The sequence below is a fragment of the Solea solea genome, chromosome 15 (assembly GCF_958295425.1).
Source record: "Solea solea chromosome 15, fSolSol10.1, whole genome shotgun sequence".
Classification (NCBI taxonomy): Eukaryota; Metazoa; Chordata; class Actinopteri; order Pleuronectiformes; family Soleidae; genus Solea; species Solea solea.
Window position 1 is genome coordinate 14,089,032 of NC_081148.1, and position 112,926 is coordinate 14,201,957.

General features: G+C 42.1%; 3 protein-coding genes and 1 long non-coding RNA gene across 10 annotated transcripts; 1 reads left to right on the top strand and 3 right to left on the bottom strand.

The window, feature by feature from the left end:
• Window positions 1-5,615: 5,615 nt before the first annotated feature.
• ntpcr (nucleoside-triphosphatase, cancer-related) lies at window positions 5,616-9,740 on the bottom strand. The gene is made up of 5 exons (XM_058651873.1): window positions 9,643-9,740; window positions 8,520-8,682; window positions 8,327-8,432; window positions 6,848-7,057; window positions 5,616-6,267 (listed from the first exon to the last, which is right to left on the bottom strand). Exons 1-5 carry the CDS (start codon window positions 9,674-9,676, stop codon window positions 6,190-6,192), a joined length of 591 nt encoding a protein of 196 aa, XP_058507856.1. The 5' UTR covers window positions 9,677-9,740; the 3' UTR covers window positions 5,616-6,189.
• A 1,214-nt stretch (window positions 9,741-10,954) lies between these two features.
• On the bottom strand, window positions 10,955-13,558 carry map10 (microtubule associated protein 10). Its single transcript, XM_058651812.1, has one exon. It carries the CDS (start codon window positions 13,419-13,421, stop codon window positions 11,061-11,063), a length of 2,361 nt encoding a protein of 786 aa, XP_058507795.1. The 5' UTR covers window positions 13,422-13,558; the 3' UTR covers window positions 10,955-11,060.
• A 2,103-nt stretch (window positions 13,559-15,661) lies between these two features.
• Window positions 15,662-96,365, top strand: LOC131473684 (signal-induced proliferation-associated 1-like protein 2). Of its 7 annotated transcripts, none has more exons than XM_058651122.1 (21): window positions 15,663-15,858; window positions 46,209-48,074; window positions 51,386-51,519; window positions 52,918-53,106; window positions 57,343-57,517; window positions 57,762-57,865; window positions 58,939-59,096; window positions 59,724-60,300; window positions 66,210-66,484; window positions 72,119-72,373; window positions 76,901-77,050; window positions 78,051-78,154; window positions 78,266-78,354; window positions 80,030-80,403; window positions 82,069-82,320; window positions 85,256-85,394; window positions 89,207-89,429; window positions 90,766-90,897; window positions 93,219-93,336; window positions 94,730-94,811; window positions 95,210-96,365. In XM_058651122.1, exons 2-21 carry the CDS (start codon window positions 46,466-46,468, stop codon window positions 95,354-95,356), a joined length of 5,286 nt encoding a protein of 1,761 aa, XP_058507105.1. In that variant the 5' UTR covers window positions 15,663-15,858; window positions 46,209-46,465; the 3' UTR covers window positions 95,357-96,365. The 7 variants fall into 7 exon arrangements, with proteins under 7 accessions (XP_058507111.1, XP_058507105.1, XP_058507107.1 ...); XM_058651124.1 differs by having other exon boundaries at window positions 94,733-94,811; XM_058651123.1 differs by lacking the exon at window positions 15,663-15,858 and adding an exon at window positions 35,491-35,685.
• On the bottom strand, window positions 34,548-37,200 carry LOC131473685 (uncharacterized). The gene is made up of 2 exons (XR_009242217.1): window positions 36,502-37,200; window positions 34,548-34,807 (listed from the first exon to the last, which is right to left on the bottom strand). It is a non-coding gene; the product is annotated as an uncharacterized LOC131473685 (long non-coding RNA).
• Window positions 96,366-112,926: the final 16,561 nt, after the last annotated feature.

Sequence of the window (112,926 nt, forward strand, 5' to 3'; positions counted from 1 at the left end):
GTCTGAGGCCCAGATTAATTACTGCAGAGGGGACTGTGGCATAATAATAAATGTCTTTGTGCAAATGTAATATTTATATATATATATTAATTAATTTATTAATTTATTTATATTTCTAGCAACTTTTACTTTTACTCCACTACATTTCCTCTAACTTATTTATAGAGAGCTTTTCTAGTCTTGATGAGCGGCTTTACACGATAGTTTTGCTATTCACACATTCACATGCTTCAACATGGGGTTAAGTGTCTTGCTCAAGGACACATATAGACCAGCAGAGCCAGGAATTGTGCCCACAACCTTCCAGTTGAACGACAACTCGCCCTACCGCCTCTTCCCTTTTAACACTTTTACTTCTAAAACATTTTATATCAGAAAATGACTTTTGATACGTAAGTACATTAAAGGTGTCACAAAGCGTCAGATTTGTTAGTGTTTTTGTTTTGCTTAGTTCAGTTCTTGTGCTAGTTTAGGTTTAAAGTCACGTTCACTTCCCCTTTTATTTTGGTAAATGTCATGTCTTCCTGCCGCTTGGTTTCTTCAGTTGTTTTGACACATCTCCCCTAATTCCCTCATGCACTTCACCTGGTGATCCTTCAGTAATCACTCGCACCTGCCCTTGATTCCCTCTTCCCTATATAGTGTTCCCAGTCCGTTTATCATGTGCCAGTGCGTTGTTTATGCTACGCTTATGCTAAGTCTGTTTTGCCTGTTCGTCTAGTTCGCTCAAGTGTAGTTTAGTTTTTCCTATGTCAAGGATGACGACGTGTGTTTGATTTTGTTGGTCTTCTCAAGAAGAAAAATTAAAAAAACTGCTGAATCATTCATTGTGCCTCCTGTCTCGTGCATTTGAATCCAAGCAGTGTTTTCATTCCTAACAAAAGGTCATATACTTTAAGACTGTTACTTAAGTAATATTATAAAAAAGTGACTTCAACTTCTACCAAAGTAATTTTCTGCTAAGATACTTGTACGTTAGTCAAAATGAGGGTTTAAATATCATGTAATGTTGACTGTTTACGTGTGCAAAGGTGAGTTGTAGATGAAGTAAAGGCTCTTATAGCGGGTGATAAAATGTCTGCAGGTCATTTGATTGTCAGTTTGTTTGAAAATGTTGAAAATGAACAACAGAAGAAGAAGAAGAGGCTTTACGGCATTATTACATTATTACAACACCTTTCCATTTACACTGCGCTGCCAAATGTGAGAGTGTGGTCTTGGCACGTATGCGTGCGCACGCACATGCTCAGAGCAGCTACAGTAGTGTATGGCGTGGAAAACAGTCTGAGACATGGTGTGTGTTTGTGGTGCAAGTTTGTCAAAAGAATCCAGTGGAGACATTAATCACGGCAGGTCAGCAATCTGTGAATCATTATCAAGACTCTATAGAGCTGAATGCTGTATGACTCAGCCTCTCGTGGCTCTGTAAAAAAAAATTACAGCCTACGTTTGTTCATTTTATAGACAAAAGTCATGTGCTGTTTTGCTCCTCAGTGTTAATGGTCCACACTGATGTGCTGTCGTTGCTTCATGCAGCTATTTGTTAACATACATGGACTTTTGGATAAATCCCTGCATAAAGTATGTGTTTTTCTTCCTCGTCATGTTGGGACTGACAGCCACATCCTTTGTGGCCTGAAGGCTCTCAGCGCTGGTCAATCAGTTGATCACCATGTGCTCAGTCTTTGTGTCCTCCCTGTGGCCTCTGACCTCCACTGACAGCTCCCACTGCTTCCTTCAGCTCTGGGGGTTTTCAGCCGTTTCCCTGCGAAAAACACTCGCCGTGTTCACATGGGTGTGTGAGGCAATGGATATGTGCACCACAGAACACAACTCCCACACACTTCAGTTGTTGTATTTCCCCTCTCTAACCACTAATAACAGCTTAGGTGACATATCCTCCCAAAGGTGAGGTTAAGTCCAGATTCTGGTGTGTCGCCAGCCAGCGGTGACTCACAGCGGTTACCGCAGTCATTCAAAAAAAGATCTGGAGCTCACAAGTTAGGATCAAGGTGGTGTAAGAGGAGAAACATGTCCTCAGGCCTCAACCTCTTTCCTGCTCTTTATTCAAAATGGTCTTGTGCCTCTGGAAGGACGCACCTTTACTCTTTACACATCACATGTCAGTGGTTTTGAAAAAAATAAAACCTGCTCAAGGAGGAAGTGAAATTGTGCAAATACTCAATTGATTTCCACCTGCATCTTAGAGCTTTGGTTCCACGTAGGTCTGCAAACACAAGCTTTGAAACCCAACACTGTCTGCCCCCCAAGCAGCCCCGGGGAGTCCATGAAAGTGATGTAATGGGAAGACTCGGTGGTGGTGGTGGGCAGCAGGGTGGAATAGTGGTGAGGAACCCAGATCAAATGGCTTCATTTCCAAAACCTTAGGATCTCATTTGAAATGAACAGCCCACCTGCCAAGACCGGCAGACATGAGTTCTGCTCATGAGGACAATGAAGTGGATTAAAGCTTGGTTAAAGCGTTCTGGAAGCATGTGACATCACACTGTCTCGCCATTGTATGCTGTGGTCAGTGTGAAGCCTTGTGACAGAAACTGTTAAAAGTCACACACCCAGCACATGCTGGCAAATTACCTTGCCTTAAGCAAGTATTGGTTAGGGCTCGCCATGTGCAGGCTTGACGGGGGAATATGACATCACATGCTAAGATGCCATAAAGGTCCAGTGTGTACAAATAAGTGACTTTGAGGAGAGGATGCTCTTTCTTTCTTTTTTTTCAGAGCTTTTATTTTCTTATTTATTTTATTTAGAAATAGAATTGACGGTTAACCTAAAATAAAAACACTGCTGTTGTTGGAGTAAATGTGTGTAAAATAACTGCTTGCATATGTTAGGCTCAAAGAAGTAGCAGTAATTCTTACAATTGTAAGGATGCACAATTAATATTAACAGTACGAGTACGTATCTCACACACATTTGTCTTTGTAACAAGCTGCTGATTAAAGACAACGTCCAACAAAACGTGGTTTTTTTTGTTTCTGACTGAAGACGTTTTAAGGCACTTTGAAGAAGATACGCTGTTTTGGCCCAAATATTCAATTGCTTACAAAGAAAATTGTCCCTTGACCACATTTATTTGCTGATCCCTGCTGTAGAGACATTTCGGCAGCCTCTGTAAAACAAGGTCTAAAGTACATATCATAAAAGACTAACAACAAACAGCTTTCATTTAAAGCGCTTATTCACTTCACTGTATCTCAGATCATACACACTGGACCTCAAACTCGCCATTTTACAATAATTCATACAATAATCTTGGAAAATCAACAGTGAATCTGAATCCCACGCTTCTGTGTGTCTCCCACATGATCTCTGAACAATGTCAGATTTTCATCAGAGGTGTTTCAGGCATTTCAGACATGGGCTTTGTGGACAATATAGCATATTATATCCCCTCTCTACAGCTGTTATTGTGCCTCCTGGGCTGGTACCACAAAATGCAATAACTGGAGAGAAATGTGATGTGAGATGTCTGATGTCATTGTTGTGCTGCTGTAGTTCTCTGTGTGACTGTTTTGGATTCAATTATCTCCTGTTTGTGCAACATGAACCTTTTTTATTTTTGCCACTTTAACATATTTTATAGTCATATGTTATACACTGTTTACTGAGAAACATAATCACCATCGACCCCCAGTCTGCTGTCCCAGCATGCAACAGCATAGAGAGGCTGGCCATGGCAGAATCATAGCAGATCCTGAGCGTTGTCTGGCAGACAGTGCAGTTGTGTTTTTTTCACCCAGTCTAATTTATTGTCAATATTTGTAATCCTTAACAACGTCCACATCGACCCCCTGGACAGAAACATGGGTCACTGGTGTCTCGGACCTCCGAACGTCCACACTCAGTTCCTTGGTCTTTGTCACATTTAACTGCAGGTGATTCACCATGTGACAAATAAATCATAATTAAAGCTCATTAATTATCAAAATTGTTAGGGTCTGCATAAAATGTCTCTCCTCCTGTTATACTGTCTGTCTGTCTGTCTGTCTCCTCCTGTCTGCATGAGTGGGTGTGTCTGCTTGTCTTTGCCCCTGCAGGCTGGCTGGAGAAACCCCCTTTACTTGGTTTCCCTCAAACTCACCTGTTGCAGATTACTCTGATTGCCACCACTCACTCACTCACTCCTGTTTAAAAGCCTGGACCAGCTCACCAGTATTTGCCAGATTGTTCTGTCTTCAAACTGTTGATATGCAGCGTTCTCAGTGTTTGAGCCCAGCCTTGGTAACTTATTTTGCTTTTCATTTTTCCAGCTTGCCTCCTTCACTTTTTGTTGTTTTATCAGCCTAGCAGTCGTTTTTTTGTTGCCTTTATTTCGCTTATTGTAATTAAAGATTTTTTGATTAGATGTACTGTTTTTGTGTCTGCATTTGGTGCCATGCTAATGCCTAGTGGCTGCGTAACTGCTGTAGAAATGATTTTAGCAGACAATTGATTAACTGTTCTACTTTAAGGATATTGTTTTAATTTCTCTATTTCCTTCTCAGCACAGAGAATCTTTACACCTGGCAGCAACTACCACTGGCTGTAGGTCACATGGCCAAAGTGCCCCAATATTGATAGATATACTTCCCAAATTGCATCATATCCCATCAAATGCTTCCCTGTACCCTTTCTCTTTAAAACTGGCACAGTTTCTATTGCATAACTGCTCTGCTGCTGGGCACCGAGGGTGACTTTCACAAGAGAGAGCTACCTCAGCAGTAATGTCTGGCGTATATGAACCACACCACCAACAATAATGATGCAACGTCATATTTCTATGCCTCTGCAAAAACACCACCGACGCAATGTTTTGAAGCCAACTCGGTGATTGTGGGTGCCAGCTGATACGGAGGAACGTCAGCGCTGGCCAGAGAACAGATGCTGGCACAGCAGCATGTCTGACGCAGAACACAGCTGGCACAACTGTCTGCAGCTGAGCTGACGGGTTACATCAGCTGTACAAGCAGCGTTGAGAAAACCTGAGCCCAAAGAAAAAAAAAAACAACCCTTCCATGTATTTTCACCTTCAAATGACCTGAACATCCTTTGATGTTGAAACAAATATCTCTAGCAGAGGGTCTCTATTATACGCCTCGATACAACTGCCAGACTGTGGAGCTCACGCAGACTCAGTGAAATAACATATGTGTAATCAGTTTAACTTTCTAAGAAGCCAACATACCCTACACCTAACATACACCTATGTTTATTGAGCCACTTTGTATAAAAACATAAAGTAGTGAAGTGGCAAATCCAGCAGTTTGTTGACGGTCACAGAGTTTGACAACATGTCTCGTTCTGTTGCTGTAAAAGCCTTCAGAGTTCTGAGGCCTCTTTTATGCCGCGCCATCCGAAGTAAATCCTTCACAAATGCACACTGACGTCTCTAAAATCCTATATCCAGTGATATTATTTATCCTTTACTGTAAGCTGCCTGTGCATGGATCACATTTCCATCATCTCTCAGGACAGAGCAGAAAATCCTCAAAAGAAAAGTGAAACCTAATGTTTGTCGTGCTGAACATAAAAAGCTCATCAACAGCATGAAAACACTTGCACCCGATGAACTAATACAGACTTTAGCCAATAATAAATGAAACTATATCACTGTTGGAAGACAACTGTTTATTTATGATTTTTTTGTTCATTCTGGTGGAAAAATCTAATCAAATATATGGGACACAATTGTGTCATTAAATACCGATTCATCTTTTAATGAGGTTTAATCCTCAGGTTTAATAGACAAACACAAGGGAGACTCACAGAGCAAAGTACCAAATGAACAAACACCACAAATGATTATTATTATAAATTCAAAATGAGAAAGTCTCCATTAGACCTACGGCTAAATGAAAAACAAAAAAACAAAGCTCTTTTGATGAAAAGCCCGTCTTTGGCTCTGAGAGCAGGGGCTTTACACACTAACTGAACAATTCCACCCCCTGTGTTCCATCTCACAATCAATTATTCAGCATGGATTCCATTTCGAGGCTGTACGAGGAGAGGAAAATATGAATTGTGTACATAAATACATGCATGTGACACAGTAACTCCTTTATCAGCCCGGACGCCCTTCAGGATAGGTCACGGGCCGACTACGACGTGCGCGTACACCCAGAGAAAAGTCTGATTGTGTGCCCTGACACAAACAAAACTTGTTGTCAGGGGTTTTGCATCTTTATATTAGGCTGTGTGCTTCAGACATTCTTGCAGTGCTGCTAAAATGTCTTGTAGAATAGCATTCCTGTTTTCCTTGGACACCTAATTGGGAGAAGAAAAATAAGCCATTACTGACGGCAAGTGTGCAGTCTGCAGACACTAGTGTAGTGCCGTCACAGATGAATAACAAGAGAGCTGAGACTATTGTCCTGTAGACTGTAAGCCTCACTTAACAATGTGCTCTTTGAGATTACCAAACCACATGTTGCAAACACCTGACCTCTGACCTTCTGTCCTGTAAGTGAAATTCTCAATCACATTTACCAGCAAATGTTTAACCCTTCCTTTTGGCCTTGTTAAATAAATAAATAAAACTATGCCTGCAGCGAGTGTTTTGCGTGACAACATCCATAACTGAGCCTTCCATGATAAATTATTTTGACGTCTCAGACCGCCCCATTGTTGTTGAATCAGTCACGCGCATGATTTAGAGTTAATCCTGCTATCGGAGAGGGATAATGCAGGTCATGGCCCTCCTGGACTGGTGAGCAGACCGACTGTCCTCTTAAGACCAAGTGGATGCAGAGTGAAATGTATGCAAGAGCTATCGCTATCAGCCTTATAAACTAAATTGACCTAAATGTTTGTTTGTTACAGATGGGAAGCTTTTATTTGTACTCACAGTAATGACCTTGACATCTCTCCTGCTGCGCACTTCCTCCACAAGTCCCAGAGGTTTGCCCTTGGGGGTGGGGATGGTGCCCAGGATGGTGCAGGAAGTGCTATCTAAGGTCTGTCTCACTGCCCTGATGAACGACTGGCTGAAAAGCTCCATTTTGCCAATTTCATCGATGACAAACAGCTTCCTGTTGCCACTGCGTGCTGCCCCCACCTGCAGAAGAGAAATGTTGGCATCAAGCAAGAGCAATCATCACGCTTCCACGCACAGTTAAGTACTACTATGGTAGTAGCTCAGCTATGTCGTATAATTGGTCTACTCTCCTTGTCCCAGAATACAAGCATGAGCAGAGAATTGATTAAATGCTTCAGTTCCGCTCGGGAGAGATACAGCCTCTTTCAGCTTTTTATTATTAGGTATTTACCAATCACCAGAGACACCACAATATGATATCCTCATGACATTTAAGTCACGATACAATATTAGTGACGATATTTAGTATTTGAAAAATCAATATTTTGCGAGATACTCGCACGACAGCTTTAGTGAGAGTGAGCACTTTGCACTATCGGACTGAAACGTCAAACGAGACTTGGTGTCTCAAAAGCGCCACGCAAAATCACGGTATGATAATTACTGGTAATTACTGTATTGCTTTTTCCCCTCAACCCAATGTCCATAATTTTTTTGGTCTCCTCGTTCCTAAATGTACAGAAATGCATCGGCCTGGACTTTGCCGTGTTTTTCTCGCAGTTTTCATCGTCTTCTCTTGTGTAACAACTTCTTTAATGTCTCAGACAGGAGTTGCAACAGTGAAGCATCAACAGAGCGCCACATGGGTTAATAATTCAACTTCCAAACAGATTACCTGGGTGTCAGTCCATAATCAGTCCACAATTTCAGTCGGGCTGACGCGTTTACGTCGTGTTTTTTAATCAAACTAACAGAATAATTTGATTTCTTGACTGTCAGTGCATACAAAAATGCATGATTGATGTTGGTCACTAAGTTTGAATATCTATTTATGATGATTGTGAACACGCGTTTCAGCGTCCGCCCAGCAGCAGCTCATCACGTTGTTCAAGTATGTGATGCTTCCCGTCAGTTTGACTGTGACCGTGGTTTTGTATGCAGTGTGTGTGATCTGCTGTGATTAGAGAAATACTTAAAGTGAGATGAAAGTGGAAAATGTGCCGCCAAGGCCGAGACACCTTCGCTGACATTGCGTGTGTAGGTGTCACTCCGGGCTCATTTACATGCCAGATTAATCACGGTCAGCGACAGCCAGACGGCACCAGCAACAGTAAAAATGCCACTCTGGAATTTATGTGTTCGCTGGCTTCCAATTATTCCATCAATGCTGAAAAAAAATCAAAGGTCTGATGATTCGTTAAGTGGGGAGACATGGACGTGTTAAGCTTACTGTGATCTATTGATGAGAGTGAGGTGAAATAAAAGGAAGACTTCATGCTGCTGTCTTACATTTCTGAAGAGGGGGAGAGCCAGGTTTTCAAATGAAGGTAAGTCAACCACATACTGCCCAACAGTGTATTCCCTTCTTCCGTGAGACGCACCAGCAGAGATGTCTCTGTAAGTTGAGATGAAATGAGCCTTCATCAAACAAAGTAATAAAGGAGAGAAGATAGTTTACTTTGGGGGATGACATCCCTGCTACCTGATTCTGGACAGGTGGCCTCTCTCTCCTGACATGGTGACGACATCAAAGCCGACTCTCCGGCCTCCCTCCCTGACCTCCTCTGTGTAGAAACCTTCCACTCCCACTCCTGATGACAATAACGCGTCACAGGCTCTCTGGACAAGAGTGGTTTTCCCCACACCTTTGAGCAAAAACAAGAGACACTGTTGAAACAGCTGCAGTGTCATTATTTTAATCTGCCTTGGTGTTATACCAACAGTCTAGAGCCACATGTGGCTCTTCAGCCTGTGTTTTATTTCAGGTAGTTTTTTCTTGGGTAAAAACAGCATTTGAAAATTTCATAAATACAACAAATTATCATTCTATAATAAATAGTTTATCTGTATACAAAACATTCTAAGTGACATCATCTTTTGTGGCACCAGAGTAATTTTATTTGGATGGAGAGGGGACAAAAATGGCTCTATTCATACCAAAGGTTGCACAGCCCTGTGTTATACTTTAGGTGTAATTTACGTATCAGTACGGCTTTCTTCTCTTTTAATGAATTATCTCTGTCTGTACTATTCATATTTCTCAGATATAAGATAAAGGATCATATAAATGATCAACAAAAACAAAAACACACTAAGACATGAGATGGCCACAAAAACAAAAGAAAACAAGGACAAAATAAACAATAAAAGTGACACAAACAGTCTCACAAACTCTGCATGAGGAGGCACGTGCAGGAGTTTCTTTCCGTCTGAGAACCATAGAGACAGGAATCTGTCTGTGCCCGTGGGCCAATTTCTCTCAATCATCTATGAACAGTTTATCAGAAAGACTAACAGTCTAACCGTCTAAAATAAATCCTACATTTAAATATTTAAAATGAGGACATATTACACCACCTACACTTATTTTACTTGATCAGAACTGCGGGATTAATACCTTTATGAGCATAACCATCTTTATGATGTTTTTAAAGTATCTTATGATAAGTAGACTGACTTAAAACCCGTTAAAACACTAATGAAAACACTAACTTCCAGGAGATTACGTTTACTGACTGGAACAGTTTACGGACTTGGTCTGACGCCACAGTGAGAGTAAGTAAAAACACTAGTGAGCACAGTGTGTGTGTGTGCGTGTTTCTTACCTGGAGGTCCTGTCAAGAAGACGTGTTTGGACATTTCTTTTTACACCGTTTCCATTCCACAGCCAACCAACGTGCCACTGAAGCTCTTCCGTAAACAGTGTTGACGCATGCGCAGTGGGCAACAGGATTCAGCACGTATTTTGGGAAACGGTTGATTTTTTACGAGGTTTTTAATTATTTAACAAGCAAATTCAGCTTTACCAGACATCATTAACACTTTACAAACTGTCTATTTTTTTTGTTTCATAAATGAACTATTAATAAAAAAAAACATACCACCAAATTAATCGGCATATACTGTATTTTATACAAAGTAAAATGGCTGCATTTACAGATTTACTTGTGGCAAATGAAAGTGTGTTGGTAGAGAAAGTGCTCTTTCAGGTTGTAGCTGACTGAACTTAGTCTTTGAAGCTTAATCTGTGTACCTAATAAAGTGGCTGATGAATATATATACTACATGATTGTGTAATGTAGTGACACCATTTTAACCCCTTAAACTATTGTGGTTCAATTGTCATGCAATGCAAAACTGTTGAATGAGAAACAACAAAAATAGTTCAATAACAATACATACTGCGATATGATTTCCAATATCAATATCATGTTTTCAATTATTTAAAAACATAATTGCTATTAACCTCTGTTATTGTTAATAAATGAAATGTTTCTGTTTAACAAGTGTTTGTTGTTTTCTGGTCATAAAAATGTTTTAACCACAGTTAAGCAGTTTCTTCCATTTTCACAACTTAATTCTTATCTCGCAATTATAATAATTATTTACTGATTTGAAACTGTTTTTATTATCATGATAGCATTCCTGTCCCGACACACTATATCAAGGATAATATGCAAAGTAGTGGGTGTTATTTTAAAGTCAGACATTTAATAAGGAGCTACTCCTGGAGCAATGGGAGATTTCCAGGTTGTAATTAATCTACTGGTTTATAGATTCAATGGTTGTTGTAAATAATGGAGTTTCCATGCTCATAGTTCAGTACATTATACAAGAGTATACAAAAAGGTCAGAACAATGGCCTTTCTGCATGGAGTTTGCATTTTTTCCTTATGTGTGTGTAGGTTTTCTCCGGGTTCTCTGATTTCCTCAAAACACGCAGATTTGGAGATTGGGCAAAGTGGACACTCTAAATTGACCATAGGTGTGAGAATGGATGGGTGTTTGTCTCTATGTGGTTTCTGTGATGGACTGGTGACCTGTCCAGGGTGTACCCCATGTTTCTCCCCATGTCAGCTGAGATTGGCACCAGTGACCATGTGACCCTCATGTGAAGGATAAAGCAGAAGAAGGTGAGTGAGTGAGCTTTTCTTTATTACATAATACCTCAAAGTAAAACAGGCCCATTTACATATTTATGAGAGATGTACAGTTCAGTTTAATATAAATGGCCATTCATTTCTCACAGGGTGTAACCAGGGAGTTTTCTGGCCACTAGCTCAGATATATGCTGATACTCTTTTCTAAAGTCCAAAGATCCAAGCTCATCCTTCATCTCCTCTGCCTCCTGTTGCTCAAGGGAAGACACAGAACCTGTGGAAAATCCTCGAACAGGACTGCTTGTTTTGGACTCGCTCCTCTGACTTCTTGATAGGAAACTGTCAGCAACTCCTCTTCTTTCCACTCCGCTGCTCTCCATCACCTGCTTTCTGGAGCATATGGTCTGTAAGGAAGCCGACTCATCTCTGTCACCAGCATCAAAGGAAAAGCTGAGGACAGAGGCACAAGTTCGAGGTCGAATGATGTGTGTGGCCCTCAGAGACCGCTGTGGAGAGCTGGACGTTTTGAGGGGCACAGGGAACGCAGCTCTCTTGTGGAGTGAAGCAGAGTCCGGGTTGCAGGAGTCGGAGCGGACAGGGGACTTTGGAGTGTTTACTCTAGAAGGATCTGGGCTACTCACAGGGTCAGGAGAGTAGGCATCACTGAGACTGTTAAAGTCATCAGCGTAGTCCTCTTCCTCATTCCCTTTCTCACTGGAGCCTGAAAATGAAGACTTTGGGCTGCTTTGTGTGCTGCTTCCTAAGGATTCAAATTCCCCTCTGTGTCTGCCAGATTCAGGCGGTGATTGATTGGATTCACTCTGATGCTCACTTTTCTCTTTGTTTTGGGCAGCGCTGTCACTATCCATACTGGGAATGTGAATACACGTCAAGTCTCTTCTCTCAGCAGGGGAAGGTTTTTCTAAAATTCTCTCAGCGTCTCTTTCCTGTCCATCATGATATTTCCCCTGCAGGCTTCTTTGTCTTCTTGTGATTGTTTCTTGTAACACGGAGTCCACTGTTATATTTTGCATCATTGTCTCAACATTTTCATTGAGAGTTGAGAATTTCTTTTGGCTGGACTTTACCAATTTATCCTGTGGCTTTGACTTTACTTTGGCCACACTCGTCTGTTTTTTATTCTGTATTAATTCAATACATTCACGTTTTACTTTTTGAGGAGAAATTTGTTTCAACCTCATATTGAATGTTTTGGTGCTTCCAAAAACAAGTTTCTTCCTGGTAGACTTACTGGAGCTTTGCAAACCCGCTACTTGTTTGTCCTTTTTTTGTACAGATGTAGGCTTAACTGTTGAAGTAGAATGTGAGTTTCTTAAATGTGGAGGCTCTGTGGATGCAGACCTGTAAATCCACGCTAGATTGGGATGAATGGGCAAGGGCTGCTGAGGATTTTGACCATTTAAATGTGAGAGTTCAACAAGAAGAGCGTTGAGTAGAGGCAGCTGTTGTAAAGTTTCCCCAAGGCCACGAGGACTCTCCTCACTCTTTTCTTGGTTTCTTGGGGTTTTTGTATCATATCTCACTCTGTGGTCCAGTTTTGGGGAACTTAGACCAACCATCAGCTCATCCTCAGAGCATGAGTCTTCAATTGTGAACACCTCAGAGTCTAGAATTAGTTGTTTGTTATCCCCTCTAGTGTTCATGTGTTTTTCCTCTGCAAACTTACTGTAGTAAAGTTGTGGGGGGCAGAATATGTTTAAATCCTCCTCCTTTTCATTTTCAGGGAGTGTTTGAGCGGTCTGGGCTCTCAGGCTGCGTTCGGTGGCGACAAACACAGCAGCATCCTCTTGCTGGTCATCACTTCTCCTGGTTTTTGCACTTGCTGGTGCTTTGTTTCGTGTGGATAGAAGGGAAAGAGGCAGCGATTCTCTCGATATGTTTTTCTCCTCCGTGCTGTCTTGCACATGTTGTCCTCCGTGTACTCCCGCGTTTCCAATAGTCTTCCCGTCTGCAGTGTGTGGCAGTAAATTAGTCCCCAGACTTATAAGTTTATAACTCAGGGAAATGAATCCAATGTTCTCCCCTGTGAGGCTGCACATGCTGACGTGCCTCTTTTCTCCATGTGTTGAAGGAACAGAAACACCATGCTCGGCCACATCCTGCATGATCCTGTCCATCACATTAGCCATTGATATCAAGGAGGAGCCGATTAATTTGGGAATCTCCTCTTTCACATCCAGCACCATGACATAGAGAGGAGTGTTAGACAGGTGTGTGTGCAGGGAGCTCAAGTTCATGAGGAAGAAACAAGACTTGCCTCTGTAAAAGACGTATTCTCCCCGTATATGCTGTCCATGCTGCCCGGCTTGGATTATGTCATCACTTGCATGTTGTTGAGGGGAATAAATTAGCAATGTTGGGAAATCTAGCAGTCGAACAGCAAGAGCTAGCTCGTCGGAGACGTTCGTGTCTTTCTCTACTCGGATATTTTCCACCAACAGCTCAAAAGAAAACAGAGTCTCGACGTTTTTTCCTTCTGACATCCTTAAAGTCGTGTAGCCGCGAGACAGCACGCAGATAAATGACTTAACAAGCGAATTTGAAAGATTCCACTAACGTTAGCTCAAACCGGCTCCATGGAAACAACCGTCGCGTGCATTTTACGTCATAAAGCGCTGCAAGGCAACATGGGAAATGTAGTTTTAGTACTTAAGATGTTAACCTGATGAGATAAGATTATCCTGTAACAGTTCCACAACGGGACATTTGCAATCTTACAGCAGCGCACACAGTAAAAAAACAAAAGAGAAAAATAAAATAAAGATAATAGTTGTGAATTACGAACAACATGTATGTAATACGTATGGAAAAACAAAAAAATAATAAAGAAACATAGGTAAACAATATTGAGAGAAATTACTCCACTTTCCCACACAATATTATATTTTAAGTTGATGAGAATGACTTTTTTTGTTATCCTTGTTTCTATATCTGTTTTATGTGTGTGTTTATAGAGAAAATTAGATTTAAAATAAGTGCACTCATACCTGGCCAATGATTCTACTAACACTTTATTTATTTTTATTTAACCAGATAAAAGACCCATTGAGATCAACCGTTTCACTAATATTAATTATTCACTGCAAGTATTGAACACATTATAAACAGAGATAATGAGTATATGAACTGACTGAAAATAAAACTTGCATGCTGGAAAACTGCCCTAAACATGTACAATTTAAACAGTATATAATCATGCTTTATATTATTATTATCATCATATATGGAGACACAGAGGGTATTGCACAGTGTATTTTACAGTTTTGATTCAAAGTTACTTTTATTTTACTTTTACTTTATCCCTTGAAATGTGTTGGTTTTTTTTACAAATGAGACCTGGCCAAAACAGCTCACAGTTACAGTTAAGTTAAATATCTTTTTTTTTACTCCAAAATGTGTGCTCAGTAAATTATTTCAAGATCAAACTACAGAGAGAATATTCTTGTGTGTCTATGAAAATGCATTACAAATTTCAAGCACATAGATATGACAATGATAATTTTAGAAAAGTCAAGTTTGGGGGCAACTTTTTCTTGAGTTCACCAGATGGTGCCTCTGCAGGACCTACTGGGCTTGGGGACTAAAATAATGATGAAATTAATTGCAACAGACTTTCAACAACAGTGATTTGTTTTTTTGAGTCAACAGAGGTGAAGCACATGAGGTTTTGAATACAATTGAATTAAATCATACAATTAGGAACGTGGACCATCTTTTTGAGGACAATGACACCAGAACAAATTCCTTGTATGTGCAAATCGTACTTGGCAATAAAGCTCTTCTGATTCTGATTCTGATTCTGACAAAAAAGATCTCTGAAACAAACATAGAGGTAATGCAATAAAAAGAAATACTTATTTGTTTTTAACCAAAACATAAATATACAGTACATGTATTCCATGACTTTTAAAAATTAAATGTAATTATTATTTGATCAAATACTTTATCAGCATCAATCATTTTTATGAATCCTTTCTTCATTTGTTGCTGTTGAAAACATAAAGATTTTAGAAATCTTTCAAAAACTAAAAATGTTATTTGTTTGGCAAATAACTGAATTCAGCTTTTTATACCCACATTTGATCCAGCACACTGGGCTTCTCTGAGAAGCATTATATTCAACCACTAAAACTATTTTGTGTCATTATAATTCAAGTAAATCACTACAAATTCACATCTTATTCATATAAATAAGTAGCCTATGTGCTTTACTATGTTTTCAGTTTTTTTGGTAAAACAGTACATTTGAAAACAATAATTATAATTTAGCATTAAAAATATAATATCGGTTAAAGAGTTTCTATGTGCTGGAGTATGAACCATTACAGAAACATACAAAAATGATTTTAATAATTACCAATGCTTATAATTCAGGGCAGACGTGGCATAAACCTTACATTGGGCAGTGGTTAAGCACACTTTGTTAACCACATATACATACATACACACTCTATTTATGGAGAAAATTCACTAATATTCATTATTTATTACAGTATCAAACACATAACGGAGATAATGAGTGCAGAGACATAATGTATAAAGACTAATATGTAAATGATATGCATTATATGTATTATATTATCCATATCATGGTGGGAAACTGCCCTCAAAAACACGCGGTACAAACTACAAAAAAAGAAATAACATGAGAGTTTGGAGCAGCGTCGGGTGGGCGGAGCCTCTGTCCTGCGTGCTGTCATCATAGGAGCGGATAGGTGCTGCTGCCGCCGCCGCTGCCGCTGCCGTTGGATGGATTTCGCTGTGGTCTGAGCCACTTCAGTCTGGAGGCTGAGACCGAGAGAGTGAGATGAGAGAGAGCGACCACTGCAGATACGCCTGGTTTTATTTGTTCCACTCTTTTAAGGATAACTCACTCACGAACAAGCTCGCAGCTCGCAGGACTCCCGGTCACACTGTGAGGTAAGAGTCGAGTGTCCGTGTCCGTCTCTTGTGAACCGAACCACGGAGCGAAAAGTAGGACTGTAGCTTAAAAAACAAAGTGAGGAGCCGTGTACGTAACGGCACACACGGAAGGTAACCGTGAACACAAAGGATAAAGTTACTTTGTACGCAGACGGAGAAACGGCAGAGCAAGCCGTCTATGTATAGCCTCATATTTGTGTCTATTCATATACAGTGTGTGAGCTGTGTTGTGTTGTTGACTTGTGTTTTACTCCAGTTGTTCATTTATCTACGAAGCAGCAGGAAAACGGGACGATTTTGTGTCAAGTGTTAAGTTTCACGTTTAATTAACCTATTGCATATGTTACATGTATTTTTTTATACAAAAGATAATGATATTGTCAGTGCGTCATGTTATTGGTGGTGTTGATAGTGTGTGATTTGGGCTCGGGGGGCCAGATGGACTGGGTTTGCTTAGGAATATTTTTGAATGAAATGGTTTGGTGGAGTGCCTCCATGAAAACAGTGGGGGGCGATAAAAGCATCGTTGTCCAGCCGGTTGCGGGTGGCAGAGCCTTCATATGCTTGTTGCATTGTCCTGACTGTGAAGCCCAGAGTGTGGGGATTTTAATAAAAGCAGCAGTCACAGCAGAGCCTACACTCCACTCCGCTGTGCTGCTTGTTTGGGTGAACTTTGCCTGGTGCAGCGGGAGATTGTGTCCAGACAAAGGACAAGTTCCTCTCACATCAGAGTTGTTTTGATGCTCCATAAATAATATCCATCATAAGCTGCTTGTACACAGCGTGTGCTTTCTTCTTATTATTATTATTGTTATTCTCTGCGCTTGCATTCAGTAGACAGTGCATTGTTTACTCCAGTGAAAGGGTAAACAAGCCAAAATGTTGTTTGTCCTTCAGTACCATGTCCTCTGCTGTCTTCCTGCAGGAAGTTTATCCTTCACAATAACTAAAGCCCCAATAAAAGGACACAGAGAGGCCCAGTCCTCTGCTGCAGACACAACATCCAGGTTCTCTGGGGTGTACATCTAAGTTTCCATTGCTTAATTTCCAGTGGTCTGGATTTATATCCTTTTGGCTTCACAGCTCCTGTCTGAACAAATCAGCTGGAGCATTAAAATCAATAAGACCATTATATTTCACAGCCTTTTATGTCTGGGAAAGATTAGTTTTTCAGTGGGGCTGTGCTCACATAAGTAGGTACAGCCAGGGTGTTTTGAATTGGATTCAGAACATCCATGACCTAGTATAACATTTAATTTATTTTCCTTTAATGCACTCTTTGGCTGAAGTCCAGCATTCAGGGAGGCATTCCATTAACTGACCACTCTCCTGAATGAGTATAAAGACATGTGAAGTGATATGTGAAGAATATGCTTTTATTGTGCAAGCACACACAAAAAAAACAACCCAATTAATCTGATCATTGTCCTTATCATCGTGCAGCTGCTTCTATTAATTAACCTCTTTCCACATTATGCATATTTGCACACAATACTTAACCTATATTACCGTTCATTTGAAGTGGTTCACTTGTTTGCCGGCATAGAGATTTTTCTGTTGGAAGATTATGTTAGAAATGGAATAACAGGCGTTTTCCACATAGCTGAAAGATGGATTATATACAGGCTCTCTCCTTATGTGGAAGAAAATGAGACTGTTAAGGTGTCCTACTGCTAGAGGTAGGCCTACTCAGCAACCGCAATAATAACAATGCAAGGAAAAACGTTGCACTTATGTCTTGAATAGACATATGTAGCATTGTGCAATCGATCGAGTTCAGAGAGGGCCTCGTAGACGAAATGCCTTCTCATCTGTTTCTAAAAGCGATTTCTGAATGAGTAAATGACAATGGGGTAATTGAGCCGGATAGATATGTCTTTCAAAATAAAGTTATGTGCACAATGTATGCTCAGCTGAACAATAAGGCACCTGTCAGGTCTGGCAGAGAAACGGCGTCCTGTGACATGCCCGCAGGCCATATCCAGTTGTTATCTTTGCAGAGCTGTTAAGGATGTCTCCTGGCCTTGTGGGCTTGGAGACGCCCCACTAGAGTTACAGCCGTTGATGTGTTGTCTGTGACACAGAAATTAATTATGAAGATATTACCACACATGTATGGGGCTTTGTTTTAGAAATTGTCCAACAGTTATGGATGATACTGCACCCAACAGTCTCTGAAGCATCTTTCTTTTGAGCAAAATTATTGTACCAAGGTTTTTTAAATCTGACTGAAGCTGCTAAAACACCATTCCAATTGCCAGTGGGTGTCCCAATCATTGAAATTATGTGTTTGATGAAGTTTTAAAAAGTAAGGATAGCTACAACCAGTAAGGCTAATGGCTGGAATATTGTGAATTGTTGTGTTGCACTGGAAATGGTGCTTTTCTGGCAAGAACAGAGTAGATGAAGAGAAAAATTGCATGTTCATCCGGGTTGTACATTCTCACTGATATCGATTAGAGTCGAAGCCGTTTAAAAACCTGTGTGCAGTGCAGAGTCCTTTGACCTGGGAGTGAATGCTGATTATACAGATTTGTAAAACATCTGAAGAAAAAAATGACTAAAGGCTTAGACCACATTTGTAAAGTGGTATGCATTTCTCTTATTGTACCATGGAAGCATGCCAAACCATGTGGCACCCCTTACCAACAGATTCCACATGCCATGCATGTGATGGGGATCAGGAAACCTGGTCTGGTCTGTGCCAGCTGACCGGCCGGCTGTGCTGGCCGGCCAGGATTCACAATAGACTTCTCCAACCAAATCCTGTTGCTTCAAAACCAACCAACCAGCAGACAGGGATCACATGCTGCCCGCTTCTGTTGTGAGAGCCAGACTTTCTCTGGTCTTTTTTGTCAGCCTTTGTTTTGTTTGCAGTCTAGATTTATGGAAGGACTTAAGCCTACTCATCACTGTCAGGGAAAGCACAGATGTCGTCATTAGATCAATGTTTTTTTTAATGAATCGGTGCCCTGTTCCAATAAGGTTCTGTTTGTCAGGGATGTGTGTGGTTTACTGAGCAATGTGCATAATATGCTTCTTTGTCTGTCTACACACAAAGAAACATATTATTTGTCAGTGTACAGACAAAGAATGGAAATAACTCTCTCGTGCGATCCAAGTAATCACTTGGATCATGTATAACGTGGACAATCCCATAAATGCTCCTGAATTATTTGCTACATCAGTGCCAGCAATGGTTCGCATTAGTTTGGAATAAAAAAGTATCCATAAACCTTTCACATGTTTATCTGAGGAATGTTGAAGCACGGTTTATTAAAGGATCTTGCTCTCTCACTGCGTCAAGGTCAGCATGTTTGGCTCTTATCGGGTCTTTCATAATTTTTGTCTTAAGTGCTCAGTTTACAGCCTCTCATGTGTAATCAGTGTAATGGCATCAAGACCGCATGTTAGACAGTTCAGCAGCAGACGTTTTTCAAAATTCATCTCCGGGTCAGTGCGAATCTTAAAGAACAACAGGAAGATCCCTCTAGTCCGCCACGGCTCTGTGCTTTCGTTTGTTGTTCGATATGAGACGTTACAGCCTGTGGAGTGTTTCTCAAGGGTATGTGTGGACCATGGCCTCATGTGCCACGAGCATGTTTATTTAGCTGTGTCTAATAGATGTATCATGGGTTAATGTGACCTTCCCTCGGTTAAACCTTTGAGTAGATGCAGTTGATTTGACACAGAATGTTTTTGATCACATCGTTTAAAGGCCCTTGAAAAAGAAATGTCTCCGTTGTGTACATTTTAGGAGGAAAGCTGCAGTTTTTAACTTTTTCAAATATTTATCTTATTCAGAAATAAAATCAGCTAAAATAGCTGCCTCACCAGGCCCCCTCCCCTCCCTTTCTCCCTTTGCCTTTTACATATACGCTCTCTGCGCTTTAATTTACCACCCTCATGCCACTCAGGCAGCTGCTTGGCCGTCATACTGGCCACAAGCAGTGCCATGGCATGAGAGGAAGCTGCAGGATGGAGCAGATGGTATTATGACAAGTCAAATGTCGACTGCGCTGTTGCTGGTGATGACACTGTCAACCTCCGCTGACACACACCCAACTTTCTGAAGGGCCGAGGAAGAGGTGAGGCGTGGTGGCAGTGGGGAGGTTAAAGGTTTGAGACCTCTGATGACCGACTTTGCCATCACTGCTTGTTCGTTCGTTGCTGTATGTTTAATGGAAAAGACAAGTCATCTGATAACTTCAGCCAGAGCCATGGATGATATATGCTTCCCTTTATTCATGTTAGATCTGCTTCATAGTGCTTTGGCTGCACTGGAGACAATGAATAAGCTATGACATATTGCAGTACCTTTACACGTTAGATATTATAGATATTGTTGTTGCAAGTGGATCAACCCAGTCTTTTCGTGTTTAACACTGACCTTTGGAAACCCCACATAAAGTTTCATGCGACTGACAGATGGAGCTACATATAATCTTTACTGTATGGCTGTGGATTAGAGATGAAGCTCTGACAGTCAACACTGATGTTAATATGGGATATACTGTATTTTCATCCGAAAGAAAACCATCAACTCTGCATATCTGATCAAATGTAACGGTGAAACAGGTCAACTGTGTTTTTAAAGGAAGATTATGATCATCATAATTACTAAACATTGTGGAAAATCAACATTCTTGTTGATTATAGAGCAGCGCGTCAAAATGAAAGGCTTTGTACTGAATCTATTTGTCCTCACACAATGGCTTTATTTAAGCCTTTCATATCCTTTCACAACAAATTCTGCCCAGTGGACTGCGCGACAAATACCCCTGTCAGAGCTGTAAGCATGGTAGGATCATTCTTTGTTTCACTGAGTCAATAATTTAATGTCACTCTGGAAAACATCATTTTCATGCATTATGGATCTGCACTAGTCAAGCATGTAGGAAAATGTGTCTTGCCAAGATGAATTATGTCTGTACCTCCTATTCCCTTTGGGACTCATTAGTGTCCATATCAGGAATGTTGGTGAAAAGGCCATTGAAAGTTGCTGACTCTCCCTACATGTTTTGTCTACATGTCTGTCACTGGGCCATAATGGAGAGAATGAATGCTGGCCAATCATTAACTGGGCGGCCACTGAGACCACGGACCAGTCATGACCCGCGGGGTTAACTCAGCCTGCGTTCCCCTCAGCAGCCCCAGACAATCGAGACTACTGACCTCTGTGGTTGTCAACCTCCAATGGGAGATAAGAAGGGATTTGGTTTAATGCTGGTGTGCATACCTCCTTCCTACTGTAGCGAAAAATAAAGGGCTTGTCTGTATACAGCCAGATACAGAGTCTATATTGCATTCCATTGTGGGATTTGAAGACTCTCTCTCTTTCTGTATCTCTTTTCATTCATTGAATTGCACTTATGACAAGCAAGAGATAGCATACTTGGCTCCAATTTGAAGCCTCCAGATTCGTATAGTTGCCAGAGCCACGTCCGTTATAGGAAATAGGAAATTCACAGACGTCATAGGAACCAGGAACCAACTGTACAATACCAACTTCCACTCATGTTTACCCTGTTTTATTGTCAGTTTTCCTCTGAATGTGAACATAATTTACAAAATTGACATTATGTTCTAAGAAGACCTAAAACTAGAAACTGAGACCATTAACTTCAATCACTTGTCCATAAAAATGATAATAAATATGTCGTAAATCATGACAGTGTGGGGGGTTGTGGATGGTGCTGGCTGCACTGTGAGAATCACTTTCACACCATTCAGGCTCTGCTACTGAGTGAGAAGCTGCAGGTGATGATTGTCCATGCGTCCACCATGTCGTGAATCACTGACTACCTGACTGACGCGGTGGTGGGTGGTACTGGTACTGGTGCTATCTCCATTCCTGTTAACCTGATACACTGCTGAATTTCAGTATAACTCTGAGTTGTGCCACCTGCAGATTTTCTGTAATGACTCTGCAGTTGTTGGGTGTATGAGGGAGGGACAGGAGGAGGAGTACAGGACACTAGTTGATGATTTTGTGATTTTGTGGCATGGTCTGGACCAGAGAGATTGTCCAGTCATTGACTTCAGGAGGAAGCGCTGCAGCCTCTGTGCATCCTGAATGAAGATGTGGAGATGGTGGAGAACTACAGATACCTGGGAGTCAATATCTTCAGCAGACTGAACTGCATGGCTGTATACAAGAAGGGGTTGAGCCGACTCTATTTACTGAGGAAGCTGACATCCTTCAGTGTGTGCAGATGCTGGAAATGATCTATAAGCCTGTTGTTGCCAGCACTCTGTTCTTTGCGATACCAACACAGTGAATAAGCTGATTAGGAAAACGGGTGCCATCATCGGCTGCAAGCAAGAAACATTTGAAGCTGTGGTGGAGAGGAGGACACTGAACAAACTGTTGTCAATCATGGATAAGTCGGATCATCCTCTCCACCGCATACTGGACAGACAGTGGAGCACCTTTTCAAAAAGGCTCTGACAGCACTGCTGTCACAAGGACCGGTACAGAAAACAATTCTTGCCACATGCAATTAAAATGTTCAACACATCTGCTCTGTCTGACAGAGAGAAACCTGGACCGTCTGTCATGGCAATTTCTCCAATTTCTCTATTGATACTATCTGTCTGTCTGTCTCATTATATGTATGTATGTATGCAATAATAGCCATATCGGACTCCTCCAAAGCCATAGTAAACTAAAGGTGTTATTATAGAATCCAGACCAGTACTGTTCAAACTCACCTCATGCAAACATTTGTGCCCTTGACTGTCTAATCGGCCCGGGGTGAGCCAAGGAGCAAATAGCCATCGGATGAGTTGTTTTTAAAGCGTATAACTGCGCTGACTTGTTTCTGATAGAGGTTGATTGTAATTATCAAGTCAAATGGAGCAGAGCTGTGACAGATGTGCCATAAAGTGCGCAGCTTTATCGCTTGTGCATGTGTGTGTGCGTGTGTGTGTGTGTAAATGACAGAGTCATTGAGGCATTGCTATTACAAGTATCCTTCACTTAACCTCACCAGTGCACCGCAGTGCTTCTACACTGTTGTTGAGCATATGGGTCTGTTGAAATTCAGTTCAACCCACATGAACAGTGGGGTTGCTCCAGTAGATATTATAATGTATAATGTAAAACACATTTGTAAGTATTACATTGTATGTAGGAATACAAAATAGCTAAAAAAAAATGTAAGGGATATTTGTTCAGGCTGTTAGTGGCTGTTTGGTGTTTTTGATTTGTCCTCTCCTGCTTTGAGTGCAGCTCTGAAAAGGAATGTACATGTTTTCTGGGTATCGGCCCTTTTACAGGAAGGAAATTTCTCCTAATCAGCCCTTTATCAGTTGTGAGAAACTGTCTGTTTTGTTCGTTCTTTTCATGTTGCCAGCTCACTTGACATGAGACAAATTACAAAGTCCTGTCATGGTCTCTCGTCTGTCATTGTGTTGTTTTAAAAGCTCCGACTTAACATATTGGGAGGAGAAGGATATTGTTATGTTTCCTCTGGTCCACATTATAATGAGTTTAGTTTATTGAATATTTGAGGTTTATACCAAGAATCCCAAAACTGTGATCATTTTCAGTTTAAATGTTGTTTTTGTTTTTTTTATAGCGGTGCTCTGCAGTTGTTTTGATTGTGTTGCAGTCCGGAAAAATCTTTTGAAGTGTTGGGTAGAACCAGTCTGAGACACTGTAACATTCTTTCAATTCTTTCATTCTTTTGTGGATTCCTTTTCGGTCAGTATACAAGTTGAAATGCTATAACGCTTAAGTATCCTTGATATATACATATTTTTCCTTTTTATAGTTCAGTTAATTTTACACATTTGAATCATGCACGCCATTAAACCAGGGCATTGCTTTGTAACCTTGTTATCTACTTACTGAAGCACAAAAATACATGTACACAATGTTGCCTTTAGCCTATTCTTGTAACTTGCTGTTCCGTGGCTATTTTAGCCAAGCCTGAGATACTGGAGTTATTGGTGTGTGTGGGAATCACTTTTGCACAGAGTGGAAGGACAACCTAAAACGGAGAGAGGCTGAACTGTGCAGGCCTTGCACTCAGCCTGGCCTCTCCTTGTACATGGTGCTGCTGCAGCAGCAGCAGTATATAATGTGTTTAAAGAGACCCAGTTCAGCCAAGCAGAGCTTATTCAAAGCTAGAGGAGTTTTATTCCGTCTCTCCCCCCTTCTTTCTTTGCTGCATCATTTTGACTGTCCTTCCTTTTAATGCAATTTGTAAAGGCTGTTGACGTAGAATAATGATCCAGAGTGACAGTGGCCTGATTTTTTTTTTCTTTTCAGTTGCTTCTATAATCACAGTGGCTGCCAATGTGGGGGAGATCAACTGCTCCCCTCCTCCTCTCCGTTGAAGTGTATTGAAAGCTGCTGTGGACGTTTGGAGTTTAGCCACAGGGGTGGGACTCTGTGGCATCCAGAGCTAGAGGGGCAAAACATTTGACACTGATTGCTAGCCTTTATATGGGTTTACTGCCTTAAAAGAAGAAGAAGCAAAAGAAAGGATATTGCATAACACATTCAAGTAAACAGTGTCTCGGACACTATTTGAAGACCCTAACAAGAGGCCCGTTTAAGTAATTCATACAATGCCTAACGGTTTCACTGTGTATTCATTCATTGCTTACTTTCCCCAGGCTATGTTTACTGGAAGCCCGTGGAACCTCTCTGAAATGTAAACAGGACTGTTGGGCCACATACAGAGCAGCTCTGGGCTGCATTGGCTCTGACCAAAACACAATGAACACATTACTGCTGGATACATAGCCAGGTGCTGTATATCTGACCACAGGAGCAGCTGTATAATTACACAGTTCTCATCTGTCTCAAGGCAATCTCTGTTTAGGTGGGGAACACAAACACCAAAGGACAGAGGTCAAGCCTCCAACTTGTTGATTAACTGACTTTACACAGTAAAAGTTGCAAATGTGTTATCTTTCCCACAGTGATATTTTTATGGCTAAGCTTTTTTTTTTCAGGAAAATCATGCTAACCAGATTTCTCTGACTTTCCGTCCTCGATTAAAGAAGCAGTTTTTCATTAAAACGACTCTAAGCAAGGTTAGTGCAGAAAGCAAGTAATTATCAGGTGATTTAAACGCCTGTATACACACTTGCTCTCATTAGGTCACACACCATGATCCATTCTCTCAGGGAGTGACATTTGACATTTTCTTGGGGAGGGTAAAGAGAGAAATGAGTGTCAGTTAATTGTTTCCTGTCATTTTGTTTAATTTTCACTGAAAGGTCATCTAAGTCTGAGGATCTGGGGACTGTCTTACATTCCCCCAGACGTTGCTCAAACAAACCTGGTTTCATCTGTGCTGCTGTTTGTTGACTTCATGGATTGCTGCAGCACAATTTCCTGTGGGACCACACTTGGGTTTAGAGTGCATAATGTTATGGACCTGTGAACATTTTCTTATTATAGAAAACAGGGGTGTAGGGAAATATTGATACACTAAAGTATTGCATTATTTTATGGCAGAATTATTCTGTTGTATTTAAGCCTTTGAATACACAATTGACAGCAGGCTTTTGGTCATTTGTCTCTCCCTCTCTTTCCGCTCCTCTCACTAGACTAAAAGCCCTGGATATTTATATAACAGTGTTATTTTTAGTACTGTAGCTTTTCTTAAAATACTCCAATAGTGTTTGTGGGGGGAAATTGCAGCATATCACCTTGCTTTTAGTATCCCAATATTTTGCAATATGTCCTGTCTTTAGCCCTGTATGAGGATATGCATTGTATTTCCAGATTCTTTCAAATGCACTGCTCTAATAGACAATGGAAGGTTTAAGATTACACACCCTTAACCTTGAGCCTCTACTTGATGGAATTTTGCTCCAGGGCAATCATACTGGAAGATAGTCAGTGAGTTAACATGCATGTTAAAAGACTGATTTTAGTCGGACTAAGAACATAATTTGGTTAGTCCAACTAAAATCGAGCTAGTCTTAATCGGACTAACGAACCTGGATAATGCGATTCATAGTCAGATTACCCCTGCATTTATATGCTTAGTTGGACTGGATTTGTACTTGGTGTTCTGCTCATGCACCAAAATTTCGGGCTCGGCAAGCTGTCCGATTTCCTGTTTTAGTCAGACTATGGCCTGAGTTTGATTAAACTGTGCATGTAAACATACGGTGTAGTTGTTATTGATGTACTATTGCTGGGCATTGGGGGCTATACTCATGCTGAGAATTCAGTCCACCTAAATGAGAGACTTTCTGTTTGATCCGGCCAGGTTGGTGAACCCAAATACATGTTGTACAGCTTCCAGTGCCTGGTGTTCTCTATAAATACTGCCTTCTTGGTGACATTCTTTGGAGCCTGCTGCAGTTTAGAGATAAGGAATTGAGGTTAGAAATCTGAGCATATTTGGGATGACGGGGTAAAGTCTGGCCAGTTCTATGATTATGGACAGACACCTTCCTGCGCACTTTCTTTCATCATGTGCTTGATATATGCTTGAGCGTGGTGGCAGCACATTAAAGAATCCAACTCTTTTCATGTCATTCAGAATTGCATCAATATTAATGCCAAAGGGCTTCCATATGTATTCACCAAATCTCTCTGGAGGAAATGCTGTAATGTGCTGTACAGCTACATGTTTTTTATCCACCCCCCCTCGTCTATGCACTCTCCCCTCCCCCTGCCATAAGAGCACCTCATCAGATCGTTGGCCTCGATCAGTTCTGAAGGTCAAAGGTCTCTTGAGCACTGGGGGCCATCACGTCAGGTCCGATTAGTGCACTTGGCTCTTGGTGGAGGGAATGAATTTGTCCGCACTCATCTCCATGGACACTTTTCTCTATTAAGCATTCAGGAAGGGGGTTGGTAAGATCAGGGTGTAGTGAGGTATGAACAAGGATAGAGAGGAGACGTGAAGGCTAAAACGATCATCCGTCTCTTCCTCTTCTCAACACCTTTATGGATCATAAATGCAGTATGTCTGGCCATGTTTGGCACTCTTGGGGTACATTATGGTCAGGGTGGTGCTAGACTGGCTCCACCCATGACAGTTGACTGCATTGGCGACACAATGACGTCGCTCCCTTGTGACCGGTGTTTTTTTAACGCCTGCTTGTTGATACAAACAGCCACAAAGCAAGCAGGGAAAAAAGAGCTGCTTGATGACCTCCATTGTTGTCTGTCGTGTTGCGTTCAATGTTGTCGTTCATTGTCGTCGCACCGGTATAACGCCACGCTACGTATCTCACTGACGCGGCCATCAGTTGCAGCCCACACCCCGCCTACCAAGTAAAGTGCTAGTAGTGGCTATGACTGGCAGTAGAGCTAGGCTAGCATATTTTTGAGTATTCAACCTAATGCTTTAGTATACAATCAAATACAAATGTTATTAATCTGCACATGGAGACAAAAGCATACATGGGCATCTGTTCTTGTAACACTATGCATTTGTGTGTGTTTATACATAGGTGCACATGTGTGTATGGCTCACAGAGGGTGGTTAGACTTTGACACCCTCTTAGCCACCACACCTCCATTAAACACACCCACTGCATGCCATGCCAGCTGCAGCTGTTAGGCCTCAGTGCAAGAGATGTAGAAAATTCCTCTCACTCTGCAATTAGAGCCGCAGATTGCTGAATAGCACACATTGCAATGTCCTAAAATTGCACATGGTTGCCTTTCTACTACAAGAACACTGAGTAAATAGAAACTGATGAGAGCGAAACATGAATAAACCAGCCCCGTGCGGCTCAGAGTTGACAGATTGTGTTTTGTGCAAGCTGCTCCTTGTGATGTGCTGTTACCCTGGTTAAAGAAACTAAAGGGTGGAAAAAGGCCTCATTGATGGGGTGGGTTTCTCACGCCTGACTGAGAATGTTCGCTTTCCATCGAGTCAAGTGGTGTATTGTGATCTCAACCAAAGAAATGCAAATATATAGAACAGATGTACTATCTCCTTTTTTCCCCGTTTGTGGGCTGGAGTAATCCTTCACTCCGATGGAGATAGTGTTGGTTGCACTCTGGGTGCAAGACTAAAGTGTTAACAAGGAAAAAGCCATGTAGCCCTGGCACATGTAATGACTGCCCGCCTTTCATGGCCTTTTCTCAATAAGGCTCGATGCTCAGGAAAGATAAATGGGGGCTTTTGTGGCCTTTGCCAGAGGCAGAATTACACAATGATGGACACACACAGAGCAAGGTCTTTTCCAGAGAAAACGACTAAAAGCAGCATTTCTGCATTTCCCTTTCCTTTCTTTTTCACTCCTTCCTTCACTTTCCCCTGCCTTTCACTCTCCCTTGCTGCACAAGTCTTTTTCTCCTCCGTGAGAACTGGAACCTAGCTCCCATAATGTTTCCATAAACGTGCTGAGGGAATGGAAATAATTCAGATCATTTCCCACTGCCTCCCTCTATCAACTCTAGCCCTACAAGCGTTCTCTTTACAGGGCTATGGACAGTACTTAAGCCCGTTTCCTTTAATGATGCACAGTGTTTTACACGGCTCTGAGCACAAGAGTGCACATTAAGCATCTCATACACCCTGGATACTGACGCCTTAATATAGACTTCACCAGGCAATACCATGCTCTTTCACCACTTCTTTTTTTTAACCAAGAATGGCACAATGTGGAAATAATAAACTAAAAAACAGCAGTGTTTTATTCCCTTTTATTCATTTGTAAATCATCTTCCCAATAGACGACAGATGATAAAACCCTGCACATAGCTGACACCAGTGTTTGACAGCCTAATGTTGACGGCATGACCTAATAATATATGTGTATATATGTATATGTATGTATGTATGTATATGTATGTATGTGAATATATGTATGTGTGTATATATATGTATGTATATATGTATATATGTGTATATGTATATATATGACTAATAAGGACCAACTTTGGAGACCACACATGCCTTATAGTGAAGTAGTTATTGTATTGACGAAAACTAGATTTAAGTATGTAAACAATGATAAAAAGTGTGTGAAGTGTATGGATGTTTTAACATGCATTGTAGGTGTAGAAATTGCAAAGGAAGTTAAGGGCAGCCTTATTCTTGTGCAGCACTTGAAGGGTTTAACAGTTCATCCTGACAAAATTCCTGAATAATATGATTTTTTAAACATCTCTAATGATGACCTCTAGTGCTCTTTATCTGCGTTGTACAGCTGTGTGACCGATGTGTTGTTTGCTCACACGCCGTCTCTCTCTCCTTCGAACATGTTGACCCATAGCCAGTGGGCTATTTAAACATTTGTTACATGTCTACCGTCCTCTGACACCATCCTTAGCCCTGTCGCTCTGTCGCTCAACTTTCCTTTTGCCTCATGATCAGATTCCACTTCTCTGTGAGGAGACTGCTGCACAGAGCAGACACTTGCAGTTTGTAACTGCAGCGTCACTCTAAATATTGATCGCTTGCTTTTTTGCAGTGTATTTTTCTCTCTCTAGTGAACATGGTATTATACCTGATGTTTTTTTAAAGCATATTTGACGGAACACAATGTAATAGCAGTAACACCTTTTCTCTATAAAAGAGGAAATAACAATCGCATGCTGGAGTCAGCTCACATTTTTTCTGTCACAATGTCCCTCTATGTGCTCTGATTGTTCCGTTTCGCGACCGTTGATTGTGCCACAAAATGCAAATGCAAATGCAAATCGGTCTGGCAATACCAGACGAAGGACACACTAGCCCAGGCTTGCAGAGAACTTAGTATTGTTTTCCTTTTGCGGTATAACCCATCACCCCTTGTTATTCAGGGTCTCTCCATCATTTTACTGCTTAGTATAGCCATTTTCTTTCCCTTTTCCCCATGTTGCTCTTGGCATATTGTTGTTTTAACTGTCAAGTTGTGGCTGTCTGGGGTTTTACATGTACATGTTGGTTGTTGCCTACATCTGCAGACCATCCTGCCAGGAATGGGCGATCTCTCATGTGGATGGCTGCTCTGGGAGCATATGTTTTTGATGCCACTTGAAGCTTTGAAAGTGACTCCTTAAAAGAGATGCCAGCTGCATGACAAACCCGGGCTGCCCAGTTCTCAGGAATTCTTCAAGAGCCTTTTCTCTCTAAGCTTGTTCATGGTCTTTGGAGAATAAGGGTTTTCACTTAATCAGACTGTTCCCTTTGGAGAATTTCATTAATTACAGGAGGAAGTTGCAGCTCTGGTACTTTTCTGGATAGTCACAGGACTTCACTTCAAAAAAATTCTTGTTGTTGTCATTGCTATTTTGGTATCTATGTTCTACAACATTTTCCCTTAAGTCTCTGACTGACTTTAAGCTCATTATGGATAATCAATATGTCAGCAGGTTCTGGATGTCACCCTTGTTACACTGCTACTGTGTTTGTCAATGTTGTTCTTCAGTTCAGCAGCCAGCTGTTGTGCAAGTATATGGCACTGGCAACTTTGCCCATGCTGCTGTTGGCAAGATACTTTCCAGTGTCAACTTTCTTTTCCTTCCTGACTGCCGACTGCAGCTGCACACATCTGTAGAGTAACACCCTTGATCTGGCGTGTAGTGCACTCTACCCTGACAAACTTCCAATGAAAAACAGCTCTCTGGCCAGCGATTATTATTAAGATGCTAATTTTAACTTGCGCAGCCGTCGGAAACCCCTTATTATTACGTGTCCCATGGATGAAACGCGTCATCTGTGACTCACTCAAATGTGCCGAGCCGGAACTATTGGTGTCTGCCAACTTTTGCCAAAGTATAGCCTGTAGGCTGTGGTGACAATGTTGGTGCTCTGGGTTTGTACAGATCATAATCATATGTTCCTGTGTAATGAATGAGCATGTACAAAATATAAACAAGGTTTGGACCAGAACTAACTGCCGAAATGATCCTCTGTGTGTCAGGGTCATTGTTCAAGTGTTCAAAAATCAATCTACTATTTTGCTCTGCAGTGGGAACAGAACAACATTGTGGGCTTGGCCCTTACCAGTTGATCTGTCTTTAGGGAAGGACCATAACCAGATAGCAGTTTGTTGAATTATCCCAATTTATAAATTAATAAAAATTAAAATCACATGTTTGTGCTTCAGTTGTTTTTCTCATGATGCCATTTTTATCCCCTTGGTGGAGAGATTGTAAAGGACTGCTCTTAAATCATGTGGTTCATGTTGTCATTATAAAAAATATTGTTTTGCTTTGTTTCACTTGAACCTCGGCGACGGCCTGTGTTCGCTGTGTGTCTCTCTGCTTTCCGTCCCTCAACTCTCTGTCTTTGTTATTAAGGGCGGTCTGCTGTCACACAAGACTGTCATATGTAGAAAGAGTTGCCTAGCAACAACATAGAGGGATGCAAAGCCACTGTTTACTCTCCACCCCCTCACCTCATGTACCCACTACCCCTTTCTCTCACACTCCCTTCCACTGACAGAGAAATCGAGTGGCATTGGAGGAGAGTGGAGGCAGCACAGCCTCCTGTGCTCTGATGAATTCAGACAACAGATACCGAACAAACTGAGAGGAGTGGAGAAGGTGCAGAGGGAGAGGGAGAGGGGCGGGTGACATTCAGAGATGCTGTTTCTGCCTGTTGCCTGCCAGCTGCTCTTCCTCCCTTCCTCTCTGCAGGAGGAGAAACAGGCCATTTCCCTTAACAGCTCCTCTCCCACTCTGCATAACTAAGGAGAAACTTGTCCTACCACAGCATGCTGTTATCAGCAGGACTAAAAATACTGGACAGCAAATGTATCACATGCCTGGCTATCATCACACCTTCCTGAAAGAGGGCTCAATCCAAGCGGATCCAGGTGCCTTTAATTCACTCTTGATTATTCAACGTCCCCTGCTGGAAGCAATAAGACAAAAGGCCTTTGTTCCTAACCACATTATGCTGTTTTAACTTGTTTAGCACTGCAATTACACAGCAAGGCTGAATGACTTCCTTACAGAGTTTAGTTGTTAAGTTGACTGCAGATAGACATAAGTTTGTTTTTTCTTCCGTGAAAATTCTGAATGTTCTAACGCCCCAAGTAAAACTGTCTTCAGACATTCTCCGCAATATGGCAGACGCAGTAGGACGTTGTCTAGGTGAGATGCATTCACAACAGCAGGAGGATCCAGGCGAGCAGGGGGGTGGAGCCTAGCTCAAGCATGCAGAAAGCAGGGCACTCGTCTGTTCACACTCACTGGATACAGTATTTTTTTTCTTCTGCTGCGTTTTAACATGAGCTCATTTGGACAATAACCTGGGATCATATTAGTGAGACAAATCTCCAGAGCGACTTCCGTGGACATTTGCATGAACACATACAATCCCTCCACACAATTCTTGGAATTATGTGCATGTCTGAAAGCAGCTTACAATAAAATTAGCAGGTGTACCCAGGATTTTTAGACCTGGGTGTAACTACTGATGGTTAACACATTCCCATTGCCAGTGGTTGTTCTGCCCTGTGTTGTTTTCTTTTCTCTCCTGCGTCACCCGTGTGCGACGTCATTGATGCGTCAAAAATGAAATGAGTCACATGAAGAAAAAAACAACTCCAAAGTTCTCGGTGATAAATTCATAGTGGTTGATATTTTGCACCTCTCTTAGACTCAGTATTTTAGGTGATCCATTCCATTGTATGTCAAAGTTTTAAAAAGTAAGGATTGCTGCCAACATTAATGTTAATTGCTATGCCAACATCTGACATGGAACAGAATAAATGCGGATTAAACCCATTCCTACACGTGAAAAACCTGTCAAACCCCAGATTAGATGCCTATTTTGACCAGTGCGTATAGGGTTACACTGTATTTTGATGAAACTGGATGACTGTGTTTTATTAGGCGTATTTAAAATAGCTTCAAATTCATCTCATCTTAAGCAGAATGTTTTGCACAATCATAATTCAATGAATTGTTCAAGGTTGTAGGAAATGAACTTCTTTACCTTTTGTTCGTAAGAGTTGGAGGACAACATACCCCATGAATTCTTATGGGAGGAGAAATTACTCTCTCAAGTCTGCTAAACATAAATCTTTACCTGCAGAAGATGCTTACAGTAGCATAAACATTGAGAGCAGGGTTAAAACTCGTATAAAGCATGCAGCATCCAACTCCAGTATAAAGTGTAATCTGTAGAAGTTAAGGAAGAATTGCGATAGGGAATTAAAAGGAAATTTTAAAAACTTAATCAACAGAAACTTTGAGTCCCTATCTTCTATCTGTTCTCCCCAAGCCTCATAAGTTCACTGTATGTCTTTAATGAGTTCAAACTCTCACAGCTGTGGAATATGTTTTTTTTTCTCTTTTAAGTGTTGGTGAGTGTCGGTCGTCTTTATGTTTATCCGCTGTGTAATCACTACCCTCGGTATGTAAACTACCCATCAGGCCCGCTCGTCCATGAGCAAATGAGTAGTGTTTGTAGCATAGTGTGTTTCTTCACAGGCCCTGCTGCACATGTGTGTAGGTTGATGAATAGTTTGTCTGTTTGCTGGGATGCAGCGACAAGAACAGCTAAGTGTTGCCTCCTGGGGCTTCCCACTCTTCAAATAAAACTCTTTCCTTCCCCTCAACTCAAATCAAAGCTGAGAACCTGTGAGCAGAGGCTGGATCAAAGCAGGCTGTGGCACAAAGACCTGCACTTGCTGCCATTCATTCAGCTTGATTAAAGTCTGTCATTTCCTGCTATTAACATGCTCCTACCTCCAACCAGAAACAGACAGGGCAAAGTAGTCATCAGGAAGTGGTTAGAACGGCACTGTTGTAGAGTTTTTCCTAATTAAGCTGCCTGAAACTCAATTATGTTGCACAGTGCACAAGGTAAAATATGTCATCATAACGCAATTACCTGACTGAGTCTTAATTTAGCTTTTATGTGTCCAAAGAGGACTAACCTCTTCAGAAATAACATCTTTAACATATATGGCTACCTGGTAGTTGAGCAGCGTAATAGCAGTTTCTGTTTTTAGGGGCTAAAAGTGGCTCAGAGGGGCCTAAGTGAGGACTTTCAGACCATAAACTTTCTCATTCACTGCGTGCTTCACTAGCTGCAGGTTAAAGCCATGACACACCAGGATGATCCCATTTTTTTTTTATTTAAACTTTATTTAACCAAAAAGTGCCTTGAGATAGAAATCTCTTTTATGAACAAGACAACTTGCCAGTTACAGTTCAGTGAAAATAATACACAACACATGCAATATGAGCAGAGGATTTGGAATACAGCAATAGACTAATGAAGGAAACTGTCAGTACAGTCCAGTCAGTACAGCTGTGGTTCAAAAGTGCTCAAAAGTTGTCATTGGCTGTTCATCAAAGCAGGTTTTTTTTCAAATGTTGAATGACTTCACATCTACGTCTTAACGCACAAGACGTAGGGTGTGTGACTTCTTAATAGACTGCTGACTTATTACCACATGCATTTGAGTGGTCAGTTTGTTGTCGGCTGCAGTGTGCTACATCCAAAGATGTGAAGTAGAACATCAGTTTGTCTGTGTTTGGGCTATGACATTGGTTTTTGTGTAAGCCCTTCAGTGCACAGCTGTTTGATGTGAAGCACTGGAGAGTAGAACCCTGCAGAGATGAATTCCTTTTCTTCATACATTTTCCTCCCTCACTTTGAGGACTATCACAGCCTCTCCCCTTCATCCTGTTTTGTTTCCCCTGGCTCTGCCGAAGGAAAACATTATCCAGGCTCAACATATGGCATGTGGATTTAGGGATTCTTGGTCCTGAGATCCATAAATCCAGTTTTGATATCTATGCATTTTGTGGTTTTAAGTGCCAAAAAATATCTCCGTATAGTTTCGCATCTCCTCTTTCACACTTCTCTCTGGAGTCTGTAAAGTAAAAACAAGTTTTTGTGTCAGTCTCTGAGTCAGAGTCAAACACAGCTTAGCCTGGTTTTGCTGGATCATCGTGTGGCATCAGGGTGGCTTGTTGTGGGGTGGCAATGTCTAGGTCAAATGTAGAAGTGGTTGAGCCCAGTATCCCCTCCCTCCAGCTTTTGATTGGCTTCTCGACTCTCTGGAAAGGAAACGGTACAGTGCTGGACTTTAAACTAAATACTTGCAGAAACAAAACGTTTGGCAGAAGTCTACTACCAACTGAACATAACAACAAAAAAATAGGTTGGATGTTGGTTGATGGTGGACAATACTATGTGTATGGTTGAAGGCACTGACTTTTTTGGACATGACAAAATTCTAAACGTTCCTGATGCCTCATTGTTGGCCCCATTTTTCCTTTTCCTTTTGCGTTAATTTCTCAAAGGACTTTCACAGACCTGCTTTATAATCCAGAAAGACATGAACATCTCGCTTTCTACAATATGGAATTTGTATAAGCTGTTACTTGCTCTGTTTGCCTGACAGCCTTTTGTACCAGGCTGTAGATTCTAATACAGATAAGTGAATTCATTTTTTTCCCCCTTGCTCAACATGTCAGCCATCCCAAGGAACTTAAGAAGGTCACATGCTTGACTAGGGCATCTTTTCCAAGCCACAATAGCGTTCCCCCTGTCTTTTTTTCCTTGTCCTTCCTGTCAGCCAGAGAACGTCCGAATGTCATGGTCCTTGCCCTCCCCCCAAACCACCAACACCCCAACACCCCCTGTCCCCTCACCCAGCCCAGCCACCCACTTTCCCTTACATATGCTAATGTGCATTCTCATTCAGCTGTTGGTGGCTTTGTCACGGGGGAGGGAGAGGGTTGTGTGCATTAAGAGGCAGCTGTATGCATTTTACTAAATTGACTCCCCACTGGCTTCCAGACTAGTCCTTATTTCACTCTCTACTTCTTCTCCGTCTTTCTCAATTCTTCTCTTCAAACTAGCTGCTGGACAACCAAGCAGAAGGAAGAGCTGTGGCATTGTTTTTTTTATTTATTTTTCAGGCTTTCTGCTAGTAAGTCTGGTGGATTTCTCTCTCCCCTGTGTGTTCATTGGTGGCTTGTACTCAACAAGTGGCTGATGGATTTAATGCACTTGGATAGCATCTCCACAGTGGCTCACAGGGCTTTGTGTCCACTGCTCTTAGGATTTATGATTCTGATGAAGAAGGACTTTCTTAATCAGGCAAGTACGGCAACTGTTGGGCTGTCATGTAATGACATAATTTGAAAAAAAGTTTAATGGCTATCTTCCACACCGAGGGTTTTCTTGTGTTAATGTGCAGAATAAGCATTTTTGCAGATAATGTTAAGCATAAGTGGTCTTGCCTGTGTTGTGTACCAGAGGTGAAATTTGTCACTGTGAGATTCTGGCATGTGTAGCATAAAAATATCTACCAAAGTAAATAAATGAGTGACTCGTGTGCTCACTCCTGTCCCTACAGTTGTCTTCCTTACTCTGTCAGCTGCTGAGCTCCATCTGTTGCCTAAAAGACCACATTGTCTCTTGAAAGCCACATTTCAGTCACTACAACCAAGCCAAGTGTGAAAAGACAACAACATGAGCACCTCAGGAGTAAGAGCAGAGCGACATGGTCCCTGGTATTGACAGTCAGCCTGTATAACCTCTGCTCCCTGAATGATGTGTGTGAATTTGTTTTAACCAGTGTGTTGACTCTCAGACTTAACAGTGCCACATACTTACCTACTTCTCTCCTCTGCATCTCAGCGATAATGTGACAATGTGCACTTTGAAAGCAGCAGAGGAACAGAGGCTTGGCCCATCTCATAGCTCTCAATCTGAACATCTCGCAACTCTTTTCATGACTTACCTTTTGTGAGATGAAAACATTCTTGTCAACATTCTTCTCACCACTCCTCTCCTCCTCTCCTTGTGTACCTCTTGTCCTTTTGAGAGAGTCCACTCTGGTGACAGGCTGCCGTTGGTACGGAGGTAGCCTGGTAAGCAGCATGCTACTGAGAAGAGGCTTGGGGGGTTATGTGCTGATGGAAATAGGTGGTGGTTTATTCTGGAGGCCTGCTGGGCCACATCAACCCTGCTTGTCCCTTTTTATTTCTCCCCATAACAGCAAAGGCTGGTGTGGCTAGGCCCACTTTCAGGGGGGGGGGACAGATGGTCCCTTTTGGATAAGTGCCATACCACAGTGCTCTCTCTTCACGGGACTCCACTGGAGCAGCCAAGAACAAACACGCTCTCCTTCTGTTGGAAACATGCAGGAGCTTCAATAGGCTCTGGGAGTGACACTTAAAACTATGCACATGGATCCTCGGAGTGATACTAATGCAGGTTTTAACACAATTATAAATCACATTAATCAAATGATGGCATTGGAAAGTCACATTTTTAGGAACATGGTGTTCCATTAGTTGTATTAGTTAGTGTTCATTAATCTTGTGTAAGAATGGGGGACTCTAGTATATACTGCCAGGCTTACAACTTTGTTTAAATCTTTTAACTTGGTGCATTGACTGTTTTTCATGGCACTTGTCCTTTTGTTCTCATGTGAATAAACAGGGGAATGTATGTTGTTCTGTCTATTTTAATTCTCAGATCACCCTGAAACAACGAAAGGACAATAGTAGTGTGCTGCCCAGCAGGCACTGGGCAAATAGCCAGCTGGCAAAGCAACAGGGAAGTATACTCCCAGTTTCAGTAGAGCCAGGAGGAGGTCTGCCTCTCTCTGACACTACCTTACAGCTGACCATTACCTCTTCAGAGACGTTTTATATGACACTCAGTCCAACTTCAGAACTGGGGCTCTTTTTTTTTCATCACATAGCTTCACAATAAAGCTTAGCACCTCACCATGTCAGTTCATTTACATGATGGCAGACAGAATTAATTATTGCGGTAGAGGCCGTTTGGATGTGGCGTCTTTTGCATGCACTAATACTTTATTTTCTACGGAGCATTATTTTAATGGACGGTAGAGAGACACAAAATGGCACTCAACATTTTGCCAACTGGCTGCCAGCTAAAGTCGTTTTAGTTTATTTACATACACAGCTATAAAATATGCTGTGATGCTTCACAACGCAATCAGTTGCTTTCAAAGCCCCAACTGATGTTTCCAGAGAAACAGGGATGAAAGATATGTGCAGTCATGTTGCATGGATCAGTACACTCATAATTGGATTTACCTCCATTTCCCCTTCCTTTTAGTTCACTGGCATCTCTACACAATCATGGCATTTGAAACCATTCCATTTTCTGGCAAATCCTTTTCCTTTGTTTTCTTTGTAAAAACAACATGTGGTTCATATTATAGGATGTGAATTGAACGGGGAATGAATAGAATTTCCCATGTACTTATTGTTCTACTTCTACTGTTACTAGTACTTACTGTTTCCTGATTAAGTTAACTGGAGTCTGATGCCTCTATGCTTTAGATTGAGCTATAGCAAGCACATTCCAGATGAGCTACTGCTTGCAGACTCTGGTTTGCACTGGACAAGGAAAACAGACTCGCGTTCAGCTGTTTGTAAGATAAGGCAACGGCTCAGGATAATGACCAGTCCAAACCACAAAGTCCACAGCAAAACAAACATCAATCCTTTGTTTAATTTATGCATGAGGGCATAACTGTTGACAGATGAGGTATGGTGAGATGACTGCTGGAGAAATCAAGCCTAGTTAGTACTGCAGCTATGGGAACAAATATCAGGCTGTGCAGCTCATAGGGTATCTCCAAAGCGTTTTGGATTCCAGCTGTTGTTTCTTATATTTAAAGACACTTCTAACGGCTTAAGTCACTCATTCTGGTATGAAGCAACTTCCTTTTTTGCAGAGATTGCTGTCTGGTCTGCTTAACCCGGTGGAGAAACGGGTGAATCTATAGATCACAATGAAGACAGAGAATACAGAATTTCATCTGAAAAAGTTCTCCTGCGAGAAGTTAGACTCCTGCAAACACTGGCATGCTTGTTTGACCGAGGCTGTGCTCTGAATAAGTCTGCACCTGGGGCACTGATTGGGCATTAGTGAATATGGGCATTCCCCACAGTGCATTGTGAGGCCCATCGCTGGGGGAATAATGAGGCAGAAAGCTTGTACTCTGTACTGTCTGACCTCCTTTTTATCTCTTACGAATTGTTCTTCTGCTGTTGGGTCAACTCAGTTCTGTGTGCGCTGAGATGTAAACAGAAAGCCTCTAATCGCATCTTGCTCCTGCAGAAGCAGCCTCAGCTCAGCCCCTCTCTTTTTGTGCAAGCGCACACACACACACACGCACACAATTTGTGTGTTTATTTGAGCATGTGATTGTGGGCATTGTCAGGTAAATTGGATCATGTCAAGATGGTCAGTGGTGGTCACATGACACCCATATGCTTCCAGGGGGCAAGATTTTGAGTTTACAATGCACAGGCTGAAATGAGCTTACAGATGAGTTTAAAAAGCAGAAGCAACACCAGCTGTTTGAAAATGTTTTTCGTGTTGCATGTTTTAAATGTTGCTTTTGGGGTGAAATTGTTTCACAAGATTGATAAGCTCAAGGCAAGTTCCACTAAAAAGTGTTTTTATATTGAAAAATATAAACAAATATCAGCTAGCTTAAGATTCGAAGTACTGATAAAGTACAGCAGTATTGCATTTAAAGAACTGGAACCTGAATCATAGCTGAAATAGAAAATACATACATGTGCCAAACTGCTGCATTTGAAATACACTTCTTATATAATTAAATTAATGATATTGAGCATACTTACTTGGGCTGCTTTTGATTATAATAAATAGATTTTTTTTGAACATGATAATTAGCTTTGCAACACTGTTAATGAAAAGGGTCACTTGCTTTTGGCACATAGTCATAATAGCTGGCACATTCTCAACAATCATGCACAACATGCTTCACTTCTATCCCACTTTTTTTGATTCCAAACACATTAGCTACATTATCCACACTCCTCATTTTCATTTTAAAACAAATCTGTTTTAGTAACACCTGCCATCCACTCTACCCCGGAGTTTTGGAGCACCGAAAGCAGAGACCTTTGAAAGTACTGCCATGGATTTTTTAAACTAAAATAGAGCCAGCAGCCTTTTCATTTAAAACACAAAACCATAGTAATGTGGATTTAGCGATCTTGCCCTTTTTGTTGCTATAAAGTTGTGCCAGGGTGGCAACAATATTTGCCATTTTGTTAGTTTAGTGCATCTGTAGCTGGTGCATCTATTCATTTCAGAATTCATAAGTGTTTTTTTCTTTGGCCTCATAAGGGCAGACCTCTGTTCACACCATGTTCAACACCCAAATATGATTTCAAATTGAATAGACCAGAGCTCAAAATGGCAGAAAGTGATTCTCCAGATGGAAAGAGTGGGATACAGGGTCGCAAGTGGGCTAATGTGGCTGAAGTTGAAGATGATCTTGACAATTTTGATGCAATGGTGTCTGTTTTGGCCAGTAATGGTCACTGTATAAGGATGATACTGTCAAAATGCCACATATCACCAGTGGCATATTTTTGTTTTTCATTTACTTATTCAATCCCACTTAACCTAAATAAATGTTAATAATCCATGGTTGTTTAATTCCCATGCATGGCAATATTTTTTTTAAAGCACTAGGTTAGACATGTTTTGTGGTGAGATTCCACATATTTGGGTAGATAATGCAGCTGGCTGGAACTCATTTCATTTGTTTCCTACCTCCCACTGAGGGTGTGACCCTCCATTCACACTGACCATTAAAATCTCAGCATTACACCCTGCAGGCAATATTGGCACTTTGGTGTGTTTGGTTGGTGGTCTGGCCACAATAAGAGAGGGAGGAGTTAGATGATTGGGTTCTTATCACCTCAGAAATAGTGAGTAACCACTGCTTACAGGAAGGCGTGGGTCCGTCCAATAATGGCAGGGCTTTATCATCAGTACTAATTTGAGTGTCAGCTGGTGGGAGATTCCTCCCTGTTGTGAGGTTACATTGAGGGACCAGTAGATGAAAGAGGGAAAAATATGAATGGTGCTTTTGGTTTTTCTTTGGTCCACACTTTCGTGGCCTCTTTTGGTGGGAGCTGTGTCACACAAAGAACTCACAAAACACACAAACCAGCCTAACATCCCTTTACAATTGTCCTTTCCTGTAATGGAGGCACTTGGAGAAGATGGTTTGCCTGGTTTCCCAGGCCCCGGTAATGAACTCGCGGGGATAACATCGCCCAATTAATTGGTTCTGTGGTGTAATTGCATGAGTGTCTTTGAGCAAGGTTTGGCAAAATTCCCAGTCTTTTTTTTCTACCACTTTCACTCCTCTGTTCGTCTTTGCAATACCCTAGGTAAGGCGAGGAATTGCTCCAGTGAAGCAGAAACACAGCAGAAACGTGTAAATTGCCAATACTTGTGTCTGGTTATAGTTATACCCCTCTTACTCTTGCCGTAAGTGTGATTAATTTAATTTCTGTCCCAGCCAAAACCATTGCATTTACTCCTCCCATTCCCACCACAAGGTTGGAACAGCTGCTCACAATCCAGTATTGAAAACAGAGATCCCACGTTGTTTCAAATCAACTTCTCTGAGGGTGAAACACTAACACAGAGTGCAGAACAACTTCTCAATCGGATTTGAGTGTGGAATGACATGGAATGTGATTGGCTGTTTTTAATGTATGTTCATTGAGGAATCAAATCATGGACAGTGATGCATAATCAACGTGCCTTCAGGTTTATTTTCCTTCCACACGCCTCTATGTTAATCATAAACTCTGTGTGACACTGCCTGCAGCCTCTCCACACAAAACAATAGACAGTGTAAACAACAATGTAGTAAAATAGATGCAGTTATAACACTGAAGTACTTGTGGCTTTATTTCACATAGTACTGCTGCCCGACTCACTATGATGAAGGCCATGAGCTGGAAAATTGGTGTAATTGTCTTGGCCTCTAACCTGTGCTGCAGTCCTAATTTGGCTGAGGGAGGGGAGGATGACTGCATCATGGCTCGGCCTCATCTTTGAAGGTCGAGCCGTGTTGGGGACAAGGCTGGCTCCCACCACTTCCTGCTTGAGGAGAACAGAGGAGAATTAATGTGGTGCAATAGCTGAAGGTTTTGTTGAAGGTTATTGGCCACGATCACAGCTCTGGGTTCACCTCACACCTCAGAGTAGCCTAGCAGCTTGGTTGGGGCTAAATAAACACACTTGACTTTTACCTGAGGTGCACTATGTTTGATGGTGTGCCTACATTTTAAAGGAATGTGACAGTTCTCATGAGAAAGTAATGTGATTTCGTTTGCAACATGGTATTGCTTCAGCTTTGCCAGTGTACTGAATGATATGACAGTACAATTGTGTTTACATTACTCTGCATGTATACAATATGTGTAAACCAGAAGAATTGTACACCTAAATTGGTCCTGTGATGGCCCTACATATGCAAATCTTGATATTTTTCTCAGATGATTGTGACTTCTTTGTGACACCCAATTTATTAAATTTGTGCCACAACAGTTCCTGCATTAGTTCATGCAGAGCTAGTTTATTGTGAAGAGTCAAAGATGTGTCATAATGTGACATGTGTGACTTTTCACAGAATTAGTGCTACCAGAAACGAGCCTTGTTTCTAACAAATCAGGCATGTAAAGGATTTGGCATTTGTTACTAAAATATTTTCTTTAACGGGCTAACGACATGCTTGTCTGTACATGTTTTTTGAGCATGACATAATGTGCCTGACGTTCTAGTAGCTATCTAAGTGGATTAGTCTTAATGTTCACAACACTCAGTACAGTTGAAATATTTTAGGGGCATCCACAGCGTCTTCTCCCAGACAGTTGTGTGGGAGTTGTAGATATGACTAACGAGAAGTCAGTCGGTCTCGTGAGTTTCCCAGATTCGACTGACATCATGTCATGTGTCCTGCTCTGGTGACATGGCCAATCTGTGATAGTAATGCATTAATCACAGGATCCTGGACAGAATATGTTCTGTTTTTCTGACGATGTATTAATATCTGCCTGGTCTTTAATCAGGCCACAATGTCAGAAGATTATTTTAAGACCTGGTAGGTTTGCTGGGCCATTCCTCTCTGGATGAACCAAGATGAAAGACAGACTATTTAACATCAGAGACAGAAAATGAGTTAATTAGTGTAATTAGGCCTCTCCTCTCCCATCTCTCCTTCTACATCTCTCCCCTCTGTTCACCAGGCCTTGTGTCTTAAACACCCATAATGGCGATGCATTACTCCAGTAATAGAGGGCTGCGAGCAAAGCAGACTGTCCACCCTCTATCTGCTGCCCCCCTTGTGCACACAGCCACAAAGAAAAAAGGACAGAAAACAGCCTCCCTCAGGTCACACAGAAGACAGATTCTGCTGACCAAGTAGCTTGTGACACTCTCCATTGGTTAAGAGAGGAGGGGGTTGGATGTGGAACAAGACACAGCACAAGTGTTCATTAATCACTCTGTCAGGGAAAGAGGGAAGGAAAGTGGAACACAGACCAGCAAGTTCAGTGGTTTATCCCGTCCTGTCCTCACCATGAAATAAAGGCCAGTTCACCCTTTCCTGACCTCGTGTTGCAACACAGTCCGTGAGAGGCGAACCAGTGGGAACATAAACAGACTTGTCTCCTACTTTTGTTGTTACTTTGAATTCACGACCAGTGGGAAAGAGATCCAAAACTAGCTATTACTGCAATATTACACAGCCAGGAATGTGCTTTTACCAGCATTTTTCAGAGCACACCTGCTCCCCTCTAATTCCTCAACACGGGCAAATATGAGAGCTCCACCTTGAGATAACAGTGTATGTCACTTTCTTTGTTCTTACTATTCTCAGTCATCTGTAAAGGCTTCTGCTTTGTGTCAGCACTCTACACATGGGTGGCACATTTTGCTGTCACCTGCTCCATTTGTAAGGGTAAAATGACAGTGCTCAGTCAAGGCTTGACATCGGGCTTATGGTCTGAGAAAAATACCCGTGATGGACACTGCCTGACACCAATTGTGATCGTTTACCAAAGATATCAGCACACCATCTCACTTTTTTACAGTTATGCTTGATTGCACTAGCACATTGGTATGTGTCTTTGTAATTCAAGCACCAAATTATATATAATATAATATATATATTTATAATGAATTAAGGAATTCACTTATGTAACTTAGATTATTGCTTTATTTTTGTTTTACTTAAAAATGATAAAGAAACAAAAATACTTTGGTCTTTGTTTTGCTCAGTCATCGTCTCCACTGAAAATGAGTGGCGTTGGCCTTCATTACACTGCAGCCTGATATATAATCCATTATTCATTATGTGTCGACTTCATCAGACAAACATATTGCCCACAACAGTTTTTTTTGCTACATTATGCATGCACATGGTGGCACAATATCCTGCTGTCCTCTCAAAGCATTGTGTTAAATACAGTGATGCTACTGTGCCGATGGCTTGTTGCTTGGGAATGAAGCTTTGTTCATAAGCCAGTCTGTAATGAGAGAAGGGATTGGATGGTTTAGCAATGGGCATAACTAAGAAGACATTCATATACAGTTCAGTTTATTCCTACACATTTGGGTCATGCATGCATTAACCTTTATTTGGCCCTGGTAGAGCTGCATACTTTATCATTACACTGTCAATGACTCATCCCAAGAGCATTTCTGTCTAGTCTGGTTTTGAAGCTAATCTTGATATGGCCCACATTTTCTTCCTAAAATAGTTCATCCTCTTCCTTAACAGCGAATGACAGAGATATGTAAACAGTTGTCTTGAAACAGAGGATATCATGTTAAAGGCCGGTGGATGGATGGAACTGAATTAAAGACTGAGGCACTGGCCCGAACTTTAACATTCTCAGTGAAACTTTAACACAGGGAATAGCTTTAACAGCACCACTCAAGCATAAAACCCTGTTCTCTGGGGGGTGGGGGAGTTTACTTGGTTACTCAAACATTTTGCACGTTATTGCATTACTAGGAGAAATGAAGCACACCACCAGCCCCAAAGAACAAGAAAAAAGCATTTGGGTCAATACGGTAGAATTTGCAGTCTGTTTTATTGGCATGGCATGACATGGTGTGGTGTAAGCTTCCATGCATAAGTCAGAGGAGATAAATCCAGTGTAACACCTCACTCACTTAGCCCCCACAGGACCTTCACTACACCTAATGGCTTGTGATTTGATCGATCGGACTAGAATGTTGTGCTGGTGTTTTCTCAAGCTACACATTTCCTTTTGCACTCAGTCAGTATGTTGCCATGCAAGTTGAGTTACGATTATGGCTGGTCCACACCGTTCAGTTGGTCTATTGTCCTTGTTTCACTACACAAGCACTAGTGGGGAATTGATTTATTGAGGAAGTGTACCCGCCTCCACTATACTAGGTGGCAGTACACCCTGTATCTGCTTGTGAGAATTAGGCGGTTTCCAGTTTCGTTGGCAGTTATAGCTTGTCGAGTGCCATGTGTAGTCTTTTAGGAACTTTAAATATTCAATTATTATAGCTGACAGAGCAAAAAGTCCAGTTTTAGTTGGACTAACACAATAATTTGGCTTGCTCTATTGTCATGAAAAACGCAGAAAATGACTTATGTTTGGATTTTTGTAAGAATGTATGGAAATGTGTCTGTTCACTGTACAGCTTGCATGTGTCCTGGTTTGTGTTAATGGTCATCTTTTGAGGACAGATTAAAATTTAGTGAACATTGGAAGGGACTATCCAAATGGGGACAAAATTTTGCTCCCAACTGGGAAAAGGCTGGTGTGCAAGGCAACTAATATTTATAAAGTAGTCTTAGTAAATTCCCCAAAGGTGACATTTACAAGGAGAGGAGACAGTGTTTTCACTTTATTTCTGTCTGTTTCACTATTTCTGTCTGTCCTCAGATGTTCAGTTTAATGAATAAAACTGCTGATGTCGGATTTTGCCTGTTCTATTTCCAGAGCTCAACAAAACAGAATAGAGTAGTAATGTAAAATTCACTATCTTTCTCCTCTAAAGATTCTCTAGTGGCGTTCAACCTGATATTCCCATGAAATTCCCATATTTCTGTTTTAATTGTCAAATCCATTAAACCTCGTCAGGCGCTTGTTCATTTTCCAACCAACAAACTACATCAGATTGAAAGGCGATGTGGAATTGGTGCTGAATATGCAACACCATCCCTACTGTATAATATCCAGGCTTGATGAGGCTGCGAGCAGTTAGATGAGATCTTGGTACATGTGAACACTTAGCCGAACATCTGCCTCTTGTTGGTGTAATTTGCTTCACCACCATCTGTTTTGCATTGGCTGGGAGCACCAACAAAGTTTTACGTCTATCTTGTTATAAACCCATAATGTCACCAACTCCTCTCAAATACACTAATTAACTGCATTCAGTGATATGCTCTACAATGTACAAAGTAATTCAGTCCTACATACACCAAGGTGGGAGTTTATAACAGGGTAAAAATATTCCAGTCTGCAGTGTGAAATATTTTTTTTCATGTTTTAAATGAAAATGTCTCAATTACAGTGCTGTTACTCACTCACTCTGTGTTAACATACATTTCTGTTTGTTTCTCTACCATAGATCCAACTCTTCCAGTCCTGCATTGGTGACACGCTGTGAGAAGGCTTCTCTTGGCTGTGCCTGAGCACTCCTCAGACACGTCCCTGTCATCCAAATGCTGTGTGTCGAACGTGGTGCCAGTTGCCCTCTCTGAGTTATGATGACGGCTGCTTCTTTGACTTAGGAAAGAGGATCCCCATGCACTCACCAGTGAGCAAATCACATGATGTAATGAAGGGTCCAAGGAGTCTACTCTTCAAGGAGTCTGCCAACAGGATATGAGTATTTTGAGCCCTGTGACAGATAACAAATCAAACCTTGTGGGAACTGTGGGAGGCCCAGAAGAATACCCCAGAGCCATGCAGTCTGAGGAGCTATTCAGCAGGAAACTCAAAGCCCTGAATGGTAGCATGGGACCACCAACCTCCAATATGCAGGGGAAACCTGATGTTTCAGGCAAAACAAATGGGACTCCTGCCATGCCTAAAATGGGCGTCAGGGCCAGGGTGACAGACTGGCCACCAAGGAAAGATGGGTGGGATGGACGGCCTTCACCAAACTATCAGAGTGTAATACCAGTGTTTCAGAATGGCCAGCAGGAGCATACTGTGGAATTATTAGAGCAGGGTGAAGCAGTTTGTGTGGAAGTGGACTATTCGGACAAATACACACTCAGCGACCTCCTCTGCCACTCCCCACAGAAGGGTCTTCACCCTATCCGTCAACGCAGCAACAGTGATGTCACCATAAGTGACATTGACTCTGAGGACATAATGGACCAGAATGCTGTCAACCCGAACACTGGAGCCTCGCTGCACCGTGAGTATGGCAGCACATCCTCTATAGACCGCCAGGGCCTGAGTGGGGATGGCTTCTTCACCATGCTTAAGGGCTATCGAGTGGACACCCTGGACCACCGTAGTATACCGCCTATGGGTTTCCCTGAGTTATTGCGCTGTGATGCCTCACTCTCCCCTAGCCTGCAGACAGCAGCCCAGATAGCTAGAGGCGAGATAGTCCACATTCCAGGCTATGACTACATAGACAGTTCTCTACTATACAGCCGGGAGCGGGAGAAGTCTTTCATGAGGCGTCTCAAATCGGAATCATCTGAAACATCTCTGTTCAGGAAACTGCGGACCATAAAGAGTGAGAGTGATGCCTTGCGGCTCTCATTAGAGGATGACCGGCGACCACTCAGCTTTCAAAAATGCTTTTCCCACTATGATGTCCAGAGTGTTCTTTTTAACATCAGTGAAGCGGTGGCAAGCCGAGCTAATCTGAGCCAGAGAAAAAACACAACTACTGGGGCTTCAGCTGCCTCAGCTGTTGGCATTGGAGCTGGTGTAGGGGCTGTAGTTGGAGCTGGAGGTGGACCTGGACCTGGACCTGGAGCTGGAACTGGAGCTGGAGCTGGACCTGGAGCTGGAGCTGGACCCGGACCCGGGCTTGGACCTGTACCTGTACCTGTATCTGTACCAGGAACGGATGGTGGAGCAGTAGGATGTAGCAGTGGAAATGCCCCTATGTTTGAGTCCCCTCTTGGCAGCAGGGAGGACTTGAACCCCAAAGAGAACCTTGACGCTGATGACGGGGATGGGAAGAGTAACAACTTAGTGCTGAGCTGCACACACTTTCGCAATGAGATTGGTGGTGAAGGCGAGAGAAAGATATCCCTCTCCAGAGTAAACAGTGCCAACTACAGTGGTATGTCAGAGAGTTGCTCGTTTGAATCCTCTTTAAGTTCCCACTGCACCAACGCAGGAGTCTCTGTACTGGAGGTGCCTCGAGAAAATCAACCCATTCACAGGGAGAAGGTCAAACGCTACATCATTGAACACATTGACCTAGGAGCATACTACTACCACAAGTTTTTTTATGGGAAAGGTAAGGAATTGCAGCAATGATATTATATTATACAAATAGAGTATTAGGTGACGCACTGCTGAGTATTAATAAACTTTCCAGGCCAAGTTCATTTCCTTAAAAAAGGACTATGGACAATGCTGTGTGCATGTTCTCAAATGGAACAGCCTTTGCACATGGAGTCAGATATCTTGACGGCCCAGTTATTTTTGTAGGAGCAGATGAAATAAGGTCCAGAACAATAGCAGGCTTGTGTATGGTGCATGGGTGTGTGTTTCACTTCCTCGGGAGAGGAGCAGTCATGTCCTCCTTGTGATATTAGCCTGAACCCTGTGGAGAAGCTGTGATTAGTCATGTGAGAAGAGAGAGGTGAGTGAGAGGGTGCACTGCAGCTGTTCCCTGTGGGGGCCGCAATGGTGTGAGGACCCCATCATATGAAACTTTCGGGTCAGCAAAACTACGCCAAGGTCTCAGCGTCCCTCATTAAAACACCTAAGTGACTGGTGGTGGAAATACCATGACAATATACATATCTGTTGTTTCCATTGTCTGCATTTGTGATTGCTGCTCTCAGCAGATAGAATTACTCATTCTTAAGCCCCCTTAGAAAAACAGCTGCTTCACCTTTCACACCCACACATGCCTGAACTTCTTCAAAAAAAGATACTCTCTATTAAAAAATCCCTCTTTGCGACTGTGAAACCTCACTCCGGGTTCAATCAAGGTTAATGACACCATTATGGACCTGCTGCACTTGCAGTACATTTGAATGTACCATTTAAGTTACTATGGTAATCGTTGACTTTGAAATGTGACCACATTCACCACTCATCCCCAAACTGGTGTAGCTATATTATGTATTCAATCTTTTTCTTTGGCAATACAGGTCACTGCATAATTGAGATGCCCCCTGTTGCTGTCACTTTAGTTTAAACATTTTACTTTTTCATGGTAGATGCCTTTTTCACTGTGTGGATGTAGCCCTTGCCCTTTTTCATGAGGTGATTTATTGGAGTGACAAGTATGTCGTCACCTCCACTTCACCAGAAACGCAGACACATGTCCACGCACACACACACTCACACTCACACAAACTTGACAGCATGTCACCAGTTGTCATCAAGCTTTTATCAAGCTGGTCTGAACATTGATCCCATTGATTGCCCAAAGCTTTGCTTCACTTAGCAATGGGAGTGGTTCTCCCAAGACGTCCATTCACACCCGTTAGCCAAGCCTTGTTACAAACCGATCATGGTCACATGCAGGTAGACATACAATATGTGATATGGACATGAATCGTGTATGGAAATATGTGCCTTGAATTTAGGTTATGAGCTTCAAAGTCATCCATTTTGGAACCTTTGGCAAAATGTCATCAGCAATGACAAGCACCAGTGACACGTTAAGGGATTGTGATGGTGAAAAGCTTCTCACTACAGTCTATACTCCCTCTCTTTGCCCTCGGATGCCCATTGGCCTCATATGCACAGACAGCCCTCCTACCACCATTTGACCTTACGCCTCACAGAGCATTTCCCCTCAGTCTACTGTCCTTGACAAGCCATGCATTCCTCAGATGGTTAACCCTGTGTTGCCTCCACACAGTACATTTATTATTCATGCTGATATGTGCTCTGCCACCACGCTGATGCCACCATGACAACAACTGGTGTATTTAAAATGCATACTCTAAGCGGCATAGATGCCGTATCTGAACGTGTGCATAAATCTCTTGACACATGTCAGTGTTGTGCCCCTGCTGAGGTTTTTCTTTTGACTGCTGAATCCAGGTCTTTCTCCCTGGCTTTAGTCTGGATTAGGGAGTGTTTGCTCAAGACACTGCTGTGCGTGTGCAAAGCTCTGCTCCTGTCCATGCCCTAAGCATGCATGCATACGCACACACACACAGGTTTGCACAGCTTTTTTTTTCTTAGGACCCTGTATTGACTTCCATTCATTTGGTCAGCTTAAACAACCTTTACCTTAACAATAACCAGCTAATGCCTAACCCTAACCTTAACCTAACCACAATTCAAATCTAAGCCCTAAACTTAACCAGTTCCTTTGAAATGAGCTTCTGAAAGCATCAACAGACATTAAAATGAATCAAACTCATTATTAGAATCGGTAGATTCCATGGCAATGTGCCCACGAGGTCATGATAATTTGACTGCACAAATTATCATATTGACCTGAAGGTGACAAAAATGGAAATGTCATCAAGTGTCCACAAATGAAAAATTATTCATCTCTCAGTGGGCATGAACGTCGCAAAGGAAATTTAATGGGAACCGGCCTATTAGAGATTGTCATTTTTTCTGTACACTGAACAGGTGAGAGGGGGTTACCAAAATGTCTAGGAGACATTTCCTCAAGCTTGTCATTGACTAAATCCTTGGATGAGGGAAAAATATAGCATGAGGAATGATCTTGGGAGATATTTTATAGTCACACCAAAATAAATGCGTATCTGGTGTCACTGAACTAATGCTTGTAAACATTGACATTCCATTTTCTTAAAAAATAGTCATATTCAAACTCCTTATTTGTGTCATGGTCTGAGGCACATACCATGTAACCACGTTGTCCCACATTTTTATGTAGCCAAGAAACTTGTCTCAAATCATATTTCCTTCCACCCTGCACGGTCAATTCTCCAATTTCTAAAATATGCCCTTGAAGCCAAAGCTTTACCCCTGCATCATTCGCTGCAGCATAGTTAAAATACTCTTTTTGCCACAGCAGCAGTAACTGATTGTCCAGTCAGGAAAATGAGTCCAGAGTACAGATGTGATAAAGCACACGACATTCTCCCCTAATCTATTCTGTGTTTTGTTAGATCATAAATTAGCAATGTCAGAAGTAAGCATATGAAAGCCCACAGTTATTTTTAATCTGTAGTGCTCAGTAAATCTGAACAAAACAACATCTATGTCCTCAGTTTAATATGCGTGTATATCGTGAGAAGCTGGATGGTGTGCAGAGTATCTGGGTCAATGATGGGTCGGAGTGGGTCATATTTTCCAGGGGTGTGTTTTGAGTCATGTATTTACTTTTCCCAGTGCTACCACAGTACATGCCAGTTTTCTAATCCAAAGTGAATCAATTTCAAAGCTCTACTGGACCCCTGCTGCTCTCTGTAATCAGTTTTGCAGCTGAGCTGTGGCCAGTCCACAAAACATTTTTGCATGGATGGACTCGGTAATGCAAATTGATATTCTGTTCTATTCAGGGGAAAAAAGCAGTGACGTTTTTCAGTTCTGAGAGCTTGTCTACAATCAATGTGACGCTGAATGTGTGTTTAATTAGAATCTTTCTTGTTCCACCCCCAGAGCATCAAAACTATTTCGGGGTAGATGAGAATTTGGGACCTGTGGCAGTGAGCGTCCGGAGGGAGAGGTTGGACGAAGGAAAGGAGAAAGACGGAATGCAGTTCAACTATCGGGTCACCTTCAGAACCAGTCAGGTACCTAAAATACTTTCATGTGCACTTTCTTTGCATTGCTCTTAACCTCTTAAATCTTTCATTCATTCATTTCCTGATGCTTTATCTTCCACATGAGGGTAACTGGGGGGTCCACTTAACCGAATCTGCATGTTTTGTGATTGTGGAAGGAAGCCGGCATACCCGAAGAACACCCATGCACACATGCAAACTCCACACGGCTTCAGAACCTGTGACCTTGCTGTGAGGCAACAATGCTAGCCACTTCACCACCCCATGGCCCCTCTTAAATCAGTGTAAAGCTATTATGAATGCATGGTGGGAGAAACTTGCGTGATCTCTATTGCTCTTTCAAAAAAAAGAGCTGTTAACCAGCAAGAGCATGCTTTTATTTCTCATATATTGCATTCAGCAAGAAATGTTAAGGTCATTTAGCTCAGTCAAGCAGTGAGAGAATACACGAATGACTCAGTACTCCTACAAAAAAAAAAAACCAGGATGATGCTCTTCATTCCAAAATCGGCTCCGAGCTCTCTAATGTGTCCAGTGATTCTGGGCCGGTTTTATCACAGCTGGCCAGTCATGCAAACAATTTCTCGGCCTTTCTCGCACACACATCCACAAGCATGCACTCACACAGCATGATTAATCCACTACTAACTAAGATCCACGGTCTCTTGTGGTACAGAAAGTTCTCCTTGATTGATGCTGTGTGGTCTCATCCACTGAATAATTAAGGTGCAACAGATGTGTCAGGAAGGGAAATGTCACTGATATCTTTTGTCATTTTTGGTCTGTAGCACCACTTCCACGATAAAACAATGTATCTGGGTCATGGTAGCCCTGCAAGTAGCATGCAGACAATGTTTTAACTCCCCAAACACCGGAGCATCTATTTGCATGTGCTGCTGTCATTGAGCCTCAGAGCCCCCTGCTTCACCACCCTACTCTCCCTTTCCCTCCCTCCAAGTCGGTTCAGTAAATTGCCTTTCAGAACGACAGTGAGACGGCCAGCGACCGCTGATGTTCATGTCTGCAGACTATACATTTGGAAGTTGGAGTTATAGATGAAAATGTGTCTGTGATGTTCCAAACAACAACACAGGGACACCGAGTGGGTGACCTGATGTCATTGGGGTCAACATTTATATTCTATTAATTACATTAATGGTCATAACAGTCACTAAAACTCTAGTGCTTAGTTAGCCTGTCTTAATTATTGAAAATAATCTAATCTAACAATGGAGCCATAAGAAGGCACAACACCTTCATGCATGTCAGCCTAGAAGGAAATGTATCCAAGTTAAGTCAGAGCTTACCCAGACAACACATTGTACGTGGTTGCACTTACACCTCATGAGACACTGCACAGGCAGGTGATCTACTATTAACCCGGATAACTACCTCCTCTCCCATCAGCTCACCACACTTCGTGGAGCCATCCTGGAGGATGCCATTCCATCCACAGCAAGACATGGGACAGCGCGTGGCCTGCCGCTGAAAGAAGTGCTGGAGTATGTCATCCCTGAGCTTAATATCCAATGTCTGAGGCTCGCCCTCAACTCCCCCAAGGTCCCGGAGCAGCTCCTGAAGCTGGATGAGCAGGGGGTGAGTACATCAAGATGCCCTCATGTCCTCCCGACTTTTGTTGCCCTTGACGGGAAACCCTCTCCACACGTCGCCAGTAAAGCTAAGCTTACTTGCCACTGACTGCAGCTGTGTATTTAAGAGGCTGATATGAGAGTGATATAGATGTTTGCATCATATTTCATATTTCATCTTGAAGCCATTACTGCACATCAGTGTTATGAATAATATATTGAGTAAAATAAATAAATAGCTGCATGGATATGGGAGTATAGATTTCGTATTTAAGATTTATCTGTCTCTTTGCAATAGCTATATTCGATATAAGGAACCTGGGGAGGGATTAACTTCAGATTATAGGAACTTTTGTCCCATATGAGGGCTGTTTATTATAGATGAAGACAGGCGGTGGAGGCGTAACATGGCCAATATTACACTTAAATAGAATCAATACAAATCCCAGACTGTCTGTCGGTGGCAGCACTGACTACTTCGGCACGAGTTTTCTACTCGTATGACAGGCAGGTACAAGCCAACTCACTTTTGACAACTTACTTCACCTGAGAGTGAATGATTTGGTATTCTGTCTGGATGGTGGTTGGGATGTCACCTTACATTATCTCTGTTTGAAGAAGGTGGCTATTATTGATATGGGCGCTCTATATGCACAGATGTCAGCGATGGATTCATTCATTGTGTGATCTTAAGGCCTTTATTTTCTCACCTAATGAAACTGCAAGATGGAAAGAGTGTGGGGGAATTAGCTGGTGCTGTACTGCATGTCTTACTGTCAGAGACCTGGTTGCTTATTAGCATAATTACTTTTGTTAGCATGAGCCCATCCTTCCAACTGACAGGGGAAAGGCTCTTGTAATAGAAAGTGTCAGCCATGTCCCTCTTGTATATTAGATTTTGTAAATTAGAGTAGTGTTGTGTCCTCTCTAAAGCAAGCCAAATGCACTTTAGATGATGACAGGGACTGTGTTCTAGGACGTTTTTTCCCAGCAGACGTCATCGAGCTGATATGGGAGTTTGTTTACCTGCTACAATCCCCATATCTTTGCTGTCTGCAGACGCAAGAGGGGTAAATGAAGTCATGTAAGAAATCACTTTCTGAGGAGGAGAGCTCAGACTAAGTGCAGTTCTTCCAGGTGGCACCTCCCCTCATGGACCTCAAACCAAATGGGCAGTGGCACTCTATATTTGGGACATTAGAATTTTTATACACCCCTATTTAAATCATTTATTGTATGCCAGCAATGCAAATGTTCAGTATTTTGAGCATCCTGTTATCTACCTTTATGTGAGAAAGCTCATGTTGTTATAGTGTGGTCTTCTGCCAGACCTGCTTTTTATTGTGTGAGCGCAATATATTCTTGTAGTAAGTGCTTTCCTGCCTGTTCATGTGATATTTGAGTGTGTGTGTGTGTGTGGAAAAAAAAGTCTACCGCTTGGTGTGAACTGAAACTGTCTCGTGTGTGAGAGCCTCCTGGAGCCAAACAGTCTTCACAATGTCCCCATGATCAGTTCTGCAGAGATGAGATCCTTGATGAAGTGATGTACACGTGTGTGTTTAACGGCCCCAGATGTAAGACGAGAACAGAGCATATGTGAATGTATTTAAGATCACACTGTAGATCATAGTGAAGTGAAATGGACTGGGAAAGGCATTAGGCAGTTGAAATGATTTTAAGATAGTATTTAGGTGATAAAAATCACAAAAGTTTTAGAAAGGCATTGATGTGTATCTGTTGTTTCCATCGAAGGACAACACAGTTTAAAAATTAAAACCATCATTTCCACCTTAGATTTATAATCCTTGATCATAAAACAAGGAATGTGGAGATAGTGGTTCACCCGAGATGGCCTCTAGAAAAACGTAACTGTAAATAACAGTGTTTGATGATGATGATAACAAAGATAAAATCAAACAAGGGAGGAACAGGCTGTATATCTTTCCTTCACAATAAATGCCAAACAAATGCCATTTCGTCTTCGCAATAAAGTCGTCTTTATTGTAGCGCTCTGTATAACATGAACAAAGAATAAATGTGTCACATTTACCAGTTACTAAAACTGCCTTTTAGGTTTCGCTGTGGTGCTGATTAACACTCCAACAGCTTGCCTCTAAAGTGTAATTCAGCCTTACATGAGATTTGTTCCACAAGTTCAAGCGAATAATCCGCCACCTGCTGAGACAATGCAAGGCAGATTAGTTAAATCATGGAGTGGCCAGAATAATTTTCCCGTTCTTTAAACTCCATTGTATTTTCTCCACTTGTACATCCAAAGCAGCAATAGCTTTATTTATGTTGATGCTAGTTTGGTTTTGGTAGCCATATTTTTGATCGCCTCGAGACGCAGCAGTTTGGACAGATGTCATGGTGATGTTGTGTGCAGACACTGCTGTATCCCTCAGGGTGTGTCTCAGCGATCTCGTGGGAGGGCATTGTCCTCATTTCTCTCCTCCCTAAAGGTAGCTTTCCAACACTGCATGTACTTAAATTTTTTATGTTTAAAAGAAGAGGGGCAAATGCATTTTCATAACCGTGCAGCTCTGGCGAGATAGAGAGAGGAGAAGTGGAATATTTTTAACCGCAGACACGTTACGGGAGATGCAGCCTTTTTCTATTGTTTGAGGTGTGAAATATGGAGGACCCAAACACATTGGCAAAAATTAACAAAAACAGTCATTAATAAAGCAATCTAACATGGAGCAGACCAGGAACACAAATTAACCAGCAAAGACACTGGGGAGCACAGAGACTATGCAGACTATAGACTCAAGATAATCAGACACAGGTGAAAGGACAGGATGCCAACTCAACAAGGTACACACATTGAACAACTCCAAAATAAAATGGGAACCACAAAACAGACAACCAGACAGAGAGAACCAAGGTAAGGAAAACGGAAAGAACAACATAAAGTCCAAAGACAACTGTACAAACAAAGAGCGTCTGTGTAAATCCAGGCGTCGTGACATGGCTGCTCTTACCTTTTCAGAAGCTTGTGTCTCCAAAAGCTTCACCTCAGGAGCATTAATCCTGTGTGTCTGTGTCATGTAACCTGATGTGCTTGCACTTCACACAGCAACAAATTCTCACCATAGGGCAATGTGATTGTCCTTGCCATTGGCGAGTCTTTTAAGAGGAGCAGGAGGTTAAGTGAGCCTATATAATGCAGGATAAAAAAAAATGGAGGACTACATCATGCCATTTCCACTGGGCTTGATGGTATAATAGCTTTCCTTCACCACGGGAGCTTTAGTGCACAGCAGACTGCCTGAGAGAGGACGTCACCATGACAACAGTTTCAAAAGCACATGAGGAAATGATAACCTGTAACGGAAGAAAAAGGCCAATTCCAATTTGTTTTGGTATACAGACCATTCATTGACTTTCGCAATAAGAGAAACCATTTTCTTTGCTATATTGACCATGGGTCAAGCTCAAGGTGCTCTCCTCAGCTGTGAATATAAAGCAACAGGTGCTAAACACAGGGGGTGATCTATTGTTTTTCCTTTGACTTACTCTTTCTTGGCCCGCATCAGTGAGCTGTGAGCCATAAATGCCATAAATAAAAGATTAATGGTAGAGGAGAGGGCTTTTGCTTTCACCGTCCATGAAGAATCACTCCAGATGTTTATTCCTTCTTGTCTCTTTGTGTGACATGTTCATATCAAACCTGTCTTTGCGGAATAATATTAATGCTTGCAGTGGAACCTGTGGTATTTAGGTGTCTGGTCAGGGTCTATGAATATTCATATTTTCAACAAGAACAATCGTCTTTACTGAGGCGTCGTTGAATCCCACAGTATTAACTGTATTAGCATTATAGCCATCCCTGCTACATTGATGGCTTTGTCTAACAAAAGCTTTGCCAGTGGACTTTTTTGATCAAAATAATTGAAATTCTGTTGCCAGAAGTTTAGTAGTTTAACCAAAGCTAAACTGTTGTGTCTGTAATTCACTCCCTCGTTGCACTACAGCTGCCCTTTAGTTGCAGCGACTAACTCGACCCAATTTATGCTCCGCTCTGAACTCCTCAGAGTTCATAGCCTGGTTTCAAGAATGCAGCTCTCTGATAGGAGGATTATGAATGCCTTTCGCATTAGCCGTGACATGATAAAAAAAAAAAAAGTGGGCATGCTTTGAGTGCGTAATGCACGGTATACACAAATGTGGCGTGTGATGTACCTCAGGAACAGGAAATACTATGTGCTCACTAAGTGTCTGTGTCTGTTTCTCATTCCAGCTAAGCTTCCAGCACAAGGTAGGAGTGCTTTACTGTAAGGCGGGACAGAGCACAGAAGAGGAGATGTACAACAACGAGAGCCCTGGACCGGCACTCGAAGAGTTTTTGGATCTGCTCGGCCAGAGGGTGCGGCTCAAAGGCTTCACCAAGTACAGAGCTCAGCTGGATAACAAGAGTGAGATAAAAACACATTTCACACGCAAACTGAACATTTAAGAAGTGCAAGCCCACACACATTTAATCCTGCTGAGCACAGATGCTCTGCGCAGTTCCATGTTGCCTTTTTGGCAGCTGTAATATTTCTTTAAAACCTTCATATCTTAATCTTGATTTGTTAGATTACAATATCTCTTTTTTAATAATACAACAGCCTTTTGTAACAAGCTCTGAGACCATGACTGTTCTGTCCTGTGTTACAGCCGACTCCACAGGCACTCACTCTCTCTATACCACCTATAAGGACTATGAGCTGATGTTTCATGTGTCCACTCTGCTCCCCTACACACCCAACAACAGACAACAGGTTAGTTAATTCAGTTTTTATTCCAACAGACCATCATGTTTGCTTTTCTGTGTGGGAAGCTGGTGTCTAATAGTGGTAATAAGTCCCCGAGCAGCTTCTTTTTTATGATATCTCCAGTGCTGGCTCCTGCCAATCTTCCCCAGAGGCTCATTTTGCCACGGTAATGACCTATCAGTAGAGAGCACAAGCATTGCTATGGTAACAGTACCCCATAGTAGAATTTTAATCAATGCCTCCCCAGGGGCTGGACTTGATGTGGTATTAGATCGGCCACTGTCTGTCTGCACTAACAAGTGGAATTAAGTGGATGTAGGGGTGGACTGGCGAGCGATGGCCTGATAAGGATGTCATTACTAAGGTTCCATCATGGTCTCTGCACTGTTTGTATGGAACTACTATTTGAGTTTCTAGACTTGGAGGTACATTGGACTCTCAGGAGTTGGTGGGTTTCTTTGGCATTGCTTTTCACCTTCCATTGTACTCCATGAAGTGGGATAGTTTAATTTAATCCCTGGTGCTAATCCTCCAATAGGCCCAAGCACAGCAAGCCCCACTCATCTCTCCATCCTTCCCACTTCACCTCTTTACCCTCTAATCCTCCCCTCTTTGACAATTTTATAATAGCCAGAGAACGAGGTCAACTATCCGCTCAGCCCAACTAAACAAGCGGGGTATATTGGATTTGGGAGAATACGTCTCCCTTGTCCAAAATCCTAAATTGAGTCGGGTGAATACTTCTTATACCCAAGACCATCTTGTCCTGATTTTGGAAAGAACATTTCTTGTGCAATAACTGTGTCAGTGAGCAAACCTACCATGTTGCTCTGAAGAAAGACAATACTTTAGCACACGGAGTGTTACGGAGATACTTTAATGATTTCAAACAAGAGAGATAAACTACTGTTACTGATGGACTACATAGACTTTTGTTTAAGAAAATGTACAGAATTCTGCCTGGGATTTTTCCCCCCCATTGCAATAATGTAATAAAATCCTGCACCTTTGACCTATATCATTTTGTGAAATGTCTGTCCTCATGTGTTTGACTCAGTTTCTCTCTCTCCTTTTTACAGTTATTAAGGAAGAGGCACATTGGCAATGATATTGTCACCATAGTCTTTCAGGAACCTGGGGCCCTTCCTTTCACTCCAAAAAACATCCGCTCTCATTTCCAACATGTGTTTGTCATCGTCAAAGTCCACAACCCCTGCACTGATAATGTCTGCTACAGGTAAATCAAACAAGCGTGCATTATGCCTGCAAGGCTCTTTCAAATCTTTTTTATCTCAGGCTGACAAAAATCCACAAAGAGGAAGAGAAATGCAACATTTGAATTTAGTGGCATTGTGTCAAACCACAAGTGTAAGTGCGTTGCACTCTAGGATGGGTCTCACACTGATATCCTGAAGACTAGTTAGAGAAATGTGTCTGTCTTTTGATGTGCTTTGCATAAATGCCAATTTGCTCTATGGGAACTTATAAGAGCACTTAATTTGAAAGAATAATAATAATAGCCTGCTGAGTGCTTTCTGTGGTTTCTGTCATGACTTCGTCGTAATGAACAGGAGCCTGGAGGTGCTTTTGATCTATTCAGTGATGATACAGTTATTATCTTCAGAAACACCTTGAAATTATGACTTACGACTCTGTACTCGAGTGTTTCTGAAGTCACGATGCCTCTTATTAATAACAGCATTTGAAGATGATTAGTCTCCGCTTTCTCTCTCTTTTCACCAGAAATAATTCATACTGTAATTTCAACGCTTCTCATTATACATACAGTTCTAAATGTCTTCTCTATTTCTCTCTTTAATGTCACCAGTATATTTGATTTGTCGATTCCATCATTGTTTTCCAGTGTTGCTGTGTCCAGATCTAAAGACGTGCCTCCATTCGGGCCCCCTATTCCCAAATCTGTAACTTTCCCAAAGTCAGCCGTTTTCAGGGACTTCCTGCTTGCCAAGGTCATCAATGGAGAGAACGCTGCACACAAGTCAGAGAAGTTCCGAGCCATGGCAACTCGCACACGCCAGGAATACCTAAAGGACCTTGCAGAGAACTTTGTCAGCGCTACAGCGATAGACTCTGCAGTCAAATTCAGCTTCATCAACCTCGGAGCCAAGAAGAAGGAAAAGGTGAAACCAAGGAAGGATGCACACCTGTTCAGTGTGGGAGCCATCACCTGGAGTGTGTGTGCACGGGACTTTGGTCAGTCAATGGATGTGGACTGCTTGCTTGGCATATCCAATGAGTTCATTGTCCTCATTGAGGAGGAATCAAGAAATGTGGTGTTCAACTGTTCGTGTCGCGATGTCATTGGATGGACCTCAGGGATTATGAGCATTAAGATCTTCTATGAGCGCGGGGAGTGTATCATGCTGTCTGCCCATGATAACTGTGGAGAAGACATCAGGGAGATGGTGCAAAGACTTGAGGTAAGAGCCTTGAAGTCTTAATTATAATAATCTCTTTCATTTCAGATGACTTGCTGTCTGCTGGATCAAAGACTAGCATACTTTATGCCAGTGCATTTGTATCAAACCATATTGAACAAAGCGATTTCAAAGAACAAAAGACAGATCATCACTTTTAAAATTCTGCATCCCTCTCACAGAGGGAGTAATTTACTCTCTGTTTGCACTTTGTGTGGTTAATTGAGGGTTTCATCTTAGTTTGACGTACAGTTTATGTTTGGTGCACTGAGCACATTACAGTAATAACAATTAAGTCTTCAAACCAGTAGCATGTCGAAAACAGTTTTAACAAATTGGCCATAATGCACCCCACTTTGGCACTAGTGCACAAACCTAAATAAAAAAGATCTAACTTTGCCTTCAATATGATAATAACATAAAGCCAAACTGTCATGACACCCTGGCCTGTTCAGCCACAGCAGCATTTGTGCTCCAGGAAAGCAAATGAGACAGTTGTGCCCAATCTAGAGTGTAAATGCTGCATTTATTCTCACCTGTCTCTCAATTTGGTCATTCTCTTTGGAAAAGACAAGAGGGGCCACCCAGTTTTTTGAATTAATAGTTCTCCCACACGTTGTACAAAAATAAATATCTGTTCGCAAATAAGGAAGGAAGTAGCATTTGATCTGACAGATCTGACATGAGACAAGATACCTTCTTAAATTTTGGATCGACATATCGTGATATGGCCTTTGTGATGCCTTTTCCTGGTTTTGAAGACAGTGGAAGTAATGATTTTAAGTAAATTAGTCAAAATATATGGTATTTAGGACAATAACTGAATTTTACCATTTTTATAGGCAATTTCCTTGTTTATTGCACATGTACTGTAAATATACTTTAGTAAACATTAGAATGCCAACGAAATACATCAGATATCTAAAATTAAAGGCAACAAATGTATTTTAAGTTTGTAATACAGGTCATAAACAGCTAGAATACAGAAATGATTGTATTTTTGTGGTAGATATTTTCTTTTATTTGAGAGAATGTCAAAGCACAAACGATGTAGAGAGCCCCCTTTTCAATTTCTGCCTGGCTGTATATTTTAACATATTCACCACTGTGTTTCACCTAAAACAAATCATATGTAACTTACATCAGGAAGTAATATTCTATCATGACCTCCAAAGAGCCCATGGTTGTGTTCCACACCATTACTGCGTGGCCTATGATTGGATGGAAAATGTTTCCCAATGCTTTAAAATGTGCAGTTAGTCATTTTACTTAAGCATAGTTGTGGTCCCTCTGTTGGGAAACAATAAATTCTGCAAATATTTCCCTTGCCATTGTAGCGTTACTAGGTACCACAGACCTTGTTATTTTATTTTCATCATTAAGTCAGCAGAACCATTATTTGCTTAACCTATATCCATCCTGTCAGGTCCCATGTGCCTCAGCTGTACGCCAAGCTGGTACTATTTTAGTTTCTTTCACTGCCTCTTTCCACAACATAAGAGTATGGCTCACAGAAATAACCCAAAATGAATTTGTAGTCCTCCTGACTCCTCTTTACTTTCCACCCGGTCCTCTCTGGACATGAAGTGTCATTTGAATGTGAAAGTGAATAGTGAAAATCGACAATGTCCAGAGAGGATTATAGACCTCCTGCTGTTAGCTTTCTTTGGCTCATCAGTCAGCAGAGGTGCGCAGTCGACCGTTAAGGTCACACAATTATAGTAGATGCTGTCCTGCTCTTCATCAGGATAAAGCATTATGAAACATCAAAGAATCAAAGCCAGAACTGACCCCTGCAGCAGGCAGTACTTTAATGAAATTATAGATAAGGGATGATGTGATTTTTGGTCTACTCTTGTATTAACTGAATACAGGTACAGGAGGAGGCAGCCTAAACAGGACGCTAACCCACTTTTAAAGGGGAAGAGAGGAAAGACGGAAACATTATTTGGGTCTGACACACTAAGAAAAGAGGACAGTTGGCCTCAAGACTACTTCATTTTCTTTTTGAGAACTACCCACTTAGTCGAAGTCCCCTTTCCAAAGTCTGTAGGTCTGCCCTGGCCATCTGTATAAATCCATGGCTGTGTGATTTTGTAGGTCAGGTTGGTCTATGTATCTTGAAGTTTAGTTAAAACTATTGGTTGTCCTATCCAGATGTTGTCTCACTTGACTGGTTTTCACTTCTTTTTGCAGTATCAATTCAGTCAAATCAAAAATACCTTACTGTCCCCACATGGAAAGGACATATACTTCACATAATATATAAAACAGAATGTTGCACCCACCATAAAATGTGCAATGCACCGAAGAATGCCTTTTAAATGTAGACAAAACCTGAGATTGAAACCTAAATCACAAGTAATAATAGTGGAAAAGTGCAGCAAGCATGGTGAGCAAGTTACTTCCCTGATTAAAAGTCATAGCAAAGAAATCAGAAGGTGCTTGTTTTTCCTTTTGTCGTTTGTATCATTTGTTGTACTGAACTTATTGGCTGGTTGTTTCCATGAAATGTAATTGAGGTTGTATCCCAAAATCCAAACTCGAGCTGCACATGACCAAATTTCATCCATTCATCCCACCCAGTCCCACTTTGGCAGCCTCATTGACAGTCTCGATATTTTGAACAAACCCTAACCACATAATCAGTGTAACAGCCGATGACATGGAAGTAACAACCAACAATTTCCTGCTCAAAACCTGAACAAGAATCTCATTCTCCCAAGGATTACATTAGGCAGAGATAATGAACACATTTTTAAATGAACAATTTTCAAAAATAAATTTGTACAATAGGTGAGCACTAAAGGTTCTGCATATCCCAAACCATTACACCTTCAAGAAGTATTAGCCATTATTTATCTTACACTAAAAGGGCACAAATGTCATTCAATTTCTGCTCCACTCAACATAAGAAAGGACAGAGCTGGATATATTAGCATTTGTGATTAGCCAAAGGACATCACTTCCTCATTCTGTATGCTAATCTCCTCTCATATTTACCGTCCACCTACCCACGGGATTTGTGAAGGATATTCATAGAAAGACGCTCAGTATTGGTACTAAAAAGTTGATGGCTTTTTGTGTTAGTCACAGAGCCAGTCAAGCAGCAGTAGCAGCAGCAGCAGTAGTAGGAGTGTTTGGGCATGAGCTGATCGTGCATACTTTGTCTCAAAGGTGTTAGTGTTTTTCTAAATGTCCCAGAGGTTGACTCGAATCACGTTTCATTGCTGGGATTTACAGGCTGCCGGACCTGTGATGTAATGTGAACCAGGGAGAACAGATTGCCCGCTGTAACAGAGGAGCCCAGTGTGAGAGCACGGCTAAAAGCCCTGTGATAAAGTTCTGCTCTCCAGGGTGTTGCTGAGCTGGGTGGCCGCACTTGTTTGTGCTTTTGAACAAAGTCAAAGTCAAGCAAGCGTTGTTACAAATTCCCAGTCTTAGTAAATTAGCCAAAATAAATGAGGTAAAGATTCTATATGACACCGATTGCTTCCACATTTATAAGTGTTACAATTTAATAAACAAAACTGAGAATAATCAATCAATAATCAATAATCAATCAAACGTTTGTTGTTCCTAAGGACTGGGTCATATTTACTGTGCTCCACATTCACGGAGAGACGCTTCCCAGTTCCACATGTGCATACATGCCAGTGGTTCCGTTCATAATTAAAGAAGGGTCCGCGTCAGTCTAGTGTTCCACTCATGCATACTCTATACTCACATTCCATTTTAGTAGCATTTGTGTTTTCTTGTATCTTTTGAGCACAGTGCATGTGTGAGTGCTAGCGGACTTCCTCACATGACCTGAAGCAAGTTTCCATGGTTACCATGTTCTTTGTTGTGTCACGCTATCAACTAGTTTTGCACGCATTCATCCGCAGAAATAGGCGGATGACGAAAAGACACGTTACAGTCCTCTAATGTGGTAAATATGCAATATTTAATATTTAATTTAATATGCAATATTTGGCTAATAGAATCCACAAATTCTCTGATAGCTGCTGACCCAAATGGCTCAATCTGCTCTTCCCATATGCAGCAAACATGGTGCCAGGTCACATTAAAACACACTGTCACAGATTAAGATATTGACAAGCTACTCCTCACTCAGTATCAGTGCCAGTTACACTACTTGACAACAAATTTGACACCGTTTGCTTCTTAGGGGCAGTGTTGAAGTTTGTATGTCACCAGTCATTTGAGTTCATAATTAGGTTCTGTGTGGTGGAAACACTTTGGTCAGCAAGACACCCACACTTGTCACCATCCCTGACAAATACATTTTACAAGCCACAAATTTTGCCGTGAGTTAATGGGTGCCCTGTTAGATCGAGCATTTATGGATTTGGGCCATTTGGAGCAGAACCTGGGAGCATTAATTTCTGTAGTTGGACTGGATGAAGGCGTTTAGAAAGACATTATTTAGGCCTAGTGGATTTCTGACAAAAGACCATGTAATTCATGATCCCCAATTCCCAGGCCAGAGTCGTCCTCATACACAGGCCATTTACTTTTAGATTTTTGCCCTTCACAGCATTTGGACTTCATGTTTCCAGTTTCCTTTGCCCTTGATTTTTTAAAATCAAAGTTTTTTATTTTGTGAGTAACCTAATTCTGCTGTTATCACACTTTAGAAACTACATTGTGGGGTATTTGTTGCATAATGAGGCAGACTATGCTTTGCCTAATACAGACATTTTGTAAATGAATAAAGTTTTAAGGTGGTTTCTTATTGGGAATCCATGCGTGACGGTCCATCATGGTTGTCTCGAGTCTCTTGTCACACAGTGAGGTCGGATTTCTGCCAGTGTGAGAATCTGTTGCAGCACTGACAAGCCATAGTCTGAGTTAATGTGTCCCTGAAGCCAGCTGCCACTCTGAAGCAAATGGAGGCAGTCACCCACAATTGAACCAAGACTAATCTGATGGGTGATAAAAGCTCATTGGATGCAGTGTGAGGTTTTTTTTCTGTGGTTGTCACAAGAAAACCTAAAGGAAGGCAGCTTTGTACCTACAAAGTAGTCCAACCAACATATAGTGTACAGTTACATGTTTTACTCTCTCCCAATTTTGGTTGTTGTGTGTGATTTACTAAAATGTTGCTTCTGGATCAAGAGCAATGTCTGAACTTCAGCTGAACCTGAATCACATTAAAGCAGAGGATTAAACAAGGCCTCCCTTGAGCAAAGTGAGCAAGTTGATTTGCATGCAAGTCTATGACGGGACAAAAACCTACTTTTAGTTTTATCCAATAAGAGCAGTGATTGTCCACAAGCATCTACAGGTCAAGTCTTAAGCCTCCATGGGTGAGGTCTCTTGGCCACAGCCTATAGAATTATATGAGGGCGATGGTTGAAGATCATCATGAGCTAGTCCAAGTCATTCATTCATTCATTCTCGCTAATAGACTTTGGTCCCAATTCCCTACGCAGGTCCCACAGAGCTGCTGCTGTTGATGTCCAAAGAGACATCAAGAGAGAGAGAGTGTGTATTAATGCAGAGCATGTGTGTTATAGTTGTCTCTATGCAGCCCTTGGGCTGAAACAGTTAGCTCTGTGATATAGTCTTGTAGCATGTTTGTTTGGCTTAAAAAGAATCTTTTAAAATGCAAATTGAAACCTTTGGATGTGATTTTTACTCTGCTTTAGATGCTTAATCACATTTTCCTTGTGTGTACACTTGTGTAGCTTAAGTAGTCCAGTATACTCGCATTTCTTAGAGAAGATCTAAATTGTACACTAGGTAAAGCACTAATTAATCTCCCGATTTTCTGTCTCTATTCTGTGATGTATTGTCTGTGTGGTTTCTATGGTCTCATTTGTTTCTTTTCGTTTTCTCCATTTGCTGTCTTAGTGTCTAAATCAGTGACCGTAGATCATGTAAAATGTATTTTACTCTGCTTCCAGATCACCACTAGAGGCTGTGAGACATCGGAGATGGTTTTGCGCCGGAACGGCCTTGGTCAGCTTGGTTTCCATGTGAACTTTGAGGGAATCGTAGCCGACGTGGAGCCCTTTGGCTTCGCGTGGAAGGCAGGACTGAGGCAGGGCAGCCGACTGGTGGAGATCTGCAAAGTGGCTGTCGCTACCCTCACCCATGAGCAAATGATCGACCTACTGCGCACCTCCGTCTCTGTCAAAGTGGTCATAATTCAGCCTCATGAAGACGGCACCCCACGAAGGTAACTTGAATATTTACTTTAGTCACAGAGTTTGGGGTTTTGTGCTGTGTGTGTGTGTGTGTGTGTGTGTGCGTGTGTGTTAAAGAGCGAGAGAAGCAGGTGCTCCTTAATAATGTATGAAGTCGTATTTTTCTCATTTATCCGTGCAGCTGGGGAAAATTAACTTGACATTTGCTCTCACATTTGAGACTATTAGCATAAAGAAATGCTTATGCACTGTTTCTGCTGCAGCAGGGTTGATGTTCTCACCGACTTCTATGAAGAGGAGACTCTTTTTGTATTGATGTGTTTTGTTGTGAGAGAAAACTCCAGCAGGGGTGAAGAGTCACGCAGACAAGGACAGTCAGCGTTTCTCACTAATGATAATGAAAGCAACATTTTGATTAATGGCTGAACTCTAGCTGCTATTGTCTGACAGCTCACATTTGCAGATTGCTTTTTTTTGCAACCTCACCCAATCGTGTACTCATCAATTATGATGGGAGAGTTGGGCTTTTTAGGGACGCACACCAATGGGGAGATTCCATCATCCCTGTAATAAAAGAGAGCAGCATATTTCAAACAATCGTTTGTGATGGGAAAAGATGAAGGTGTGTGTAAAAGGTTTGCTCTGAATGCACATCTGCTTGTTTTGTCTGTGAAATCATAAAAAAACCACACACTTTCTCACTCACATGTTCAACATCTTTGTTTTGCTTGTGCTGTGACTGACAGATTTGTGAAGCAGCAAATGCTGTTCGCAGTTTCCCACAGCACAATCTCTTGTACAGAGTACAGAGAGAATAGTTTCAGTGAATCCCATTTTTCTCTTTGCCATGTTGCTGCTGGTAATGCTCATGTGTTGTTTAATCACAAAAACGTAAAGCCTGTAGATGGGCAACAAATGATCGATCAATGTAGGGCTACAATTGTTCTTTTAATCTTGTTAATGTCTTAACAGATAATGTATACTTTCGAAAAACCAGAAATGAGTGGCGAGTGAGAAACGTGCAAAATATTCTCAATGATAATTAACATCTTAAACATCTGTGTGTGATTGTGTGTGTCATGGACTGAATAGTAGTCACATGTGTAACTGTGTTTCAACTTTGCGCTCTGGTTTGGCAACAGAGGAGTAACATATTTGCGCTCCCAGATGGCGGGCTAACATGCCTTCTCTGTGAATCCAAACACAGCAGCCTCTCTGGCTGAACCATTTTCTAATCCTCTTACCACGATCTGTGATGATACATGATCATACAGTCATAATCACAGCCAGAGAAGGAGAAAGCAGACAAAACAAACATCTACCAAAAACAGGTTCTGTGTCGACAAATGTGTCCACGTCCCTGTGGATGTGGTGACAGGTTATAGGATTTGGTAAATGAATCTGTTGGCATGGTCTCTGTAATGGGGAAGACCTTTAGCTTGATTTGAGTGAAATCACCTTTTAAAGTAGAACCAATAAAAATATATTAAGAAAAGACATTTTTTACAAAGCCCTTTGTCCCTGAGTATTATATCATACTTTTTGTCAGTAATGAGTGACAGCTAGATGAATGGTCTGAGCATGACCCATATATGGCATTTGTTGGTAAATGAATGTGTTGGCATGGTCTCTGTGCCAGTGTGAGGCATCTGGTTTGGTTTGAGTGACACCACTGAAACAACCAACAAAGAAATGTTCTGGAAATACACTTTGCGCAGCACTGCATGTCACAGCATACATTACATCCTACTGTATGTCCATAAAGGGTGGCAACAAGCATAATGGTCTGAACGTGACCCATATATGGCATTTACTAACAGATGCATGTGGCAGATTAGTAGGCATTAGAGTAGAGGACCATACTGGTCAGTCCTGTTGAGCCCTACTGGGGGATTTCCTCATCTTACTGACACACAATTTCTCATCATTGCCCCATGAGAACCAAAAGCTCCAAGGATCCTGTGAATTTTGCTGCTAAGGCTGCAACAAACCGAGAGGTGAGAGGTCAGGTGAAGAATCTCAAGGACCCTCAACTCTTTTCACTTGTGCCTCTTTGAGTTGCGAAAGCGCTGCAGTCAACAATAAGTGCTTCAGTTTCCCCACTGTTATCTCAAAGGAAAGGAATTCTGCAGGGACCCAAAGGCCCCAGTCAGTTCCCTGTGGGTAGCGAGATGGGGGTTAGTCTAACAACAATGGACAAGAGTCTCATGACCTCCAGACAATACTCTCTGGCTCCACACTGCTTCTATGACGAGCAAAAATGTTTTCATAGGCACATGGGGGCTAGACATGTTTTCCTCTTAACTGTTTTATTTAGCTGTATACATTTTGGGAGGTTTCCAAATTCATTGCAGACTGATGGGGTCACTCAGCTGCTAAGTTTATGTTGAATGAAATTCCTTTGAAGGCACATTTAGACAAACCTTCTGTCTCACTCAGCTCAGTGTCAAGCTAGAGGAGATATGGTGCTAATATTATCGGTACCTAGTGTTGAATGTATTTACACTGGAGGCAGGATGTGGTTTTAGCCCAGCGCAGTACCAGAACTCATTCCATCATCACTCTAAAAAGCTTTTCCACAAGCTCAACATGTTAGCCTTGGATCAAACTTCATGGAAAAGTATGAAAAAGATTAGCTCCAAGAAACGGGAACGCTATGTACAGAGCATGGCAGTGATTATATTTTTAGGTATATGGTCATCGGTTATGTAAGGATAAACAAAATGGAAATTAAAAATGGATCGTACAGGGCAAGTACAGTGTATTTTTGGGGTGTAAGTAAATATTGATGCACATTGCTAATAGTATCCCAATGTATCATATCACCACCCCTGTAACCCGAACCCAGATTCTTGCCAATTACACAGCTTTGTTGTTTTTTTTTACTATAACGTATTTTGCATTTTAGGTTTGTTAACGCAGAGCTTTTGACACTGTGATACTGACTAACCTGAATCTAAATGGGTCGGTTCTGCACTAGACCCCTGCTGATAATAAGTACTGCCTGTGACATTTAGAAGGCCACTTCTGACCTTTGCTTTGAAGTGCCATCAGCCTTGTCATCATGGATTCTCATCTGGACTGAAGTTAAGCTGGATTTCTCACTTGCCTGCTGGCACCCTGTGAAAGAGAGCTAAACCACTAAACCACAACTCGGAGGGCCTGCATCAAAAAATTGCTTGTCTCGGTCTCCTCACATTGGCCACAAGGGCCTCTCTTTTCTTTAAGATCGGTTTGCAAACCTGTGCACATTTAAGCACCACCTTATGTAGTGAAGCTCTCAACGCCAGTCTGCAGAGGTCTGGTGGAGGTCATAACCTTTGCATGGACTCTGACTGTGGGAATGGATTACCACATCCCTCAGTCCATGGCCATGTCATTGCAGTGACAGATCTCTAACTGAGGTCTAAGGTTGTGTTGTCACACTCAGCTATTGTGATTCCTTAAGAGACAATGTCTAAAGGAGCTGATTGTTCACCTTGAACAGGCCTCTAACTCAGCTGAACGTTTGATGTTATTTCAGCCACAGTATGATTCCACCAATTAGCCAGACATCGCTGTGATTTGAGTTGAATCGAGGTCTCTCCGTGCATCGATCCTCAATACTTTGAACATACCATGGTTATAAACACCTGCTCATAAGTACGTATGTGAAATTCCATTAATACCACATTTATTTTTTTCCACGTCTTCTATTCCAAAATGTTGTCCTACCTCACAATTGACCGGCAGACATGGACACTAAGTTGTTGTACTATCCCCTCACATTAAGCTGGTGGAGTGCAGCAGCACTTCTAGGTGGAATCAAGAGGGAGCAGACAGTATTACTCCTCGCCACACACCAGCTTCCTCGTCTCCCCGTGGCTGTCTGGCTGTGTCTTAACGACGCCTTGTCCACCCTCAGCTCAGGTTTAACTGTTGACCAAACACTGGTTTCCTGCTGTTTCTCCGTGATTTACACACGCAGTCTTACTACCCCTATACGTTGCAAAGAAGAAGCACATTCCACAGACATTGGTGAAGGGTATTTCCACCTTCAGCTAAGCGTGTGGGACACGAAACATTAGGATCATTTCTTAGTTCCACTGGTGCCAAAAGCACAGCAAGAGACAATGGCTGAGACCTTTCCTGTTGACAAGTTGTTAGCTAGGATTGGCCTGTGCAGAGTAATTATTTGTGGCAGGCTGGCATGACCACACGCATTCACAGTTAATCAAGATAATGAGTGGGCCAGCAGTCGTGTAAAAAAAAAAGGGAAAAAAGTGAGTGATAGTTGAGGATCTAACGCTGGTTAACATTCTTCTGACATGAGACATTAATGTGCATATACATCAGCTTTAACCAACAAGATATAATAAGAGATGCATGCTACCTACATACAGTAAACTGAGAGATGTGTTGTGAAACATGCCAGCAAAAGCTTTTCATCATGGATGAGGCCAATTTGAGCAACATGTGACAAGTCGAGGATGATTTTCTTGTTAGATCTTGAAACACCCACAGCTCTGGTGGTGAAGCAGGTTGTGTATGGACCAGCCACCCATGGCTCAGATTGATGAAAGGGTCTCTCTGAGATTACTCGCCCACAACCAGACCCTCCTCAAGCCCCTCTGTGTGTACATATAGGACCACAGCAAAGTACACGCAGTTTCCACCCCCAGTGGATCCTAGAAAACTGACCAGGTTGGCGGATAATCATTAGGGTCATGCTTGAGATGCTTTTGGAGAGCTAGCAGAGCAGAGCAGCTCGGCTGTTAAACCCTGACTAGTACCCTGTAAACCGGTGTCTTTCAAAACAAACACCAATCCTATGGCCAGCCCCAAAGATTATTGCATGAAATGACATCACGGGCCTTGTCCGTACCAGAGATTTATTTTCAGTGTTGGGATGAGGTCGGATGGAATAAAAGCCTCCTCTATAGAGCTAGCTGAGCTTTTCAGATCTATTGGAAGGGACAAACTAGTATCTCTGATGTGGTTGTGAGCCCTCAGTGTGCATGTTCAACTGTCATTATACCTGTGATGGTTTGTTTTTGTCTCTGTGCAGATGACTGTGCCTGCACATGGGTATTATACACACTGTAGATGTCTGCGTCTGGCTAAACATTTCAGACAGGATTAGTTTATTTTGCTGTGGTCATGGTAACAGGAAGCCCCCCCACACACACACACACACACACACACTTTTTTATTGCGGACATTGGGGTCAGTGTGAAGACCAGCGTGGCTATGCAAACAAAAAACGTTATTGAATTGTGAATCAAATACCCTGAAACTATTATTGTAATGAACTGTAAAAGTGTAATGTTTTTACATTAGCAATAATTATTATAATGCTGTTAATGTAGATTTATGCAGTGACTTGTAATGAGCAATTAAATGTCTTTTGTTTTCACGACTCATTACACCAATAGTAAATTGCAATTATAATTGTATCTGTAGATAAATAAACACTGATGCAGTAGTTATTGTTGAATATGGTAAATTCCAATTATTATATCAAAACGCTGGTATAATTACTTTTGAGATTAAGAGGCGAGTAGAGATTTGATGTTATCGTTATTTTGTTTTTTTGTGGCCATTTAACTATACGTTCACTGTAACTATGGCATCTGTCATTGCTTACTTTTAACCCTCGTTTCCTCCCCTCCCTCTCTCATTTGCAGGGGCTGCTCCGAGCTCTACCGCATACCGATGGTGGAGTACAAGGTCGACAGTGAGGGCACACCCTGCGAGTACAAGACACCTTTCAGGAGAAACACCACCTGGCATCGGATGCCCACAACTGCCGGTCCTCCTCTGTCCCGAGGCTCGCCCACACAGGGTCCTGATCGACTACAGTGCCAGCAGATCCTTCAGCAGCACCAGGCAGCAATCCCACGAAGCACCTCCTTTGATAGGAAGTTGCCAGATGGGTCAAGGTACGCTACATTTTGTTTCTCTCATTTGTCCCTGATCAGAGTTGTTCTTTCGACTTCCAAGAGTAAGAACTCCCACTTCTTTCAAAACAGATTGAAAACTAAGCCTGTAGTCTAGAGAGAAGTAGAACTGTGATACTACATGAAGAGTGAGCAGATGACCACAAGGTTGCTTCGGAAAAGAGATTGCCATACATAAAAATATTCTGAATGTCCACCATGAAAGATAATATGCCCACTGTTTCTTGTTGATAAACACAAAAAATGTCAATATCTGAACTGAAAACTCTATAATCTGACTATAAACAAACATGGCACTTCATAGTCATAGAGTCATAGATTATTATATTTCTGATTTTCAATATGTGACTGCTACTACATATTAATCAGTTGGAAGCTTTTACCACATTAAAGGTTAAAATAGTAAAAGCGTTAGAGACACTGACGAGAAATGTCCTGCTTTTTTTCTTCCTTTCAAAGAAGAAAGAAAATGTATTCAGGTATCATCACAGCAAATGTATATATAGCGGTTGGGATGAATGTGTAAATGCAAAAATGTATCAAAACAAATGAACACATTTATGCTCTTAAGGCATTTTTGACTTCAAGCTTTTTTCTACTCGAGCATCTGCCGAATGCTTTGAAAGGGAAACGCTTGTGCGCAAACATGACATTCAAAAGATCCAATGCTTTTAAGATGAACTCTTCATCTTCACACACTGAAGTAGTCCCTGACTGTAATGCTTTGAGGCCCCCCCAATATTTGCATACATACTGTATAAATAGAGCATTTTAATTCCATGAATACACAGCTTCTCTTTCATCTCCTTTTGGAAGATAAGACCACACTCAGGCTTTGCGCTGTCCTCGACTTTTGGACATCTCCATCGAGCCATGTAAAGCAGTGATTTGTTCGTTCTAATAAAACCCCTACAGTCGTGATAACCTTTCCAGTGCGTCACACCAACCCCCCCTGGTGTTGCCTGCACTGACTATACTGGGATAATGGCTGCCTTCTCTGCCTAATAAGAATTCCTAGTGGTGGGAGCGCTCCATTCTCCTTCACTCCTGTTTTTCTATCTCTGTTTTCCTCCTCCTCTGTGCTCCCTCCCTCTTCCTGCACCCTGCTGAGGAGGAGGTGATGGGACACTGACACGGCTCAGCTCATCTCATCCAATTACTGCAGAAACAAAGAGAGTGCTCTTCCTGGACCACGATATGTAGCACCCCAGAGGGAGCGAGAGTGGAGGAGGGAGCTGGAGGAGTAATATAGTGAAGAGGCCAGGGGAGAGGAGAGATTATTTTACAGTCAAATATTCTTCAAAAATAAATCAATGTGAAGCTTAATTGAGTTTCAAAAAAAAGAAAAAAAAGAAGAAGCACTTAGTTTATACACAGAGCTTATTTTTCCTGCATGTGTGGACAGTAGAGAGAGTAAGTCATCTGTAGTTGTCAAAACAGTGCATACTTCTCCTGTTATGTGTAGAGACTAAGCTTTACCAATGAGATAAAAAAAAATAACCTGTACATTATTTTGCAACCCCCTAATGACTGATGATAGACCGACTAAAAGTAATGGGTATGTGGTTAAAATAAATAGTTAAATTAATAGACAACATGTTCGCGCAAGTGCACTTTGCATTACCGTAATTACGTTAAACCGTCGGCATGTTTCCAACAGTTTCGGAAAGCTGAGAAGTTGCACGTCAAAGAACAACATCTATTTATTACGGTTATTTCACTCGCGCTGTTGCAGGAAGCCGGCGAATCAGCGTCCTTTTATCGCCAGAAAGGGAAGAAGTGGGGGAAAATGGCTGTGCATAGTTTACATTTTATGGCCTGTTTTTGGACATTGAGACAAAAACTGCGAAAAATATATTTTAAATATGTGTTATACTGTTCAAATAACTGCCAGATTTAGAAAGTTATTCTGGAAAAAAAGGGCAAAAGCATTTACTCAAGGGACATTTTCTGGCCCTTTTATGGTTAAAATAAGCAAAGTCCAGACGGACATTTTGAGGCTTAGGGATTAATCAATGAAAAACCTGGTTGTTAAAGTACAAGGTTTAAAAAGACATGTTGGTAGGTCCAGCTTTTGCCAATAGATATTGAGCTTGTTTTTATCAATTGTGTTCAAACTTTGCTGAGATTTCTATGTATATTGTACTTATGCGTTTGGCAATCCCTGAGCTATACGACGCATCACATCATTATAGCAAAATCCAGATTGCTTACAGTGAAATATGATGCCTTATATGCAGCCAACGGAGACTGATAATCTCTGCAGACTCATGTATTATTTCAATGCACAAAGATGTCAACATTATGTCTAAGGAAGGAGGAAGAGAAGGAGAATCAAAAGCAGCAGCAGCTGCTGTTTCACATTAAAGTGCTTGGACCGACAGAGAAGACGCAACACTTCAGCCAAGAAGGAAATGTAGCATTCTGGCCAAAGTGTTTGACGATGTGTGGTGCGATTGAGTTACTGACAGTTTCCCGCTGAGGTTAAAACAAAGAAAACCTGATGACAAAGCAGAAACGGCTAATGCAAGAGGGAAGACACAGGGCATAACATGAAATGAAATGATTTTGCAAGAATCGAGGAAAGTGCTCCATTGCTTTTGGTAGATGATCTGCACATTTCCAATCTTGATGAATGTGCTTGATTTTTATACTCCTTCTCTTCCTTCTTCCTTAGACATACTGCAAAGTTAACACATGAGGCCACAGAGATTAGCTGCCACAGTTGGCTGTGTGTGAAATCAAGTTATTAAAAAAGCACTCCTCCTTAAACAAATGGAAGCAAAGAGAATGAGAAGCAGATATGAAGAGTATATGATATGTAGCTGGAGACCAGAGTGATAATGTGAAAGCCAACTTGAATTATGTTATTACAATCCTATTTCCATCTGGTCATCTAACCTACTTCTTGGTGTTAAAAGGAAGGCCTCCAGGCAACAGACAGAACTAGATACCAGTGTTTGTTTTTGGGCCATTGTCTGCAAGCAAATCCACTTGTCATTAGATATTAAACCAGGCTTAAACCGAGCTTATTGGAGGACAGTGAAATACACGTTGGATAGGTTGAGCGGAGATAAATGACTAAACCTCTTTTTGTGTTTGGTAAGTCAGGTTTGATATCAAACATCCTCTTACATTCACGAGCCACCTCTGCCTTTAATTTGGGCTTTACCATCTGGATTACTCACTGTGGCTTTTTACGACCATAACTAATCTCTCCTTCTGTTTGTCTTAAGCGATGACACCGTCACTGTCTTTGACAGTTCCTGCACTCTGTTAGAGATTTTCCACTGTGCTCGCCCGTGTGACACCCAGTAATATAGTCATTAAGGTCACACGGCGAGGGAAAGTTTGTTTCAGCATGTATAAAAATCTAAAATTGGACTTTTGCTTCGTAACATCTGTAAAGTAGATGCAGAAATACAAATGTGAAAGTGGGAAAATTATTATAATAGAAATAAGTTGATCAACCACAATTTGAATGACAATTTTGGCACTTCAGAAGTGCTTTTCTAGTGTTCCACCCTCCGCACGCGTACGATAAACACTTTCATACATCACATCAGACCAACACACACTCTCATCCTGACAGGACAATTTGGGTTTCACTGTCTTGTCCAAACTGCAGAATAATTACGGCTTTGCTTGGCTCATTCTGTGCTAAGATGCTGGAGGGAACAAAAACTGCTAAAAACTGAGGTAGACGTCCAATTTTTAATCACAGGCATTGGCTTTTTATTATTTATTTATCAGTCAGTTTTACAAAGTGTGCATCTTTGTTCTCAGGAAATTGGTAAATGTGGCTAAATCAAAAAAAAATAAAACTTTATTTTTCATCCATCCAAGTTTTTTTTTTGTTGATAACCTATTTCATGTGTTTAATATAATTTTTTTTTTCGTCTGTACGTAGTTGCCAGGTATAAAATATAGACTGGATAGAAAGACCATTGGTGTTGTTCAATAACCGATTAGTGAAGTAAGCAATGTTTGTATTGTTTGTTATCATTTAAATATCAGTATATATTTATATATCAGGCAGAGAATAAAAAGCGAAAATTGGCCAATTATATGGGCCAAAAAAATCAACATGAGTTATCAGCCACTGATTTTTCAATTATCAGCCATAGAAAATCCCATATTGGTTGACCTCTAGTTCAAAATGATCAAATGTTCCTGGTCCAGGATCTTGTGGCAGCAGCACCTGTGTGCACCTGAGCATCTCCACACACTTAGAGTGTGCACATCAAAAGGTGGAAAGTAAAAAGTCTGTAAAGGTCTAAGTGTGGAGAGATTTTCTCTATTATTTTGAAACGTCTTCGCAAAGACATGACACCATGTGGACAGTCGGGTATCTAACCACTTAACCTCCTGCATCTTTTTATTCATTCTGCAGGTTTAGATGCGAAAATGAAGGAACACAGATTGTTATTCTGGACTGTTGCATTTTTATACTCTGTGTATGGCCTTGTGTTTCTTCCTTGTATAACTTAAAGCCTTCTATGTCTGCAGGACAATGCAGGATATCGAGAACCCCCAGATCACCTCATGTAACAAGGGAGACCATCACTACCGCAGCTCCCCCAGTAACCAGTCCTCCTCCAGTGATCCAGGTCCGTGCGGCAGCAGCAGCACCTGGTCCCAGCAGCCTGGATACGATGGGTAAGTAGGAAAGAAGAGAGGGATTTTAAGAGAGAGAAAGTGATAAGTTTCATGCATTTGTACATTTGAGATTTTTTTCCTACTTTTTAAAATTTTTATAGAGAAAAGTGAGGTTAAATTAACGTTTTGTAAATGAGTTTGTACAGTTTTACAGTGTTTTTGTAAACAGAAGTGATGTAAAATTGCATGCTAGTGCGTATGCTACTCTGTAAAGTAAAATCATCAGACCTCACTGACGGAGTGCAGGGGCGGGCAAGGACAAGAGCCGTTAATCCAGTCAACCTATCAGTAGAATTCACTTTGTTTTTTACCTTTTGAAGTGTTTAGCTCTCGATTCTGCACAGATCAAATCACATCTCACTGAAATACTCTGAAATATTGTTTTTACTGCTCTCGGTCATATAGTGGTTTGCCGGCCCCCGCGCCACACAAGGTGTAACATCTGTCAGACTGAGTCTTGAACATGAGCAGAATCCATCAGAGACCGGTGTCTGTCTGTAAGCGGTTACACACCATGACAAGAGCCTTAGCTCCACACTGTTGCTTTTCTGTCAGGAGCTTCAGAAGTGCTCTGAACTCTCAGGGATCACCGTGGCCTGTCAGAGCTGCCATGATGCAGAACAACACACATGCTGACTGGCTCATTGATTTCCACTAAGAGTCTGTGTTAAAGAGCAGGAGACGCTGCGGTCTCTGTTCATCTCCTGTAACCTTTATTAGCTCTTTATGGTTTAATTAAGACCTGTGTTGAAAAATGTGCTGCTCTTTCCCTTTTGTCAACACCCAGAGAGGTCCTGGCATAGCTAGGCCAATGAAAGGAAGTCTCTTGTCAGCATTGTCTGGCAGCTCTTTTTTATTATATTACAAGCTCACGTCAAGTGATTTCATCCTCAAAGGATCTTGAGCTAATTGCTGTCTATGTTAAATCCTTTCTCCATGTAGAGAAGACCTGATGATTCTATAGGCAAAAAGTCATTTATAACCCCTTTTCTTGTTGCAGATGTCCCTCCCCTATTCTTCATGAGCATGCAGGGGACATGCAGAGCGGCGATGGGGAGATCCACAGGGAAAGAGAGCCCACACTTGAGAGGACCAGATCTGCAGGTGAATCTCTTTGCAGTAACCCAGGGCTTTTATCACACGCTCCTGTAATGATTGTCTGTCTGTTCACACCTGCTACTTCTTTACTCTAACCTTGTTGTTCTTGGTGCACAGAGGCCAAATGGCACATTCCCTCCACCAAGATCCTCAACCCTCTGAAGCAAAGAGAAGGAGGAAAAGACTCACCCAACAAGCTGTCCAGGGTAAATAAGTGACCTACTTTCACCTCAGTTTGACAGAAGCTACCCACATGGAATGGAAGTGTTTCCAAATTTGTTGTCAGCTTTGCTTTAAGGGGCGCGGGATTTTAAATTTTAATGCAAGCCTCTACTGCATATGTGCCGTATTTAGACTAGAGTGTTTTGCATGGCACTGTCAGACCTGCATCACCCCACGCTGTTGTTTAAATCAGGCTGATTGTCCTTGTTTACGATATTTACAGCAATCACCATTTCAATTTTGATGTTCAACACCATGCAGCCACCCCGACCGCTATTTGCACTTGTCATTGTCCCTTCATCAGCCTACTAACAGGCGTCTCATCTCCTCACCATTTGTGTTTGCCTCACATTTTTCTAGGACACATTTTTCCTAGAAGGTTGAATATATAAGCGTTTCATTCACTCATCCTCCCCTTTTCCCTATTCCCTGCTATCTCATTTATTTTTTCGGGGCCCATGTGCCCACTCCTTTTACTTTCTCCTTGATGCTGGAGGCTGGCACATACAGCGAACATCTTCTCACTGCACGCTCTGCATGTATTGCTTTCACCTAAGGCCAGTGGATACCATTTTAAACCAGTCTCCTTATATACAGAGCTTGTTTTGTCAAACCAGAGTAGCTGTGTTTTTTGATGTGACATGATTGAAGTTGCCTCTGTAAATTAGTGGTGTTCAAACATAGAATAATGAAGAAAAAACATGAGCGCTCATAGTCCTGAGGCCAGAGTTTCTATAATAAAACATTGTTTGTTTAGGTTTTTTTTGGGGTTTTTTTGAAGGGGATTTTGCGGCTCAAACAAATTGACTTGCAATGCTGCTGTCCTACACTGTGGATCAACTTAAGCCTTGTTTATACTCACATTAAACATCATGGCGTTGACCTCTACAGCAAGCACAGAGGGCTGCTGTCTGGATAAACAGGAAGTCATTTAGATAATGTCTGCTAATATATATAATGGCCTTTTTTCCCCCAAACATTGTAAGTCTCTCTTTTACACATTTTAGCAAGTAAAAGTGATGTGTGATGGATGTGGGAAGTCTCGCACAGTGTTTGATACGGTTTACGTGAAACTTCCCTGTGTGGCTTTGATAGTGACAACATACAAACTCCTCCCCGAGTCTCCACAAACATCTGGTCAGTGCAGCTGCTTATAAAGACAAACACATTGGATGCGACCAAGGGAACATTTGCCAAATTGGCCAGTCTGATGCCTCCATTGTTTGAGCATAGTTCAGACATAAATTCAGACATGTGCAATGTAGCACCGCAACAACGTTTGGAGCCCTCACACACCCAGCTACCAGTGTAGACGATGTCATTTTTGTCAGAAGTTCTGTGGCGACTATAAACTAGTGATAACTCTGGCTTGATAAAGAAAGTAATTGATAAAAATATCATACACCAGAAGCTTTTATGGATTCCCCGTATATTCTGTTTGCAGTTCTCCTAGTTGCTGTCTGCTTGCCTGACAGTATCAATGGCTGTTGCTTCAGTCACACTCACATAAACTTGTGGTGATTAAACCCTCCTTTCTTTTGTATTGAACATTTTAACAGCCGTAAAAAAAAAAATATATATCTGCAGCTGTTGCTTGGCCTCTGATTTACTGCATTATCTAGCTCACTGTCTCTGTCTCTGTCTCTGTCTCTGTACCAGACGGGTGATAAAAACTCAAGCCACTCAAGTAGCAACACCCTATCAAGCAACGCCTCCAGTAACAGCGATGACAAGCACTTTGGCTCTGGAGACTTGATGGACCCGGAGATGCTGGGCCTCACTTACATCAAAGGGGCGTCTACCGACAGCGGCATCGACACTAATCCCTGCATGGCCCCTGGGGCTCGGGTGCTGCTGCAGAGCAGGATGGGAGAGCAGGGACACCCATGGGTGTCGGAGCAACATGAAGACCGGACATCAGAAGAGGACCATGGGAAACTGTATTTACCGCAGGGCTATGCTTCTGCCATTATGTCTAGTCATGGGACGGAGGGCAGCATTGGAGACCTCAGTGAGATCTCTTCCCATTCAAGGTATCGTGCAGAAACAGCTGTGTTTTATTTCTTTTAAATGACCAGTTAAATTTGTAATTTCCTTGTTTTCTTTTTCCGACTGTTGGGTTAAAATAAAGACAATGTGGACTTAGTGTGTAAACACTGTAGTAGCGTACATACATGACCAGTGGGCTATGAAATTATATTTGAATGCCTCTGCAGTCACCACATTCAATGAAATCAAACACACATGGGGGAGTTTGAATAGTCAGAGAGCATTCTCTCCATGCCTGGAAGCATTGAATCTGTGACGATCTGGCATCTCACAAGGACACGTAATGTCCTTTAATATTCACCCAATCCAATATTCACAGTATTTATCTCCCTATATTTAGTGGCTTATGGCACTGGCAACTTGGATGTTTTTTCTTCTGTGGTTAATTGCTTTACTCTGCTGTGACTCAATCCTTGTGTGTTGGCGTCATTGATTTGCCCGCTGAGTAAAAATCACGCCTTTTTCTAGGGCACATGGCTCGGGCACAATCCACTGTGTTCAGACGAGCATATGTGCATTCACACAAACACCAGCACCGCCACCCTTTTCAATCCATTGACTGTCCTGTTGAACACGCGCATGCACAAAAGGATGGTTTCTTGCTGTTGACCTTTTCACCCCTTCCAAGCTCCCCCACTCCAGACCCACAGCCTGACTCCCCCAGCTGTGCTGAAGCTGGTGGGTGGCGTTGCTATCAGGTGGGAGCAACGTCGGGGGGGGGGGGGGTTTCATCGTGCCATAGTCCAAGTTCTCCTCACCAGACTGGGCCCCATCTGGGATAGAGGGGGGCTGTCAGAGATGGTTGGCCCTGAAGCCACTCACAATCTGTCTTTATGAAATAGAATGAGTATCTTTTTATTTATGCCACACAGGATTATGTTACCACAATCTGTTCAGATCATTGAGCTGTGTGGGAGGTGTCAGAACTGTCCAGTCGAGGATATCAGTCGGAAATTAGGAAAGAGCACATGCCATCACCTCGACTATTCCAATGCCACCCACCTTTTTATTTAATGGTCTTTGACACCTGAGTGTCAGTCGAACAAATGGAGAAACAGTAGGAGCACAATTTGTGGGGTGTGGCCCGGGTGGAGATTAGCTTCCCATCAGATACAGTGTGTGGTATGGTGTACACAAATGCATCCCAAGAGAAAGAAGTATCTTTATCAACTGAAATATCACATACATTTCATATAGTGGATTGAAACCACTCGGTGGAAAAATATAATGTTTTCGTGATTTTAATGCAGTGACCCTTTAATCTATCCTGTCAGTTGATATTTGACTAAATCGTGAAAGGACAAAGTGCAGCAGGAGCAGACACACTCATATAGACTGGATGTGAGTCATATTCCAATGTAGGCTAGAGGCAGATTAGCTGGAATACGCTTATATGTGGACGGAAAAATGAATTATGTCACCATGAGTCAACAGCAGCGCTAAGCTCCGCAGAATTATTTTTGAGTTTAAAATCATCCCCATTTCTCAACCTGGAAACTAGCCGCTCCTGCTAGTGGGTTTTCCTCCTTTTTCATTCTCAATACTTTGTTTTGCTTCTTATATTTTCATATTTTTTGTCTGTTTTTTGAATTTATTCATTCATTCATTTTTGAGTTACATTATGCTTTTGTTGTTTTCTCGCTGATTAGTGGCTCACACCATTCTGGCAGTCCACTCGCCCGTGGGGCCAGATACTGTGTGTCAGCTGACTCCTCCAAGGTGTACACCATTCCTCAGACCAGCAATTCAGGGCCAGAGCCAGAGCAGGGGCCTATTTCAGAGGCCTGTGGACAGACACTGCCAGAGCCTGAACTGCCAGTGGGTTTGAAGAGGACTGATGATGATGATGATGATGATGAAGCCCAAGTCACTGAGGGACCTCCCAACATTTCAGAGTGTGGGTGAGTGTGTGTGTGTGTGGGGGGTGTGGATGTGTGTATGCACAGAGCTGGACTTAGTGCAGTTTGGTTTCTGTTTTCGCGGATGGTTTACTTTCAAGCGCAGTATGAACTTTCTGCTGCTCGGGGACTCTCAATCAAAACGGTAACAAAAGAGCTATTTTTAATGGGAAGCATGGGATCATGGGAATTGTTCTCTCGTCTGGTTCCCCTGTGTATTTGCGCGTTACTGGGGCTTCGGCAGCAGAACGCGCACCAAACAGAAGGGAGAAGTCTTGATTCATATTTAGTACTGAATATTTCCTTCTTCACGCTGATGTTTCACAGCGGCTTTGAACCTGACGTTATGGCAGAGAGCGGTAAAGCAAATGACTTAAAAAAAAAAAACAGTTTCTCTCAGTGCCTCACAACAAGAAGGTTGCTAGTTGTGGAGTTTGCGTGTTTTCCTTGTGTGTGCGTGGGGGTTTCTCTGGGTTTCGTCCCACATGTCCAAATACATGCAGAGGTTAATTGGACACTCTTTTGTGGAGGATAAAGCGGTAGAAGATGAATGGATGAATGAATGAATGAATGTAAGTTTCTCTCTGTGTCGAGCTGTTTCCTTACAGACTCACTATTGCACTTGTGCAAAACCCATTCCAGTACAAGTGTCCCTCCATCAGCCCACCCAGAGTGCATTAACTGGCCGTGATTGAAACTGACAACCACAAAATAAATAAGCTCAATGAAGCTGCTGACATAATACACTTGGCACATGTCACTTGTGGTTATTGATTGCTCCCGTGAAGCCCTGTCCCTGTGGATTTTGGTGCTGAGCCGCTACCAGATCAGCATCTAATCTACAGTGCAAAGACACCAGCCACACTGTGCCTTGCAGAAATATAGCAGTACAACAGCACGGCGAGGTTCAGAACGTAGACTCCCATCAGACTTGATATGAGCACAGATGACCGACTGCATCTGTTTCATGATTAAATGGTTTATTGTACCCAGCTTTGACTTGTGTGTGTGTGTGTGTGTGTGAGTGCAGGTTGTATGTGTGAGCGTGCTTGGGGCATATTTGTGAGGAAAGAATGTGCAGTTTGCCCCGGTAAAAACCCCTGGCTCTTCCTCCCAAGTAATTTCATTCAGGCTATGAAATTTGCCACTTAAGGCTTGTGTGATTGATCACATGCACTGAAGTCATTTTCTGCCAACTTATGAAAAAACTCCATAATCAAGTTATCTTTCCCCATTGTTTGTTTATATATTCCTACACTTTTATTTCATCTTACATAACAGTGCCTCGTGATGAATGTTCTAATGATACTCACAGATATTGTTCTAACATAATGAAGTTCACCCCCCTCCCTCCCTCCCTCCCTCCCCCCGGACACTGCATGTAACGTTGGATTTGTAGAAATGCCTCTAACTCTCAGCTCTTTCTTTCTCGCTTCTGCTTCTTGTTCCAGAGGAGCGGAGAGCTTGTTAGCCTTCCTTCTCAAAATGCTTCACGAGCGTTCAAGGTACAAAGTCACTTAAAGTGAACCCAGTGGCCCTGATCTGACCCAGTCCACCCTCCACACCCCTCCCTTGTCCCAAGACCACCACCACCCTATTCCTCTGTAATGTGCTGGCCCTGCCATGTGGCACATGCTGAGAGTGGAAGGCGGCCAGCTGTGGTTCAGTGGCTGTGACATTTCTGCTTTATCTCCCACAGGATCTGTCTGTCTGTCTGTCAGACCCTGATTCAGCCTCTCTCTTGATAAAGATATGAGCACATTTCTGAAATTACAGCAAAATTAAAAGCGAAAATGAGTGTGCTTCAACTTCATCCAAGCACTGTATACCCAAGGGGGATATTATCAAATTATTAATCAAGCAATGTTATGTCATTGCATTTTATGCAGTTACCCAGTTACAAATGATTTAATCTGTGTTTTGTGAGCATTTTCTCTAATCAGGGACGTTGTAATTACACTTACCTCACCTCTAATGCGGTTTGTTCTTTATTTTCTGCCACCATTGGCAAGGGAAGAAGCAAAAATAGGTACATCATAACTTTCCATATTATTTGAAACAGCTATTTTTGAAACAGAAATTATATTTAATTTCATAAGTCATGACCTTTTCATTGTTCCACTCTCCCCTTAATCCCAGAGTGATTCTAAACAAATTGTACAATAACAGAGGGACTTTTAACACCCAAGCAGTGAATAAACAGAACAGTTAGCCTGGAGAACAGAGTAATTGTTTTTGAGCCAGAAATCTCATAGATCCGTCAGAATGCTTCTGGCAATACCCATCTATGTATTTAGGGCTTGGTTACCATGGTGCCAACGGCTTAAACTGGGGACACTCTGAGCAATAGTGTCTCTAGGTAACCATCAAAGCCAGGCTGTCCCATCATCTCACCGTCTAGTGTGTCCCCCCCGTGGCCATCTAGCACCCTGCCAACATCACTCAGTGTGTCGTGCTCACAGACGGCTCACTAAAAGCAGAGGTCTCACAGCCACATGACTTCAGCAGCCAGGTCGGTCGCGTCCTCCCTTCACTGTTGTGGCTTTGTGGAATGTTTAATCTGTCATGAACACCTCTTTTTCTCCACCTTTTCTCCCTCTTGCAATGTTTGGCTATGTCCTTCACAGTCTTTTTAATCCTAGTTTTAACACCGAGAGATGTAACATTGTGATGTTGGAAATGCCTTTTCTCCCTAGCTCCCTGTCCATCCCTGTTACCCCACGATCACATGACTAGCAATGTACAGGGAGGCACCTGTTGTTGGCATGCTGGGACAGAGTTCACCTAAACCCCTTTGTCTGATAATGACATTATCTTCTAAATAGCAAGGGGCCACCTTTCAATCCAAGCTGCGATGGCTTCAGGCCTCCCTTGCAGATTGCATCTTGTGATTATTCTGACGTGCTCTGCTCTTCTGTGCTTTCTGTATTTTCCACAGACAGCTGTATGCACAGGAGGCGGCCTGCCGGCTCCAGGCAGCTGAGCAGGATGGAGAGTCACTGCAGAGACTCTCAAAAGAAGAATACCTTAAAATGATGCTGCCTGACAGCCCTCCGGGAGAGGACAGGTCTCGGAAGGTGAGGTCATTGTGACTGGATGACAAACTACTCTGTAACGCCGCTGTGTGTGACTTTTGGTGATTTTTGTTGTTAATAATGTTGTTATTCTGCCTCAGTTTGGTCTTTTGTGAACGTGACGATTATTTGTATGCATTTATCTGAAAACGGGTTCTGTCAGATCTGACTGAGGGAGTAAATGTGAGTCCAAAGGGCAACAGGAGATTTAAACACCCCTTTACTGAGAAACACAGTGAGAATGGTGCGGAGCTGTAGGGCTTAATCAGCACTGTGTCAGTCATTTCAAAAGTTACGCACTACAGTTTTTGTTGATTCACCATCCATTTGGAGGTTGAAAGATAATCACGGGGGTTAGCCAGATCGATACATAATATATTAATACAAAAAGAAGACTGAGAATTGTCTTTCCTGCTTCTTGACAGTACAGGTCGAGAGGAAACACAAATAAACTAAGCTGACCACATCTAAATCATAAAGTCAGCTGTGAAGTCAGTCAGTCACTCTGCTCATCTGAACAGCGCGACATGCGCTGGCAGTGCATCAGTTGCCGCCAGCGAACTAACACGTCCACTGAGTAGATAACAGTGACCGATGGAGGGAAAAATAACAAACTGTCTTTGTAAACAAAGCATTATTATATGATCGTGCACATTTTTTGAACAAGCGTAGGAAAAACCTACTGATTCTGCGCAGCAATGATTGAAAGCACGCTGTCACGTCACTGTAAGGACCTCACAGCTATCTCCTCTTGCTGACTAACAGCCGTTTTATATTCAAGGCCAGAACCAGAGCAGGTAACCTCTTGCTAGGAAGCAAGTAAAAGCAGACAAACATCTGCTGCTTCTTATCTGCGGCCCTGCTGCTGCTGCTGCTGCTGCTGCTGCTGAGCACCAGGACCAATAGTTCTTGTCTCTCCCAACACATGACTCTTTCATTCCCAACTGACTTGTACTGAGTGTTCGGTTAATTTAATTTATAATGGACCGGAGTTTGATCAGTCAGGATGTCATGGATTAAAGGCAGGAAGTCGCGGAGAGTGCATCGATGTTTGATGATCTCGGGTCCTGCAGACTCTATTAATTGCATCTTGAGTTCCCGTCCCACATCCCCCATCCCCCATCCATTATCTGCAAGGAAGAGACCCGGGAGACCTACAAATGGACTATTTTTGGATGATGCTCAATTCTAATACAAATGCGCTGCATCCCCTGAGAAGACTAGCATGTGCTCTGGCACATCCGGGCCTGTGTCCGTGACATGAAGCAGCACACTGCACTGATTAGTTTGTCTTGCTGTCATGCACTGTTGTTCGCAGTATATAAAATGTCATGCTTATAAGAGAACAGGCAATGTCGGCCCAAGTCTGAGTGAGTGTATCAGGCCTGATTTGTGATTTCCCTTCATTCAGCTCTATTGTGTTTCCCACAGAGAAGGAACGCGCAGTAACCAGTACAAAGGTGCTGGTTGCTGCCTGTCGGATTCAAAGGGCAGTATGGTCTTTGTTGTAATCGCACTCTCCCGTCTGTTTCGGTGCAATAATGCGGCGTGTGTGGAAAAGCAATCTGGGAGAGAGATCCATGTGGGAGGGCACAATGCCAGACACAACCATATACACATCTGATATCAATGAACACACATACTGTTCTTTTCTGGGAGCAGCTTCACTGGGGCTGCATGTTTTCAATCATCAGCTAGGAATCAAATTACAGTAATGACAGTGTTGGAAACGTCATTGATTTATCTCTGATTTAATGCAATCCGACTCACTTTAGTCTCCCGAGTAATTAAAGAGAGTATACAGTAAAGGTTAATGTGTGAGTTAGTTCAGTAGTCACCCATTGTCATTCTTTGTGTGGGTGAGCAGGTGCAGGGAGACTTTCCTTGCCAGCTGCAGTGTCCGCTGGGACGCCCTTCCACAGACAGGCAGACTATTGTGTGGCTGACGTAAAGGAAAGGCCGCTCACAGCTTATTCTCCCACAGCATTCCTCTTTGAACCTCCTGTGGGAAAGAAAGAAAAAAAAGCATTTGAAAAGGTGGTTGTCCAACACATCCTCCCATGTGGCACGTCAAAGCTGGTTGTTTTTGTTCAATGTGTGCAGCAGGGAAGAAGTCTGGGGAAATCAGGAGAAATCTCAGTGGATGTGTCACTGCTGCCTGGATTGATAAGGGTGTTGCTGTTGTACAGAAGAACACCAGATTAAAGGTTATTTCAGGTTGAGCCTGTTGCCAGCCGAGGTGCATTTTAGACACGTTAAAATAATCCCTAATCTTGCAGGTTTAATTAACTCAATATGCTGTGCGTATTGTGCACAGCAGGCTGTGTTAACCTGTGCCAGTATGTGTTCAGAGAGCCTTATTTTGTACTTCAGATAAAAATTCCTCTCCCCTCATGTTTCTGAAAAACACTAAGCTCTATCGCAAATGCTTTCATTTACCATGACTCAATTTACAGAAGCCCTAAATCTGCAATTTTTGCTTTCTATAGAAGTGCAGCAAATCCCGTTTAAATGATGAGTGAGAACCTTATGGGCTCTAATCTTGTAAAGCTGGGTGGGAAGACTAGCAATAAGAGGCGACCATGTTAAGTCAAAGATGTTGTGTATGAACGCTGAATCCCAGTATTTGTCTTTATACTACATGTTTGTTAAATTCTCACCATGCGATTTGTGCGTCTTTGAAATGGAGATGGCTGGGTGTTGGCTTGTGGGGATACCAGACTAACGTTGGTCACAGCTGGGAAGCCAAAGGCAGACATTTACCCATCTTGCCAACTGCCCCGCATATCATTTGTGGTCACTTTTGATGTCACTCCAGCAATATTTATGTGAGCTAAACGGCACAATGACGGATGGGATTGGTGTTTGTGGTTTTGTGTGTTTAAACAAGAGGTCCTCTGTGAAAACTATCGCCACGGTCGTGAAACTCAAGTATCCACACGGCCTCTTCCCGTTGTCAGAAGACATCCCTCACAGTGCTGCCGTTCTCTGGAGCATTCACAATGTGCACATCCAATATTAATAAGAACTTCATAAGCTCAGCTTCACAGATTTGTTCTCATTGGATTTATTTCGGCTTGTAAACATGCAAACTTGTTCTGAGCCTCACAGAACAAACTCATACTAAGGCTGGACAATAATTCAATAACAATATATGTATATTGCAATACAAATTTTCTTTAATAGCAATATGACAGAGGGTCAATGGATATTAATATAATGTTTGTGCATTTTACTTCAAAATGGGATCGTAGAATCATAAGAAATTACCATAATTAGTGACTTTTTTTTGGCTATATCGTCCGCATCTAACGTATATGAATAGAAGGGTGCAGATTTTCCAAGAGGCCACTTACTGTGTCTGCTTTCAGTCCGATGTAGAAACAAGTGTGTGGTTTGCTGTGTTAGTATTTTAAAGACTCCTCTGGCTGTCCTTGCACTGACAACATTTCTTTCCATCTTGTATTGTGGCAGCTACATGGTGTACTCTGGTTTTTACAGTGTCTGACAGTAGGCTCAGTGTCTGTTGGCTGTCTCAGCACAGTGACCTCTGCCACCACCTTCAATAGCCCTGTTCCCTATTCCCCCCCCACTCCACCAGACACTCTCCAGCTGTGTTCAATCCATCTGCATTTTCCTGACAACATAGGCCGTAATTGATTCCTGACGCCGATCCCTTCAACTGGTCGCTCATATAAACCTGCTGTGCGGCTTTAAGGCAGGAAAGGTGCCGTCAGTGGGTTTGGAGGTCATCCGGCTCCTTCGTATTATTGTAACCATCTCTTGACATCTCTTATCCTTTTTCCATCTCTCAGGTGTCAGCAGTAGGCAATTTGTCACCCAGGCGCTCCTTGTACCGGACGCTGTCAGATGAGAGTGTGTGCAGTAGTAACCGCAAGGGTTCGTCCTACACCAGCTCGCACAGCTCCATGCTGGACCAAGCCATGCCTAATGACATCCTGTTCAGCACCACCCCACCTTACCACAGCACACTGCCGCCACGCATGATCCACAACCAGGGCGCATCCAACCTAAGAAGTAAGTACAGACGGTAAAATTGTCACTAGTCTGGCTGGTGCACAAGCGTGTGCAATGTTTGATTCAACCAAAGCTGCTGCAGAGACGAGACGAGAAGAGGAAGATAATTGTGAACCGTCTCGTTAAAATGCCACAGACTTCCTCTGCATGTTGTTCTTGGATTATCACCCCTCTTGTCTGGCACAAGAGCCAGGATATAGATACTCGTTTGAAGAGCCACTTGGGTTGTAAATATCATTAGCACAACTGGTGAACACTCTTCAGTATAGCCAACTAATTCGAATTGGGTGAAGTGTCGTGCAGATTGCAGGGGGCATGTCGCTCCATCTGCATTAAGCAGACACCTGCCACTGCTGGCGAGTATTCCCTATCCACTGTTCTGCCAGCATCAGCTGAATGTGTCTTGGCAATGAGAGGTATGATGTGTCCTGCCTGTGCCCGCTGCAGGTCTTTAAGATCTCTGACATGAACATACCTTTTTCTCCATCAGGAGTGTCACAGTGTCTGTCATACATAACGTTTCATTCATTCATCAGTTGCTGCCTGGCACCCTTCTCCTTCCCTCCTATCTCATTATCATACTTTTTCCTCACCCGTCTCTGGCTACCGTCATGAGATGGGAAATGGCTTTTGGAAAGATGTTTCTCTCTGTAGTCTCTTCTGGCTGTCAACCTGATGGATTCCTGATTGTTTTGAAGGGTAGATGAGCACACAGGCTTACTGGAACAGCCCGGTTTGGTAAACAGTGAATCACTTAAGCCCGGAGATGCTGGATAAATTGAAAGCAGAGTGTCAGCGTCACCTCAAGCGCTTTACTCTCAGCTTCTCCACTCGGCGGTGTTTCTGAACGCCCCTCTGCAGAATGGCAGCTTGTTTATCGCGTCTCCTGTCTTTCAGGACAGAGAGGGAGTAAAGGAGGATGCAAAGGAGCCATTGATTGAAACATGAAGACATTCAGTTAGACAAGTCATTTATTGCCTCTCAGACTGTGCCTCGTGTGTGCAATGCAGAAAAAGTAATGTTATCTGTCATGCTGGCTGTCACACTGATCAAGTCTTTTGAAAGTTAAATTGCTTACAACCGTAAGGAGGATTTAGGAGCATCTGGATTAGAGTTGGACTGAGGTGAAGGTTTGACTGGGATGGAGTTACTAGTGAGCAAGGACAAACTACAGTGTGTACAAATAAAAGTTCAAATAAATCCTCTGCCTTCCCCCTCTAAGCGTCTCTATTCTCCCAAACCCTTTTGTCTGATGCAAACTGATGGACCGCTCAGATTGGTCCTTAAAGTCAGGCCAGGCCCAGACATTGATCCGAGTGCCTGCCTGTCTCTGCAGATGAGTTTTGGTTCTCTGACGGCTCCTTGGCGGACAGGTCCAAGTTCAGCGACCCAGGCCTCATGCCTCTCCCAGACACTGCCTCAGACCTGGACTGGTCCCACCTGGTTGATGCAGCACGAGCCTTTGAAGGTAACCAGCCTGGCTGAAGCTGCGGGCACCTTGTTCAACCCTCCCCCCCCCTCCTCCTCCGCCTAACTGTCCTGGCTGCTTAGCATATGTGCATCCGTGTGTGTGTGTGTGCAATCTTCAAGGGCTCTCTGGCTTGCATGTGAAGTTTGTGTGCGCTGTGTGTTTCTTCTAGTGTCTCTTAAGTGCTGTAGCAGGTGACCTTTGGGAATCCATCTGCTTTTTGCTCCTCTGCTCTAAGCTCCATTGTGATTCCCATCAAGCGCTGTACCTTGGAAAATGTAGCCATCATTTCTCAGCACAGACATGGAGCCAATATTCACACCATAAAGCCAGCAAGTCACCACTTGCGGAGAGATTTTTTTTAGAGCCGTGTCTTGTACCGTTAAACTCTTGGGTTAAGAGTCTGAGGGGGATTTCAGGTCCCGTCTAAGCCCTTTTATCCATTAAATCGGAATATTCATTAGAGATGGAATTTTCTCTCTTTATATAATACAGAATATAGACAGTCCATCTGTCCCAAAGCATCAGATCCTCTTCTTATAATTTTTTAAAATGTACCGTTTTTACTTGTATAATACCTGAATGGCTTATTTAGAGTATTTGTATTTGGTGGAAACTGACTCTGGGACGAGTGATGACGGATGTTATTTCAAGTCTCTATCTTTGAAACCTTTTACCACTTCATGATCAGCGTCATTACATTTATTTATTTATTTATTTTAAAGGCAAAGTCCTTTTTGGACCACTCTCATGCTCATGTATCCTCCATCTATCACGAAATCTATGATCACATGCCTCAGGTTTCTTTCCTCTTGAACTCCACCTGACACCAGGGCCAGTGAGCAGGCACCGTAGCATGTGACCAGTCATTTGTGATAATTAAGGAATCCTGCAGTTCCCTCTTTGATGCATTGCTTGCTGCATTGCCTGCAGCGTGTCATTTAACAGGAGTGGAGTCAGTGAAGATGATGCAGACTCTGACTGGCAGCAGGAAGGCAGTTGTCACGTCAGGCGCAGTAAAGCGCTGTGTACACTGGAGGCTTGTTGCCGAGCAGAAAGTGGCTCCAGGCTGCCATTGTGCAATATATGTTTAACCATCTCTGTTTACAGGCAGGAGGGAAAGAGGTTGGCAGAGATGCAAAGCATTCGTTGTATTCACCACCTTGGTCGTGTCTGTCCTTAGAGACGGTTCACATTCACGATGGAGGAAGACAGTTTGGATTGGCTCGCAGCATCCAGAAGAAAATCAAACACTGTGCTCGCCTCACTTGTGAAAGTAGAATCAAATGGAATTAAAATGGGCTCAGCAACTAAAGGCTTTTCATGCAATAACTTCAAGCTCTTTTTGTAAACAACAGGATTTTTTTTTTTTAATTATCCTCCCAAGTAAATGCAACACAGCATGTTCACTCACATGAGTTGTCACCGTCTCTCCGGAGTGTAATCTTTTTGTGCCCGAATTTTTTTATTATTTTTTTTAGCCTTTTGTCCACAAAATCAAAATCTGTGGAAAACACTGGGTCACGCAAATATGACGGAGCTGCCGCCCTGTGCTCATCACTGCTTTCCTCAAAGTCTTTAATCTTTCTGATGCAGCCATCAAATACGATGAAAATGTTCATTCATATGTAAATGAAAGCTTGGCCTCCCGTCCGTGCCTCATCTGAGCAAACAACTCTGGGCTGCATCCGCTTTTGTCTTGGAGTGGATTAGCTTTCATTTGGGGCTAAATTAATGGGAGGGTTTCCTTAATCTTTTCTATTAATATGCAGATCCTCCTATCTTTAGTCTCAGACCAAGGGTTTGAAAGAGAGTGGATTCTAAAGAAAAGAGCATTACGCCTCTAAACTGAGCAGTCCTGAAGCATAACATGCCAAGTTTGAGTTTTCCATGGGGCTCTGTGCAAGCTTAAGGGCCTGATATGGTAAAACAAGCATGACTGGTGCCTTACAGCTCTTTGGGATTCGGCCCATTAAGAGCCAAACAGCTGTCAAAGGAAACTCAGAGGGATGAGGGCACCAGAGCAACACCCAAAGGGACTTACTTTATCTATGAAAGTCAAAAAAAAATGCTGTTTGCCAGCTTGTTCCTTATTGTCTGGGTAGTTCAGCACGAGAGGACTGCCTTAGGTTGTTCTTCAATTCATTCATGCAAATCATGGATGAATCAGCCCGTTCTGTCAGGAATGCTTGCCTGCGTATGTGTCATTCTGCTCTATTTTAGTTGCATGTCACCAGGAAATAGATTTCTAAACCAGTTTCCGGGTTTTTCATGTGAAGGGGAGAATTACAACGTGTCGTGTCAACCCGTTCTGTCTTCAGATCAGCGCGTGGCGTCTTTCTGTACCATGACGGACATGCAGCGCGCCGAGGCTTTGCAGATCTCCAGAGAGCTGACCAGACGAGTGGTGGAAGCGGAGGGAGCAGCACTGGGAGCAGAGTAGGCTTTACAGACAAACACAAACACACAAGCACCAATGCTTCACTATCAAGTGAATAATTGACTCTTCAACCTCCCCGCGCCCAAATAGTGATTGTCAAATCATAGCTTAGCAACCGCACCTCAACAACAAGCCTGTCAAGTAGATTTCTCCACACGACGAAGCAGTGTGCACGGATCTGCTCCTGTATCTCTGGAGCTGTGGTGGTGGTGGTGGTGTGTTATCATCTTAACAAAACTAAAAGGCACAAAGGTGCAGGGTGTGGATCAACCTGTCTAGACGACTTCATACAAACAACAACCTGCGCCGATACTTGAGTCATAACACTGAGTGTTTGTTTAAGAGAGTTTTAATCTAACATCAGCCGCTCCGTCTCTCTTTATGTGATTTGGAAAATGTCCAGAGACGTCAGCCAAACCTGTTTTGGACGGTGTAGCATTTGGCACACACTGTTTACATCTGACAATCGAGCACTTCTCTATGATGAAAATGACTGTTGTCCATTGGCTCGGAACGAGGGACTTATTATGATAACCTTTGTCTCACACCAGGAGCCACTTAGTTTAGTATTAGTACACATTTCTTTGGTGAATCTGCTTCTAAGATCTTTGCAAAGTGATTTATAGCTGTAGAAGTAGATCTTGGCAGATGGACCAGCAGCTAAATGAATTATATTGTATTTATTTACTCAGAATAGAAAATAAAAGGTACAATATAAGACTCCACGAGACTCCACAATAACACTTTTGGTGTGTGTCCGACACCGATATCACAAACTCGATACCAATATAAGTCTGATACAGTCATTGTAGACCATTTATGAACTATGAAGCTGTTAGCAACACATTTGTGCCGAGTCATTTCAAAGACATCATTCTCCAACTGTGGAACAAATATTTGTTCTCCCAAAAAGAAGAAAGAAACAACCCAAAACATGACTTTTTATTTACATTTTTACGATACTGACTGATACTGATTCCCATCCCTATGCATGAGAACATGAAATTGAATTTCTTTAAAGCTGAAAAAGTGGCATTCTCCAGGAAACGTGTTACAGAAAATAGTTAGTGTTCTCCACCAATACAAAACATAATAAAACTAACACAAATAAAGTTAAACCGTGCTCAGCATTCTGTTACAGAAACGAGTCAGACTCAGTCACTCACCAGAAACCCAGTCATCTGTAATGTCATGCACACACAATAAATACAGGTTTATTGTTAATGGTAGATTATGATCTTAACATTTATCACAATTAAGGACATCAGCACAGCATTTTATAGGTTAAACAGACCATAAAACCTGTTTAAAAGAGAGATACAATTATCAGCTTCTGTTTTTTTTAACGTTATAAATATGAGTCCTAACAACAGCTCATGCTGTGCTCCCCAGCAGCAGAGCCCCATCCACGCTAACGGGCAAAGTCAACCAGTTGGAGGTGATTCTCCGGCAGCTGCAGAATGACCTGCTGAAGGTAAGTCCACGTCGATATGTGTCAAATAAATGTCTTGACGATGTCTTCATCGGGCACATCAGCGTACAGCACGTGACTGTGTCACACAGCTCGGAGAACGAGACACAGACTAATGTCTGCCCTGAGGTCTGCGTAATATAAACTCATCCACTTAATTCAATATCCTGTTTCCTTTCCTTATTGTGTCCCAGCCTGGCGTTTCTCCACCTCCGCTAATGTGAGAGGAAATGCACTTTTATAATGGCAGATAAAAGGCTGCTTTACCATGTTAATGCGCCGCTTTTTACGCGGCACTGATGAAAGACGGATGTTCTTGTAATAGCCGTGTCTTTTGTTGACCCCACCCCCCATTTATTTTTGTCCCTGCGTTGATTGTGTGTGTGTGTTGGTGTTTTCAGGAGAAGGAGGACAAGGCGATGTTGCAGGAGGAAGTGCAACACCTGAGACAGGACAATATGCGACTGCAGGAGGAGAGCCAGACGGCGTCGGCTCAGCTCAGGAAGTTCACAGAATGGTTTTTTCACAGCATTGATAAGAAGCCTTGAAAGAGAGAGAGAGAGAAAGAAAGATGGTCTTCACTCCAGCTGGGCTCCCACTCAACTCCGACTTAAGACTCCCAGATGATCCACAGGCAAGCAAACCTAAAAATCCCCCAAAAATATTACTAGTCCCCAGAGCAATTAAGACTTTCATAAAAAAAAGCTTAGGAGACAGTCATGCAGCCATGTATGGAGCGACTCTGATCTGGACCCTAGCTTTGTGATCCTCCTCCGTTGGCAGTACAGCGCTGTTTCTTACGTTAACGGTTTCTCCACACGGGCAAACAAGACTCGAGGGAAACATCGTCACATCCAGTGCTGGAAAGATGCTGAGAAAGGCGCCCCCTAGGGCCCGCCCCCCCCCCCCCCCCCCGCACGCACGCTTGCGTCCCTTGGATCTTCTTACAGTAGTGGAATGTAACGCTCATTTACTGTAGTCAACATATAATCTACCTACGTGTGTCACGTCAGTCTACTGTACTGTATGCTCAGCTGTACTGTCTCTTACTGCGCACAATGTCACACAGCTGTTTCTTTGCCGCCTGTCATGGACAAAGGAAAGTAGGGAGTGGGGTGTGGAGGGGAAGGGAGGGGAGGGGAGGGGAGGGGAGGAATGTATTGGACGTAATGAAGTGGTACTTACTGTCTGCTTGCACCAAGAGGAATCCACATGTGTCGGTCGTGAAGCGTACTGTGGGGGGGGGGGACTATGAATGTAGCTCAACTCGAGACCCTTTTCTTTCCTCTTCTCTGGATTCCCAAAGTCACAACATTTTTGAGGTTTTGATGTTTTTCGGGCCATTTATTTATTTTTTTTTTGCTTTTCAACTTATTCCACGTTTTCTTTTCCTCAGTGTCGTATCGTAGGGTCACATGGCAGTCATTCTGGTGTTTCCGAGGTGCTTTTTCCCCTACAAAACACGTTCTGTCAGTACTTTCACTGTCACGATGTCCTAGCAATAACAAAGTGGTAGTTATAAAACTGTGTTAAAGAAAAAAAAAAAAAGAAAAATAAGTAAGTTAGCACAAACGTTAAGAGTTCCTGTTGAGAAGCAGTTGTATTTGACATGTATTTATAAGACAGGAAGAGACTGTGCCTAAAACTCTTAGTTGTAAATGGATTGTTTCTCTTTGCTTTTAGTTGTTTTAAAACACAAGCCTTGTCTGTGGCTCACTGTTACAAAATCGTGTGTGCGTGCGTGTGTGTGTGCGTGTGTGTGTGTGTGCGTGCGTGTGTGTTGGGGGTTAGTTTCACAGCAAATTGTGTTCTTATGCAGTGGTTTCTAGAGCATTAGAGCGAGCGCCAGTGAACCACACTTACAATGCCAAATGTGTTAATTTCTGTACATATCTGCCACAGAAGTGTCTTGTATTTAACACTATTATTTAAGCTTATTTAACCTAAAGTTGTTTATTTTATTAAAGGTATTTGTTTTGAGTTTTTTTGGGGTTTTTTTTTTTTCTGCACTAAGGAGACATAAAGCTCTGTGTATGTTGTAAAGTGTGTAGCTTGCCAGGGCAAAAAAAATGATATATATTTAAATATATAAATGATGTTTTTGGAGATTCCAACATTTGGATGCTGCTAGAATACAGTTTGCTGGTTTGTATGCTTTTAAAAATGTATCCCTCCATAAACTGTCTCATCCCCGGTGGGACACTGGTTGCTTTTGTGTTGTTTTCGTTCTTTTTCTTTTCTAAATAAATGTAGTTGTAAAAAAAAAAAAAAAAGTAATGTTATTGTTTTTATTATGCTTGTCTGTGTTCATAGTTCTTCAAGCCATGTTTCATCATTTTTAAAACCATTTTCATGTAGAGATACAGCTAAAAACACTCCATTTCTGTGTGAATATTTTCTGATGTCTTTTCTTCCTATAAGAAAGAAATCATTATAACAAGACATTCAAGTCGTAGGTTTTTAAATGCTCAGTCTGCAATTGCAGTAACTTAATATCGTCCTCTACAGATACTGAGCATTTTCTAATCTTGTGGTATATTTGGTTTCTGGTCAAGCTGCTGCATGTGTCTGAGGTATCTAAGATTCATATTGCTTCCTTTAATTGATTTTTTAAGCCAGTCGATTTGTTCTCTTAACTCTAACCCCCCACTTTGCCTCATGTGTGAACGATAAAGTCATCCCTTACCGTTGCATTAGTAACGCAAGAGATCCACAATCTTTGACGGTAAGAATGCACTTTTATAAAGTGGCCATCGTCCAGAGCTGTTGCATTTAAGGAAATATGATTTTGTTTACTCTTCCTCCTCCAGCATGAAACAACAATATCAGAATTCCTATATTTCACATACATCTTCAAAACCGTTTTTTTTCCAAATCAATCAGTATCAATGTTGATAATCACTAAACTTGTAGGATTTGGGTGGTTTTTTTTCTTTCTCAAATGTACCAAATCGAGTTTGGCTTCAACATCTAGGAAATAAAAAGCAACATGAGTAAAAGATTTATGAGCAGAGTTGTGGGCGACAAATATGATCTGAAAGCTCTGCGTTTCTGTCCTCGCCAGTCAACTCGTACCTGTTTTCCGGGCACGGACAAGAAAAACAAAGAGCTCATTTTGAACTATATGTTCGCCGAGCTCCCGCAGGAGAAGACAAAGATTTGAGGCTTCCTCATCCTCTATTTTGTAAACATCAGGTGCACTAAGACTTTCAAATGGAAACACGAAACCATAATGTGCTTGGGACTTGATTCCCTGTGAGTTGGTCGGCTTTAAATAAATGACAGATGTTGCTTTCACCTCGGGGACAGAGGAGAGCTCGCTGAATAATTAATCATAAGCCTTTTTGGGTGCGGAGAAAAAAAACAATTAAATTTGTTTGCTACTTCCTGCGTAAACCTCCATCCCAGCTGCTGGAGTGTGGTCCAATCTATCGCGGTCCTCTCGGGGCCGTTGGGCGAGCAGCTGCACTGGATTGTGGGTACAACTGTTCTGACAATGTTCTTTATTCGGCTTTGTTTATTTCTGTTTACGTCGTCTTATTTTTTTTGGTATCACCTCTGTGCTAGGTTATCAAGCAATCTCAGTAACCATCATCTGTCTGCTTCAAGAATGAACCTGGAGGTTCTGATATTACCAGACAGTCTGCTCTGACTCCTGGGAGGCTCCGGATCCCTGTCTGACCTCCTGACCTCCCTTCACTACACCAGTCCACTCCACACCATGGCTGCCTCTGAAATACCTGGACAGTTGTGTGTATTTGCAGATGAGCTCTAGGTCCAGCAAGCAGCAGCATGCAGTGAGATGAGGTAGTTAATCTGTGCGTGTGTTTGTGTTTGTGTTTGTGTTTGTGCGTGCGTGTGTGTGTGTGTGTGCCAGGACAGCAGATGGGAACGCACACTGACACAGTACTAAAGTGTGTGTCTGTTTCAGATGGAGGCAGATTCCAGGGTGTGCTGTGGAGGGTGAGATCAGGAGTTCGACCAGTGACTGAGTAGAGGAGAGGCGCCAAATTATTTTGGCATGAGTGGAATCTGGCAGAGTATCTGTGGTGTGGACAGAGGCTGGGTCAGTGGCACGGAGTAAAAATGGAGAACAAGCTGCAGCGCAGCAATGTGTGGAACTAATCTGAGACTACATTGGCATGCTGGAGTTTTATGGGTAACACTTGACATTACAGTACAGCAACAACATGGTCATAGTATGCTAATCATTTTCAATAGGGATGTAATATTGTGGCACCAGTGCTTGCTCATATTGTGTCTATAGTTTTGGGTCTCAGTAAACGGGTCTATTTTGTGATGATTTTGATTTAGCCTTATTTCTATAATAATCATTACAATTGTTATTACTATGCTGCATCTTGCATGATAAATAAAATGGCATTACCAGGTGTTAACACGTGTTAACATTTTTATTGGCCTTGGTTCAAAACCTGCTCTAAGCAGATAAAGAGCTTTCACAGGAGTCACACAATCCATATTGATTTTGGAATATTTGTCAGCAGGTAAAGAAATAAAGATTTCGGTGTTTTCTGCTCCGCACAGATTTGCTGCTCATCACACATAACAACATGTGACTGGGGCACAGTTGTCCTGCTTCCACAGTCCCACAGCAGATGCTCCTCTGCTGTGATTGCCACCCAACTCAGGATCATGTTACCCAGAATAGGTTTCAGTTTGCCCAAAGCACAGCTGGCACCTCACAGAGGAGTGGAGAGGAGGGGGCGGGGCTCTGTCACTGTGTATAGGTCAGCCTGTAGTTATTGCAAAAATTTCAAATATCAGTGTCGGCTCCACTGAAACAATGAATTCGACTTGACAAGCCTGAAAACAGTTTCTCTCCAGTCCTTTTGTAAGCATATCTAAAATATGGCTCCATGATACACAACCCTCAGTGCACTCAATTTAAAATTCCTAAAGATCTAAAGACGTGTCACAACCCCAGCATCTTCCGGATGCTTTTTGTTGAACTATTATTCTCTTTGGACTTTTTGTTGTTTTCTTTTCTTTACACTAGGTTTTCACTTCCTTATTTTATTCTGAAGTTTTTCTTGCGTATACCAGTGTTGCTTCCTGTCCTGTCTTCCCTGATCGCATGCCCCGCCCTGATGTGTTTCACCTGCGTCTTGTTTGTCACACCTGTGTTTGATTGACACTGCCTCTCTAGTGTGCTCTGCAGTGTCTGCGCTGGTTTATTGTGTCACTTGTTTGTAAGAAAATGGAGGACTCGAATACAGATTTGAAATAGCATTTTTCCAATATATAGTACGGCCTCGCCTCCTCGACACGAGCAGAGTCATCACAGCATGGCTGCATGAAACTGCCGTGACTTGGTTTTTACACGCGACACTCACAAACCAGGGAGCACAGACTGAAATACAGTGGGAGGGTTTGTGATGTCGCTCGCGATCGCAGGCTTTCAGCAGTGCTGTCACTAAATACACCTCTGTGTAGGTCTTTGTGTTTGTCTGTGTTTGTCTCAACAAGACGTCAAGCTTTGTATGAGAATGGACTGTGGGCATTAAAGAGACACAGGTCGCAAGGGAGTGAAGCTTGTGTGTCTCTAAATCAGCTGACTGTCATGACCGTACCATACCATTTTACTCTAGTGCCCCAAGGGAAGGGTGTCAACAATGGAACGTAGGTCGGTTGGTAGTACTATTCTCTTATGGACACGCAATTTGTTTTTTGACTTCTTCAAATTATCATTCAAATTTGGTAAGGTGCTTAGTAACCAACTATTGGATGAGATATTTTTTAGCACTTAAGGTGGACTTTAAACTCAGACCAGCTGCTTGGTTCAATAACCTGATACCATGTTTTCCACTTTTACTAGAAAGTTAAATGACAACAGTGTTGATCACTGCTCAGGTGAAGAGCACTGAGGCTGGTGGGGGAAAAAAAACAAAACATTGAATAGGCACGCTTTTGGTCTTGCCAAACAGTCATAAAATCTCAAATGTGTTGTGTGCCTTCCAGGCGTAACGGCAGGATGAGCTCCCTCACCTGGACTGCTTATCTGTGCACTCATCTCACCTCTGCAGGTGCTTTGAAATTCCCTCCCACTCACTGGGGAGGTGCATCTCACTCACATCACAAAAGAAATGAAAGGAAGAGCGAGGGGAAGGCAGGGGAAGCAAAGCAACAGACAGTCATCTCTCCTCCCCGTCTGCCTCCCAGGTCCCCACGGCCTGTCACTATCTGTCAGTCAAGTCACAGGTGACCACCCTCTTAGCTGAACCTCGTGAAGGGCAACATCTCATAAGCCGCTCGCCCGCCCGCCTGCCTGCCTGCCTGCCTGCCTGGCCTCAATAGAAATCAGAAAGGGTAAAAGAAAAAAAAACATCCTCAAAAAGGTCACTGCTGGCAGAAACGCATGAAACCTCACACATCCAGCAGAGACAAAAGCTCGACAAACCTCAAAGTATTCTATTGTTCGCTCTGTGTGTGTTGCTTCACCGCCAAATTAGATAAAGAGACAGGAACAAACTGATAAGACAGGGCTGCTGAATTATCTTCGTTTTGTTGAGATGTCCTTGTCTGTTGTCCTTTTCAGCTGCTGAGCAACAGCGAGCTCTGCTATTGATTCTCAATTGGCTTCCTCCAGTGCAGACAGGGAGGAGGCATTCAAGGAATGGAGTGGGTGGGTAAGCGGGTGGGTGGTGGTCCTCAATCAAATCTCTACATTGACTTTTTCCCTTTTAAGAGAATCGTGACTATTGATTATGCAAAGATATTAGTTGGGTCTGGTTTTATGGGGCTGAGTCGTGTGCTTGTCTTTAAGGGTCATGAGAATATTGATGTCTGGATGGCGAATGGTTTAAGTGTTAAAGTGGGGGGTGTGCAGCACTGAATAACAAACACCCCCACTCACCCATCATCAGCAATAAAAGCTTAACTGGAGAAGAAATCGATTCCCTGCGTACGAGGGGGAGATACAGAGATGCTGGAAGGTCAAACGCAAAAACAGTCGGAGGTTTTGGCACAGAGACGTTCGCGAATAAGCGATGCCAGAGTACGTTTACCTTCAGCCTGACAGACGCACATCACGCTGCTGACGAGAGAACATGATGACTTTCAGCTGGCTGACATTGAAAAGGTGTTAGACAGTAAATCTGTAAGTGCAGATGTCTTAGAATTTAAAGGTCCCGTGTGAAAGAGTTAGTGACAGCTAATGGTGATGCTGCAGAGTGTAAGTAACTGTAAGTCTGTACCGGTTATTACATTCACCCATAACTCCTGCTTTGAAGCCTCAACATTTACATTTTGGGTGGCGCCATGTTGACATTTTGCAACGTGAAGTGCAGAAGTGTCACCTTCAATCAGGCTCCTGTTGTGTGATACCCTCAGATATGCCATATCATTTATTTTCCTCATAATTTACACAATTGATATCATGTTGTATTGAAGAAGACCCTTAACTAGACCATTATCTCCTACACTATAAATCAAGTGGAAATTAGGCCTATTTTACCATAGACTTCCATTCAAACTGACTTATTTTGTAACCAGTGGAGTCGCCCCCTGGTGGCTGTTCAATATATTGTTACTTTCAAGGTGTCATTGGGGAGGAAATTTGAAGATTATGTCATTTTTTTTAATATTAGATCTACATCAGGGTTTCTGCACACACCTAGGGCGACAGTAGCTCAGTGGCAGAGGGAGTCGTCTCTAATCTTGAAGGTTGTGGGTTTGATACCACCTCAACTCAAGTTGCTCCTGACAGCTGAGCTGGCAGTGTATAAATGGGTGTGAAAGATGAGTGAATGGAAAAGCTGTAGGGGTAAACTTGCCATTTACACCTGATTCAAATAAATGGCTCATTGGCTTCTGCAGTGACTGCTGATGAGCTGACCATTTGGAAATATTTCAAACTTGCAGGACAGTGGATCCCCAGGATCAGGACTGAGAAACCCCTGGTCTAGGTTCAGTCCTCCCATTTCCAAGCATGTCAGGGAGCTTCATGTACCAGTAAGTGTGCCGTTCTGTGTTTGCTTTGAATGCTTCTACTTCAAAACATAAAACACATTTGCAGATTTTTTATTCCAGTAGCACAAGATGGCAGCCTTATGTTTTTCTCTGTCTTCTTTTTTTTTTCACATGCCGGATGACGACACTGCCTTCATTCACTGTGTCAATGCGCGTCATGAACTATAATAAAGCATAAGATTTTGATTTGTGATTTTAATTAGTGTGCTTAATAGCAGGACTTTATGCTCACTGAAGCAAACGCTGGATATTGGTATTTTCCTGAACAGCTCATTGACCAGTTCAATAAGAACAAATGAATGTTCTCCCAGTGACAGCTTAGTTTATGATGTGGTGGAACAAAGCTCTGCCATCACACTCACCACATTGTACTGAAGGATTGGTTTGGCTTCGATGACTCAGATGATTTTATAATCTGTGGCCATTAACTCTTAGATATTAGAATATTTGACTAATCAGAGAACTGTTTGAAACATGTTTAATATTAATTTAATCATGGCATAAGTGCATTATGTCATACCCACACATGTCAGCATGTCATCATACACACAGGATGAGTGAAATTAGAGGACACATTTGACACGAGGGAAAACTTGACCTCTGACTCCAGTCATCATTTGCTATTGATTGCTCGTGTGCGATCAATAATAGACGACATAATAAGGTTCAGTGTATTTTTGCATGAAGAGCCTTTAATGTCAGGACAACAAACGGCTCAATTCTCAGATGTGCTGTTCTGTGTTATTTACTCGCTTACTTATTTGTCTTTGTTCCCTGGTGTGACATAGCACTTTGACAAGTGCTCACCGTGCTGCCTGTGTAAATGATGTGTGCAATAACAAAAGTGCAAAGCTCTGGTGATCTATACGTCAAAGACGAGCCAGCTTTCAATGTGCCAGATCCCCAGGATACCAGGATACTATAGCTCCATTTCACATGATCTTTCTGTCCACCTCCCCCCATCCAGCGTCTCCGTGTCATTGACACTTTTCTTCATCACTGCGAGTCATTTTTGCTTTGGTGAACGTGTCTAATTTAGTTTATAGGCCAAATCCCTTTTCTCCCCTTCACCCAAGCTACCACTCCACTCTGCCACTTCATTCTGCATTCATGTGTGTGGAAGCGATGCCCTGATTCTCGATTTGGATTAAGGGTTGGGCAAAGAGTAAGGCTGCATTACTCCTCGTGTGAAACATTTTCAGGACAGCACTTCAGTCGAAGGGCTACAAAAACATTCCAAATACACAGAATCACAAGCAAGCTGCTGTTCCCGTCTTTATACGACAATATCTCAGAAGCACTGACTGTTTCAATGTTTCAATGTTGACAATAAAACAGTGGTTATCAATATAATGTGCGATATGTTGTGTTTGTGTAAATTATGATCATGTTTTTGTGGCAAGTCTCGCTGCCACCGTGGTTCTCTTGACACACTAGAGAGGACAGTGGCTGTTTTACAGCTAAAAACACTTTATTCCTGATCGCAAATAAACAATAAATAAAGCTGTGGCATGTTTTCTATGCCAGAGTTTCTAAATCCTGATCCTGCGGATCCACTGCTGATAACGGCCTGATAACGACCCATTTATTTGAATCAGGTGTATTGGAGCAGGGAAACATGAGCATTTTGAGACTGGTTTCCAAATGTAAAGTGCTTTATAAATTGAATGAATTATTCTTATTTCTAGTGAAACATGCAGGGCTGTGGCTCCCCATGACCAGGGTTGAGAAACCCTGTTCTATGCCTGGCTCCAGTGTTCAAATGTCAGTCTTCTCTCCTCAGGTCCAGCAAGCCACTCCATAAACAGGGAGAGCATGATGATTACTAAGCAGCACCAGCTGTGTGTCAATTAGCTCACCTGTGACTGCTTTCATCATCATTCAGCCACGCCCACCTCCACACATTTAAACTGAACTCAATTCAGGGGAAATTCTTTTGCATGAAAAAGTTATCAAAACACAGAGGGAAAAACACGGTGCACTTTGCTGGGAGAAGTTTTTCATCGAGGACAGCTGCACCTCTCCTCAGGGCCAGTTTTATAAGGTAAGATTTCAACTTTTATCTCTGTTTCAAGGTCCAAAGGGGAAGGAAAGTAGTAGATGCCAAGGGTAGAGTAAATGTTTCTGCCTTATCTGTACATAATGGACTATATTCAAAAATGAACAAAAAGAAAATGCACAAAACTAATAACATCCACATCAGCCTCAGTTGAACTTGTGGTCACTGTGAGTCTTTTTAAGACAGTGCTTTTCCTCTGTGCTGTTATTTTCCAGAAGTTCCAATCAATAACCTCCCATTTCATTGCAAAATGATAAATGCTAATATGGACGACACATCAACATGTTGTTGTTGTGAGTTAGCACCGTGATTAAGTGTTGTCTCACGTACAGTTGCTGCTCCAGTATGTGTGTAAATCTCTAGTCCTGCTCTTTTTCCAAGATACAGAGCAAAGTCACAGAATATCACAGTTTTGACATTTTGTATATAGACTGCAATGTAATGAGACGGCACGAGGACAAGAAAAGACAACACAGACAGTTGCATCAGTAGAGACACGTGAAAGATTGATGAATTTAATAGAATAAAGAGAATAATTTGCTTTAGTCTTGAAAAAGACGTGACGGGAGAGATGCTGTGTCAAAGCGGAGGGCATCTGCTTCTGAGCATCGAAGGAAATGTCCAGACACTAAAAAGAGAAAGAAAGAATGTTTTTTTTTGTTTTCTTTGTCTTTGTGGCATCTGCTTTGCTCCAGCTTGTGGTTACAGTGATTGTGCGCTTTCTCATGCACTCTCTAATCAGCAGCCTCTATCTGTGACAGCGTAAATGAGGCAGGGAGAGGACGAGAGTGACAATGAGTGCGAGTTCAAGCCTCGCAGCAGCTTGTCCTTCTGTGAACAGCTGGACAAGCCCAAACCACAAAAACATCTACAAGGAGAGAGGTCAGGTTTCTATCATACCGCCAGGGCAGTTGGTCAATCAGTCAAATGTATATAACTAATACTTCTTTTAAATTAAACATTAGGCATTTTCTAAGAAACATCATGTTTCTGCAAAAGTTTGCATGTGTCATCTCAGTTTGAAATGTGCTGCTCATTCGTCATATTGTTAACCATGCACCTGCTTCCTCTCTGTCTCCTCTGGTGTGTTTTGCAGCTGAAGCAAACACGGGCGCAGTTATGCACCTTGGAGGTTGTTTTAGTTTTACCTTCCTCACAAAATAAATGAGAAGACATTTCTGATGCTTCAATTATTGTCATTGTTTATTTCTATCTATGCACTGTGTCCTTTGGCCATGCATAATTCAACTTCCAGCAACAATCTGTTGTGAAAGATCCCATTATGACTTTCCATGTTTGCTCTTTCAATATTAAAATACAATTTCACAGAACAATGAAATGCAAATTAAAGTGGCGAGCAGCATTGTGTGGGCGCCCGCAGCCGCTGCCCTACGAGCAGGTGGCACGATATGGCCTTAACTCAGTTTTCAAGTGCAAATGTTTTTTGGCCGGATCTCTTATCTCACTTGTGAGGTTTTGTGCAGATGTACACCAAAGTTACAGTTCACTTCCTGTTTTGGATGGCTGACTTCCGGTTGGGAGTTCATTGCTTGCAGACGTGTTCACGGCGGGTCCCTTGTCTCACGTATGAAGTTTCGAGCAGATCGCTCAATGTAGGCTACGGAGACGTTCTGATGGTTGCCGTGGCCACGCCCTTTTGAATCTGCCAGACCTTTTCATAATGTTTCATCTTTGATGTGTCGAGTACTAATTGACGCAGTTTTTTTTATGATATGTATGCTAAATTAATAATGCCTTACTTCCTGTTGAGTTGAGTTGAGTTCATAGTCTCATTAGACTGAAGCATGTATTGTCGGTCTGCAGCATCTCCAGTGCATGTTTTAGCTTGAATGTGACCTGGATTATTTAGCACCCATTAAGTGGGTTTTTTATTGTTAGACATGATGGTTGATTGTAGTGTTTCAACCACAATTGGATATAGAGCTGTACAATATGTCCCTGTTAATAATAAGTGTGGAATTAAAGTTTGAACATATGGAATATAAAGCTGTTGGAAAATCAAAAGCTAACATTAAAAGTAAAATGTTATTCTGCTGTTGCCAACTGTAACAATGACACTGTAACAGAACTCAAGAGGAATATAGATAGATAGATAGATAGATAGATAGATAGATAGATAGATAGATAGATAGATAGATAGATAGATAGCAATCTATCAATGGCAATGAGCTTTATGATTCAAATGTTGTCACTATGTGAAGACAAGAACAGATATATTCAACATTGTTATAATGTAAGAAATGTTTTGGCAGCAAAACAAGGTGATTTTCATCAAGAGCTCAATTTATTTATGTGTCTGCCTTGTACTAACATGTTTATGATGATAGTGATTGAATAATCATCTATTCGTTTTGGCTGTATACAAAAAGGCAGGTAATTGCAACGTGTGCTTTGATTTAAAAAAAGAAGCTAGAATTAATTTTTCTGCACGCATGACGACAAAAACGACGAGCGATCGTTGATACGTGCGGCTGAAGGTTTGCACACACAATAGGTCTAATTCAGCAAACAAAGGCGGCACATTGTGAAGTGGAGATGGCAGCGATAGCAGATATGAATAGCAATTGAAAGGTGTGACTGGGAACTCTCATTAAGAGCAAACACACAGAGGTAAATAATCTTCTGGTCCTGAGCCTTTTCATGCTTGTTTTAGTTGGTCCTTCACCCTGCTTTTAAGTGAGAGAGCAGAATAACCGCCTAAAAACAAAAAACCTTTTTGTGTACCAACCCTCCACTCTCTCCACAAAAGCAGGGTTTGTTGTTGCCCTTCAGGCTGAGCCGTTGCTGGGTTTCCACAGTGACGGAGGGGAGAAATGTGCCCTGCAGCCAGGCTGTACAGTACGAGTGGCCACTCATTTTTCCATATTGTGACCATTCAGGATATTTGTGGCTAGCAGCGCCATAAAAATCAATACAGCCTGGAGCACAGGCACATGTAAGTTCCTACGAGCTGCAGCACAGAGACAGAGTCCCTCAAGCCTTTTAATGTTTTTTCTAAGGTCTATCTGTCTGTCTGTCTGTCTGTATCTTCACTGACCAGCCACTTTGTTAGGTACACAGGACACCTAACAAGTTATTTTACATGTCCTTGTCCGAGTCTGGCCATTGTCCTCTGACCTTTTGGCATCAACAAGGCATTTGAAATCCCAGTAGATGAGCCAAAATAGACCAAACACCACATTCTTAAACTCTTTAGTTTGGACTCCAGGAAGTCGTCTTTGCAGTGTCTACACAGGCCTAAATGCACTGAGTCGCTGCTAACTGATGAGATATATGCATTAACCAGCAGTTGAACAGGTGTTCCTTATAAAGTTGCCAGCAAGTCTGTCTATCTATCAATCTATGTGTCTGTCACCACCTGTAAAACAAACACTGTGCCAACAAACAGAAGACTCATTTTATTGACTCTCTTTTGCATGGGTGTGTGTGTGTGTGTGTGTGTGTGTGTGCGTGTGTGTGTGTGTGTGTAACTGCTTTCCGTTTCAAACCACCAGCTCAGCACTAACTCATGAAGTACTTATTGTCTTGGTTCCGAGCCTGCTGCTGATTAAATGTGGTCATGGTTACATGAGTTGTCTTGACTTCTTGGTCTTTGCCAGCTCTGCTGAACCCTGCCACACAGACCTATTAGCAAATTCTTTTGCGGGCTTAACGTCACTTCTGAGCAGTGGGTGTCGGCTTGATTGCTCATATATGGGCATGTTTCCAAATACTCCAGTACAATATTACTGTGTACGATATGCGTCCTTGCCAGGATAATCCTGATTTAATTTTGGTCGGTTGATTAACATTATATCGTTCTACTTGCTGGAGGTTTCTCATGGGGGCTTTGTTACATGTAAAGCCCAGTGAAGGTAAGAGAATTAGCCTGCATTACTGTGTAACTGATCTGATTTCAAATGCTAGACTCTCTCTGTCTCCCAAACCTTTCAGATCAAGGCTAATGGAGGAATCTGAGAACAGTGTGGTCATTACTTTGTTGTACATGTCGCTACAGCTCACTATGATGAGCAGATTAAAGCAGATTAAAATTACAGGGAAATTGAAATTCTTCAGTTTGGTTTGATGAAAGGCACGAGAGCTCTTAGGTCATTTTATATCAGAAACAATCCTGTATAACTGCTTCATAATCTCTTAGACAAGCCATCTTTGGTTAAGGGACTAGTTAAAGGGACATATATAAATATTATTCCCTTTCCTCCAGTGTGTTATAAATGTTTTTTGTGTACGTAAAGGGTCTGCCATGTGAAAGAGCTCAGCTTTTAGGCTGTTACTTCTGTAACTTTGACATCACAATATCATGCAAGTGATGAACACAGAAACCCAGACACGCCCCAGTCTGAGCGGAGGTCAGTTTAGATAGTTTGGATATCGGTATTGATATCAAGGAGGTTCTGTGCAGTCTTGTATAAAGTGCCTTTTAAAGGGTTACTTGTGTCTTTCCAGAAAATGACTTTGATAGAAGTTGAAGTCACTTTTTTTTATAAGACCTTTACCAACTCTTCTTCTGATTTTATTTGGTAGTAACGAGAAATTTCATGCCAAACATGACAATGAGTCGAAGAGACTGTGGTTAAAATGTATTTTTTTACCCTAACCTGTTTCTGTATTCATGGAACTTCACAGAGCACTGCTTTATGAATGGCTCGCAGTGCTAAACCGCTCACAGTTTACTGCTAGGGAATACAGGAGACAACATGTGAGCATATGCTTTATTGTTCGTGGATTTGTAGTTTGAAACAATTACAGCAATGTTTGTGTAGTTGTTAAGCTATAGCTATAGCTCTGTGATACAACTATGCTTATCGAACCTGTTCTCACACAAGCACTACACAAAGGCATAGTGTGAAAATGTTACATTTGAGTTTTACTGAGATTACGTGGCAAACTTGGTGCTATACCTACCCAAGTAAGAGCGTATTTCCTAAAATGGAGATGGCAGATTTATTTGAGTTCACATGTTTAACATACAGTACAGTTAATATGATCTAATGAGGCCAGAATTAGCAGAGAGGAGTCTCCACATTTCTTTGCGTGCACAGCCGTTCTGAAATGACTGTGGAGCCTGCAGACACCAGCTCAGTACCAGGCCAGCTGAATTAGGCCAGAAAATAGAAGTTAACTCATGAAGACATTTGGAAAGAGCAGTCAATGATCTACAGTGTCATGTTGTGATCAGGCATCACATGCACTTCAACTCTACAGCTGAACCCAACAAAAGGCCTGACAGAGACAGCAGAGCAGGGAGGGAGAGAGCGCATATTCACTCAAGGACAGAACATGGAGGGGGAACAGTCATACCTTGCACCACTTTTGAGTTTTAGGTGAAGGATGTTGCTCCCTCTATGTCTGGCTGTTTCTTTTGCCTCTCTCGGTCTCTCGGTCTGTCTGCCTGTCTGTCTGTCTGTCTGTGCCCAAGGCAATGGAGAAATCAGCTGAAGCCTGCACAAACACAATGGCCCCAGCTCCTGTGTGCTCTTAAAGCAGCAAAGAAAGACCAAACCGCATAGAAAGAATAATGTGGACGGTGGAAAGAGGATGAGTTGTTTGGGGAATCAGGGGAAAAAAGCAGATGATTTAGCATTCCTGCTCTGTTGCTAATTGTACACTCTGTTCACTGGATGGCAGCCATTTTTTTTCAAGGGTCCCTGGTGAATAGAGGTCTAACTGCTATGACTCATTAAAAAATATTTATCCCAGCATAAATGTAGAGATCAGGGAATTAAAGTATCAGCAATGTGTCCGAAGTGGAGGATGAGGAACGGAAAAGATGACTCTTGAGTTTTGTTGTGTTGTGTAAACTAACGTTTATTTTTTCTCTAGTCCTACAAGTTGTGTTTTGGTTTGATGACACAAAAGGCAGAGGGGGCCCACAGGTACGGTGCACTCACCTTTATGTCACTTCTGATTTAGGTCAGGAAGGTTCAGATGTGCTGGAGCAACAGGTCACTGATCGTGAGCAAATGAACGTCTCTTTATGCATCAAGTGGTGTGTGGAGGTGGACGTGGACGTGTATGTTGGCAGCACGCTGACCATCATGTGTTCATAGCTAAAGAAAGGACTGCACACTGAAGGTTATCAGCATGGACAGATCAAAAGAGAGTGGGCACATGTGCAATAACAGGTACAAGGTTCCCATCCAATGACACATGCAGCCTTTGTGCCTATTTATCATTTTGAAGCTCTTTATGATCATTTTCTGTCTTTGAACTAAAGCATTTCCTGTCTTGCCTCGAAAATAGATTCATAGAATCCTACATAATTACAAGGAATAATTGTATTAACAAAACAAAGGACATTTTGCTCCCTCATATTGACCACAGAGTAATTTGAATATAAATGACAAATAATATGATTCACACACAGTCTCTTGTTCAAGCAGATTCACGAGCAATGCACCGTGTCGGTAACTTTCGGTACTTTTCGGTGTTTTTTTGGATACTTGATGAAAAACAACAAATACTACTCACAAAGACACCGGTCCAGTAGAAACAGGGCCACCCTGTCATCACTTTGCAGCCCTTTCTGGGCTTTGACTTGTAGACACCGTTCAAACACAGCACCGATGGTCACTCTGCTCTTGGATCACTCTGCATCAGCCTTTTTCTTGGCAGTAGCTTTAACAAAAAAACTTATTTTGTTTGCGACCAACACCTGTTGTTGGCACCTTTTCTGTCATAATGTTACTGCAACTGTCGTTGGATTTAGCAAGCTAGCACAAGCTCTGGCGTTGTCTGTGGAGCATGCACGATGAGTGCACAGCTCACTGACATTTTAAGTTTTTGTGACAATGCATTCCTTCATTGGTTACAATTGGGTTGTGAAAAGGAGTTTAAGCAATACAGTAATAAAAATGCTCCTTTTAATGATTGATTTAATATAATTCATTTACAAATGAAGACTATCTGGCAGTTTGTTTAGGCAATTCTGTTTTCAATGATCAGTCTCTTAAATATGCTTTCAGCTGAAGGAAAGTTTAGCTCAATTAAAAATGACACCTCCTCCACAGCTGCTGCTGCTGCTGCTGCTGCTGCTGCAGCACTTGTGGCTACAGGCTTCTGACACCGTGCCTCTGCACTGGTGTCACTTTAGTGATCAACTGTGTCAACATTCTTAACTCTTGACACCCCACATCTTTCACACCATGGCTTTTCCCGGCAGAGGGTTGAGATAACATTAACAGGGTGTGGTTTCGTGGCCAATGACACAAAGAAGCAGGAACTCTCTGGGTATAATCAGAAGTTCAGTGGTTTTGCAATGGGCTTCTCTTCCTTTGGTCAGGCTTGCGACTCACCGAGAGCAGTTTGATGGCAGCAGAATTAAACGCGACTTAGTCTTAAACTGGAAAAACATGTTCAGGGATTTAAAAGTCATTTACTAGAAGCTCTAGTGATTGTATTGTGTCATTGCTGTTTGTTGCTCATGTGTCCCTCGGCTGAGACACAGACAAATCTACGGAAACATGAAAAAAACGTTCTCACAAATATCTGCATGTGACAACATTTTTCGTGACAATGGGGGAAAAAAAAAAACTGTTTTAAATTCCCAGTTTGTCAAACTTCGCTCACTGCTGTGATTAAAGCCAAATGTGCTGCTGCTTCAGAGTCGATTCAGTCACATACAGTTAAATGTGACAAAAACGAAGGATATTATAACTGGGTTTTGCTGTGGGCGAGGAGGTGGAGGTTTAATTATGTGGACATTACTATCATTTTCCTTTCTAAACCACTTTCATTTCACTAAACATTATTTTCTCAACGGCAGTTAGGACATTATCGTGGCAGTGCATGTCTTGGCTCTGCCAGGAGTTGTCTGGATTCACTTCTTCTTTAACCATCTACTTATATGATGTTTCAGGCAAATAGAGGGGAAAACTATTAGAAGTAACAATATGCATTTCTTTGAAACGAGTTCCTTAAATTTGTGGGCTATGTGAGACAGTATATCTTGCATTTCCCATCCAAACGCCGCCAAAGGCAGCAACGCCACAGTGCCAAGTTTAAAGCCTGTCAAGAAAGCCATTAACAGGCAGACATGTACATGTACTC

Excerpts from the sequence above, each read along its gene's own strand:
- ntpcr (XM_058651873.1), bottom strand. The coding sequence starts at position 9,676 with ATGTCCAAACACGTCTTCTTGACAGGACCTCCAG. Across the intron at positions 7,058-8,326 it reads CTCTCCCCCTCTTCAGAAAT|GTGGGGGCAGCACGCAGTGG; the intron begins GTAAGACAGCAG and ends TCTCTTCTGCAG. Across the intron at positions 6,268-6,847 it reads GAGATGTCAAGGTCATTACT|GTGTCCAAGGAAAACAGGAA; the intron begins GTGAGTACAAAT and ends TCTCCCAATTAG.
- map10 (XM_058651812.1), bottom strand. The coding sequence starts at position 13,421 with ATGTCAGAAGGAAAAAACGTCGAGACTCTGTTTTCTTTTGAGCTGTTG.
- LOC131473684 (XM_058651122.1), top strand. The coding sequence starts at position 46,466 with ATGAGTATTTTGAGCCCTGTGACAGATAACAAATCAAACCTTGTGGGA. Across the intron at positions 48,075-51,385 it reads CAAGTTTTTTTATGGGAAAG|AGCATCAAAACTATTTCGGG; the intron begins GTAAGGAATTGC and ends TTCCACCCCCAG. Across the intron at positions 93,337-94,729 it reads GGAGCAGCACTGGGAGCAGA|CAGCAGAGCCCCATCCACGC; the intron begins GTAGGCTTTACA and ends TGTGCTCCCCAG.